The sequence below is a fragment of the Crotalus tigris genome, unplaced genomic scaffold, assembly GCF_016545835.1.
Source record: "Crotalus tigris isolate CLP2741 ecotype Arizona unplaced genomic scaffold, ASM1654583v1 scf7180000017556.1910191, whole genome shotgun sequence".
Taxonomy (NCBI): Eukaryota; Metazoa; Chordata; class Lepidosauria; order Squamata; family Viperidae; genus Crotalus; species Crotalus tigris.
The window spans coordinates 1,763,091-1,907,269 of record NW_024096472.1 but is presented as its reverse complement, the minus strand read 5'-3'; the positions used below and the strand labels follow the sequence as shown (position 1 = coordinate 1,907,269).

General features: G+C 42.0%; 1 protein-coding gene and 1 long non-coding RNA gene across 3 annotated transcripts; one reads left to right on the top strand and one right to left on the bottom strand.

Moving 5' to 3' along the window:
* Positions 1 to 29,448: 29,448 nt before the first annotated feature.
* LOC120309725 lies at positions 29,449 to 45,822 on the bottom strand. Its single transcript, XR_005557169.1, has 3 exons — positions 45,475 to 45,822; positions 45,003 to 45,115; positions 29,449 to 29,559 (listed from the first exon to the last, which is right to left on the bottom strand). It is a non-coding gene; the product is annotated as an uncharacterized LOC120309725 (long non-coding RNA).
* Positions 45,823 to 50,307: 4,485 nt separating this feature from the next.
* Positions 50,308 to 88,524, top strand: OLFM4 (olfactomedin 4). 2 transcript variants are annotated; one of them, XM_039347273.1, is made up of 6 exons: positions 50,308 to 50,463; positions 53,282 to 53,341; positions 57,537 to 57,689; positions 66,801 to 67,013; positions 70,335 to 70,488; positions 86,533 to 88,524. In XM_039347273.1, exons 1-6 carry the CDS (start codon positions 50,377 to 50,379, stop codon positions 87,336 to 87,338), a joined length of 1,473 nt encoding a protein of 490 aa, XP_039203207.1. In that variant the 5' UTR covers positions 50,308 to 50,376; the 3' UTR covers positions 87,339 to 88,524. The 2 variants fall into 2 exon arrangements, with proteins under 2 accessions (XP_039203207.1, XP_039203216.1); XM_039347282.1 differs by lacking the exon at positions 53,282 to 53,341.
* Positions 88,525 to 144,179: the final 55,655 nt, after the last annotated feature.

Sequence of the window (144,179 nt, the reverse complement as noted above, 5' to 3'; positions counted from 1 at the left end):
GAAACTCTGGAAATAAACACACACACACACACACACACACACACACACACACACACACAAAGTCTGTCGGTGTTTTAAGTGTTTAAGTTAAGCCCAACTTCTATGTATTCACCTCCATCCCCAATTGAAATGCATATAAAAATTCATAGAATCATAGGGCTGGGAGGGGCCAACTTGCTATCCAATCTTTTTTTTCTTTCTTTAAAAGATATTTTATATATTTTTTATAATTACAAATCATATTTAACTGATTAGTAATTTGTTGTTGGTAGTTGCGAAGTCGTGTCCGACCCATCGCGACCCCATGGACCAAGTTCATCCAGGCCTTCCTGTCCTCTACCATCTTCTGGAGTCCATTGAAGCTCATGCCTACTGCTTCAGTGACTCCACCCAGCCACTTCATTCTCTGTCGTTCCCTTCTTCTATTGCCCTCAATCTTTCCCAGCATCAGGCTCTTCTCCAGGGAGTCCTTCCTTCTCATTAGGTGGCCAAAGGACTTGAGTTTCAGCTTCAGGATCTGGCCTTCTCAAGAGCAGTCAGGGTTGATCTCCTCCAGGCCTTCCTGTCCTCTACCATCTTCTGGAGTCCATTGAAGCTCACGCCTCCTGCTTCAGGGACTCCATCCAGCCACCTCATTCTCTGTCGTCCCCTTCTTCTCTTGCCCTCCATCTTTCCCAATATCAGGCTCTTCTCCAGGGAGTCCTTCCTTCTCATTAGGTGGCCAAAGGACTTGAGTTTCAACTTCAGGATCTGGCCTTCTCAAGAGCAGTCGGGGTTGATCTCCTCTAGGACCGACCGGTTGGATCACCTTGCAGTCCAGGGACTGACAGGAGTCTTCTCCAGCACCAGAGTTCATTATTAATAATAATACATCTTAAATTCCTACTCTCTACTCTGTTTTTCTAGCCCTTGGTAAAATGTATCCCATGTTTGAAAGTATTCTGTATCTTCTTTTGGAGAATAAGTCAACCCCTTCTTCTCCATGGCAGTCCCTCAAGTATTGGTAGACAGTTATCATGTCCCCCTAATTCTTCTCTTCATTATACTAGACATATCAAGTTCTCTTAACTGTTCTTCATATGAGAAGAGAATATAGAATATAGAATGTAGAATGTAGAATGTAGAATATAGAATATAGAATGGAGTGGAATGGAGTAGAATAGAATAGAATAAGGACCTTGTGGATAATCTAGTCCAGGGGTGTCAAACTCAATTTCATTGAGGGCCGCATCAGTATTGCGGTTGCCCTCGGGGGGCCGTGTGAGTGTGGGCCGGGTGGGTGCGGCCTACTTGGTGGATGGGGTGGGTGTGGCCTACTGGGTGGGCATTGCCAGTTCTACATCATTTGCATCAAGGGTGCCTGTGGGGGCCTGGACAGGAGTGGGACAGATCTGAGGGTCTCTGGCAGAAAGGGGTGGGACCAGGGCAGAGCCCATCAAGAAGTTATGGGTGCTCCATCACTGGAGGCTTTTAAGAAGAGACTGGACAGCCACTTGTCTGGAATGGTATAGGGCCTCTTGCTTGAGCAGGGAGTTGGACTAGAAGACCTCCAAGGTCCCTTCCAGCTCTACTCTGATTGAAACAGAGATCCACCTTGGAGCAAGGAATATGTCTACAACTGATCTCTCTCTCTCTCTTTCTCCCAGTAGCAAAAAAACAAAACAAAAAAAAAAAACAACCTCTCTCCAAACCAACAAACTTACCTTAATAAGCCAACATGGCTTGGAAGAATGAGTTCCCATACCCTTCCAACAATGGAGCTCTTAACTCACTAGCCTCTGAACTGAACAGTTTGCCCTGCCATCTGGCTAAGGTGAAGGTCAGACAGATAAAACCTCCCATCTCCCTGAAGAATAGTTAACCAACACAAGAGCATCAATTCAAAGCCATTGTAAAACTCTTGTTAAAAGGCAGCTGAAAAGGGAGGCTGGGCTTCGGAGAGGAAATCTGCTAGCCAGACCCACCCCAACCCTTCCAGTTCATTGCCCGTATTGTGCTAGGAAAAAGGAGCTTGCTTGGAATTCTCTTCTCTTCTCTTCTCTTCTCTTCTCTTCTCTTCTCTTCTCTTCTCTTCTCTTCTCTTCTCTTCTCTTCTCTTCTCTTCTCTTCTCTCCTCTCCTCTCCTCTTCTCTCCTCTCCTCTCCTCTCCCCTTCTTCTCTTCTCTTCTCTTCTCTTTCTCTTCTCTGCTCTTCTCTTCTCTTCTCTTTCTCTTCTCTGCTCTTCTCTTCTCTTTCTATTCTATTCTATTCTATTCTATTCTATTCTATTCTATTCTATTCTAATTCTAAAGGCTGAATTTTATTTATTTATTTATTTATTTATTTATTTATTTATGAGACTTATATACCGCTTTAAGTGCAAGCACTCTCTAAGCAGTGTACACCAGTAAGCAATGTATATATATATATATATATTACATTGCCCCCAACAAACTGGGTCCTCATTTTACCTACCCCGGAAGGATGGAAGGCTGAGTCAACCTTGAGCCGGTGAGATCTGAACCGCTGACCTGCTGAACACAGTCAGCTAACGTGGCCTGCAGATGAATCAGAATCCTTCAATCAAAAGAGCTGGAAAGGGGTCCAAGGGAAAAAAAAAAGAAGAGACTTTGCTCACCTCTTCTGGACCTTTAACCTTCCAGTTCCCCAGAAGTTGATTGAAAACATTTCATCCCATCCCTCTGGGGATCTGGTGAAACAGATCCTGAGGGAAAAGGCCTGTTCTCCCTGCCCCCCCCCCCCCCGCTGCCTCCTAAGAAAATTGTTTTGCATGCCTTCCACTCTTCAGCCACAGAAATGTGGAGTCCTCAACACTCTCTGAGCTTCGTTGTTTGCTTGCCAATGTTTCAATACACAACTTGGCAACATCATCAGCGCAAGCGAGTGCGGGATTTGCTCCCTGTTTGCCTCTCTAGAAAATCAAAAACCTAAAAATAGAAGAAAATTAAATTATGGTTTCGTTTCCTGTCACAGCACTCTTTCACATCCATAGATTCAGAACTAGCACAGAGACTATAATGCGGTGTCTGGAAAGAGTAGCATCCCACAACATATAAACGGAAGCACGGATCTAGTATGTAGCTGACATCTTTTGTTATAATAATAAAAAAAAGAGGAACAATTAGAGTAGACCCACGAAACAATCAACAACAGTTTCAAAGGAATAACATTCACAAAGGAAGGAGGGAAAAAAAAAAGCAATGTGTTACCCTTCCTGGATATCCTCATCAGCAAAACTGATGGCAAATTAGAAGTAAAGGTCGAATTATAATCTCGTCAGATGGTATATTTTAGGGATATTTTAGAATGTGCAGAAATGGATAGATTAATTTTTGTTGCACTTGCATTTTGGTCTGTGACTAAAATAAAAATTATTATTATTATAGATTAACATTAGAGATTAAAGAGAAAAAAGACTCAGTCTATTATAAAGCATGGGAAAACTTTTTATCAACGGTTAACAAAATGAGATAATGAAATTGGAATTTATTAAGATGGCTGGTTTTTTTTTCTTTTGATGAATGGATATGTTTTATAATTTTTGGTATCCTTGTTGACTACAGTTACTGATTATTATATTAGCCCAGTTGAAAACTTGTATCTGGATGATAGTTTGCTTGCTAAAGGTTGACATGTCTATGGGGGCAACCCCATTGTTGTACCCCCCCCCACCCAACCCTTTCCTTGAACCCTACCCCGAAACCCACTACCTATGTTGACCCTCCCTTTCCCCTACCTCAGTGGTTCTCAACCTTTTTAATGCCGCGACCCCCAACAGATCGTAAGTCGAGGACTACCCAACCGGTCGTAAGTCAAGGACTTTCCCTGCCTGGGAGTGCCGCTCATGCGTGGTGCCACCCCCTGCGCCGTCCGAGGTGTACCTGGCAAGCGGCAGAGATGGAGCAGGCCGACCACCGGCTGGGCCACCAGCTGGCCCAGCCCAAGGGAGGTAAGGCACCCGCCGGGCCCCACGCACGCCAGCAACCCTCCCTGTGCCTGCCGGCCTCCCACCTCCCACACCTGGCCCTCTTTTACTTACATTTTTAGTAGTTGCTCAGCAGGGAGGGGTGGAAGCTTCCAGACAGCTCGCCTTTGCTGCAGACAACTTGTAGCACTGTTTGCAGAATGGGACTTTTGGTGGGCTCAGCAGGGCAGAGACAGCCTGGACAATTCCTATTGGCTTTTGAAAGCCAATAAAATTAGACTCTATTCAAGAGAGTCTATTCTATTGGCTTTCAAAATCCAACAGAATAAAAGGGATAGCATAGCTAAGGAAAAGGGGGAAAAAATGGCAGATTCCGTTCTTTGGCGACCCCCGTGAAATGGTCATTCGACCCCAAATGGGGTCCCGACCCACTGGTTGAGAACCACTGCTCTACCTCCATAAAACCTAATAAAATATTTAAAAAAAGGAGAGCATTGGTAACTGAAAAGAAGAAGAAGTAAAAGTCTCCCAAACATCTTAAGTAAAGAGATGTTTACAAGATATAGGATGTAACAGCCATTATGTAGGCAGTAGGATGTACCCAACTAGCAGTCAGAAGACATAGTGAAGATGTCATGGTTCCAGCAGATGAAACTCTTCAAAGAACTTCGAGGCATTGTTTACCTTAAAGAATCTTTATTCGTGTAGCATAGCATCGGCACATACATAGTCCAAGCCAAAATCTGAATTCCCCTCCCCTGGGCACATAGTCTCAAAGCACAATTCCCTCCTCTAATTAACCATCATAAATCGCATTCTCCAATTCGTTTGAAATGCTGGCTTTCCCTCCAGTTCTTCAACCCGCCATTTCTTATCATCTCTTATTATAAAAAAACCTTTGTTCCCACCCTTATGCAGTATTGTTATGTCTAACTAAACTCCCACGTACATTCCTCCTCCCCCCCAGTTACATCTAATTCTAACTCTAAGAGTAAAACATAAAGTAAAGGAAAATGGCCGCATCACCATATGTTGTCAAAGCAAGAACATTTGATGTTACCAGCGTTGACAGAAGATTCCTTAATCCCATAACACATGGATGGACTCAACTGTAATAGCAACTGGGAAACTGTGAGCATCCTAGACCAATCCAAAAATGTTAAGGAATTCCTGGAAGTTTGGCGTTGAGGCAAATCAGCCATCAACAGATACAGAGGAATAAACTATATTCATACACCATTCATAGAGACACATCTATGGAGATTCTCAGTCAACCAGGTTGTCCCAAAGTTGCTTTTTCAAAAGGCAACTGGAATTTGTTTTTCCTTGAGGACACTTCATCAGAAGAGAAGAACTAGGGGATGACACAATAGCAACCTTCCAATATCTCAGGGGTCGCCCCAAAGAAGAACTGGGGGTCAAGCTATTCTCCAAAGCACCTGAAAACAGAACAAGAAACGGACAGAAACTATTCAAAGAGAGAAGCAACCTAGAAATAAGGAGAAATTTCCTGACAGAACAATCAACCAGTGAGACAGTTTGGCCTCCGGAAGTTGTGGGTACTCCATCACTGGAGGTTTTCAAGAATAGACTGGACAGCCATTTGACCAGGATGATATAGGGTTTCCTCCCCTTGAGCAGGGGGTCTCTTCCAACTTTGTCATTCTGTCCTTCTGTTATCTTTTTCACTTGCAGTTCTGCGGCAGAGGTACGCTTTGCAGTCCGTAAGAGCTAAAGCACAAGAAAGAGCTGAAAGATGCTCATTAGAAATGGTGGTAGTTAATTCTCCCACTGTAGATCAGGCCCAGTCAGAAGCAAAACATCTCCGCAAAGAAAACAAACAGGTTGACACTGAAAATAGTATTTCTCAAGGTAACTGTTTTATTTATTTATTTATGAGACTTATATACCGCTTTAAGTGCAAGCACTCTCTAAGCGGTGTACACCAGTAAGCAATGTATATATATATTTACATTGCCCCCAACAATCTGGGTCCTCATTTTACCTACCCCGGAAGGATGGAAGGCTGAGTCAACCCTGAGCCGGTGAGATTTGAACCGCTGACCTGCTGAACACAGTCAGCTAAAGTGGCCTGAAGTACTGCACACTCTAACTGCTGCGCCACCTCGGCTCTTTTATTTTATTAAACTATATATATATAAAAAAACTATATGTTCAACAGTGTTGCTACATAATGCAATGCTCAACGATTATCATAAAAAAGAAGAAGCCTTGAAAAAATTAAGTTTGAACAAAATAATTCCAAAAAGGTTTGACCATATTGCTCAAAATTCTTCATTGCCTCTTTGTTGAAAAAACAAAAACAAAACAGAGACTGACTAACAGCACATTTCAGCAACCCACTGCTACCCACTCCTATGTACCTGTAGGACGTCTTGATCTCAGGCCGAAGACTTACAATTAGACTACTCCTGAATCAGACAAAAATGAAAATATCTCTGCGGTGGGAGAGAGAGCAGGTAGATCTTCTGGCTTGTTTGAAACTGACAAAAAAAAAACAACCAAACAAGAACAATATTTATTTTGCTCATTTTGTTGTTTTTTTTTAGAGCGGAGGAATTTCAGCATGGAGTGTGGCGTGGCTGGAACATCAGGAGCGTCTCTCTCCCCCCAAATATAATTTTCATGCAAAATGGCTGGAAATTCTTCCACTCCGGTGCCAGATTCGAGATGAAGCAAGGAGGAGGAGATAGGGAAGGAGTCCAGAGTGATTGGAAGTGTCTGCAAGCCTCATTAGGGATTTTGAAGCGGGCACCAGCTGTACGTCTGCCGGAATGGAAACATCTGTCCCCAAATTTTGCAGTCAGGGAAGAAAAAACAAAACAAAACAAAAAACCCAGGGTCAGGATTGTACAGAGAGAAAGCTGCACCTTGGGTTTTTAATGTCCTGACACCTCTAATCCAGCAGTGATTTTACTAGAGCTCTCCTTAAAAAAAAAAAAAGGTGGAATCATAGGCTTGTGAGGGACCTTGGAGGTCTTCTAGTCCAGCCCCCTGCTCAAGCAATTCCATTCCAGACAAAGGGCTGTCCTGTCTCTTCTTGAAAACCTCCAGCAATGGAGCACCTCCAACTTCTGGAGGCAAGGAGTTGCACTGACTGATTGTTCTCACGGTCAGGAAAGTTCTCTGAAGTTTTAGACTGGATCTCTCTTTGAGAAGCTTCCATCTGTTAGTAGCAAAAAATAAAAAAAACCCCAAAAACCAAAAAAACCAAAAGGAGTTAGCTAGCACCTTGTCCAGCTGACCAATTTTAGTGTTAGATTATGCCTTTTTAATAAAATGAATTAATTGGAAAAGATGCTACAAATCTCCTTTTGATTTCCTCTGTCTTTAACTATAATTCACTATTTCCTTCTTCCCCTTCTCCTTCCTTCCTTCCTTCCTTTTTTCCTCTCTCCCTCTCTCCTTCCCTCCCTCTCCTTCGTTTCTTCCTTTCTTTTCCTTCCTCCCTCCCTCCCTCCCTCCCTCTCCTTCCTTCCTCCCTCCTTCCTTCCATTTCCACTCTTCCTTCCTTCCTCCCCCCCTCTCTCCCTCCTTCCCTCCCTCTCCTTCCTTCCTTCCTTCCTTCCTTCCTTCCTTCCTTCCTTCCTTCCTTCCTTCCTTCCTCTTCTTTCCTTCTTTCCTCCCTCCCTCTCCTTTCTCCCTCTCCTTCCTTCCTTCCTTCCTTCCTCCCTCTCTCCCTTCCCTCCATCCCCCCTCTTTCTTTCTTCCTTTCTCCTTCCTTCCTTTCCTTCCTCTCCTTCCCCTCCCTTCCTCCCTCCCTTTCACCCTTCCTTCCTTCTTCCTTCCTTCTTCCTTCCTTCCTTCCTTCCTTCCTTCCTTCCTCCCTCTCTCCCCTCCCTCCTTCCTTTCTGTTCTTTCCTTCCTTCCTTCCTCCCTCTCCTCCCTCCCTCCCTCCTTCTCCACCCTTCCTTTCTTCCTTCCTTTCCTCCCTCCCCTCCCTCCCTCTCCCCCTTCCTTCCTTCCTTCCTTCCTTCCTTCCTTCCTTCCTTCCTTCCTTCTTTCCTTCCCATTTTTAAAATTACTATGGATGCTTCATCACTATGAAAACTGCTGGGATGTAACAGTACAAATCTCTGTTTGCCCAAAGGAAATAAATGGGAGGAGGGGAAAAATGGAGAGAAAAAAAAAAGGATAGAAGAAGTCAGACAGGGAAAGATTGTAGCTTCTATCCGCCCCCCCCCCGTTTCTTTTACTCAAGTGAATGGAAGAAACAGAATGTATACAATGCAGGAGGCAAAAAGTCTCCCGTTTCAAATCATCAAGTCTGTATTCACACAGTGTAGTTCCCCAGTTCATTGAATTTATTGAACCCTAAGCTCACCCAGAAGGTGATGTTGAACTATTGAAGCAACGAAGCTAACCATGCTTAGTATTGTTGCAGGAATGATCTTCTTAAACATGTAACCATGATGGGTTGGCTTATACCTTCTCCACCTATTTTAATTGGAGGTCAGGAAGCCCCATCCATCCTTGTCTATGAATTTTGTGGCCCCAATGGACTTTGGGCAAAATGAAATTGGCCTTTTGCCATAGATAGATAGCTGACAGATGATAGATAGATAGATAGATAGATAGATAGATAGATAGATAGATAGATAGATAGAGATAGGTAGGTAGGTAGGTAGGTAGGTAGATAGATAGATAGATAGATAGATAGATAGATAGATAGATAGATAGATAGATAATAGTTGGTAGATGATAGATAGACTATAGATAGACAGACAGACAGATAAATACAGTAGATAGAAGAGATGATAGTTAAATAGATGATATATCTAGCTAGAGATAGCTAAGATGATAAAGATATAGATTAATAGATAGATAGATAGATAGAGACAGAGATAGATAGATAGATAGATAGATAGATAGATAGTAGTTGGTAGATGATGGATAGACCATAGATAGATAGATAGATAGATAGATAGATAGATAGTAGTTGGTAGATGATAGATAGACAATAAACAGACAGATAGATAGATAAATACAGTAGATAGAAGAGATGATAGCTAAATAGATGATATATCTAGCTAGAGATAGCTACACAGATGATAACGATATAGATCAATAGATGGATAGATGGATAGATGGATAGATAGATAGATAGATAGATAGATAGATAGATAGAGATAGGTAGGTAGGTAGGTAGGTAGGTAGGTAGATAGATAGATAGATAGATAGATAGATAGATAGATAATAGTTGGTAGATGATAGATAGACTATAGATAGACAGACAGACAGATAAATACAGTAGATAGAAGAGATGATAGTTAAATAGATGATATATCTAGCTAGAGATAGCTAAGATGATAAAGATATAGATTAATAGATGGATAGATAGATAGATAGAGAGAGAGAGATAGATAGATAGATAGATAGATAAATAGATAGATAGATAGATAGATAGATAGATAGATAGATAGATAGATAGATAGTAGTTGGTAGATGATGGATAGACCATAGATAGATAGATAGATAGATAGATAGATAGATAGATAGATAGATAGATAGTAAGTAGTTGGTAGATGATAGATAGACAATAGACAGACAGATAGATAGATAAATACAGTAGATAGAAGAGATGATAGCTAAATAGATGATATATCTAGCTAGAGATAGCTACACAGATGATAACGATATAGATCAATAGATGGATAGATGGATAGATGGATGGATAGATAGATAGATAGATAGATAGATAGATAGATAGATAGATAGATAGAAGGCAAACACAGGAATATTTTTTTTAGTTGGATGGAGAACCAATTATGGCAGAGGCATCTCAACATGGCTTTACACATTAAAGACCACCCTAGGACTGATACAGTCTGATAGGGCTCCAGAACAACTTACAACAAAAATCCATAACATGCCTAATAAACACTCAAGGTCCATGTGGTGCCTTTCCAGTAGGTGGCAGAATGTAGCTGATGTTGTCCAGGCTTGGAAGCTCAGCTGGGTTGTGTTCTGCTCTGAAGTTAAAACAGGACTGGTGAACAATTCTTGGACTGGACATTTCCAGGGCATATCAATGCTGTGGTCTAGGTTGAAAAATCTACCAAAAGGAGACCAAGCAACAGAAGAGCCCACCCCACCACTCCCATTCTGTTTTCAGTAGGGATGTATGTCATTACCAGATCAAGTCAGAAAATTAACCTTATAGTGAGGGGTCCTTGGTGCTCTCTGAGCTTGGTTGCTTTCTTGCAGACATTTCATGACCCAAACTAGGTAACATCATCAGTGCTAGAAGGAAGGAAGGAAGGAAGGAAGGAAGGAAGGAAGGAAGGAAGGAAGGAAGGAAGGAAGGAAGGAAGGAAGGAGGAGGAGGAGCAGGAGGACTGTTCGGTCCTTGATGCTTTCTGAGCTTGGTTGTTTTCTTGCAGACATTAAATGACCCAAACTAGACAACATCATCAGTGCTAGAAGGAAGGAAGGAAGGAAGGAAGGAAGGAAGGAAGGAAGGAAGGAAGGAAGGAAGGAAGGAAGGAAGGAAGGAGGAGCAGGAGCAGCAGGAGGAGCAGGAGCAGCAGGAGGAGGAGCAGGAGGAGGAGGAGCAGGAGGACTGTGGGGTCCTTGATGCTCTCTGAGCTTGGTTGTTTTCTTGCAGACATTTCATGACCCAACTAGGCAACATCATCAGTGCTAGAAGGAAGGAAGGAAGGAAGGAAGGAAGGAAGGAAGGAAGGAAGGAAGGAAGGAAGGGGAGGAAGGAAGGGGAGGAAGGAAGGGAGGAGGAGGAGGACTGTGGGGTCCTTGATGCTTTCTGATCTTGGTTATTTTCTTGCAGACGTTTCAGGACCCAACTAAGTAACATCATCAGTGACTAGCAAACATTCTCCTTTATTGATGACTTTATAAGTGAGTGGTTAGATGTCAACCATTTTTCACTTTTCCAAATAATGTAATTCTAGTCAGTTTCCATAAACACCGCTCCCCCCCCCCAAAGTCTCTGAAATATGCCTTTGGAGAGAAAACACACAGTTTTTGCTTGACTTTCACATTTGAATAGGAATAATACTTCAGTGTAAGTTTGGAGGAGAAGCTGAAAATAACTCCAAATTAATCTGGAAATGAGGCAGGGTCAGAGGTGCAAAAACCAAGGACAGAAAACAGAATATACATCTTTATTGCAGGTAGCCAATATCACTACTTAGGAGCAATTGATAAGACCACACTTGGAATATTATGTCTAGTTTTGGTTGCCATGATATACTGTATATAAAAAATGTTGACACCGTGGAAAGAGGGCAATGAAGAGCAACAAAGAGAATCAGGGGACTGGAGCCTAAAACATACAAAGGACGGTTGCTGGAATTGGGTATGTCTAGCTTAATGAAGAGAAGGACGAGGGGGGACATGATAGCAGTCTTCCAATATCTCAGGGGCTGCCCCAAAGAAGAGGGAGTCAAGCTATTCTCCAAAGCCCCTGAAGGCAGGACAAGAAGCAACGGGTGGAAACTGATCAAGGAGAGAAGCAACCTGGAATTAAGGAGAAACTTCCTAACAGCGAGGACAATTAACCAGTGGAACAACCTGCTCCAGAAGCGGTGAATGCTCCAACACTGGAAGTCTTTAAGAAGAGACTGGATAGCCAGTTGTCCGAAATGGTGTAGGGTTGTCTGCCTGAGCAGGGGGTTGGACTAGATGACCTCCGAGGTCCCTTCCAACTCTGTTCTTCTGTTAGTGATACTTGATCTTACAAATGAGTCAATACAATAATACCCATCTTGGACCTGTCGTTTGAGAGCCTCTTGGTTTTACATGTTAAGGTTGCCTTCTGGTGGGCCTGCAGGAGCTCGTTCACCTCAGAGAAGCTGTGCTATTCACGATTGCAGGAATTTTGCAGAAATAAATTCTTTCTTTCACTCCCCATTCGTCTGTCGCCGCGCCAGCAGTGGAACCGCAGTGAAATTAACCTCATTCATATCGTGTTTGCTCATCGTTAGCACTCTTGTTCAGCCCTATTAGCCCCTGAAATGAAGCATGAGCCTGATTTTTTTTATCCTCCCCCCCCCCAACTCGGCTGCTGAATGCATGGGAGAGACAAACAGATCTGCAACTGCAATCTGAAAAGTGGTTTTCAGAACAGCGAAGAAGAGACTGTGAAGGAGTTTTTTTGGGGGGGGTGGGGGGGTTTGGTGCCGCTTCCATTTTGGATGCTGCAGCAGTTGTGGCGGTGACCTCTGAGTAGGGCTGCTCAATTTAATCAGCAGCTGGAGGTAATTCAGTTGAGGTAAATGAGTATTTATTGCAGCTCTGTGGCTTGCCTGGGGTGCAGTACTGGGACTTACTGCAGCTACCTTTGGGAACATGTCAACTTGTAAGCAAGAAAAGCAAGGGAGGGAAAAACCCAGCAGAGACAGAAATGTTCAGCTGCAAATCAGTGCTCCGAGAAAGAGTTGAAAGCTATGTTTTCGTGTTAATAACAATAATAAAGTTGGAAGGGACCTTGGAGGTCATCTAGTCCAACCCCCTGCTCAAGCAGAAAACCCTACACCATTTCAGACAAATGGCTGTCCAGTCTCTTCTTAAACACTTCCAGTGTTGGAGCATTCACCACTTCTGGAGGCAGGTTGTTCCACTGGTTAATTGTTCTAACTGCCAGGAAGTTTCTCCTTAGTTCTAGGTTGCTTCCCTCCTTGATTAGTTTCCACCGTTGCTTCTTGTCCTGCCTTCAGATGCTTTGGGGAATAGCTTGACTCCCTCTTCTTTGTGGCTGCCCCTGAGATATTGAGACACTGCTATCATGTCCCCCCTCGTCCTTCTCTTCGTTAAATTAGACATACCCAATTCCTGCAACCGTTCCTTATATGTTTTAGCCTCCAGTCCCCTAATCATCTTAGTTGCTCTTCTCTGCACTCTTTCTAGAGTCCCAACATCTTTTTTTCATCGTGGTGACCAAAACTGGATGCAGTATTCCAAGTGTGGCCTTACCAAGGCGTTGTAAAGTGGTATTAACCCTTCAAACGATCATGATTCTATCCCTCTGTTAATGCAGCCTAGCACTGTGTTGGCTTTTTTGGCAGCTGCAACACACGGCTGGCTCCTATTTAAGGGATTGTCCACTAGGACTCCGAGATCCCTCTCACAGTTACTACTATGGAGCAAGGTACCCCCTATACTATACCTGTGCATTTGGTTTCTCTTGCCTAAATGTAGAACCTGTCGATGCCTTCCAGATATGTTGGGTTACAAGATGCCCATCAGTCCTTGTCTTCCCCTGGAAATTATCTGGGGTGCAATCCATTGGATCTCCACGGCACTGGAGTTGTGAGTTTATAATGGATCCTCGGTGCTCTGTGCGCTTGGTTGTTTCCTTGCAGACATTTCATCACCAAACTAGGTAACACCATCAGTGCTAAAGTTTGGGTAATGAAACGTCTGCAGGAAAACCACTCAGCTCAGACAACACCGAGGACCTTCATGTCAACCCTGAGCTACCAATATTCTCCTTTATGGATTTGTTAGCTTAGTTCAAACCAAACTAGATGAAGACATTCAACCTTTGGAAAAATCTTGAAGTCCTGAGGAACTTAAGGAGGATCAGTAAGGAACTCTGTTTAGAATGCCTTTGTTTTCATTAATTGGATTGTCTCCAGATCTCAAGCAGCCTCAAAATTGCAGGCTGTGCTAGTTGGGCATTAGATCAGATATTCCAGCATAGACAGAAGGTGTTGTTCGTCCATCGATTTCGATGAAGACCTTGACATCTTGTGGGTTATGGGCCATCAACGATGTGTCTGTAGGTGGCTAATAAGACCGATGTTAGCACGGAAAGTTCTGCCACATACTGAGCAAAGAAATGTAGACACTGTTACTTCAGCATTTGCAGCTCTGGCTTTGCGGAGTGCTCGCTTCTCTTGTGCCAAGATTGTCCTTCTGCGTTCATATGTCTGGCAACCCTGGTACACCAAGGTGCGCCGTGTCGGTCGATCATGCGCCAGAAGTTCCCAAGAGATGGTGTTAATATCCAGGGACTTAAGAGAGGCTTTCAACGTGTCTTTGTATCGCTTCTTTGGTCCCCTGTGCAATCGCTTTCCTTGAGACAGCTCACCATAAAAGAGCTGTTTAGGGATGTGATGATCTGGCATCCTTACAACATGGCCTACCCAGCGCATCTGGGCTTTCATCAACAGAGTGTAAACTGATGATAGGCCTGCTCTGGAGAGGACATCATGAAAGATGCCCTGGTCAACCACTGCACCCAGCCCATCTCCAATTGTCTCGACTTTTGTCCTGCCATTGGAATAAGATGGAATCTGGGAAGAGTGAGGCTGACTATGCGCATCTCTCCCTCACTTAAATCCAATCCACGTGCAAGGCTTGGAAAAACTGATGGGTGAGTATACCTTGGAAGAGATTTGGGAGAAAAAAAACAAACAAGTCCAAGCTAATTGGGCTTTTCAGCATTGGCTTCTTTGGTGTTTTGCCCACGGTTCTGAGTCCAGCAGTGATTAAAATGTAGCCAAAATCCTTCCAGACCACCATCTGGGTGACTACAAGCAAGGTAAGTAGCCATCTGTAGAAAATTATAATTCAAAATGGACCCACTGGATAGCTACGTTTTACCTCCTGTGTCATAAAGGATATTACAAACTTGAACACTGTCCGGGTGGAGAAAGGGAGGTAGGTGCTGTCTGTTTAATAAACGGCCACTTCCAGTTCAGAGCTGCCAACCTAGTAACCATCTAGAAATGCAAACATTAATATGAAGATCATGGTAGCATGAAGAGAACAAGGCTGGAGTAAATAGCGTGCTGAATCTTAGTGAAGAATTAGATTGTTATGGGAATCGACAGCGTTGGTTATAAAAAGGAACAACTCCTGGCTAAATGGAATTTGTCATCATATGCAGCTTTAGTCTGATTATTCAACCCAGTGAACAATGCGCTGAGCATTCACGGCTGGGGGTGTGCAGCGTTTTTGGTAAACAGCCATGATAACACTGGAAGAGAAATGAATCAAATCAATTTAGGCTAGAGAACATTCTTAATCCCGAGGATGACCCTAACATCTTATTCTTCAAGACCCGGTAGATATTTTGCACAATGCTTGTCAATCCTTGGAGGTGAAGCAGGTCAGGCAATAAATTTTACAAGAATGGCTAGAACTCAACTTTACTGATGTACTTTAGGCCATCGTAACAAAATCTGGGAAAGACTGACACATTTTTGTACTTTCCCTCTTATACTCAAGAGGGTTAAGGTAGAGGCAGTTTGAATTTGTTTCCTATGTTCCCTTCCTGTTCTGGGCTTAAATCATGAGTAGAATTAGAATAGAAATAGAAATAGAAATAGAATAGAATAGAATAGAACAGAATAGAATAGAATAGAATAGAATATAGAAAAGAGAATAGAATAGAACAGAGAACAGAACAGAATAGAATAGAGAATAGAATAGAGAATAGAATAGAATGCAGAATAGAATGCAGAATAGAATAGAATAGAGAATGGAATAGATAGAATATAGAGAATAGAATAGAGAATAGAATAGAATAGAGAATAGAATAAGAATTAAAGAATAGAATAGAATAGAATAGAAATAGAATAGAATAGAGAATAGAGAATAAAATAGAATATAGAAAAGAGAATAGAATAGAACAGAGAACAGAATAGAATAGAGAATAGAATAGAATGCAGAATAGCATACAGAATAGAATAGAATAGAATAGAATAGAATAGAGAATGGGAAGGATAGAATATAGAGAATAGAATAGAGAATAGAATAGAATAGAATAGGAATTAAGGAATAGAATAGAATAGAATAGAAATAGAATAGAATAGAGAATAGAATAGAATATAGAAAAGAGAATAGAATAGAACAGAGAACAGAATAGAATAGAGAATAGAATAGAATGCAGAATAGAATAGAATAGAATAGAGAATGGAAAGGATAGAATATAGAGAATAGAATAGAGAATAGAATAGAGAATAGAAAAGATAATAGAATAGAATAGAACAGAAAAGTATAGAATGCGGAATAGAATAGAATAGAATAGAGAATTGAATGGATAGAATGGAATGGAATGGAATGGAATAGAATAGAATGAATAGAATATAATAGAGTAGAATAGAATATTCTTGATTGGCCAAGTGTGATTGGACACCCAAGGAATTTGTCTCTGGTGCATAAGCTCTCAGTATACATGCAAACAACAAAGTGATAAATCATAAGATACAATAAGAAAAGGTAATAAAAATGAGATGGATAATAGCCACACAGCCCTTCTATATGGGTAAATATCCTTAGACACAAGGCAGTACCGTGGGAGTTAGGTGTTCAGCAGAGTGATGGCATAAGGGGGGGAAAAATCTGTCTTTGTGTCACGTTGTTTTGGTATGCAATGTCCTGTAGCGGCATCCCAAGGGGAGGAGTTGAAACTGTTTATATCCAGGATGTGAGGTGTCTATAGAGTTTTTCTCAGCCCTCTTTCTGACCCTTGCAGTATACAGGTCCCCAGTGGAAGGCAGGCTGGTTGCAATTTTTTTTTTTCAGCAGTCTTAACTATCCATTGAAGTTTATACCTGTCCTGTTTGGTTTCTGTACAAAACCAGGTAGTTATAGAACTGCAATTGGCACTTGCTAACTGAAGACTGTCTCTGTGATTCTTGACAATACCCCATCACTCCTGCATCTGTCTGTCTGCCAGCCAGGTCTTGCCTGTTTTATAATTGTGTAATTATAATTATTGGAGGTTTAGGTATCTTTAGGAATTAACAGTTGAATTCAGTTTGGAAGCATCCCTGCTTCAGAGAGGAAGGCGGTGCAGAGAGTGGTGAGGATGACCGAAAAGATCATTGGCAGTTCCCTTCCTCCCATCCAGGACGTGGCACAGAAGCGTTGCTTGAGCAGGGTCCGTAAGATCATCTGGGACACTACATCTCCTCTTCACAACCTGTTTTCCTTGTTCCCTCCTGGGAGGAGGGGGCTTCGTGGTATCCATAGCAGAACATCCAGATTCAGCCAGAGTTTCATTCCATACAGCATCAACTGTGTGGTCTCTCAAGCTTCCTCCTTCTATTATATATTCAAGATGGACAGTATTTAACATTTATTTGTTATATATATGTAGGGGTGTGGGTCTACACATATGTTGTACATAATATGTTTAGGTGTGTGTCATGTATGTGTTTCATTTTGAGAGCGGGCAACTAAATTTCATTTTTGATGTGTGCCGTTGTGCCCACAGTAAAAAAAAAATCTTATCTTATCTTATCTTATCTTATCTTATCTTATCTTATCCTATCCTATCCTATCCTCTCTTCTCTTCTCTTCTCTTCTCTTCTCTTCTCTTCTCTTCTCTTCTCTTCTCTTCTCTTCTCTTCTCTTCTCTTATCTTATCTTATCTTATCTTATATCTTACCTTACCTTACCTTACCCTATCCTATCCTATCCTATCCTATCTTATCTTATCTTATCTTATCTTACCTTACCTTACCTTACCTTACCTTACCTTATCCTATCCTATCCTATCCTATCCTATCCTATCCTATCCTATCCTATCCTATCCTATCTTATCTTATCTTATCTTATCTTATCTTATCTTATCTTATATCTTACCTTACCTTACCTTACCTTACCTTACCTTACCTTACCTTATCTTATCTTATCTTATCTTGGCAGTGCTGACTGTTGACTTTTGCCGCTGTTTTCAACCAAGCATTGTTTTCTGCATTCATCTAGAAGAAAAGAAAAGTCAGATCATACTATACAGGGTAATTGTGCTGTAAAACATCAGCCCTGTTTTCTTGGAGGCTGGTTGTCGTTTGTTGGGAATTTTGTGCACACAAAGATTCTGCAAAGTTCTTGAAAAAAAACAAACCCTCCCTTGGAGAATGTAATAGCCAGTCACAAGGCCACACTCATAAAATTGCAGGGCGTTGATCTCGATTTGAAGGAAACTTCATATTATATAATCGAAAGATGGTAGGAGATTTTTATGTCCCAGAGTAATGGTTCTTGGATATTATATTTGTGATGAAATCTGGCTCAACAATACTTGCTTTGCCTAGAGATATGCGGGGTAGCTCACCACTCGGTAATTGACACTGCTTTTCACCCCGGTGTTAGCAAATCTAATTCAGTTAAAAGGTTCAATTTAGAGTCAATTTAAAATTCTGAAGATCCTTTGTCAGAGTTGAGTTAGATACATATTTCATAACCCCCAAATACCAACTTAAACTAGAGTTGACCATTATGATCCCATCCTTCTCCAGTTCGGTATGCTCTAGATCAGGGGTAGGCCACCTTGGCTCTTTTATGACTGGTGGACTTCAACTTCCAGAATTCCTGAGCCAGCCATGCTGAGGGGAAAGGGAGAGGTTTCGAAGCTGAGCCAGGCTGGCTGAGGAATTCTGGGAGTTGAAGTCTACAAGCCACAAAGGGGCCAAAGTTCCGCCATGCTGGCTCAGGAATTCTGGGAGTTGAAGTCCATGAGTCATGAAGGGGCCATAGTTCCCCCATGCTGGCTCAGGAATTCTGGGAGTTGAAGTCCACGAGTCATAAAAGAGCCAAGGTTGCCTACTCCTGCTCTAGATTATGGCTGGGATTTCCTTTCAGGACCTTTAGACTTCATTGAATATTATTAATCTATTATCTTTTCATGACAATCAACCTTTGGAAGATCATTTTCCACAGGATACAATTTGGGGCATTAATTTTAGGTAAACATTAAAAAAGAAAAATCCCAGAGGTGCTTTTTCAAGAGGCAACTGGACTTTCTTTGTTTTTTCCTTGAAGAGATGTGGCTTCTCATCCTGAACTGAAGAAGCTTCTTGGATGATAGTTGAAAGGTCTTCAAGGAAAAACAAAGTCTAGTTGCCTCTTGAAAAAGCATCTTTGGGACAATCATGACCAGGATGACTGAGAATCTCCATAGACCAGGGGTAGGCAACCTTGGCTCTTTTATGACTGGTGGACTTCAACTCCCAGAATTCCTGAGTCAGCCATGCTGAGGGGAAAGGGAGAGTTTCCAAGCTGAGCTCAGGAATTCTGGGAGTTGAAGTCCACCAGTCATAAAAGAGCCAAGGTTGCCTACCCTTGGTATAGGATATATATGGTATAGGAGAGGGATAGGCAACCTTGGGCCTTTTATGACCCGTGAACTTCAACTCCCAGAATTCCTGAGTCAGCCATGCTGAGGGAAAAAGGAGAGGTTTCCAAGCTGAGCCATGCTGGCTCAGGAATTCTGGGAATTGAAGTCTACAAGCCATGAAGGGGCCAAAGTTTCCCCACGCTGGCTCAGGAATTCTGAGAGTTGAAGTCCACAAGCCATGAAGGGGCCAAAGTTCCCCCATGCTGGTTCAGGATTTCTGGGAGTTGAAGTCCACAAGCCATGAAGGGGCCATAGTTCCCCCATGCTGGCTCAGGAATTCTGGGAGTTGAAGTCCATGAGTCATAAAAGAGCCGAGGTTGCCTACCCCTGCCAAAGACATTGTAAAAATAAAATAAAATCTTGAGGTCATTCTTATGTCCCGTCTAGAAGACACAGAGATAGAGAAAGATCTGAACTTCTCTTTGCAGAATTGGAGTGTCTGAACATTCAGGACTGTCCTGTCCTGTCAGAATGTGTATGAATTTGTTCTCTGGCCCACAAAATATCAGGCAAAAATCTTTTTTCAACTCCTGGAGAACGACTGTAGCTCCTCAATCTTAACACCTTCAGTGAACTTAAGTTTTACTGGAACAAATTAGAGGCCCTTCCAAATCTATCCACTTTAGGACTATGCTCCCTACACTTAGTGAATATAATAGTAGGTTTCTGACAGATAAAGATACGGGAGACTATTGTATAAACCCAGAGCTGCAAGTTCCTTTGTTAACAGCAAATATAGCCAACCGTTTGCTGCTTCACAGGAACACCGAAGGAAAATAAAGGAATTTCTCCTCTGACATACATACTTTGGGGAAATATTGGTTCTAAATGAGAAACGGTTCAGTTGCTGGAATTCTTATAACAAAGGAGTCAAACGTTGGTCTGCTATATAAATGTTAAGTAGACTATTCTTCTCCATAAATCTTGCTAAAAGGGAGTCTGTGAAAAACCCCCCTAGGAAAGAAGCCAAACAGATACTAAACCAGGATCAGTATTTCTAAAATTATATAAAAGAAGCCAAGCACCTTGGGCCTCAGTTCTAGAGTCTGAACCACGTACTTTTGTACCGGTGAAATAGTCACCGAAATTCAGGTTAGAATTTACTGTTAGTGGGAAGAAAAGCTTTTTTTTTTTTTTTAAATTTCCAAACCACGGTGCACTGTTTCCAAGAACCAAGAGGTTGCAATTGCCTTTTCATTTCATGTTCTTATTTAATTGACCCTTTCCTTCCTTTAACATTAAAAGGTTCAAGGGGGTTTTCCTGGGGGATGCGAAAAAGATGACAATTTTTCCCGACTTCTCGAAGGCTGAAAATTCAGCGCAATCAGGAACAGAGTAATGTTATGACCCTTTCTGGGCCCCTTTTTTCTAATCCCTTTCTCTCTGAAGTTTTTTTTTAAAAAATATGTATATAAATATGTGTATGTGTGTGTGTGTGTGTGTGTGTGTGCGGACAATCGTGAGCTGCAAAATGGAAAGAGCTAAGCTAATGGAAACAATTTGTTTTAGAAACAGTTCAGAGATTGCTAATTTCCAAATAATAAGGAAAGGCTTGCATGACAGGGTTTTCCTTTAGAGGTTTCTCCTGCATACCAAGTGGAAGAGAACAGTGAATGGGAGGGAAAGAATGAAAGAAAGAAAGAAAGAAAGAAAGAAAGAAAGAAAGAAAGAAGAGGGAGGAAGGGAGAGAGGGAAGGAGGGGAGAGGAAGGATGGTAGGAAGGAAGGAAGGAGGGAAGGAAGAAAGGACGAAAGGGAGGAAGGAAGAAGGAAGGAAAGGAAGAAAGAAAGAAAGAAAGAAAGGAGGGAGAGAGGGAGGGAGAAAAGGAAGGAGGGAAGAAAGAAAGAAAGAAAGAAAGAAAAAGAAAAAAAGAAAGAAAAAGAAAAAGAAAGAAAGAAAGGAAAGGGAGAGAAGGAGGGAGGGAGGGGAGAGGAAGGAAGGATGGTAGGAAGGAAGGAAGAAGGGAGGGAAGAAAGAAAGGAAGGAAGGAAGGAAAGGAAGAAAGAAAGAAAAAAAGAAAGAAAAAAGAAAGAAAAAAGAAAGAAAGGAGGGAGGGAGGGAGGGAGGGAGGAAAGGAAGAAGAAAGAAAGAAAAAGAAAGAAACAAAGAAAAAAGAAAAAGAAAGAAAGAAAGAAAGAAAGAAAGGAGAGGGAGGGAGGGGAGAGGAAGGAAGGATGGTAGGAAGAAGGAAGGAAGAAAGAGGAAGGAAGAAAGGAAGGAGGGAGGGAGGGAGGCAGGGAGGGAAGAAAGAAAGAAAGAAAGGAAGGAAGGAAGGAAGGAGGAGGGAGGGAGTGGAGGGAGGAAAGGAAGGAAGGAAGGAGTGAAGAAAGGAAAGAAAGAAAGAAAGAAAGAAGGAGGGAGTGGAGGGAAAGGAAGGAGGGAAGGAAGGAGGGAGAGAAGAAAGGAAAGAAAAAAGAAAGAAAAAGAAAGAAAGAAAGAAAGAAAGAAAGAAAGAAAGAAAGAAAGAAAGAAAGAAAGAAAGAAAGAGCAAACAAAGCACAGGGTAAAAAAAATGGGGGAAGGAGAAAGATTTATTTATTTTTTAAAAAAACAGGGAGAGTGTCCCCTGCTTCAAAACTGCAGAAAGAAACTTGCTCGCTGCCAGAGCTGCACACAGGCTGGGCGGTTTGCAAAATGGTTGGCATCCTCTAAATAAAATAAACATTAAAATAAAATCCAGGCTGGCATATTTTCACAAGCTGCATTATTATTTGCAGCCAGTGATTATAGAAGGACGACATTTATGAGAGGTTGGGCAAGACTTGAGTTTTGCAAAAACCCTCTGTTGTAAAAGAAGAGGCAGCTGTGGTTTGGCAGATAAGGTTTCCAAGTCGTAAAAGCTGATTCTTGGAGTCGCCTTCACCGACTTGCCAGGGTGGTGGTAGAGGAGAAGGAAGAAGAGGAGGGAATGAGTGCACATCTGCCTGGAGCATCTGGAGGAATGGCAAGGTGGACGTGCAACGCCTGGTGTAAAGGACAACGAGAATGTCCCATGGACCAGGCTGACTCTCCTCCCTCTAGTAGTTCAGGCAATTTGGACGAAGAATAAATCTCAACTAAAGGGTAAATGTCCCTTGCTTGGAAGGAACTAGATGTTGTTGCTGTTAGTTGCGAAGTCGTGTCCGACCCCTCGTGACCCCATGGACCACGTTCCTCCAGACTTCCTGTCCTCTACCATCTTCTGGAGTCCATTGAAGCTCACGCCTACTGCTTCAGTGACTCCATCCAGCCACCTCGTTCTCTGTCGTCCACTTCTTCTATTGCCCTCCATCTTTCCCAGTATTAGGCTCTTCTCCAGTGAGTCCTTCCTTCTCATTAGGTGTCCAAAGTACTTGGGTTTCAATTTCAGGATCTGGCCTTCTAAAGAGCAGTCGGGGTTGATTTCCTCCAGGCCTTCCTGTCCTCTACCATCTTCTGGAATCCATTGAAGCTCACGCCTCCTGTTTCAGTGACTCCATCCAGCCACCTCATTCTCTGTCGTCCCCTTCTTCTCTTGCCCTCCATTTTTCCCAGCATCAGGCTCTTCTCCAGTGACTCCTTCCTTCTCATTAGGTGGCCAAAGTACTTGAGTTTTAACTTCAGGATCTGGCCTTCTCAAGAGTAGTCGGGGTTAATCTCATCCGGGACTGTGTGATCGCCTTGCAGTCTGGGGGACTCTCAGGAGTCTTCTCCAGCACCATAGTTCAAAGGCCTCCATTCCTTGTCGCTCAGCCTTTCTTATGGTCCAACTTTCACAGCCATACATTGCCACTGGGAAAACCAAGGCCTTGACTATACACACTTTTGTTGGCAGGGTGATGTCTCTGCTTTTTAGTATGCTGTCTAGATTTGCCAGGAACTAGATATGGCCACCCAAATGGACTAATACAAGGCTTGAGAACTTTAGTGCTTCCCAAGTTTGCAGTTCTGGGATCTGAAGTCCACACATCTTCACGTTCCCAAGTTTGGAAAATGCTGATTGAGTGGGTTGCCCATTGGCAGGAGAGTCTCCAAGTTGCTGCTCTCCACTGAGAAAGGGACAAGCCACCTGACAGGGCTCATTGGCAAAATGGCAGTTCAGGTCTGTCCCATAAAATGGCTTCTTTCTTTCTTTCTTTCTTTCTTTCTTTCTTTCTTTCTTTCTTTCTTTCTTTCTTTCTTTCTTTCTTTTTCTTCCTTCCTTCCTTCCTTCCTTCCTTCCTTCCTTCCTACCATCCTTCCTTCCTCTCCCCTCCCTCCCTCCCTCCTTCCTTCCCTCCCTCCCTCTTCTTTCTTTCTTTCTTTCTTTCTTTCTTTCTTTCTTTCTTTCTTTCTTTCTTCCTTCCTTCCTACCATCCTTCCTTCCTCTCCCCTCCCTCCTCCCTCCTTCCCTCCCTCCCTCCCTCCCTCTTCTCCTTCCTTCTTCCTTCCTTCCTACCATCCTTCCTTCTTCTCCCTCCCTCCTCCCCTTCCCTCTCTCCTCTTCTTCCTTCCTTCCTTCCTTCCTTCCTACCATCCTTCCTTCCTCTCCCCTCCCTCCCTCCTTCCTTCCTTCCCTCCATCCCTCTTCCTTCTTTCTTTCTTTCTTTCTTTCTTTCTTTCTTTCTTTCTTTCTTTCTTTCTTTCTTTCTTTCTTTCTTCCAGTTTTGCTAACTGCGTCTCCCCTGTTGCTTGTATGGTTGATAACTCCTATAGCTCGATTCTGCAGCTGCAGCTGCCTTTCTACTTGGTTGCAAAGGTGGCTGGTAGGAAAAACAGGATGCCTGCGGTGTTGAAAGCATGTTGGAGAAGAGAAGGACAAAGAAGAAGAGGCATCCTGCTAGTAGCTGCACCGAAGCTGCTGCTGGAATCTGTTTTTATCTGGATTATAATAATATAATATAAACCCCTCTGCTCAGAGTTGAAGTCCATGAGTCATAAAAGAGCCAAGGTGGCCTACCCCTGGTATAGGGTATATATGGTATAGGACAGGGATAGATAACCTTGGCCCCTTCATGACTGGTGGACTTCAACTCCCAGAATTCCTGAGCCAGCCACGCTGAGGGGAAAGGGAGAGGTTTCCAAGCTGAGCCATGCTGGCTCTGGAATTCTGGGAGTTGAAGTCCACCAGTCATGAAGGGGCCATAGTTCCCCCATGTTGGCTCAGGAATTCTGGGAGTTGAAGTCCACAAGTCATGAAGGGGCCATAGTTCCCCCATGCTGGCTCAGGAATTCTGGGAGTTGAAGTCCACAAGCCATGAAGGGGCCATAGTTTCCCCATGCTGGTTCAGGAATTCTGAACGAGTCGCTAAACGAACTGCTGTAAATCAAGGACTGTCTATATCAGGGGTAGGCCGCCTTGGCTCTTTTATGACTCGTGGACTTCAACTCCCAGAATTCCTGAGCCAGCATGGCTCAGCTTGGAAACCTCTCCCTTTCCCCTCAGTGTGGCTGGCCCAGGAATTCTGGAAGTTGAAATCCACGAGTCATAAAAGAGCCAAGGTGGCCTATCCCTGCTCTAGATTATGGCTGGGATTCCCTTCCAGGACCAATGGTTTTAGACCTTATTGACTATTACTAATCTGCGAACTTTTCATGACAGCCAACCTTTTAGGCAAACAGTGAAAAAAAATATCCCAGAGGTGCTTTTTCAAGAGGCAGCTGGACTTCCTTTGTTTTTTTCTTGAAGAAATTTGGCTTCTCCTCCAAGAAGCTTCTTCAGAACTTCGTCACTTATTTTGCAGGGGAATTCCCTGCAGAAGGCCGTTCTGTTTGGCCACCGAAGAACACGGTAGCTGGACACCCTGAAGCTAATACTAGCCACAGAACAAGTCAAAGAAGCAGTACAAGATTGGAAGATGTGGAGAGACCAGCCCATAGAATTGCCTCCTCTTCCTCCTCCTTCTCCCTTCTTATCCTTCTCTTTCTCTTTCTCTTTCTCTCTCCTCCTCCTTCCCCTCCTCCTCCTCGTCCTCCCTTTTCCCTTCTCCCTTCTCTCTTCTCATCCTTCTTTCTTCTCCTTCTCTTTCTCCTCCTTCTCTTTCTCCTCCTCTTCCCCCCTCCTCCTCCTTTTCCTTTTCCTCCTCCTCCTTCTCATTCTTCTCTTTTTCCTCTTCCTCTTTCTCCTTCTCCCTTCTTATCCTCCTCTTTTTCCTCTTCCTCTTTTTCCTACTTCTCCTTCTCCTCCTCCTTCTCCTTTTCCTTCTCCTCCTCCTTCTCCTCCTTCTCCCTTCTTATCCTTCTCTTTCTTCCTCTTCCTCTTCCTCCTCCTCCTCCTTCTCCTCCTCCTTCTCTTCCTTCTCCCTTCTTATCATTCTCTTTTTCCTCTTCTTCTCCTCCTCCTCCTCCTCCTCCTCCCCCTCCTTCTCTTCCTCCTCCCTTCTTATCCTTCTCTTTCTCTTTCTCCTCCTCCTCCTTCATCTTCATCTTCTTCCTCCTCCTCCTCTGTCACAACAGTTCTTCCTTTGTGACTCTTATCTTTCTAGAAATTGTGAGTTCTCCATGTCGTCCTGCCTCCAGTCCTACCATTGTCCAATCCAGTTCAGTCAATCCCATAACAGCTTTCCTTCACTCAAGACTTGTTATCTCACCAGGCTTCAGAAGATCTGAAATGACTCTCAGGAAATGCCCCTTGGCAGCGCTTGCGAAGGTGACGAGATGCTTCTGGAAGTAAGGGGGGGGGGACCTCATTTTTTTTCTTTTTTCAGTGGAGGTGGCCAAGGGATCTGTTCGTAATCTTTGATAAGGCTGCTGAAGTTTCTCCTCTCCAAAGAGATGTTGTCCAAGCCACCATTACAAAGAAAAATAGAGACTACATGGTTTTTATAGTTATTTTCCCTTCTCCCACCTCTGCTCGATTCTGCAGCAAGCATCCAGAAGATCAAGGCACAGATGGAGAAAAATAAAATAAAATAAAGCAACACAGAAACAGAAGATGAAGGCATTCTGATGGTAGCACACATAAAAAAAGAACAAAGCTGTCCCAGCAGAACGAGATGGAATATGTTCAAATGACCACAGGCCAGGCAGCTGTAGGAGTTGTTGATTGTGATTCTCTCTTGCCTACCAGAGTGGGAATTGCGGGCAGCTTCAGATGGAATAAAGAAGTACTGACAAACGAGTGCCTGGTGTTCCTGCTTTGTGCACAGCCATTGTGATGTCAGAACAGGTGTGCGTGCCTAAGCTAGCTCACAAGGCTGGGGACTTTGCTTCTGCACAGGCAGCGAGAACGGTGGTGGAACCATTCAGGATGTTGCTCCTGGAATTCCAAACTAGTCAGGTCAAAATGTGTGGGTTCTAGCTGGCTCCTTTTAATTCCTCCTTTTTTCCCTGCCCCCTCCCCAAAAAAGCAGGAGTAATTGTGTAGCCGAATGTACAGTATGCGAAGAGCGCCTCTGGATTTAGAATAATTTGCAGTATTGATAGAATCTCTGGTTGCTTGCCTTTATTATAAACCTTACAATCAGCTGGTTTCTGGTCTCCCGCTTTATATAAACGTTGTTAGGATAACAGAGTTGGAAGGGACCTTAGGGATAATAATAATAATAATAATAATAATAGTAATAATAGTAATAATAATAATAGTAATAAGCTCCTTGGGTGCAATCCCAAAACAACTGGAGCACCACTTGAACACCATTGGCATTGACAAATTCGCTATTAGTCAATTGCAAAAGGCGGCCTTACTAGGAACTGCTTCCATCCTGCGACGATATCTGTAATACCATCAAACATCCACATCGGCCTATCCCAGGTCCTGGGTAAGGACTCGATAGGTAGACAAAATGCCAAATCCAGTCTGAACATCTGGCTGACTGTGCGATGATCCATAATAATAATAATGTTGGAAGGGACCTTGGAGGTCATCTAATCCAACCCCTGCTCAGGTAGGAAACCCTATACCATTTCAGACAAATGGCTGTCCAGTCTCTTCTTAAAAACTTCCAGTGTTGGAGCATCCACCACTTCTGGAGGCAGGTTGTTCCACTGGTTAATTGTTGTAACTGTCAGTAAGTTTCTCCTTAGTTCCAGGTTGCTTCTCTCCTTGATGAGTTTCCATCTGTTGCTTCTTGTCCTACCTTCAGGAGCCTTGGAGAATAGCTTGACTCCCTCTTCTTTGGGGCAACCCCTGAGATGTAGGAACACTGCTATCATGTCACCTCTCGTCCTTCTCTTCATTAAAATAGACCTACCCAATTCCAGCAACCGTTCGTCAGGTGTTTTATCCTCTAGGCTCCTAATCATCTTTGTTGCTCTTCTCTGCACTCTTTCTAGAGTCTCAACATCTCTTTTATATCGTGGTAAGGCATGAGACTATTCTAGATGCTAGCCCAACTCTCTTCGTCTTCATGCACTACATATATGTAGAAGACAAAGGTGAACACACCTTTCATGAGGAGATAGAGAGGAAGGAGATTGTTATCTCTGCATTTCCCTCAGCGAGGCTCGGAAGGAAATAATCGCCTCACAGGGAGTCCAAAAAACAACAACAACAACAACAACGTAGTCACATTCTTTCTTTACTCTATTTCTCTCTAAGGAGCCCAGAGCAGTTTCCAAGACAGCAATCAAAACAATCTTAAATAAAGCCATCACAATAAAACCAACGGTCCCTAAAATAAATGCTTTGCCAAAATTAAACCAACTTAAGTTTTTTTTTTTTAAAGGCAATAGAACGGGCCATTGAAAAGACAGCTCCTTGTGTTGCTGATCCTCACCAATTTCAAATATTCTCAAGCGACATTTAGAAAGATGTGGGAAAAGGCTAAGCCTGACCAAAGCCAGGGGGTTCTTTGCTTCGGTCTTCTTCCTTTTACAAAGCCGATCCCTTGTCCTTTAAAAAAAAAAATCATACAATTATTTGGTTAACACAGTGTCTTTCAAGAACTCATTTCATCAAGCAGCTCAGGTATTCAGACATAAGAGGAAGTTTGGCCTCTTTCTCTCACTCACTCACTCACTCACTCACTCACTCACTCACTCACTCTCTCTCTCTCTGTCTCTCTCCCTCTCTCTCTCTCTCTCTCTGTCTCTCTCTCTCTCTCTCTCTTTTCTCAATTTCAAAGATCGCTAAAATGAGTGATTGGCATTTTGCAACAGGCTGCTCATTTTCCATCCCTGGCACTTCCTTCACAGGACGCCAACCAGTCCCACCAAGCTGACTGAGTAGATTACCTCAGCTATAAATCTAAAGGGATTGTCTGTTTTGTCTCTAGATAGCAATCTTCAAAATTCCCTACTTGCCGCCTTATAGGTGTTAGCCAAGATCTCAAATTCCACGTTCTCTCTGTAACTTGTAGTTGGGGGAAATCACTACAGGGGTTGGTGGAGAAAGCAAAAGAGAAGGAAGTTGAAAGAACATCTCAATAAACTCATTCCCTTGACCAATTCTGCACGGGTAGTCCTCAGCTTACAACAGTTCATTTGGTGACCATTCAAAATTACAACAGCACTGGAAAAAAAATATCTTATGACTGCTTTTCACACTTAAGAAGATTGCAGCATCCCCGTGGTCATGTCAGAAGAAAAATCGGGTTCAGTTCCAAGCTGGGAATAAAATGGAGGCTGATTTTGAAAGAAGGTCTGTTTATTGATGAGCAGAACCAGCAACAGCATGCAGTTCTGGGACAGCTGACAAATTGATTTGATGAATACAAGGCTTTTTAAACAGTTTTACACCATTTCATAATGTGAAGGTTTAATAATAATAATAATAATAATAATAATAATAATAATAATAATAATAATAAAGTTGGAAGGGACCTTGGAGTTCATCTAGTCCAACCCCCTGCTCAGGCAGGAAACCCTATACCATTTCAGACAAATGGCTGTCCAGTCTCTTCTTAAAAACTTCCAGTGTTGGAGCATTCACCACTTCTGGAGACAGGTTGTTCCACTGGTTAATTATTCTCACTGTCAGGAAATTTCTCCTTAGTTCTAGGTTGCTTCTCTTCTTGATCAGTTTCCATCTGTTGCTTCTTGTCCTGCCTTCAGATGCTTTGGAGAATAGCTTGACTCCCTCTTCTTTGGGGCAGCCCCTGAGATACTGGAAGGCTGCTATTATGTCCCCCCTCATCCTTTTCTTCATTAGACTGGACCTACCCAATTCCTGCAACCGTTCCTTATATGTTTTAGCCTCCAGGCCTCTAATCATCTTTGTTGTTTTGTGCGCTTTTGTTATTAGATTCATTTAGCTTGTTTCGCAAAGGCTAGCAATGGGTCTAAAATACTGACTTCCTTGGGTTTCAATCCTGTCAAACAAATCTAATTAATTTTATCCTTTTATCTTTAGTCTGTCTCTCACCTTCTTTGAGCCCTCTTTGTGAATCCACAGGCCTGATTCAATTTCCACTTTTCACAATAGCCAGGGGTTTTATGGGTGAAATATTGTTTTTGTACTTCTTCTGAGTTTTATTCTTGTGATTGGGGGGGGTATAGTAAAAAAGGATTGGGGGGGTGCCTTCTTACCATAATCACATGAACAGAATTCATCCGCTTGGCAACTGACTCATACTTATGACGGTTGCAGTGTCTCGGGGTCACCTGATTCCCCTTTGGTGACCTTCAGGCAAGTAGTGAGTCACTAAACAACGGTGGAAAGAACAGTTGTAAAATGGGGCAAAGTTCACGCAACAAATGTCTCACTTAGCAAAAGAAATGTTGGGTTTAATTGCAGTTGTAATATTTGGGTCAACACCGGAAGACAGTGTAGTTGGAAAGCCACCCACGTTCAGCTTAAGCCCCGTCCCGCACTGTAGAGTTTTAATACAAATGAGAGAAACGGAAATATCCAGAAGGTGAAATTTTGAAACATTGTGTAATTCCTGACTATCATTTCACAAGTAGGTCAGGCTGTGTTCTAGATGACACCACAGAAATTTGCTTAGGAGGATTCAAGCGTAAGATTATAATGAAGGAAGATTGGCCTTGCCCGGTCTCTTATTCCCCCCCCACCCCCCCAAAAAACATTAATTAGATGTTTTGACAAATCTGACAATAAAGCATCGTATCCATATTTCTTTCCCAGAAGTGTGTATGGGTAAACACTTGGTTGTAGCCCACACGTCCTTAGCAGCACAATGAAAGCTAATTCATAGTTTTTTAAAGCAGATTGTCATTGGAACTAATTAAAGAGTGCTTATTTTATCAAAGGCATACATCACTGCTCTATATTGATTGTCACTGTGTTGATACAATATTGCAAGATACACATGCTAGCACACCCACATATGACTTTATTAAAAAAACAACTTTAAAGGAGAGAGTCCTTCTCTTTATAGATTAAAGTACGGGCTGTTATTTGCTTATAAATTCACATTTCTTAAACCACCTAATTTCTTGACCCATTTTGGAATCTTGATGAACATGATGGACCTTCAAGTATTGGAATCAAGCATTAAAAGCAGCACCACCAAATATTTTGATGTGAAATTGGTATCTTTTGGGGGACTCCCCTAGAGAGGATTGTTTCTCATTGTATAAATCTGCCAAGCTTGTAACATTAAGATCTGAACCGGATGGCAAGGAAGAAAACCGAGAAATTGGATCAAAGCTACAACTGTTGTCAGTGAGGGTACGTAGAGATAATATGGGAATAGGATTTAACTTCCCAAAAGGTGCATTTTCATGAGGCAACTGGACTTCCTTTGTTTTTCTTTGAAGACATTTCGCTTCTCATCCACGAAGCTTCTTCAGCTTTGACTGGATGGTGGGAAATGAAAGGATTTGTACTCCTTGCAAACAGCTGGTCATTTGCATTCTTTTAGAGAGTCGTTGAGGCCATTTGGAGGTTTACCTGTGTCCTCAGGGTCACCTGAGTGGTGCAAATGGGTGTGGAGCCTTCTTGGAACCTCTGAAAGGACTGTGTTGTAGACTGGAGATAAATGATGTCGTATCCTTCCCCCTCTGTTGAGGGAAGGCTGTTCAGTTTTGACACCGATGGCCTCTTTGACCCCTCTTTCAAACCAGTGATTCTCTCTGTCCAAAATGTGGGATGTCAATGCTGCTAACATCCGATGTTCTTGCTTTGACAACAGATGGAGATGCAGCCATTTCCCTTTTTGTTTTACTCTTAAAATTAGAGTTAGAATTAGATGATACTAGGGGGGGGGGAGGAAGAGGAATGTGCATGGGAGTTTAGTGAGACACAACAATATTATAACTAGGGTGAGAACCAAGGATTTTTTGAAATAGATGATAAGAAATGGCGGATTGAAGAACTGGAGGGAAAGCCTACATTTCAAACGAATTGGAGAATGTGATTTATGACAGTTAATTAGAGGAGGGAATTGTGCTTTGATATTATGTGCCCAGGGGAGAGGAATTCAGATTTTGGCTTTGCCTATATATGTGGCGATGCTATGCTACTCGAATAAAGATTCTTTAAGGCAAACATGCCTTGAAATTCTTTGAAGAATTTCATCTGTTGGAACCATGACATGGACTTTGCTGTCTTTTTAAAAATGCAGATGGACCGTTGAATCTTATCCTGATGGGTTTGTTCTCCTGTGTAGTGCCCTGCATTTATGAAGTGCCTTGTCCAGTTGCCTCGTGAAAAAGCACCTTTGGGATAACTATAACCAGGATGACTCAGAAACTCCATAGACCAGACATGTCAAACACAAGGTCCGGGGGGCTGGATGCGGCCCGCGAAGTGGTTTCATGTGGCCAGGGAAGCCATCCTGGAAACAGTGAGGGAATGGCCCCCTCTGCCTTGGCCCTAGCCCAGCCCGGCCGGGAGTCAATGTACAATTTTTTGGTGGCCATCTATGCTGAAACGCATTCAGTCTTAGTTCCATAAGCCCCCCCCCCTCATGGCCTGAGAGGAACATTGAGGCTCTTCCAGTGGACCATGCCTTGGCACTTGCCCCGGTCCCACCCCCTTCTGCCAGAGACCCTCAGATCTATCCCACTCCTGCCCAGGCCCCCATAGGCACCCTTGATGCGAATGATGTAGAGCTGGCCACACCCACCCAGTAGGCCACACCCACCACCCATGCCCACCCAGTAGGCCACACCCACCCTAGCCACACCCACCCAGCCCCCTGAGGGCAACCACAATGCTGATGCGGCCCTCAATTAAATTGAGTTTGACACCCCTGCCATAGACATTTAGGGTTTAACTTGTTTATTTTCCTCAAGCCCCTACTTCTAATATGGCCATTGGAAGATTCTGGTTTCCTTTTTAAAAACTGTCCTAGATTATTCTTTTTTTGGAAATTAAAATAATTAAAATACAAACAAAAGAAAAAACAACAACAACAAAGCAAAATTAAACAGGATAAGGAGAAAAAATATATTGTGCGTAAAAAAGACCCCCCCCCAATATTGTGAATCTGAGTTGAATATTGATAAATATATTTCAACAATAATAGTTTCCTCCCTTAGAAAGCAGGGCTACAATTACAAACTTTTACATCTCTGTTTTTCCAATCAATTTAACCTACAATCTATCTATTGCAGGGGTAGGCCACCTTGGCTCTTTTATGACTCGTGGACTTCAACTCCCAGAATTCCTGAGCCAGCCACGCTGAAGAAAAAGGGAAAGGTTTCCAAGCTGACCCATGCTGGCTCAGGAATTCTGGGAATTGAAGTCCACGAGTCATAAAAGAGCCAAGGTTGCCTACCCCGATCTACTGTAAAAAACAAAGTTAACAGGTAAAACCCAACACCAAAGTTAAACTTCAAAGCTCTCTTATTGACAATCTGTTATTGTATTTAACTAGCCTAAAGTCCACAACTGCTTCTAATCTACCATAACCCACTGTAGTCATTATTTCTGATCCATCCAAGATCTGCCCTAGATTATTCTCGATAGGAATCCAATTTTGCCTCCAGTTTTGGCAGCCATGTTATAAAAAAAAGATGTCAAGACTCTAGAAAGAGGGCAGAGAAGAGCAACAAAGATGATCAGTTGGTGGAATTGTGGATGTCTAGTTTAATGAAGAGAAGGACTGGACTGACATGATAACAGTCTTACAATATCTGAGAGGCCACCACAAAGAATAGGGAGGTCAACCTATTTTTCAAAGCAGGACAAGAAGCAATGGATGGAAGCTAATCAAGGAGAGAAGCAACCTAGAACTAAGGAGAAATTTCCTGACCGTGAGAACAATTAATCGGTGGAACAATTTGCCTCCAGAAGTTATGGGTGCTCCATCACTGGAGATTTTCATGACAAGATTGGACAATCATTCATCTGAAATGGTACCGGGTCTTCTGCCTGAACAACGGATTGGACTGTCAGATCTGCTTACAACTCTGTTATTCAGAATGGAGCATAGTCAGTGCAGAGCAGTCTAGCTAAGAATATGTTCTGTTTTCCTATGGTCTTCCTTTGTCTCCTTAATGCTACAATTCTGGCAAAATTTGTGGGAAAGAAACTATAAATTGACAATGTACAAGGTCAGCTTGTACAAGGAAAACCTACATAAAATGTTTTATAGATGGCACTTGCCACCAGCAAGATTAGCAAAAAAAAATTTTAAAATATGTCAGATAGATGTTGGAAATGCATACACAAGTCAGGTACTTATGTTCATGTATAGTGGAGATGTGTTAAAGCAAAGAGGTATTGGACAAAGATACATACTTGGCTAGCAAAGATGTTGGAAAAACATGTAGATTTTAAACTTGAACTTTTTTTTATTAGGTATAATGCCAGAAAAGATTGATAAACAAAGTATATACTTGATTTTACATGTGATAATAGCAGCAAAAACCATATTCACACAACACTGGAAAAACGAAGAAATATCACCAGAGGAAGAAATAATTAAAAAAAATACTAGACTGTGCGGAAATGGACAGACTGACTTTGAGGTTGAAAGAAGAAGAAGAAATGGAATACATTTAAACTTGGGGACTTATTTTATCAATGGCTGGAGAAAAGAATAAAGGATTAGGAATTCAATTTGTATTGGTGAATTATAAACTCAGACAACACGTTGGTTGAATAAGTACTACTGAATTGTATGAAAAAAAATGATAAAAACTTTATTTAAAAAATGCTACCATTCTTTCCTGGGATCATCCAGCAAAAGGAAGACCGCCAAAGATGAAGAGAGGCTGATGGCTTTGAATCTGTATTTCTGTTCTCCCTCTTTTGAAAACAAAGAAAAGAAATAAATCTATTTTGGACTGTTTGTTTTTCATCTTCTTTTTTTAACTCTGAGCAGATGAGCTAGCAAAGTTGCTGCGCACTGCAGCAAAACCCTTTTGGTTCGGCAGATGCAATGGCAGATTTTGAGTGCAATCCAGTTTAGTTTCTTTTTTCTCTCCCCCCCCCACCATCTCCCAGAGTGCCTACACATTGCATTTCTTTCCAGGAGAAGTTAATTCAAGCCAGCTGCAAATCACTGGAAAGGGAACTCATTTTGGCAACATCGAGACACGGCTGCCTTTGGAGAACTATTTCGTTCCAAAACGCTACGGTAATAACAAAAAGGATACCTTGCTTGCTCAGATGTAGTAATTCCTGATTCCCTCTTAGAGCAGAAAGCCAATTAACAAATGGTTGCTGGAACATACAGGAAAGAAAAAAAAAAGGGGGGGGGGAAGGAGGAAGCCCTATAAAAGAGGAGGAGGATTCCGAATGAGATTTGCTAATGAGGGGAAAATGTCATTTAGAAGTTGCTCAGTTGAAATTTCCTAAAGGCTGTTACTTCCATGGGAATTGACAGGCAAAATAAACGCACAGGTGTTTATGGTGAAGGTCTGCTTGGAAACTTAAGCATGCTACCAGATTGCTTTGCTAAGGAGTGAGAAATCCATCAAATTGCCTTTTCTCTCCCACCTCTTGGCAGTTTTGGGAAAATGTGTTACTAGGTGTCTTTGTCGGCCAGATGAAATTCTGCTTCCGCATCTGTTTCTGCCATTTTTTTCCCCTTCTTCCTCTGCATCTTTAGAAAGTCAACCCAGAAATAGATCTTTGGGGGGGGGGAAACAAACGAACAAGCTGGATTTTAGTAAACAGAATTGCCTGTTTTAGTAGAGGAAAAGGATATTGAAGGTTTCGTATTGTTGAAAGAAAAATCTTCATCGAGGTCCAATCCAAGCCGGGAATAAACAAAATGGAGACTGCTTCAGAAAGAAGATTCTAGTTTATTGAAGAGCAGAACCACAACGGCACGTGGCTCTGGAGCAGCTGAACACACGATGATGGGAGCGGTGGGTTTTTATACTTTCTTGGGCTTTTGTGGTTTGGAATTGTTCCTGTTCCTGTGGCATGAACTTCGACCTGTGGCATGAACTTCGCCCTTTTTGTATTCTAATGGTGGTGGGTTAATCCTATTATGCCCTAAAGGTCATGTCCTGCTTCCCTGGGGTTGAGGCTGAAGGCTATTTCCTGTGTTGGATGGGTGAGGGGTTGCTGGTTCTGGGGTCTTTGTCTTTCTAATCCCATCAGTTCCAAGCTTCCTGGCTCCAGTCTTTCTGAAAGGATGATCAAATCTGCATTTCTACAGGGCTGGTTTCTGCTTAGGGTGGAGACACTTGGGGGGGGGTTCTGCCTAAGATTTTCTCCATTATTCCTTTTTAATATTCCCTGAAATATTCCTTTCTCTGGCAGGCGGTGCTGTCTTCCTACAGTATCCTGCAGAAGACAGACTTCAGAAGGAACAACACCTTTCCTCGCAGGATATCCTATCCAACCTTGGCAACTTTATGACTCGCGGACTTCAACTCCCAGAATTCCTCAGCCAGCCAACTCTGGGTGTTGAAATCCACAAGTCGTAAGGTTGCCAAACTTGGAGACCCTCTGCTGTATTCTACTGCGTTCTACTGTATTCTACCTTCCTCCCACTCTTCTGGAAATGCTCAACTGATCTCTTGATCAGCTTTGGAAGAAGCAAACATCTTCACAGCAATTAAGAAGGGAGAATTTAGCTTTTGGGAAGGCTAAAGTCAAGACCTGGTTGGGACTCCATGGGACTTCAAGATTGAAGAGCTGGTTTTCTCCTCCTAGAACAGTGGTTCTCAACCTGTGGGTCGGGACCCCATTTGGGGTCGAACGACCATTTCACGGGGGTCGCCAAACAACGCAGTCCGCCATTTTTTTCCCCCTTTTCCTTAGCTGTGCTACTCCCTTTTATTCTATTGGCTTTTGAAAGCCAATAGAATAGACTCTCTTGAATAGAGTCTAATTCTATTGGCTTTCAAAAGCCAATGGGCATTGTCCAGGCTGTCTCTGCCCTGCTGAGCCCGCCAAAAGTCCCATTCCGCAAACGGTGCTGCAGCAGTTGACTAGTCCTCGACTTACGACCAGTTGGGGCGGGATCGCGGCATTAAAAATGTTGAGAATCACTGTCCTAGAAGGCTGAATGTGTGCAAAAAACACTTCTTCCTGAGTGATTTAGTAGGTTAGATTGCTTTATTGTTTTTCTGTTTAGTTTTTAGCATATTATAGTACTGTTGATAGTTGGTAATCTGATAAGAGTCAGATATGATCGGAGTGGTGTGTTAGCCTAGTTTTTTTTTTTTTTTTAAAAAAAGATAAGTGGATAGAGAAATACAGGTAGTCATTGTCTTACAACAGTTTGTTCAAAGACCGTCTGAAGTTATAACACCACTCCAAAAGTGACTTATGGCCACATTTCACACTTATGACAGTTGCAGCAGTCCTACGGTCACATGATCAAAATTTGAATGACTGTCGCAGTGTCCCAAGGTCACATTGTGGGAAGCCCCCCCCTCCGCAGAATAAAAATATTTTACAGGATATTAAAGGAGGCAGGATAGAATATTTCCCCTAAAGGGGAAGAGGAGAAAAATATTTTTAAAGGCAGAAAGCCACCTCAGTCTTCCTGCTGTAGGAAAACAGCCTCAAACAGAAGATTGAAGGGGCGAGTCCTTAGGAATGGATATTTTGCATCCATTCAGAAAGCTGGGCCATTTGATTCATAAGCAAAGAACAGCCAGAAACCCTAAATAAGCAATACAAGAGGCAAGGAGCCCAAACTGACAAGATTCTTGTTGTTGTTAGTTGTGAAGTCGTGACCGAACCATCGCGAACCCATGGACAATGTTCCTCCAGGCCTTCCTGTCCTCTACCATCTTCTGGAGTCCATTGAAGCTCATGCCTCTCGTTTCAGTGACTCCCTCCAGCCCCCTCATTCTCTGTCGTCTCATTCTTCTCTTGCCCTCAATCTTTCCCAGCATCAGGCTCTTCTCCAGTGAGTCCTTCCTTCTCATTAGGTGGCCAAAGTATTTGAGCTTCAACTTCAGGATCTGGCCTTCTAAAGAGCAGTCGGGGTTGATCTCCTCTAGGACTGACTGGTTGGATCGCCTTGCAGGGTGCTCGCAGGAGTCTTCTCCAGCACCAGAGTTCAAAGGCCTCCATTCTTTGGTGCTCAGCCTTTCTTATGGTCCAGCTTTCACAGCCATACATTGCAACTGGGAAAACCATGGCCTTGACTATACGCACTTTTGTTGGCAGGTGATGTCTCTGCTTTTTAGTATGCTGTCTAGATTTGCCATAGCTTTCCTCCCCAGGAGCAAGTGTCTTTTAATTTCTTGGCTGTAGTCCCCATCTGAGGTGATCTTGGAGCCCAGGAAGATAAAATCTGTCGCTACCTCCATTTCTTCCCCATCTATTTGCCAGGAATTGAATGGTTTGACCATTCAGGCCCCCATTTTTTTTTTAGCTTTAGGAATTTGGGTTCAGGACAAGGAAGGAGTAACTTTCTGCAATGACCAAATGCGGAGGGAAAAAAAAAGATCAACAAATATTCACAAACACTCTTGTTTTTATTGGGCAAATAGACCTCCTGTGAGACTGGAGAAGAGAACAAGTACAAGGAAGCTGTGGTTCCACCTGTAGCATTTACTCTTTGACTCAGTAAAGTATAAATAAGATAATCCTGTAAGTGCTTTGATTAATAGATTAATTTTTGAACAGGTTATGTTGGAAAGGAACTTTGTATTTTGTTATCTTCTCCAGTTCTTTCTCGTCTATTCTGCTGTCTCCAGGCACTGCCACGTCCACTATCCAGACTTTTTTGTCTTTCTTATCAACAATTGTTAAGTCTGGGGTGTTATGTTGCTGGTGCTTGTCTGTTTTTTTAAATTATTATTATTATTAATATTATTTTATGTTCTATTTTCTACTGAGGTCAAGTAAAGACTTTGGCCAGGTGAATTGCCAATTGCCAGAATGTTTTGGTGAAGATGAGCAAAACCAAAACGAACAGCCAGGATTTTACAGAAAATCCAATATTAGGAGAAGCAGATATGCTGCAAAAGATGTCTTAGTGTTTTTAGACACGTCCTTGCTGATATCCTGGCAAAAAAGGAAAAAGCCAAAGGAGAGACCCACCAGCGGATCACTAGCGTGCTTAGCAGCAGCTTCAAACAAAGGATGAAGAAACAGAGTGCTTTTTTTTTTTTTTTGCAAAAATGTTTTTTTTTTTTTTGCAAGAGATTGCAAAAAAGTGCCTTGGACTTGCTTAAAAAGAAGCAAGGTTATTTCTGCAACTTGGGCTAGCCACACGAGATAAGAAAGGAAGAAAGAAAAAAAAAAAAAAACCCAGCCACATTTGATTTATGCAACGGCTCACGTGAAACATGAAACAATTGTATTTTAGGCTACGAGGTAGTTCTCTCTCTTTTCCAAGCCTCCCTTGAGAAGTTCTCCTGATTTTTATCATAAAATATTGATTCGTCAACCAGTTCTGAGCTTTTAATTTTCCGTTTTTGAAGGTTGTAACGGGAGAGAGAACGGAACTCAGGTCTATCAGTGGAAAATCTCAGGTTTTCTTATCAAGAAAAGCCTGACTCCTTCAGGATTTAAATTCCCCCCCCCACATCTGGTTCATACAATGCACCAGATAAACTGCTTTGGCTTAGTTAGTAAATAAAGACACCTTATTTCTTCTTAAACCGCTTCTAATTTGGAATCCCAAATTGTTTTGTATCATAATTTACAACAGATGGTGACTGGGTTCCTTCACTGTTGAAAACAGGTGCAGTCTGCTGGGGATGAGTCTGTGTTGCACATTTGCACTACTCAGGTGACCCTGTGGGCACAGGTAAACCTCCAGTTGGCCTCAATGACTCTCTAAAACAGACATGTCAAACACAAGGCCCGGGGGCCGGATGCGGCCCGCAAAGTGGTTTCATGTAGCCCGTGAAGCCATCCTGGAAACAGTGAGGGAACGGTCCCTGCTGCCTTGGCCCTGGCCCAGGCCAACCGGGAGCCAATGTGCAATTTTGTGGTGGCCATCTTTGCTGAAACGCATTCAGTCTTAGCTCCACAAGGCCGTCTAGAAACAGCGAGGAACCAGCTCCTGCTGTGTTGCACCCGCCCCCTGGGTGCATGCTGGGGAGGTGTCACCCTTTGTGAGGAATGAAGAAATGGACCATGCCTTGGCGCTTGTCCCAGTCCCACCCCCTACTGCCAGAGACCCTCAGATCTGTCCCACGCCTGTCCAGGCCGCCACAGGCACCCTTGACGCGAACAATGTAGAGCTGCCCATGCCCACCCAGTAGGCCACACCCACTCCATCCACACCCACCCAGTAGGCCACACCCACCTGGACCCCTGAGGGCAACTGCAATGCTGATGCGGCCCTCAATGAAATTGAGTTTGACACCCCTGCTTTAAAAGGATGCAAATGACCAGCGGTCTGCAAGGGGTATAAATCCTTCCATTCCCCACCATCCAGTCAGAGCTGAGAGGATCGCTGGTTTGAAAGAAGGGTCAAAGAGGCCATCAGTGTCAAAACTGAACAGCCCTCCCTCAACAGAAGGGGAGGGACATGACGACATCTATCTCCAGTCTACAACACAGTCCTTTCAGCAGTTCCAAGAAGGCTCCACACCCATTTGCACCACTCAGGTGACTTTGAGGACACAGGTAAACCTCCAATTGGCCTCAAGGACTCTCTAAAAACAGGCAAATGACCGGTGGTCTGCAAGGAGTATAAATCCTTCCCTTCCCCACCATCCAGTCAGAACATGAAGAAGCTTCTTGGATGAGAAGCGAAATGTCTTCAAAGAAAAAACAAGAAGGTCCAGTTGCCTCTTAAAAAAAAAAAAAAGCACCTTTGGGACAACTTAAGATACACTTTAAAGCAGTGGCTCTCAACCTGTGGGTCGGGACCCCATTTGGGGTCGAACGACCATTTCATGGGGGTCGCCAAACAACACCCCTTTTCCTTAGCTGTGCTACTCCCTTTTATTCTATTGGCTTTTGAAAGACAATAGAATAGACTCTCTTGAATAGAGTCTAATTCTATTGGCTTTCAAAAGCCATTAGGAATTGTCCAGGCTGTCTCTGCCCTGCTGAGCCCGCCAAAAGTCCCATTCTGCAAACGGTGCTGCACCAGTTGCGTAGTCCTCGACTTACGACCGGTTGAGTAGTCCTCGACTTAACGAGCGGTTGGGGGTTGTGGCATTAAAAAGGTTGAGAACCACTGCTTTAAAGGATGTTTCTAATTGTATCATCCTTTACATAAATTACAGCATCACTTACCCTTACAGTGAGATGTATATTGGCAAAATCACTAGAGCACTCACGAAAAGATTATTGAGCAGCTATTGGAAATCAAATGTGCAAAAATGGATATGTTTTTGGTGAATCATTTCATGCCGCATTCTCTCTTAGATCAATAGATTTACTGTTTTGGAGGTGGTCAAGCCCTCCCTAATTTATTTGAGTTAATTTGGATGGTAGAGAACATTCATTATCAACAGAATCCAGGCAGCCTAAATGAGAATTCCTATTTACATGAACTTTTGAAAGTTTGAGCACCCAACAATCTGAAATGGATCTCACTCGTGGTAATAAGTCTTGAATCACATTCTGGAATCTGAAGATGAAAGAGTATTTGTGAAAGGCGGTTAGGAACCAAAGATTGAGAAATTTTTATTGGTTTTAAGGGATAAATATGCCAGCTGTGAGACTGGCAAAGAAAACAATTAGACCTATTATATATATATATATATAAAAAGGTGGGCCTTGGGGATGTCATGTTTACTATTTCATTGCCTAAATGATAGATAAGATGTTATCACGTGCACTTTATAGATTTATTTCTGAAGACTTTATGTACAAACTGAACAGTTGGCCTGTGTGTAGTAAAAGAAAAAAGGACTGGATTTGTTTGATTAGATAAGAGCTTTATCAGCAATAAGACGGAAACAAGTTCATTGCCAGAGTGGCAACTTCATGGCAAATAGAATAGAATAGAATAGAAAATATAGAATGGAATAGAATGGAATGGAGGGGAGGGGAATGGAATGGAATAGAATAGAATAGAATAGAATAGAATAGAATAGAAAATAGAGTAGAGTAGAGTAGAGTAGAATAGAATAGAATAGAATAAAGAACATAGAATAGAACAGAATAGAATAGAATAATAGAATAGAATAGAACAGAATAATAGAATAGAATAGAACAGAAGATAGAGTAGAGTAGAATAGAATAGAATAGAATAGAATAAAGAACATAGAATAGAACAGAGTAGAATAGAATAAAAGAATAGAATAGAATAGAATAGAACTGGAAGGGACCTTGGAGGTCTTCTAGTCCAGCCCCCTGCTCAAGCTGGAGACCCTATACCATCTCAGACCAGTGACTATCCAGTCTCTTCTTTAAAACCTTCAGTGATGGAGCACCCATGATTTCTGAAGGCCAGCTGTTCCCCTGGTTAATTGTCCTCACTGTTAGGAAGTTTCTCCTTAATTCCAGGTTGCTTCTCTCCTTGATCTGTTTCCATCCATTGTTTCTTGTCTTGACTTCTGGTGCTTTGGAGAATAAATTGACCCCTCCTCTTCTTTGTGGCAGCCCCTCAAGTATTGGAATGCTTCTATCATGTCCCTTAGTCCTTCTTTTCTCTAGACCAACCAGACCCAGATCCTGCAACTGTTCTTCATAGATTTTAGTCTGCAGGCCTTTAATCATCTTAGTTGCTCTTCTCTGCACATTTTTTTCCAAAAGTCTCAACATCTTTTTTTTGTATTTTGGTGACCAAAACTGGATGCAGCATTCCAGGTGTGGCCTTACTAGGGCTTCATAAAGCGGTACTAGACAGCCTACTTGACAGAAAGAGACCTTCTTACAAATAATGAAGATCTTCCAAACTGTTTTAACCAAGGGTTTGGAAGATAGCCAGGGCGATGTCTGTAGTGACCTTGAGGTTACCACAGGTCTGTAGGAACAGATTGCTCTTCTACTGATGGTTCTTTACTGTACTCGCGTTCAGCTTGTTTATTAAAGCCATAATGTTCTCTCAGATTTGCTCCTGCAGGTTTTTCTGCTGTTCTCGGGCTAATAAATTGCATTCTTTGCAAAATAACACAAAAGGACATCGGCCCGGGAAAAATACAAATGTAATACTGTGCAATTGTTATTACAACATCATTGCTGCTGTAATACATTTTTTTCTTTCCTAATGTCCCCAGAAAAGTCTCTCCCCCCACCCTATTAATTCATTCATAGAATTCTTTTGTTCCTTCTTCTTGCTGCAGGATTTTTTTTTCCTCTTTCAATTCTGCTGATTTACAGGTTAGGTTTTTGCAGAACGTCTTCACCCCTCATGTTTGCGATGCCTTTTACAATCCTTCAATCCTCCTTCAATCCTCCTCCTCCTCCTCCTCCTTCTCCTCCTCCTCCTCATCATCATCTCTATTTTAATAAACCCTCCCGTACAAAGTCATCTCTAATGCTTATATAACACTGTATACAGCAAAACATTCATATGGAAAAGGTTTCTGAAAAGAGGTCTAAAATAAAAATAGACAGTTGAAAATATAATCGGTGAAACTATTCCAGAATAATAGAATAACGGAGTTAGAAGGGACCTTGAAAGTCTTCTAGTCCAACCCCCTGCTCAGGCAGGAAACCCTATATACCATTTCTGACAAATGGTTGTCCAATCTCTTCTTGAAAACCTCCAGCGATGGAGCATCCACAGCTTCTGGAGGCAGGTTGTTCCACTGGTTAATTGTTCTCACTGTCAGGAAGTTTCTCCTTAGTTCTAGGTTGCTTCTCTCCTCCATCATTTTCCATCTGTTGCTTCTTGTCCTGCCTTCAGGTGCTTTGGAGAATAGCTTGACTCCCACTTCTTTGGGGCAGCTCCTGAGATATTGGAAGACTGCTATCATGTCCCCCCTCATCCTTCTCTTCATTAAATTAGACATATCCAATTCCAGCAACCGTTCCTTATATGTTTTAGCCTCCAGACCACTAATCATCTTTGTTGCTCTTCTCTGCACTCTTTCTAGAGTCTCAACATCTTTTTTACATCGTGGTGACCAAAACTGGATGGAATATTCCACATGTGGCCTTACCAAGGCCTTGTAAAGCGGTATTAACACTTCACGTGATCTTGATTCTGTCCCTCTGTTAGTGCAGCCTAGAACTATGTTGGCTTTTTTGGCAGCTGCAGCACACAGCTGGCTCATATTTAAGTGATTGTCCACTAGGCTCCCAAGATCCTTCTCACAGGATCTATTGAGCCACGTACCACCTATTCTATACCTATGCATTTGGTTTTTCTTGCTTAATGTAAAACAAAATTCCACAAGGAACACTCCCCCATGAATGCTGGCAAGAAGGCATTCTGAAGTTCCAAGCATAAGCTGGAAAACCTCTCTCTGTGAAATCATGGATTGATTAGTTCACTAGCTATCTAAGTATTTCCATCAATATCTTGATTCCAAGTTGCTTGGGCCTTAACCATCATAATTTAAGCCTTGAACCTTGCCAGTTGTTTCAGCGCTGCTGTCCAGGTTGAAGCTCTGGATGAGATACAGGGGTAACCTACTAAATTTCCCATCCCTACCCTACAATTTGTGGTTTTCAGAGGACACAGTGTAAAAGTGAAAACATTCTTTAACCACCTTGGAAGAAATCTGACTGTGTTTTGTTGAGGCTGCTCTAAACAAGACAGGCCCTCAATTTTCATTTTTCCTTTCTTCCTAGCTGGTGGAAAAATCACGTGCTGACCTCTTTTTCAAGCCACTTTCTGTCACCAGCCAAATCGCACACGATTATGAGGAGCTGTCATTTCCCCTTCTAAATCGATGAAAGGAAAAGCCGAGTTGGAATATAAAGTCCTGATTTGAAACAGCCCCAATGAAGTCATAAATATGGAAACTTTCAAGTGTGCATTTCTTTCTGAAATTAGATGGTGGATGAAGCAATAAGATTAATAGCTTGCTCCAGCCCTGTCTTTCCTATGATGTTATCCACAGTAGTTTGGGTAATGAAACATCTGCAGGAAAACCACCAAGCTCAGAGAGCACCAAGGACCCCACAGTAATCTCCTCCTCCTCCTCCTCCTCCTTCCTTCCTTCCTTCCTTCCTTCCTTCCTTCCTTCCTTCCTTCCTTCCTTCCTTCCTTCCTTCCTTCCTTCTAGCACTGATGATGTTGCCTAGTTGGGTCATGAAACATCTGCAAGAAACAACCAAGCTCAGAGAGCACCAGGGACCCCACAGTCTCCTCCTCCTTCTACTCCTTCTCCTCCTCCTCTCCACAAACCCCACTCCTTTCTAGCACTGATGATGTTGCCTAGTTTGGATAATGAAACGTCTGCAAGAAACAACCAAGCTCAGAGAGCACGGAGGAGCCCTCAAAGGAAAAGATGTCGCCTAGGAAACAGATAAGAGAGAGAAGAGCCCCCAGTGGCTTAACAGTAAGAGAAAAAAGATCTTGCAAAGTTGGGATTGATCAACTGAACTTTTTAATCCCACCCAGTCTGCTGTTATCACCGCAGCCATGCCCACCCAATGGGCCACACCCAGCCAATGGTCATGTCCACCCAACGGGCCACGCCCAGCCAACTGGCCACACCCACCCAACGTGCGACACCCACCCGGCACCCAATGATACAAAAGTGGGTTTGGGGTTGCAGTTTGGGCACTCAGTCTCTAAAAGGTTCGCCATCACTGACTTAGCCAATGTCTCTTTCCATGTGGGTTAGTTTTTAGTTGCAGAGTCTTTCTTGCAACATGAGAAAACACACTTTTTCAGTGATTTTTTTGACCTTTTTACCTTTTAAAGTATTTATTGCAGTAAGCCTTACCTGGGTGGAATTCTGGGCCAAGGAGAGCTGCAGGTTCCAGTGATTTTTCACAGCCTTTTAAAGTATTTATTGCTGTAGTGATTGAACGGTGTTGTTCTGTCTCATTTCAGCTGCTGCAAAAGATGTTTGTTACAAAATACAAATAAGAACACTCTGCCTACTTGATGAACTCGATAAACGACAATTAAAAATGTGCGATTTCTCTTAGCTTTGTTGCATTCCTTATTTTAGCCCTCTCAAATATAATTTGGGTGGGAAAAAAAGCAGCCATACCTTCCGGTTGTAATAAATTCATGAATAACCTTTTTCTAAATATTCAGTTTAACTAGTAGCCGGAAACAAAAATGAATGTCTGAGCAAAAGACACTAAAAACGGTTGTGTTGGAAACTTTGGTGACTTGTTAAAAATTGGACGAAGCCTGCCAACTTTTAAAAGTACGTGATGTTGAAAGACAGCTTACAGGGAAATTACCTTGCCTGTTCTCTTTGTTAATGGACTTTCCTTGAGCAGGTTTTCTTTGAAATATGAAAATTACAGGTCAAGAGTAAGCAGGAATCTGTATAAATCTGTCCTGGACAATAAGACATTTCATTTAATGCTTCTTTTTTTCTATTAGGAACTGTTAGCTGAAAAGCTGGTAGGAAAAGATACCTCCTTTGTAGCAAGTGGCAGCTAGGAAGAATAAGATATTTGCCAGTAACAGTCCTAGGTTTTGATCCTGGTCCTTGTGGAAAGATTGCTGTTTGGCGTTTTGAAGTCTGGAAAAAAAATTAAGAGGAGGGTCTGAAAATAGGACAAATGTCAGGGGAGACAGAAGGAAGTTTCCAGTCCTTTCTGAGGCTGTAAATTGAGAAAGGTTGTATGTTCCCATAATCAAAGTTTACTTTTCTATCTCTCTTTGTTCGGGAGCGTACAATGCTTCCTTGTTTTCAGAGGAAACAATCCGCTAAGGACATGGCCTAATTAGCTTCAGAAAAAGAAGCACTTTGCATTCAGATCAGGTGGGGGGGGGGAAATAATATTGAGGGACCCTCCCTATCGTGTCTGGTGGGAGACAAGACTCAACTTTTCTCTGTCTTTGGGTCTTGACTGAAAACAACTCAAAGGCGTAAGTGTGCATGTTGTACGATATCAGACGAGATCTGCTAAATACACAAGGTGAAATAAAAATGCCAGTACGGTGCAAAAGAAACATTGACTTAACAAAGTTTAAAAGGTCTATCGAATCATCAAAAGACCGGTTTTGCTAGAAGCGAGTCCAGCCTTCGCGTAGGATAGAGTTAAGGTCTTCATATCCAGACTGCAACAAACATGACAACTCTCTATTGCTTGCACAAATGGAGCTGTGCACTCGAGCATGCTCACCCGCTGCTTGTGCAAGTTGAGTGCTCACCTGCCACTTTGTTGGCCAGGTTCCAGGTTTGGGGGTTAGGGACCCCTGCCTTAGATGTCTCCATCTCAGCTTTTGCAGGTGTAGACAGGCTGAGAGTTCCTCTTCTACTGATGAGTTGAGAAGAATACCTAAAAAGTGATTTAAGACATGGTACGTTCTTGTCTAGAATTGACAGACTCCAACCAAATCTGACCTGGAAATTCTGCAAGCAACACGGAAATACAAGTCAACCAATGGAAATAATCTAATGACGTGGCTTCTTGTATCTTGTGTGGATCCTTATATCCTTGGATTGCAAGGAGATCCAATATGTCAATCCTAAAGAAACAGTCAACCCTGACTGTTCTTTGGAAGGACAGAGACTGAAGCTGAAACTCAAATATTTTGGCCACCAAAGGAGAAGAGTCCTTGGAAAAGACCCTGATGTTGGGTGAGATGGAAGGCAAAAGGAGAAAGGGATGGCAGAGGAGGAGATGGTTAGTAGTGTCATCAAGGCAATGAATTTGGGAAACTGTGGGTGAGAGTGGACAATGGGGGCCTGGCATACTATGAGGTCATGAGCAGTTGGATACAACCAATCAGAATAGAATTGGAAGGAACCTTGCAGGTCTTCTAATCCAACCTCCTGTTCAAGCAGGTGACCTTAGACCACTTCAGACAAGTGGCTGTCCAGTCTCTTCTTGAAAACCTCCAGTGATGAAGCACCCACAACTTCTGGAGGCAAGCTGTTCCACTGGATAATTGTCCTTACTCCTTAGTAGAACTGATGATGTTACCTAGTTAGAGTCATGAAACGTCTGGAAGAAACCAAGCAAGCAAGCTCAGAGAGCACCAAGGACCCCACATTTCAACCCTGATCTACAAAAGTTCTCCTTCATTGTGCTCACTGTACATTACAACATAGTGACTGAACAACAAAACCATGTGTGTTACTGGTTTAATTCAAATGCAGATTGTTGGTTTGTCTCAAGGCATTTTCCCTAGATTATTCTTGAACGTGTACTTTCAGGAATTAAGTCTAGTATAACTGAGTTGCCGTAAAGAAACTGATAGATAGACTGTGGTTTCAACAGAAGCCACATGCATGCCCACCTAAGGTTCAAGTTCATGCAACGGTTCCATTAGCTCAAGGGCCACATCGCACACTAGCCAACATGGTGGGAAGTTCACAAAACCAAAAACCCAATATTATAGGAGACTTTTCCAAGGTCTGAAGGAATGGAATCATGTCTGCCAGCCATAGATGCAACACCACAAAAGGCAAGGTTGTGAAAGGACACGGAAAATCAGCAGAATATAGATAAGAATGCTGGGTGTGGAAATCTTGAGCTGGGTGGGGTGGTTTTTGTGGTTTTTGTTGGTGTGTGTACATGGTGGCTTCCTTCTCTCCCCCAAGAATGTCCCAAGAACATACAAGATACTTGAGGTAAATCGCCTTTGTCTAAAATTGTGTAAATTCCCTTAGGAGCTGGAAGGGGAACTTTCTTGGCAAGCTGTACATTTGCTGTCCATTCCTTACAGAATGGGGTCTGAGATACTGCGGTTCTTTCACCGGCTTTGCAACTCCATTTTGTCGCTTTATTGTGGTGCAGCTTGCGTGCTAGAGAAGAGCAACAAAAATGATTAGGGGAGCGAAGGCTAAAACATATGACAAACAGTTGCTGGACTTGGGTATGTCCAGTCTAACAAAGAGAAGGACTGGGATGATATGATAGCAGTCTTCCAATATTTGAAGGGCGGCCACAAAAAGAAGGGGGTCCATCTATTCTCCAAAGCACCTGAAGGCAGGACAAGAAGCAACGGATGGAAACTCATGAAGGAGAGAAGCAACTTGGAACTAAGGAGGAATTTCCTGACTGTTAGAACAATTAACCAGTGGAACCACCTGCCTCCAGAAGCGGTAAATGCTCCAACACTGGAACTTTTTAAGAAGAGACTGGACAGCCATTTGTCTGAAATGGTATAGGATTACCTGCCTGAGCAGGGGATTGGACTAGATGACCTCCAAGGTCCCTTTCAGCTCTTGTTATTCTGTTATTCACGTAATGGCCTTTAGCATGCTGGTCGGTGCACCCTAAACTACGATTTAGAACTATGCATTTCCCCAATGGGGATATAAATTTTGGAAGGGCGAAGGACCAACAAAGCAATCTTAATTATCCCTCTAATTACATATTCTTCCTTGACTTGGTGCAGTCCGAATTCCAACCTTTCATTTGTCTGCTGATTAATGGGGCCCAATGAGAACTTTTTTTCATTGTTCCTAAAGCTTAACTTTAATAAAGATGTCCATGTTTCACGATCACGATCATAATTAGTTAATTCACACCGGAACCTCACCTTTTGGTTTAGAATTTGATTAGCAAAAGTATTATTACTATTGTCGCAATCTGATTTTTCACACAAGAGTAAGCTGCAGCAAATGCCCTTTTACGTAGAATTTGACTGATGTATTGTACTTTTTAATTAAAAAAAGATGACCCCTGTACTACTCTTTTTTTAAAAAAAACATGCTTTTTTCTGTCTCTCGAGTCTGAGACGTGTGCACCAATTTAATCTGGTTTTGGTTGCACCGTAAATAACGCTTCCACAGGAAATATGGAGAGAAAAACCCATACTTCCTGCTATAATGATTTTTTTTGCACATTATGGACATAACTTCTGAAATAGAACAATCCATAAAAATGTGAAATATCGGCAAAGGCCGAGCTATAATTCTGGAGATGGGCAAGAATAATAATATTAAAATGCAGTATTCCGATCTGGGAAGGATCTTTTTAATTTATTTACAGAATGAATGCCCAATCTAAATAAATAATAACAGAACAGAACAAAACAGAACGACAGAGTTAGAAGGGACCACCCCCCCTGCCCGAACAGAAAGATCCTAAATGGTAAACTATATCATGTCTGTTGTCTCTGTATCTCTCTCTCTCTCATCCATGTCTTTCTTTCTTCTATCTATATACCTATGTCTATATCTATATTTGTCTATCTATTTATCTATCATCTATCATCCATCTCTCTCGTCTGTCATCCATCTATCTATCTATCTATCTATCTATCTATCTATCTATCTATCTATCTATCTATCTATCTATCTATCACTCTATCTTCCATGCCTCTCTCTTCTCTCTCTCTCTCTCCATCTCTAATCTATCTATCTATCTATCTATCTATCTATCTATCTATCTATCTATCTATCTATCTATCTATCATTCTATCTTCCATGCCTCTCTCTTCTCTCTCTCTCCATCTCTAATCTATCTATCTATCTATCTATCTATCTGTCTGTCTGTCTGTCTGTCTGTCTGCCTGCCTGCCTGCCTGCCTATCTATCTATCTATCTATCTATCTATCTATCTATCTATCTATCTATCTATCTATCTATCTATCTATCTATCTATCTATCTATCTATCTTCTCTTTCTGTTCTATTAACTATCTTCTATCTTCTATCTTTTATCATCTCTCTCTCTCTCCATCTCTGATCCATCTCTCTCTCTTTCTCTCATCTATCTTCTCTTTCTGTTCTATCAACTATCTTCTATCTTTTATCATCTCTCTCTCTCTCTCTCTCTCTCTCTCTCTCTCTCTCTCTCTCTCTCTCTCTCTCTCTCTCTCTCTCTCTCTCTCTCTCTCTCTCTCATTTCTACACTGCATAAAATGATGGAGCTTCTATTTCCTGCATTTAATTATCTTTTAGAAACACTTTTCTGAAATTCTGACCACCATGACTGGCTTTGATTAATAAGGAACATGGAACAAAGAACTCAAAGGTTTTTGTACAGTTTGTGGTGGGACGTGACTCCGTGACTCACTGGGCAGTGGTGTCACCCACCTGTATTGGCACCGCTCTGAGATTAGCAGTTGCGCAACTTCCTCCTTCTCACTTCCAGCTTCTGGCGGGGAAGTACCCTGCCAGCCCTATAAACAGGCTTTCTCCTTTCGGCCTTCCTCACATCTGTCAAGACCGACAAGATGAATTTCCTTGCAGCTGCTGGACTGCTGCTGCTTGTGCAGAATGCGATTGCAGATAATACAACTCCAGCTGTGCCCAAGGACGTGGTAAGAAAAGTTTGCAATTCACCTATTTTTGAGGCCTGGTGCTGGTGAATTATAGTCTTAGAAGGACACCCAGTTTAAGCTGAGGAAGATCATAGTGGGCTCTTAATTTTACAAAAGAGCTCTGATTTGTTAGTTTATCATTCTGCAACTATAGGCTGCAGAAGAGAGAATAATACAATCCAACGCTTGTTTTTTTTTTTTTTATAAACCCACCAGTGTGCCTTGTGCACAATCTTAGAGATAGTCTCCTCGCAACAGCTTTTAATCCATAAATCAATGCAGAGAAGGGGAGAGTGGGATCATTGGTGAAAAAATGTGTCTTTATTTCAGTTACACACATTGATTGTTTTTAAAGTGAATATAGAGGCATGCCTCAAAGGTCCTCTTAGCCAGTTGACGAGAATCTTCCTAGGAATGGTTATGGCAGCCGGGATCATCAAAAACAGGAGATGAAATGTACAGCAGTTCCTTGTTGTTGTTGTTGTTAATTGCGAAGTCATGTCCGACCCATTGCGACCCCATGGACAACGTTCCTCCAGGTCTTCCTGTCCTCTACCATCTTCTGGAGTCCATTTAAGTTCACACCTACTGCTTCAGGGACTCCATCCAGCCATCTCATTCTCTGTCGTCCCCTTCTTCTATTGCCCTCAATCTTTCCCAGTATCAGGCTCTTTTCCAGTGAGTCCTTCCTTCTCATCAGGTGGCCAAAGTATTTGAGTTTCAACTTCAGGATCTGGCCTTCTAAAGAGCAGTCAGGGTTGATCTCCTCCAGGACTGACCGGTTTGGTCGCCTTGCAGTCCCGGGGACTTGCAGGAGTCTTCTCCGGCACCAGAGTTCAAAGGCCTCAATTCTTTGGCGCTCAGCCTTTCTTATGGTCCAACTTTCACAGCCATACATTGCAACTGGGAAAACCATGGCCTGGACTATACGCACTTTTGTTGGCAGGGTGATGTCTCTGCTTTTTAGTATGCTATCTAGATTTGCCATAGCTTTCCTCCCCAGGACCAAGCGTCTTTTAATTTCTTGGCTGCAGTCCCCATCTGAGGTGATCTTTGAGCCCAACAGCAGTTCCTAGATGCTTGCTAAGTGTATTCAGGTGCAACCAAAGGAAGGATGAACAGGACACCATAGCAGGCCTGCGATATTGGACATTTTGGGGAGTCTTTTCTAGAAGGATTTCTATGCAATTTTGGAATGAGGAGCTGGAGAAGAGAGAAGCTTCTGTCTCTCCTTAAGAATCATCTTTGCAGAAGGGGTTAAATTTTGCCTTGCATTAGTCTCCTCTGTTTTAATACCCAGTCCATCCGTCAAGGGATCTTGGTAAATCAGCGATGATCTACATTTATTAAATGTATTAGATGCAAAGGAGACACCATCAGATACTCTAAAACTGTAAACCAAGAGGTCAGAGAAGTTCATATCCATGGCAAACTTCTGGTTTTCAGAGCCTCTTTAGATGGAGGTGAGAAGATGGACACATTCTTGTCTGCTTTCATCCTTCTAGGTTCTTGAACATCGCAAGATATTTTCCTAATAGTATTTTCATTGGCACCAGACTCAACCAAGGCAATGCATTTTTAAATTTCCCGCCAGGCATTTGAGGGACTATGGAATCTCTCAGCCATGTCACTACACCTATTTTTCCACAGCAAAGTAGGAAAGAGGTCCTCACCAGGTTGGAAAACGCTCCTAAAAGGGCTTTTTCCATCCTTGAATTGCTCTTGAAAACCTCACATCCATGTTGCTTAATTACATCTTCTTCCTTCTTACTGGAAAGTGCAATTATAGAATCTGTTCTTAGAATTCCAGCATCTGAACTTGGAAACTAAGTTAGTTTCTGGAGATTCGAATGGAAGAACACTTGAATTCCCAAGGCATTGGCCTCAAACTCTGCAAGGATGGGTCTCTGAGGGTTCCAAAGGATGGAACTCAACTCAAAGATACGTCTTTGTTCATGTTTCTTCAGGAATATGAATAAAGATATAGCTGCTTTAAAGAGCTGACCCATCCTTCACGCCGTATAAGCTGGAGAAGTGTGGGGTTCCCCACAAGAGGAAAGATTAGCATCTAATTATCTAAATTCTGGGATGAGGACAAGTTAGGACCAGAGAGCTGTCTTCGAGGGAAACAAGGTCCTTAGTTCCAATGAAAACATCACATATGAAATGGGAGAGATGGATCACCTTAGCTCTGCTCCAAAGGATAATAAAAAATGCATCGCGTTAGCGTCTCTCTTTCTCTCTCTCTCCACGCAATCCTTCAGCAAACTCTCCGAGGAAAGGTAAAACCCCGTGCTTGCAGTCTTTTCTCCATCAGATCATTGAATAGCCCAGCCCTTGTCAGCAGGAACACGTCATGTTTGCTTATCACTGTGTGAAGGTAGCATTTTTATGCACAGGATACACAGAGATAGCCAGTTTGGTGTGGAGCTTAAAGGCAGTGAGGTAGAAACTGAGAAACGATGAGTTTTAGTTTGCTGTTAGACACAATGCCAACTGGGTAAGCTTGAGCAAGTCTTTGTCTCTGTCCCAGCTCTGGGCAGAAGGAAGTCACTTCCACAACACCTAGCCAAGAAAATTGCACGGATTTGACCAGAGTTGTTGCCAGGAGTCAAAAAAGCAACGCGGAGGTACAAAAAAACCCCGTAAAAACAAACAAACAACCTTCCCAGAGATAGATAGTGCATCACTCCTGGCTGTGTTTGAAATGCAGAAATTCAATACTCAGTGTTCCACACTGTGCAGGTCGTCAATTAAAAACAGATCAATAACAACACTTGTATCTATCTATCCATCTATCTATCTATCTGTCTTCTAGTATGCAACTACCGTGCTGTATCGGCCTCCCACAGTTCCAGAGCCAAATGGTCCTGCAGAGGTAAAAAGTTTTAAAATTCTCTTTCTTTTAAAAATTATGGTTTTTGCAATGAAACTGAAATGAATGAATGAAATGAAACAAGTCAGGGTAGGGCTTCTATCTATCTATCTATCTATCTATCTATCTATCTATCTATCTATCTATCTATCTTTCTATCTATCTATCTATCTATCATCTATCTATCTATCTATCTATCTATCTATCTATCTATCTATTTATCTACCTACTTACCTACCTACCTACCTACCTACCTACCTACCTACCTACCTACCTAATTATCTATCTATCTATCTATCTATCTATCTATCTATCTATCTATCTATCTATCTATCTATCTATCTATCTATCTATCTATCTATCTACCTACTTACCTACCTACCTACCTACCTACCTAATTATCTATCTATCTATCTATCTATCTATCTATCTATCTATCTATCTATCTATCTATCTATCTATCATTTATCTATCCCTATCCATGTCCCTATCTGTCTGTCTGTCTGTCTGTCTGTCTGTCTATATCTATCTATCTATCTATCTATCTATCTATCTATCTATCTATCTATCTATCTATCTATCTATCTATCTATCTATCTCTAGCTATCCCTGTATCTATCTATCTATCTATCTATCTATCTATCTATCTATCTATCTATCTATCTATCTATCTATCTATCTATCTATCTATCTATCTATCTATGGTAAAGGGTTTCCTGCTTGAGCAGATGGTTGGACTAGAAGTCCTCCAAGGTCCCTTTCAAGGTGAGGTGCCTTTATAAATCACTAATACCGAAGACAACTAAGTAAGAAACCTTTTGCAGAAACTCTTACAGTGCTTGTCCCAAAGAAGTTTTGTTTTGTTTTTCCTTAAAAAAAAAAATAAGAGGGAACTGAAGAAGCTTCTTGGATGACCAGTACGATGTTTTCAAAGAACCCCCCCCCCAAAAAAAAATCCAGTTGCCCCTTGAAAAAGCACCTTTGGGACAACCATGACCTGGATGATGGAGAATCTACATAGACCCTTGCGCTGGTTAGTTCCAAAATCCATCGGCGATGAACTAAGGCAAACCCTGTTTGCAATCTCATGCACCCCAAATACATATATATTTATTTAGGAAGGACTATCTATCTATCTATCTATCTATCTATCTATCTATCTATCTATCTATCTATCTATCTATTTTGATTTCTTTATGCAGATTCTCCATCCTCCAGGTCAAACTTGTCCCAAAGTTGCTTTTCTTCAAAGGCAACTGTTTTTTTTCCCCTTTGAAAACGTTTCACTTCTCAACCCAGAAGCTTCTTCACTTCTGTATTATTTTTTTTAAGGAGGAAAAAAAGAACTCAAGTAGGTAGGTATTTGTTGTTGTTGTTAGTTGCGAAGTCGAGTCTGACCCATTGTGACCCCATGGTTAGCGTTCCTCCAGGTCTTCCTGTCCTCTACCATCTTCTGGAGTCCATTGAAGCTCATGCCTACTGCTTCAGTGACTCTGTCCAGCCACCTTATTCTCTGTCATCCCCTTCTTCTCTTGCCCTCCATCTTTCCCAGCGTCGGGCTCTTCTCCAAGGAGTCCTTCCTTCTCATTAGGTGGCCAAAGTACTTGAGTTTCAACTTCAGGATCTGGCCTTCTAAAGAGCAGTCGGGGTTGATTTCCTTCAAGCCTTCCTGTCCTCTACCATCTTCTGGAGTCCATTGAAGCTCACGCCTACTGCTTCAGTGACTCCATCCAGCCACCTCATTCTCTGTCATCCCCTTTTTCTATTGCCCTCCATCTTTCCCAGCATCAGGCTCTTCTCCAGGGAGTCCTTCCTTCTCATTAGGCAGCCAAAGTACTTGAGTTTCAAGTTCAGGATCTGGCCTTCTCAAGAGCAGTCGGGGTTGATCTCCTCTAGGACTAGTCAGGGTAGATAGGTATAGGACTGAGTAAACATTTAGGTGACCAGTAAAAATGTATATCATGGAAGGAGTTTGAGCTCAAAATATTTTGAGTTCAAAGGGTTTTACACATTTCTAGTAGCAACTCTTCTCCAAAACAGTTACGTGATTACTTTTCAGGTGTTGATGTACCGTTAGAGCCAGGTATAAAATTAACTAGATGTAGAAAATTAACCAGATGTAGAACAGAAGTATTTCCTTTTTGTTTTGAATTTCCAGTGTCTGGAAACATTGAGGTTTTACTTTTCGAATCAGTAAAACGTACATTTCCTTTTAATGGCATTTTAACCAAATTCTTCAGAAACCGGTTTGGGAAGGAGAGACAACCCTCAAAGAACTTTCTGGAGCCTGAAAGTCATGTTCAGCCTCAGGAAACAGAGACGTAAACTAGATTTTTTTTTTCCTCCCAACATAAAACAGCTCAACAGTAAACAGGGTTAATTATATAATTACGAATCACAGAATACTTGGGAATTATCTGACCTAATATCTAGGTTTTTTTTTTCTTGGAGTGGTGCAGTGGCCTAGAGGTGAAGACACTCGCCTGCTGCTGAGAAGGTTGAGAGTTCAATCATTGACAGGGGCAGATGTTTCTCTATCAGGGCGCAAAGAGAAAATATTGCTGCGAACTCTGCATAGGCATCAGGAAGGGCATCCAGACAGTAAACGCTCAGCTCCATTCAGTCATCCTGTCTCCACCTCGATAAAAGGGATTACAGGGTCATTAAAAAAAAAGAAAAAGAAAGTCTAGTTTCTTTTCTTCACCATGAACTTGTTCACCCTTATAAACCCAATGAAAAACAAAAGTCTGTGGAGATTCTTAGTCAGCTAGGTCACAATTATCCCAAAGATGCTTTTTCGTGACGCAATTGGACTTTTCTTGTTTTTTCTTTGAAGATACTTCACTTTTCATCCAAGAAGCTTCTTCAGCTCTGACTGGATGGTGGGGAATGGAAGGATTTATACTCCTCACAGACTGCTGGTCATTTGCATTTCTTTAGAGAGTCATTGAGGCCACTTGGAGGTTTATCTGTGTCCTCAGGGTCACCTGGATAATACAAAGCCTTCTTGGAGCTGTTTGCATTACTCAGGTGACCCTGACAACACAGGTGGTCTCAACGACTCTCTAAAAGAAGGCAAATGACCAGCTGTCTGAACAGAATATAAATATAAATGACATCCTCTGTCTCCAGTCTACAACACAGTCCTTCCAGCAGTTCCAAGAAGGCTCCACACCCATTTGCACCACTCAGATGTCCCTGAGGACACAGATAAACCTCCAGGTGGCCTCAACGACTCTCTAAAAGCAGGCAAATGACCAACTGTCTGCAAGGAGTATAACTCCTTCCATTCCCCACCATCCAATCAGAGCTGAAGAAGCTTCTTGGATGAGAGGTGAAATGTCTCCAAAGAAAAACAAGATAGTCCAGTTGCCTTGAGGACCACCTGCTTCCTACAGCCTGGAATTGGCTAATGAGGAATTACAAATGAGGTTCCAAACAAGGACGCCTGTGGCCATCAGAGATATCATGAAGCTATTTCAATGCAAACTTTCAAGGGCTGTTTTTCTGGGCTTCCTGAAAAACTGCTGAGCCGAGCAGAAGCAATAGTAGAGAAATCAAATCTATAGGAAGAACGATCAGGATCTTAGGCCCCCAGGTGGCAGCTGAGTTCAGCTAGATGTTCTCTCTGTCTCTTTCTCTCAGTCAATTATAATGGATTAAAGTACCCCCCCCACCCTCTTCTCTGCCTGCTTAGTATTGACTGGCTAAGTGAGAGCACCATGCAATAAATCAACTTAGATATATGATATCAAGTTGTTTTCAATTAAAACTCAAGATTCTCCAGTCCGGAAGAACAGCTTTTTTTTTTTTTTAAAGAAAATGTTAAAAAACAAAACAAAACAAAAATGAAAAGCAACCTAGTAAACTAACTACTGTAGATTCCATTATCATCTTTCGGTTTGGCCAATAGATCATTTTAAAAGCATTCTTCATTGGAAAAAGGCTGTTTTGCTTCGTATTTTTGCTTGAGTCATTCCGCAAAGCATTAATCCTTTGAACAGCTTCAGATCAGGGGCAGTTTGCGATGTAACAGGGACTCTAATTATTCTTCCCAAGTTTTTTTTTTTATGAATAGCTTTTATTTATGTCTCAGTAAGTTTCTAAGTATTCGTGGCCAGTTTTTTCAGGGTGAGCATCAACAAAGTGAAATGCCTCTGATTGCTGACGCTTCCCTCTTTTAAATCTTTTTTTCCAGCCATTTACCAATGTGACCGGCGTCGTGGATGACCGTGGAATGTGCCAATGTTCAGTTTACCTGCCTGATACAACATTTCCTGTACAGAAGGTAGAAAGCCTTGAAATTCTGGCTCAGCAGCTCTCAGCAAAATTTGAGAGTGAACTTTCAAAAGTAAGTGGCTTTAGCCTTTATTGTTATGAGACCGAAACAAAAGATAGCAGATTGGGTAGCAAGCCCTTGACATTTAGGTAGACCTTCTCAGGTGCATCAAGGTTTTGCTTCATAGATAGCTTCCTTAATGTTGGAGGGATTCTTATGAAGGGAAGCTGAGAAAGAATGTGATCCCTTAATTTCTTATGCTGTCAGGGTGACATGGGGGCCTATTCTGCATGGGAAAGACCTGAGCCTGTAGCGATCTTTGTCTGTGAGTCATGACAACGTCAAGGAAAGCCAAGCTTGGAAGCTATCCAGAGTTACCTTGTGTGAGAGATGGGTGGCATAAAAGTTTAATAGATAGATAGATAGATAGATAGACAGACAGACAGACAGACAGACAGACAGACAGACATGTATAGATGAATAGATAGACAGATAGATAGACTGACAAGCAGATAGAGATAGATGCACAGTTGGATAGATGGATGAATAGATGAATGGATGGATGGATGGATAGGATGTATGTATGGATAAGATGGATAGATGAATAGATAGATATAGATAGATAGATGTGTATATAGATATATGGATGGATAGATAGATAGATAGACCAGAGAGAGATGGATAGATGATAGATATAGATAGATAAAGGTGGATGTGTAGATAGATATATGGATGGATGGATTGATATAGATAGATAGATGGGAGAGATGGATAGATGATAGATAGAGAAGGATGGATAGATGATGATAGATAGATAGATAGATAGATAGATAGATAGATAGATAGATAGATAGATAGATAGATAGATAGTTGGATGGATGGATGGATGGATGGATGGATGGATGGATGGATGGATGGACGGGGATTGCTTCTCTTTTTGGTCAGTTTCAACCTTTGTTTCTTGTCCTTCCTTCTGGTGCTTTGGTGAACAACCTGACTCCCTCTGCCTTGTGGCAGCCCCTCAGATATGGGAACACTGCTATATATCTCCCCTATTTCTTCTTTTCTTTAGACTAGCCAAACCCAAGTCCCGTAGCCGTTCCTCGTATGTTTTAGTCTCCAGACCTTTGATTATCTTAGTTGCTCTTCTCTGAACTTTTTCCAAACTCTCAACATCTTTTTTGTGATTATGGTGACCAAAACTGGCTGCAGTATTCCAGGTGTGGCCTTACTAGGGCTTTGTAAAGCGGTACTAATACTTCGCGTGATCTTGATTCTATGCCTCTGTTTATACAACCCAGGATTGTATCGGCTTTTGTGACTGCTGCTGCACACGGCTGGCTCATAGGCAAGTGATCGTTCACTAGGACTCCAAGGTCCCTCTCGCAGTTACTGTTTTTAAGGCAGATCTCACCCAACCTGTATCACCCAATTTGAATTAAAACTAAGTTCCTTAGTTAGACGTGGCGCTGTTGTTTGCTCTGTGAATCTGGCCGTTGTTTGCAAAATTCGAGGGAGAAACCCACCCATAAATAATTCTCAAGTTCTTCAATCTTTGGAAAGGCTGGGGGGAGGAGGGTGGGTAGGGCCCCTTCCCAGTGAAGAACCGGCCTTTAAAATTGGCCACTTGATGAAAAATATGCAAAGTTTCAATTAGATGTCCTGAAGAAGTGGGTTTGACTGCTCCAGCAACTTGGCATGGTAGCAATAAATGAGGTGTCCTTGAATTAATCAGAAGGAAAGACAGAGCACTCAATTATGAATTCTGGCCATAAATATTCATAATTTCCTGGCAGTATAATCAGAGAGACGTTTACCCATTTTGAAAGAAACACACACACACACACACACACACACACGTGCAAGAAGGATGGGGTGAAGGAGTTGGAGACGGTCTACTGGAAGTTAAAAATAATTTTTTGTTTCAATCTGTACATCGGAATTGATGGCAAGGGTGTGACACATGGCGACACACTGAGTTTTGTGTGTGTGTGCCTTTGCCATGTACTCCCTCAAAATTAGGTGTTAGTCATGCCTTCTTCGCCAAAGAATTGAGGCCTTTGAACTCTGGTGCTGGAGAAGACTCCTGTGAATCCCCTGGACCACAAGGCGATCAAACCGGTCAGTCCTAGAGGAGATCAACCCCAACTGCTCTTTAGAAGGCCAGATCCTGAAGTTGAAACTCAAGGACTTTGGCCACTTAATGAGAAGGAAGGAGTCCCTGGAGAAAAGCCTGATGCTGGGAAAGATGGAGGGCAAGAGAAGAAGGGGACGACAGAGAAGGAGGTGGCTGGAGGGAGTCCCTGAAGCAGTAGGCATGCGCTTCAGTGGACTCCAGAAGATGGTAGAGGACAGGAAGGCCTGGAGGAACGTTGTCCATGGGGTTGTGATGGGTCGGACACGACTTCGCAACTAACAACAACATGCTTTCTTGCGTGTGTTATGCAGTAGGAAATGGTCTTGGTTGCATAGAACAGCATTTAGATACAAGCCCATTGAATTCAGAGGTGAGTTGCATTACTTCTAAAGGGAGTGAATTGAGCTGACATGGGGAACAGCTTAGCAAGGTGATTTATGAGCAAAACTATAGCCATGCTGCTTCCTTTTAGTCAATGACTGGCCTGGCCATTCATTTTCCCAATAGTTCCTTGAAGAATAAAGATAACATTCAGTTTTGCAATATATCTCAGATAAATCTGGCCCTATAAATCAAGAGCGGAGTGCATTTGGGCCTGGAATCGGACTCAGAAATACTTTTCTCCAACAATAACTTTATAGCAGGAATAGGAATGGGGTGATCAAGGACCATGTCTCCTCTCCTTCTGTTGTCCCCAGAGATGGTCATTTGTAGAGGCAGAAGAAAGGTGTTTCCCAAAGTCCAACCAAATTTGATCTTCAACGATCTTCCAATTCCATCAAAGAAATGCAGAGAAGAGCAACAAAGATGATCAAGGGACTGGAGGCTAAAACATATAAAGAACGTTTGCTGGAATTGGGTTTCTCTAGTTTAACAAAGAGAAGGATGAGGGGGGACATGATAGCAGTGATCTGATATTTGAGGGGTTGCCACAAAAGCACCCGAAGGCAGGACAAGAAGCAATGGATGGAAACTAATCAAAGAGAGACGCAACCTGGAACTACGGAGAAATTTCCTGACAGTGAAAACAATTAATCAGTGGAACAACCTGCCTCCAGATGTTGTGAATGCTCCAACACTGGAAGTTTTTAAAGTTTTGTCTGAAATCACATAGGGTTTCCTGCCTGAGAAGGGGGTTGGACTAGAAGACCTCCCAAGTCCCTTCTCTTCTCTTCTCTTCTCTTCTCTTCTCTTCTCTTCTCTTCTCTTCTCTTCTCTTCTCTTCTCTTCTCTTCTCTTCTCTTCTCTTCTCTTCTCCTCTCCTCTCCTCTCCTCTCGTCTCCTCTCCTCTCCTCTCCTCTCCTCTCCTTCCGTTCCGTTCCGTTCCGTTCCATTCCATTCCATTCCATTCCATTCTTCTGTTCCGTTCCATTCCGTTCCGTTCCATTCTATTCTATTCTATTCTATTCTATTCTATTCTATTCTATTCTATTCTGTTCTATTCTATATTTTCTGTTCCATGCCATGCCATGCCATGCCATGCCATGCCATGCCATGCCATGCCATTGCCATTCCATTCCATTCCATTCCATTCCATTCCATTCTATTCTATTCTATTCTATTCTATTCTATTCTATTCTATTCTATTCTATTCTGTTCTATTCTATTCTTCCGTTCCCTTCCCTTCCCTTCCCTTCCCTTCCCTTCCATTCCATTCCATTCTGTTCTATATCTTCTGTTCTGTTCCTGTGTTGTAGACTGGAGGTGGGTGATGTCATCCAGTCTACAACAGAATCCTTTCAGCAATTCCAAAAAGGCTCCACACCCATTTGCACCACTCAGGTGACTCCAAGGATACAGATAAACCTCCAGGTGGCCTCAATGACTCTCTTAAAGAATGCAAATGACCAGCTGTCTGCAAGGAGTATAAATCCTTCAGCTCTCCACCATCCAGTCAGAGCTGAAGAAGCTTCTTGGATGAGAAGCGAAACATCTTCAAAGAAAAACAGTTGCCTCCTGAAACAGCACCTTTGGGTCAACTGTGATCTGGAGGACTGAGAACTTCCATAGACTTTTATCCAACATGATTTTCTAAGGTTGCTTCACTCCGGTGGTGTCAAAGATACTGATTTTGCTTTGATATTTTGTTTTTAATACGGAGAAAAAAAAAGTAAGATAATTTTCAGGGTTGCTCATTGTATCTCAGGGTTAAGACCGTTTGGAAGAGGTGTTTAATGGACATTTCACTCTGAATGAGCACCCTGTCGGAGCCATTCTTTGCAGAGTCAAGAGACTGATGTCTTTTATAAACGCATCACTCTTTTTGAAAATGGCCGGGACTCAACGGAATGCGAGGACACAGCTTTTATCCATTTTCAGCCATTCCCAGGTTGCGGCGTGTTCTTACAACTTGTCCTATCTTGCTTTTGTAATCTCTCACCAGAGTCCCTTTGTTGAGGACTCTTTGCTTAATGCCATTTGTTATCTTGACACTGCCATCCATTAACAAACCTCAGTTTCTGGGGTTTGATTCTGTGGTCGAAATCGCTCAGAAGGGAAGTGAACTGAAAAGTAGAAAAAACAAAGTTTTGGGGGTTAGCCTAAAGTACCCCGATGAGATACAGTAGAATCAAGATCACGTGAAGTGTTAATACCACTTTACATGGCCTTGGTAAGGCCGCACTTGGAATACTGGAATACAGTTTTGGTCACCACGATGTAAAAAAGATGTTGAGACTCTAGAAAGAGTGCAGAGAAGAGTAACAAAGATGATCAGGGGATTGAAGGCTAAAACATACAAGGAACGGTTGGGTTTGTCTAGTTTAATGAAGAGAAGGATGAGGGGGGACATGATAGCTGTGTTCCAGTGTCTCAGGGGCTGCCCCAAAGAAGAGGGAGTCAAGCTGTTCTCCAAAGCACCTGAAGGCAGGACAAGAAGCAATGGATGGAAACTAATCAAGGAGAGAAGCAAACTGGAACTAAGGAGAATTTTTCTGACAGTTAGAACAATTAACCAGTGGAACAACCTGCCTCCAGAAGTTGTGAATTCTCCAATACTGGAAGTTTTTAAGAAGAGACTGGACAGCCATTTGTCTGAAATGGTACAGGGTTTCCTGCCTGAGCAAGGGGTTGGACTAGATGACCTCCAAGGTCCCTTCCAACTTTATTATTATTATTATTATTGTTGTTGTTGTTGTTGTTGTTGTTGTTGTTGTTATATCCAGTTTGAAGAATCAGGACCACACATTGACCTCTTGTTAAGATGATCTATTTGATCAAGTCTATATCCAAGAACCTAGTCAACTAATGGTCAGCACTAAAATGGCACTAAATAAGGGTCAAGAGAATTCAAGAGCATCTAGACTTAGGTTCTTTGTGACAACGTAATGACTTGAGGCTGATTTCTCTCTTGACTCCGACTCCAGGCTCTACCTATTCTTCTCCTATATGAGAGTTACTTATTGTACAAAACCTGGCTTGGGCATGCATCTCCATGTGTATGGGAAAACTGGACTACTGCAACACGCTCTACATGGGGCTACCCTTGGAAAATATTCGGAGACTACAGTTGGTCCAGAATGCAGCCGTGCGAGTGATAGTGGGTGCTCCTCGGTATACCCACGTTACACCTATCCTCCGTGAGCTGTACTGGTTGCCTATTGGTCTCCGGGTCCAATTCAAGGTGTTGGTTATTACCTTTAAAGCCCTATATGGCTCAGGGCTAGGCTATTTGTGAGACCGCCTACTACCTCATAGTTCCCTTCGTCCGGTCAGATCCCACAGGCTGGGCCTCCTTCAGGCCCCGTTGGCCAAGCAGTGCCATTTGGCGGGGCCGCGGGGGAGGGCTTTCTCTGTGATGGCGCCCACGTCTTGGAACCAGCTCCCCCCCCCGGAGATTAGGACCGCTCCCACCCTGTTGGTTTTCCGCAAGCTGCTTAAGACCTGGCTTTTCCAGCAGCCTGGGGTTTATAAAATCTGACCCCTGGATGAATGTTACTGTATTGTTTGTTTTGTTAAGTTATGTTGTGTTTTTATTGTTAGCCGCCCGGAGTCCTGCAGGAGTGGGGCGGTCTATAAATTTTAATAAATAAATAAAATAAATAAAACTGAATGGTGCAATGCTGGTAAATATACAGGGTTTAGATTTCCCATTTGTTCAGATTTTTTTTTTCTGTTTTTAGAGATAGGGGACCTTGCTGCTCTCTGAGCATGCTTGTTTTCTTGCAGACGTTTCATTATCCAAACTAGATAACATCATCAGTGCTGGTAAGGAGTGAGGTTTGTTTTCTGCTGTCTTGCCCTGTCAGTGTTGGTGAGGATGATCTTAAGAGATTCTTTAAGTGGGTTGTGTACTGTTGGCTCTTTGGCAGTTTCTTGATTGTGGTATTGTTTGCGTCTTGATGGTTGGTGTGATGTTAATCTTGGAGTTAATCTATGCTGATCTGAGTGCCGATTGCTGGTGGAGAGATGCTTAGGTCGGGGGTCTTCAAACTTGGCCCTTTTATGACTTGCGGACTTCAACTCCCAGAATTCTTGAGCCAGCACAGCTGGCTGAAGAATTCTGGGAGTTGAAGTCCACAAGTCATAAAAGGGCCAAGTTTGAAGACCCCTGGGTTAGGTCTTTTTGTTCTCTTTTTTTTAAAAAATAGGTAAAGCCTACTTTACGATTTTCACAGCACTTTTTACGTGGGTTTCTTCCCCCACAGCACTTTTTACGTGGGTTTCTTCCCCCTCTATATCAAGAACCTCCCAGCCCAGATCTGTTGCTGTCACCGGGCATTTGTCACTGGGAAGTTATCTACTTCTTCATTAATTCATGCAAAGTGGTTGGCTTGCTTTTGGCTCTGGGTGATCGGTCAGTGAATAAATGAGGATTTATTTGAGGAGACTAAATCTCAGTTTGGTTCTTACCGGTTTCCTGGTTGCAATGGTGGTTTGGGGTGAATTCATTGGTGTCCACAGAATAGCAAGAGATATAATACAGGTAGTCCTTGATTGACGACCACAACAGAGCACCAAATTGTTCTTACTACGTGAGGCGTGTCTTAAGTGAAATTTGCCTCATTTTACAACTTAGTTGTTAAGCTAGTGACATGGTTCTTAAATGAAGCTGGCTTCCCCATTGACTTTGCTTGTCAGAAGGTCTCAACAGGTGACCACATGAGCCTGGGACAATGTGACCATCATAAATAGGAATCATTTCCAGAGCACTGTAGAGTGACCTGAAGTTTAAAGGGGGGGCAAAATTGACAGCTTTGGAAAGACTCTCAGATTTTGGAATCTTACAACATGTGCTTATAACTCCGGCCCGTAAAATTGGCAAATGGGAAAGCTGTGGATCTTGGCCAGCCTTAGGATTTGGTTGAGTGGGACAGTTGTCTAAGCCGAGGCAGAAGATGCTGAGAGGTGTCAGTATTTGTATTTGTATTTAATTTTATTTATATGCCGCCCAATCCCAAAGGACTCAGGGCGGCGTACAGAGTTAAAACAATCATAAAACAATAAAATAATACAGTCATACCGCGAGTCCGATCATATCCTGCCCCCCCCCGGGGACATCAACCGCAGGCCTGCCGGAACAGGAGCGTTTTAATGGCTTTCTTAAAGGCTGGCAGGGTGGGAGTAGTTCGAACCTCGGGGGGAAGTTGATTCCACCAGGTCGGAGCCACCACAGAAAAGGCCCTTCCCCGAGGGCCCGCCGGCCGACATTGTCTGGCCGACGGGACCTGAAGGAGGCCCAATCTATGGGACCTCACCGGTCTCTGGGAACTGTGCGGCAGAATGCGGTCCTGTAAGTAACCTGGCCCTATGCCATGAAGGGCTTTAAAGGTGATAACCAACACCTTGTATTGCGTCCGGAGACCCACAGGAAGCCAGTGCAGCTCACGGAGGATAGGTGACACGTGGGCGTACCTTGTACCGCGCCCACAATCGCTCTCGCGGCTGCGTTCTGAACCAACTGCAGCCTCCGAACGCCCTTCAAGGGTAGCTCCATGTAGAGCATGTTACAGTAATCCAGTCTTGAGGTGACAAGGGCATGAGTGACTGTGAGTAAAGCCTCCCGGTCCAAATAAGGCCGCAACTGGTGCACTAGGCGAACCTGTGCAAAGGTCCCCCTGGCCACAGCCGATAGATGTTGTTCCAAATTTAGCTGTGAGTCCAGGAGGACACCCAAGTTGCGTGCCTGCACTGAGGGAGGTAAATTTGCCCCCCCCCCAGAACTAATGATGGACCATCCAGTTGGCCTTTGGGAGGCAAGACCCAGAGCCACTTGGTCTTGTCAGGGTTGAGTCTAAGCCTGTTCAGGATTGAGTCTAAGCCTAAGAAAGCTGCCGGACTTTCAGTTGGGGTAGACGAAGCTGGCCCTCTGTGGAACTGAAAAATGATTTGGCTGTCATTCCCGCCAGTCTCAGAGCATGGACTACAGGTATCTATCATTCAGTTCCTCATCTCAGCCAGGAAAAGCTCTTGAACCAGCTGTGCTTTGGGTGCCCTTTGATCAATTGCACGACGGCGTGCCTGCTGCTTCCCATCCTTCAGGCTGCATGTCAAAGCTGTTGACCTGAAAGTCGTGGAGATGTAAAGCTGTAGATTTCATGGCCAATTGCCCTGAGTGTAATCCATCATGACATCATTAGGCAGAGGTAGTTCTTCCCAAAAGCTCTAGCCCTCTCTTGCACTGAGTTGGAAATAATTCTGAGAGGATTTCATCAGATTAACTAAAAGAAGATGAAGGAATAAAACACAGGAGGGTTTGGGTAAAAATTCTATGACATTCTGCTGCATTTTTCATTTTTTTTTTTGTAGGAGTAATAGTATTCAGTCATCAAAAAGGGGAAGAACGTTTCTGATCGATGATAACACTTTTTCCTATTCTACAGATTATTTAGTTTATCGGGTTTTTTTTTTATATCTGTAATCTTTGCTATGAGTTTTAGTCTATAAATAAAGACAGTGTTAGATAGGCTTCTGGGCTCACTTTGCTGTAATCGTATTTTGATCTCCGTGAGATTTCCAAATAGACGCTGGAACGAGACTTTTATCTTTTGAAAAATAATCTTTTAGACTTCGGCTCAAATGGATTGTGTTTCTTTACATATTTATAGGTGAGCCAGTACACCACATTAATTGAGCTCTACGAAGAAAGGATGCTAAATTTAACTGTCAAGATAGAGCATATGGAGAAGTCCAGCATATCTTACACAGCGTTGGAATTCGAATTGATCAAGCTGGAAATCAGGGAGATGGAGAGACTGATTGTGCAGTTGAAGACGTCACTTACTGGAAGCAACGTGATTGTGGAGCAGTTGTATGTCGAGGTAAAAAATCTTTCCTTGGACGTTTCTTCTAGTTTGATCAAATCTTCCGTGTCTTTCAAGGTGTAGGACAGGGGTGGGGAACCTTGGTTCTTTTATGACCTGTGGACTTCAACTCCCAGAATTCCTGAGCCAGCATGGCTCAGCTTGGAAACAACCCCAGAATTCCTGAGCCAGCATGGCTCAGCTTGGAAATCTTTCCCTTTCCCCTCAGCATGGCTGGCTCAGAATTCTGGGAGTTGAAGTCCACCAGTCCTAAAAGAGCCAAGGTTGCTTACCCCTGGTGTAGGAAGATAGCACTTGCCTCCCCCAAAGGAGGAGAATTGAATTATTCACTTCTCTTCACTACACGGAAAAAACACTCCAGGCAGTCCCTCCAACAATTAAGTTTTAGGAATGAGATATTTTTGTATCTGTTGAGGAAACTGGAGCATTCCATTCATTTCATTTTTGGATTCAGTCAGCCAAGACCTGTCCTTCTTCTTCCACTTTGTCTTCCCTTAGAAGAGAAAAGATGCTGGATAGGACTGCCCCTTGGTCTACAACACCCCAAACTTAAAACAAACAAACAAACAAATAAATAAACAGGGAAATAAAGGGTGCCAAAGCTGGTAGGCATTGATGGAGAGATAACAAGCATTAAAAAAGTCCAGAATAGCTGGAGTCAGGAAGAATAAATAATAATAACAACAACAACAACAACAACAATAAAGTTGGAAGGGACCTTGCAGCAGGGACCAAAATTTATTTATTTATTATTTATTTATGAGACTTATATACCGCTTTAAGTGCAAGCACTCTCTAAGCGGTGTACACCAGTAAGCAATGTATATATATATATTTACATTGCCCCCAACAATCTGGGTCCTCATTTTACCTACCCCGGAAGGATGGAAGGCTGAGTCAACCTTGAGCCGGTGAGATTTGAACCGCTGACCTGCTGAACACAGTCAGCTAAAGTGGCCTGCAGTACTGCACTCTAACTGCTGCGCCACCTCGGCTCTAAAAATCCCACTTAGGAGTATAAGAAAGAACATCTGGAGGAGTTTTGACCTGGTAAATGAAGCTCCTGCTGACATAATGGACAGCTTTCTTGGATACTATACAGAAGCAGTTTTGTTATAGCTTTTCGCTACTGATATTGTGCAAGAAATTGGAAGTTGCCCACCGAGAGGTAAATATCCCTCAGATTCTCTCACACTCACTGCAATGTTTTGAGGTTTTGTGGAGTCTGTGTGTTAAGAATAGCAGCTTGGTTCACTGCATATACATAGGATTTGAAAAGCTGTACTCGCTGTAGCAACAACAGCGCTGCGAAAAAAGAGAAGAAAATATGCAAATCAGAAGTGTATATTATCGTATACATTAACGTATACAAGATAATTACACTAACAAGATCAAATGAATTTAGAGTGGAATGCTTACAGAAGAGTATGCAGGTGGCTCTTGACTTACGATCACAATTGAGACCCAAAATTCTGTTCTTAAGCAAGACAGTTGTTAAGCGGGTTTTGCCCCATTTTACGACCTTTTGGTCCACGAGAATCACTGCGGTTGATAAATTAATAGCATTGTTGTGAAGTGAATCTGGCTTCCCCATGGACTTTGCTTATCAGAAGGCCACAAAAGGGGATCACATGACCCCCCCCAGGACACGGAAACCGTCATAAGTACATGCCAGTTGCCAAGCCTTTGAATTTAGATCACGCGACCATGGAGAGGCTGCAACGGTCCTAAATGGGAAAAACCACCGTAAGTCACTTTTTTTTTCAAGCGCTGTTGTAACTACAAGGAGTCACTAAACAAACTGTTGTATAGGCAACTCTGTGTGAAAATATGTGTGAAAGAAAGTTAAAGTTTTCCTTGAGTCAGGCTGAGCTTGGTTGAAACGACAGGAATTCATTTGTGCTGTTCTCTTGGCACAACAACGCACAAAGGGTTTGTCAATGTTTTCTTCTGGAAATTCACTGGACTTCCCAATCTAGCCTGTAGACCTGGGATTTCTAGGGGATTCCCATAAAGCCCTCCCGATTTCTGATCCCGCTTCGCTTTGTCAAGATCAGCCAAGGTGACTTAGCTGGTGATACCTACAACCGGATTAAACCAGATAAGAGAACTATACTATAGTCCAGTGACGGCAAACCTTTTAAAGACCGAGTGCACCAAAACTGGGCCTGTCCTGGCCCCACCTGCCCCTGCTCCACTCCACCCCTGTCCCGCCCACCCCATCCCACCTGCCTGAAGGGTCACTCACCACCTCCATGGCCCACCACAGATTGCCCAGGTGGCCCAGCAGCGCCGTGGTGGCCACACCCTCTGCCCGCACTTCGCAGCATCAACTACGTGCAACAGGACATGAGGGTGGAGACTTGTCCGGCTTCCACGTCCTTGGCTGCGCTGTTCCACGTGGGCCGTGCTCAGGGGCGACTCTCCTCTGGGGGGGGGCTGCTGGTGAGGAGGGAGCCACTGGGGGAGGCGGGGCTGGGGTGACATGCGTGTGCCCACAGTGAGGGCTCTGAGTGCCGCCTCTGGCATGCGTGCCATAGGTTCGCCACCACTGCGTATAGTCCAACACATTAATCCAGCGGTTCTCAACCTGTGGGTCGGGACCCCATTTGGGGTCGAATGACCATTTCACGGGGGTCGCCAAACAACGCAGTCCGTCATTTTTTCCCATTTCCCTTAGCTGTGCTACTCCCTTTTATTCTATTGGCTTTTGAAAGCCAATAGAATAGACTCTCTTGAATAGAGTCTAATTCCATTGGCTTTCCAAAGCCAATAGGAATTGTCCAGGCTATCTCTGCCCTGCTGAGCCCGCCAAAAGTCCCAGTCTGCAAACAGTGCTGCAAGTTGTCAGCAGCGAAGGCGAGTTGTCTGGAAGTTTCCACCCCTCCCTGCTGAGCAACTACTAAAAATCTAAATAAAAGAGGGCCAGGGGTGGGAGGTGGGAGGCCGGTGGGCACAGGGAGGGTTGCTGGCACGTGTGGGGCCCGCCGTGTGCCTTACCTCCCTTGGGCTGGGCCAGCTGGTGGCCCAGCCAATGGTCGGCCTGCGCCGTCTCTGCTGCTTGCCATCTACGCCTCGGCTGGTGCAGGGGGCGGCACCACGCATGAGCGGCGCTCCCGGGCAGGGAAAGTCCTCGACTTAGGACCAGTTGGGTAGTCCTTGATTTACGACCAGTTGGGGGTCGCGGCATTAAAAAGGTTGAGAACCACTGCATTAATCAAACAATAGATGCAGCGATTTGCAAAAAAACCCCCAAAGGAACCGTCCTCAGCAGCTGCAACCTTGAAAATAATCCAAGGTCGTTTTCATTTTACCCAGATTCGGAATTTGAGCATCATGGTGAATGGACTGGAACAGTTGGATAAGAATAACATCCTTGCAGTTCGCCGAGAAGTTGCAGCTCTGCAGGCTAAATTGCGAGAGTGTGAAAAGGAGCGAAACCAGACTGTCAAACATACCTACTTCCCACCTGGTAAAGTATTTTTTGTTTTTTTTAATTTTTAAACGGAAATGTTAGGAGCAGGGAAGGGATCCAGGAACGGAAGTTGGCCCGGTTTCCTTGCTCAGAGTGCCTAGTAAATATCAACAAAGGATAGTTTCATAAATCCATAGAAAGTGATTTAAGGATCTGTATTATGATGTTCAAACTGGTCAGTCCTAGAGGAGATCAACCCTGACTGCTCTTGAGAAGGCCAGATCCTGAAGTTGAAACTCAAGTACTTTGGCCACCTAATGAGAAGGAAGGACTCCCTGGAGAAGAGCCTGATGCTGGGAAAGATGGAGGGCAAGAGAAGAAGGGGACGACAGAGAAGGAGGTGGCTGGATGGAGTCACAGAAGCAGTAGGTGTGAACTTAAATGGACTCCAGAAGATGGTAGAGGACAGGAAGGCCTGGAGGAACATTGTCCATGGGGTTGCAATGGGTTGGACACGACTTCGCATCTAACAACAACAAATTATGATGTTGCTCTAAACCCATTGATTCAAGCCATGATCTTCTCCAGGTTGTCCTGCAGTGATTGAGAAAAAGAAACATTAGAGATGAGAATAGAATAACAGATTTGGAAGGCATCTTGAAGGTCTTCTAGTCCAACAACCTGCTCAAGCAGGAACCCTACATCATTTCAGACAGATAGTTGTCCAATCTCTTCTTAAAAACCTCCACTGTTGGAGCATCCACAACTTCTGTAGGCAAGATGGTCTATTGATTACTTGTTCTCACTGTCAGGAAGTTTCTCCTTAGTTCCAGGTTGCTTCTCTCCTTCATTAGTTTCCATCTGTTGCTTCTTGTCCTGCCTTCTGGCACTTTGGAGAAGAGCTTGACTCCCTCTTCTTTGAGGCAGCCCCTGAGATATTGGAACATTAGCTATCATGTCACACCTAGACCTCCTTTTCATTAAACTAGAAATACCCAATCAATAGGTTTGATGAAACAGAACTTCTGCCAGTCTGTCTACTTCTTGGTATGTTGAAATTCAGAATTTGGTACCAACATGGTCCTTGGTTATAATGAGTAGGCAATTGACAACGTGTCTGTAAATACTAATACTAATAGTAATACTAATACTAATACTAATACTGATAATAATAAAGTTGGAAGGGACCTTGGAGGTCATCTAGTCCAACCCCCTGCTCAGGCAGGAAATCCTATACCATTTCAGACAAATGGCTGTCCAGTCTCTTCTTAAAAACTTCCAGGGTTGGAGCATTCACCACTTCTGGAGGCAGGTTGTTCCACCGGTTAATTGTTCTCACTGTCAGGAAATTCCTCCTTAGTTCTAGGTTGCTTCTCTCGTTGGTTAGTTTCTCTCCGTTGCTTCTTGTCCTGCCTTCAGGTGCTTTGGAGAATAGCTTGACCCCCTCTTCTTTGGAGCAGCCCCTGACATATTGAAAGACTGCTATCATCTCCCCTCTCGTCCTTCTCTTCATTAAACTAGACATGCCCAATTCCAGCAACCGTTCTTTATATGTTTTAGCCTCCAGTCCCCTGATCATCTTTGTTGCTCTTCTCTGCACTCTTTCTAGAGTCTCAACATCTTTTTGACATCGTGGTGACCAAAACTGGTCACTGATCCAAGTATGGCCTTACCAAGGCCTTGTTGCCAGATTAAAGTTGCCTATGGGTGGCTATATAAATTGAATTAACAAATTAACAAGTAATAAAAAATAAACCCCAACTACATCCAAAGCGCAGATTAGAACCAAGAAAAAGAATGAAATTGACAGGCACATTACGTCAGAAAATCATCTGGCATAAAAGCCATTTAAAAAAGGCTGAATAAACAAATCCAGTCAGCGCTGAATTGAGGTGTTCCATTTTTCCAATATGGCTCCCGGCCTGAAAAAGCTTGAAGTTATATATGGGCCTCCTGACACTAATTGCTATTGACAGGCTATTTCCTTTATGAATTTGTTTCATCTGCTTTTAAAGCTATTAAAGTCAGCTATTATTCCTTCTTTTGGAAGCGAATACTGTAATGTATTTGGTGTATGTGCGACGAAGTAGTTCTTTTTGTCTTTCCCAAATCGACAACCATTTAGCAACTCTGGATGACCCTGGATGTTGCTATTGTGACAAAGGCATCATAAAAAGAAGCCTTCATCTCTTATTTTTTTTTCCCCCTCGACATGATGCACAATTTTATACATCTCTATCAAGTCGTCTCTTAGATGCACTCTTTTTTTCTCAGCTTAAAAGTGCCACTGGTGGTAACCCTGGGGAATTGTTCCAAATTGTTGATCATTTTGATGGGCCTTTTATGCATCTCTTACACATCCTCTCCCAACACTACAATGGTTTCGCGGAGACGCAGGCGATAAGAATAGTGCAGAATTCTGAGTGTGTAACACTCGGTAATCACGAACTGAAGAGCCCTTAGCTGGCGGCTTTACACAAATGTAGATTCAATATGTGTGAGGTTAGCTCTATGAGAGACAACTGATTAATTGATTGATTGATTGATTATATCCCATCAAGTGCATGCTGACTGTCAGGGGCAACAGGGATAGATTTTATCCAGATCTTATTTCTAGCCTGGTCTTGCAGATCTTCCAAAAGGTTGAGAAGGATTTGCAGAATCGACTCCCGTTATCGCAACTAGGCGATCGTGCTCTTCCCCTTCCTGCTTATAATTCTGAGATTAAAATAAGGTTTTGGCTCACTTGCAACTAAGCTTGCAAACTTAACCTGGATACTTCTTATTTCTGCCATGGGTAACTTGCCACAGTCAACTCACCACAGCCAACTCGGCATGGCCGTGTTGCCGTGGGGCAACTCACTGCAGGAAAATTCAACAATTCTATTTCCTTATTTAAAATAAATAAATAAAAATATTTTAAGTTTTGCCCTTCAGATTTCATTCTTGTCTCTCCTTTGGCATCCTTTGAGATTCTCAGTCATTCAGGTCATAGTTAACCCAAAGGTGTGTTTTTTTTTCTTGTTTTTCTTTGAAGACGTTTCTCTTCTCGTCCAAGAAGCTTCTTCAAGCTCTGACTGGATGGTGGGGAATGGAAGGATTTATACTCCTTGCAGACAGCTACTCATTTGCATCCTTTTAGAGCAGACACATCAAACTCGTGACATTATGTGACGTCACGAAACGTATCGGGACCCCGTTGCCGGCAATGGGGTGGGCGTGGCTTCTGGATGACATGTCCGGTCTGTGGGCTGGCAGTTTGACACCCCTGTTTTAGAGAGTTGTTAGGGCGACTTGGGGGTTTATCTCTAGCCTCAGTATCACCTGAGTGGTGCAGTCAAACGCTGAGGACACAAAAAACCCTCCAGTGGCCTCAACAACTCTCAACAAAAATGACCAGCCGTTTGCAAGGAGTATAAATCTTTCCATTCCTCACCATCCAGTCAGAGCTGAAGAAGCTTCTGGGATGAGAATGGAAATGTCTTCAAAGAATAATAAGAAAGTCCCATGAGGACACAGATAAACCTCCAAGTGGCCTCACCGACTCTCTCAAAGAAGGCAAATGAGCAGCTCTCTACAAGGAGTATAAATCCTTCCATTCCCCACCATCCAGTCAGAGCTGAAGAAGCTTCTTGGACGAGAAGAGAAATGTCTTCAAAGAAAAACAAGTAAGTCCAGTTGCCTCGTGAAAAAAGCACCTTTGGGATAGCTATGACCTGGATGACTGAGAATCTCCATAGATATATTGGTAATAGTAGATCTCTCCATTGTGAAAATGCCTTCCATTTACCCATAATTGACTCCAGCATTCGTTGGAGATGGACGTTTATCCAAAACCTTTTGGATGCAGAACAACAGATCATACCAATCCATCTCTGAATCTCTCAAAGAGCCATATGTTTATATCACACTAAAGAAATGGATCCTGGAAGATAGTGTAGGCCAGTGATGGCGAACCTTTTAGAGACCGAGTGCCCAAACTGCAACCCAAAACCCACTGATTAATCGTCAGGTGCCGGGTAGGTGTGGCCCATTGGGTGGACGTGGCCCATTGGGTGGGCATGGCCCATTGGCTGGGCATGGCTGCGGTGGTAACGGCAGACTGGGTGGGACTAAAAAGTTCAATCAATCAATTCCAACTTTGCAAGATCTTTTTTTTCCCGCGAGAAGTTGAAATTGATTGATTGAATCTTTTTTTTTTTTTTTTGCTCACGGCGGCGGAGGCCTAACCAAAAAGGTTTTATAAAACCCAGCTGAAGGCCTAGGACTGGGGCAATTGTGCGCGTGCCCACAGAGAGGGCTCTGAGTGCCGCCTCTGGCACCTGTGCCATAGGTTCGCCACCACTGGTGTAGGCTGTAGAAAGAATTTTAGTAAGGAATCTCACATAATCCCAAGAGCCAGCTCTAGATGACGTATTAGAGTCTGTATTAGAAGACCTAAATCATATATTTCTTCCATCAGCCTTCTGCACAACCCCCTTCTTTATTATTTATTTGTTTGATTAGATTTATATGCCTTCCCATCTCAGATGCTTGACTCTGGGTGGCTAACAATATTAAGAATAATAAAAACATAAACACATACACATAGCAGGCAGGATTTTTTTTTTTTATAAAACCATCAATCACTCTGCGCAAATAAGATGGAAGCTTCATCAGATACCTGAGTCCCAGGCTTAAGCACAGAGCCATGCCTTCAAGGCCTTATGGAAGGCCAAGAGGGATGGGACCAAACTAATTTCCAGAAGTAGGATAGTCTAGAGATCAGCAGAAAAAGCTCTCCTTTTGGGTCGTACTAACCAATGTTCCTTAAAGGCCTTGAGTAGATCCCTTCTGGTGGATTGGAGGGCATGGGTAGAACCAACCAGGGACAGAGAGACTCATACGTAGTCAGACCCAAGTCACTTCGTAAGGGACAACACATCAACGGACCTTGTCACACTCTAATGCTCTCAACAGACCCATTCCCAAATTCCAATCACTCACGACAACTATTACTTCATTCTGGCTCCTAATAATTACTGAATAACAGAATGAGAGAATTAGAAGAGTCTTTGGAGGTCATCTAGTCCAGTCCTCTGCTCAAGCAGGAAACTTGAGAAATGGTTGTTTAATCTCTTCTCAAAAGTCTCCAGTGTTGGAGCACCCACAACTTCTGGAGGCAAGTTGTTCCACTGATTACTTGTTCTATAAGGAAGTTTCTCCTTAGTTCTAGGTTGCTTCTCTCCTTGATTAGTTTCCATCCATTGCTTCTTGTCCTGCCTTCGGGTGCTTTGGAGAACAGCTTGACTCCCTCTTCTTTGGGGCAGCCCCTGAGATATTGGAACACTACTATCATGTCACCCCAAGTCCTTCTCTTTGTTAAACTAGACATACCTAATTCCTGCAACCATTCCTTGTATGTTTTAGCCTCCAGTCCCCTAATCCTCTTTGTTGCTCTTCTCTGCACTCTTTCTAGAGTGTCAACATCTTCTTTACATCATGGTGACCAAAACTGCATGCAGTATTCCAAGTGTGGCCTTATCAAGCATATGATATGAACCAGCTCCTAGATTTATTCCCCTATATCTATAAAAGAGAGGTCTTTCGGAGAATTGCTTTATAAAATAATATTTCTCTGGAAACCAAAAGCCATATGTCACATTTTTCTCCTCAAGGACTTCAGATCTTTTACTAGCAGAAAAAAAAAGGAAAAAAAAAAGGTCAAAAGTGAGTAGAAAAAGAAGACACACAGACACACAAAATACAGAAGACCAGAAGTGTCCCCTCTAAAGCTTAGAAAAGGGCACTTCATTCTTTCAAAGAATGGCTAAGAAGTTTAAAAAAAAAAATTGAAAGCCATCATTTGAGTTATTGTGGGGGTGACAGCATGTCAGAGGAGCCTTTTTATAACTTCTGAAACACCCCCTTCTGTCTTAAAATACTTCAAATTTAACGTTACAAAGCTGTTACGCAGGAAGAAAAGTGGTAGTTTATTGCCGCGATTGTCCAGAATGTCAATACAGGTTTTGTGCGAAGTCGCAACACTCAAATTGAGATTCAGAACTATTTTTCTAGAAGACTCATAGAAGCAGACGAATGCTTCAGGGCACGAAACACTATAAATACGAATAGCTGAATGCTAAACATCTCAATACTTAAGACTAAGTAATTAGATTATAAACTATGTTATGAATAAAATACCCCATACCAAGTACTAAACAAGTAATACTCACTAATAACATATATAAACTTACAGTCATCTGAGAAAACCTGAAAACAAAACAACAACAACATAGAAAACATAAAAAGGTATTGGATATGTCTAAGTCTAATGAAAAGAAGGACTTAGGGGTGACATGATAGCAGTCTTCCAATCTTTAAGGTTGAATAGGGGTCAAGCTATTCTCCAAAACACCTGAAGGTAGGAGAAGAAGCAACGGATGGAAACTAATCAAGGAGAGAACCAGCCAAGAATTAAAAAGAAACTTCTTGACAGTGAGAACAATTAACCAGTGGAACAACCTGCCTCCAGAAGTGGTGAATGCTCCAACACTGGAAGTTTTTGAGAAAAGACTGGATAGCCATTTGTCTGGAGTCTATATAGGCTTCAGCAGGGGGGGGGGCTTCCAACTATATTCTCTCTATATATATATGAAACCACAAATATTTTGGACCTAAGCATCTCTCCACCAGCTATCAGCATAGATTAACTCCATATTCTATATATATATATATATGAAACCACAAATATTGTGGACCTAAGCATCTCTCCACCAGCTATCAGCATAGATTAACTCCAAGATTAACATCAGACCAACAATCAAGAAGAATATTTTTCTGGTAAAAGAAGGACATTTGAAAGTGGGACTCTTTTGGTTACTTTCATCTCAGCAGCAAAAAGCCACTCAGCTTGTCCTCATAACATGTGGAGCTTCTACTACAGTAGTAAAACAGCTTGTGATAGTAAGTCAAGAGTCCCTGTAGAAAGGACATAGAACAGGGGTAGGCACGTTTGGCCCCTTCATGACTTATGGACTTCAACTCCCAGAATTCCTCAGTCAGCATGGGGGAACTATGGCCCCCTTGATGACTTTTGGACTTCAACTCCCAGAATTCCTGAGCCAGCATGGGGGAACTATGGCCCCCTCATGACTTGTGAATTTCAACTCCCAGCATTCCTCAGTCAGCATGGGGGAACTATGGCCCCTTCATGACTCATGGACTTCAACTCCCAGAATTCCTGAGCCAGCATGGGGAACTATGGCCCCCTCATGACTGGTGGACTTCAACTCCCAGAATTCCTGAGCCAGCATGGGGGAACTATGGCCCCCTCATGACTCGCGGACTTCAACTCCCAGAATTCCTGAGCCAGCATGGCTCAGCTTGGAAACCTCTCCCTTTCCCCTCAGCATGGCTGGCTCAGGAATTCTGGGAGTTGAAGTCCACCAGTCATGAGGGGGCCATATTTCCCCCATGCTGACTGAGGAATTCTGGGAGTTGAAGTCCACGAGTCATAAAAGAGCCAAGGTTGCCTACCCCGACATAGAAGTAACATGTAGACTGCACTCCCAGGTTTCTCCATGCCAGAAGAGCAGGTCCGTGCTGCAAATGGGGGCTTTGTTATACCTCCAATATTTACCTTTGCTTCCTCTAATATTATAAAGAACAAGTTATAAATGGGGGGGGGGTTTGACAAAAAGCTCTACGTTCCATTGGGCAGGTAATACGGAATAGGTGATTTGCTAGGCTTTGCAAAGTTTACGTTCTGCCAATAGAGTTGATCTAGTTTTCCCCTATTTTTGCACGGAGAGCTGTGATGAACACCTGCAGTTGGATCGTGACTCTTTATAACACCATGCCAGGAGCATGGAACCTGAAACGACGTAGATCGTTTTGCGTTTGACTTTCTAGAGAGAGGGAAAATCAGGATCGCGACAGTCATAGAGATGCCGGAAAAGTAAAACTTGAAACCAGGAAGAGAGGCAGCACAGATTCCAGAGGGAGCGTCCCAATTTCTAAACAAAGTTCCACATTAAAAATGCAGGAAGCTACTTAGAATAGCTCTGTTAGGAATGTGGACGGGGTAATATCTTAGGGCTTTAAGAGCTGCGGAACATCTGGGAATTGCATCGGCTTTAAAAAATTTGATGGCCGCAGGGATGTTCTCGTCTCCTCTGCTTTAAAAGAGGCCCTGTTTTTGACCCTGTCAGAAATAAATGCAATTTGTTGTGTGGCCGATTCCAGTCTATGGAGTTACATTGCCAAGAAATGAAAAAGAAATGATTGTCCCTAATAGCGCAGTCGTTCATTTACCAGTGATGTTTGTGAGGGTCTAGGCCCCTTTGAAAAATGCATGATTTTGGTTTTATCGTATTAGAGTGAGCCTTTTCCCCACCCTATGCTAATCCACAAGGACCCATAGATGACTTTGATGGCCAACCTGAAATAGGAAATCTACAGGACCACTGCCTGCTGTCTTAGGTTTAGAGCAGCGAGTCTTCAACATTGGCCCTTTTATGACTTGTGGACTTCAACTCCCAGAATTCCTGAGCCAGGCTCAGGAATTCTGGGAGTTGAAACCCACAAGTCATAAAAGGGCCAACGTGGAAGACCCCCTGGTTCAGAGGGTTTGAATTTTGCTTTGAGTAAGCTGGCGATCCTTGGGTTGCCTAGATATGGAACAGATATACAGTAGGTAAATTCTGTTTCATTCTTCTCTGAATTGAGATAGCTGCAGATTCTGAGGGAAAAAAAATAAAGAAGGAGAAGGTTTTGTCAGACTTATTAATAACGCATGAAAATGCTTCCCTGCACAGGGAGGAATTTTGCATAGATAGATTCTCTCTTTGTGAAAGGTTTGTTTATTTGTGTGCAGCAAGAGCCTCATGGAGGCAGAGAAGAATTTTTCAGTAATGGTGATGAGATGAGCTTGTGCTGATTTTAGCAAATAGATTTTATGCGTCTCACCCACCCACCGATTTCTTCTAGGCGGGAAATCAGTGCAAAAATATACACACTTCCTCTTCCCCCTCCCCCTGTTTACAACTGACTGGATAATAAATTAAAGGAGACACCTAACCATATTGTCCATTTCTATCCTGGAACAAGACAGTTCCAGCCAAATGTTCGGAGTGCATTTTTTTTTCTACTCTGTTGTTAAGAAAATTCTTTTCGCTAAATTTCTGCCTTTGAGAACAAGAGGAAGGCAAATTGCACCTGGTTGTTTTGCATCCTAAGTAAGTAGCTCTAAATCCTCTCCTGGCTCTTTTGCATTCCTCATTTGAACAGGTGAACAGATAGTTAAATACATTCTCAAATAGCCATAAACCTTTTCCCCTGCCAGCTGATTTTGGCTGCTGTTCACTTTAGGTTCATGGATTGTTTATTATTTCCGAACCAAGCTGAGTCTTTATGCTTTGTCCCAGTTCCAATGCAATTCTTTTTTTCTTCTTTCTTTTCTTAACATTTGGTGGTGGGTGCAAACTGTGCCAGGTCACCCCAGTGCCACCTAAGCTGATAAATCTAATGAGACTAGGTGAAGCTAATGACTATGGCAGAGCTTTAGAAAGTGTTGAAAGAAAATTCTTCATCAGTCCAAGCTGAGAATAAATAAAATGGAGACTGCTTTAGAGAGAAGGTTGCAGTTTATTGAAGAGGAGAGCCAGACAGAAAGATAGTTCTGGAAGAAAAGAGAGCGAGCACATGTAGGGAGTGGGTTTTTATACCTTCTTGAGCTTTTGTTTGGAGTTATTCCTGTGGCATGAACTTTGACCTGAATCTGAGTGTACCTTTCTGGTATTCTGATGGTGGTGGATTAATCCTATTATGTCCCAAAGGTCATATCCTGCTTCCCTGGAGCTGTGGCTGATCACTGTTGGATTTTTTCGTGTAAGGGATTGTTGATTCTAGGGATCGTTCTTTCTAATCCAAGCTTCCTGGCTTCAATCTTTCTGACAAGATTATCACATCTGCATTTCTGCAGACCTGGTTTCTGTTTGGGGCAGAGAGACTGGTGTGTGTGTGTGTGTGTGTGTGTGTGTGTGTGTGTGTGTGTGTGTTGGTTTCTGTCTTTAAAATCCTTTGGGGAAATATATTCTGCCTTTTTAATATTCCCCAAAATATTTCTTTCTCTGGATTCTTCCCACAAAAGCCAGTTTGAGAAAAATAGCAACGTTTCTCCTGTGGTTCTTCTCGGTAGAAGGGATTAGGTATATTTGAAGTGATGCTCAAGCAAAACAGGTTCTCCCTTGTTCCTGCTCTGTGCTCCTTCAGAGAGGGAAACAGTCTTTGGCAGATGCCAAATCACATTTGTTTTCTGCAGTGTATTTTGGCAATTCCGTGACACTTCCATCTGTTTAACTAAGCCAGGCGCAGATCCACAAAGCAAAACAACCTTTTGCCATGATAACAGATGATGGCCACTGTTCCAACATCAAAGCTTGCCTGTTTTCTTTCTTAAAGGTCATTGGTTTCTATGCCTCCTACAGAACTGTGCCTCTGAGGATCCTTTTGTGAAGTAGAATTTCTATTAAATCAATATTCTACAGGTCGTTGTTCAGTCACTAAGTCATGTCTGACTCTTCATGACCCCATGGACCATAGTACATTAGGCTCTTCTGTCCTCCACTGTCTTCTGGAATTTGCCCAAATTCATCTTCACTGCATCAATGACACTATCTAACCATCTCATCCTCTGACATCCCCTTCTCCTTTGGCCTTCCATCTTTCTCTCTTTCTCATTGGTCTTCTCCAATGAGTCCTTTCTTATCATTTGAGCTTCAGCTTCAGAATATTCTACATACTATTATATATATTGTAGCTCCAGTAGGTATTTTAGATTGAATACAGTATGCTGCCATGGTGTTTTCCAACATATATGAAACCCATACCCATCTTTTTCTATATACCAATATATCTGCTCTGGGTTAACCATATGTGAAAACAAGGAAAGCGAAGTCTACATATTTAGGGAACATCCTTGATGTATGCCATTATTGGTTATTGACCCTTGTGAGTGAAACTTTCTCAATATTTTTGTGGCAGCATTTAAGTTGTCCTGCATTTGGATTGTGTACATCAATACAGTGGTTACAATAAACAGAAATCTGAATAGTGAACAGAAGTTAGAAACGCTAGGCATTTATTTCAGAAGTATTTGGCTATTATTTGAGATTGTGCTTTACTTTATTTTATTTTTTTCATTTCTCAGTCCAATGTTGCAGTTCATTAGACTTACATTAAACGAAATTAATCATTGTATGAACTTTAAAAGCCTGAACAGCAGACTGTTTTTCCGCTTACGGTAAAGACCTTTACCTAAAGTATTATTATTTCTGTTAATGAAAAGAAAGTCTAAATTAGATATTAAAACTTAGTCCGGGCTTGCTATTAAATCAAATAAATTTATGACTTTAATTATTCATGGATTACTCCATAAATTAAAAAAAAAGTCACCCAGAAGTGTTTAGCTGTGAGATCACTTTAAAGGCAAGAAAGAATTCTTGTTACTTTGGTCTAATAAAAAAAATCTCACGGCTAAATAGATGATTTTTTTTTTAATTTATGAAACAAGGCATGAATTATTAAATTGAAGCCAGACCAATGCTTGGCTTAGTGACATGAAAAATGACGCCAGACTAAATCTATGCGACTGGCTATGACACTTCCTTTTAAATTTTAACAGCAGAGTACAGGTGTTCCCTTTTAAGTATATTTTTTTTCAGATTTATGCAAGTCATTAATAAGCATTTAATTTGAAAAGAACGCTCCTGATTTAGGAATATTAATTCAGTCAATGTGTTGACAGTTAAGGACAAACTATAAATTACGGCGGCCATATTACCTTATACGTATCTCTCTCCGCTGTCTAAAAGGCTGCTATTGATTTAAAAGCTGGTAAGCTGCAAGGCATTTAGCCATAAACCTGGCTCATAAAATGACTATAATCTGTATTGGCTTTTTTTTATTGTGCTGATGGAGGTATATTCAGAAAGATAGATATGCCAAAAGCTAATGTTGATTACATGGTGATGCAGAAGTGTGAAGAATATGAATTTGGAAGACCCCCCGTTCAACTTCCTCACCTATGAATTTACTAGGCGATTACTAATTCCTTTAGGTTACTATTAGTTTTGCAGGTAGACTTCGACTTACAATCACAACTGGGCCTGATATTTCTGTTGCTAAGCAGCACAGTTGTTAAGCGAGCTTTGCCCCATTTTATGACCGTTCTTGCCCCAGTTGTTAAGTGAACCACTGCAGTTTTTAAGTTAGTTACACAGCTGTCTTCCCCAATGACTTTGCTTGTCAGAAAGTCTCAGAGGCTGATCGCTTGACCCCGGGACACTGCAACTATCTTTTCTTTGAAGATGTTTCGCTTCTCATCCGAGAAGCTTCTTCAGTTCAGAAGTGAAGAAGCTTCTTGGATGAGGAAAAAAAAAAGAAACTTTGGGAAAATTTGCCGACAGGAAAATGTCTGTGGAGATTCTCAGTCATCCAGATCATGGTCCAAGGTGCTTTTTTCAAGAGGCAACTGGACTTTCTTGTTTTGCTTTGAAGACGTTTCACTTCTCATCCAAGACGCTTCTTCAGCTCTGACTGGATGGTGGGGAGAATGGAAGGATTTATACTCCTTCCAGACAGCTGGTCATTTGCCTTCTTTTAGAGAGTTGTTGAAGCCACCTGGAGGTTTATCTGTATCCTCAGGATCACCTGAGTAGTGCAAATGGAAACCTTTCAGCGGTTCCAAGAAGGCTCCTCACCCATTTGCAGCACTCAGGTGACCCCGAGGACATAGACAAACCTCCAGGTGGCCTCAACGACTCTCTGAAAGAAGGCAAATGACCAGCCGTCTCCAAGGAGTATAAACCCTGTCATTCCCCACCAACTAAATCAGAACTAAAGAAGCTTCTTGGATGAGAAGGGAAACATCTTCAAAGAATAATAAGAAAGTCCCATGAGGGCACAGGTAAACCCAAGTGGCCTCAATGACTCTCTGAAAGAATGCAAATGACCAGCTGTCTGCAAGGAGTATAAATCCTTCCATTCCCCCACCATCCAGTCAGAGCTGAAGAAGCTTCTTGGATGAGAAGTGAAACGTCTTCAAAGAGAAACAAGAAAGTCCAGTTGCCTCCAGAAAAAGCACCTTTGAGATGGCCAACAGACATTGCAAAGATTGCCAACAATCCTTATGCAGATTTCTCCCCCCCCCCCGAAATTAGTATTTATATTTGGGTTTCAACCTAACATCACCATCATGTTAGCCATTGTTTATCCACTGCAGGATGCAGGCCTCTTCTGCATGTTTCCAACCCATACGCTCCTGAGCTTTCTTTTGCCAGTTGGGCCCGCCATACTTGCTGGTGTCATTGCTCCCTTTTGTTTTAGGTCTCTTTCATGGACACTTGTGATCAAATGGGATCTGTTCTATGCCTGCCTTGCTCCACCTGCCATCCGTTCTTCTTACTATGTGACCAACCCATTTCCATTTCTGTTCTTTTACTATTGTGTATTTTCCTTTGTTCTCTAATCCACGTGCAGGTCTTTCTATCTTGTCTTGTGATGCTGAGTGTGTTCTCCTTCCATGGCTCTTTGCATCACTTGTAGCTTTTGTATTGATTGTGGGGTTATTCAACCTATACACCGAGATACTGTAAATATCTGTTACAAAAACGGCAGGGAACAGATACTTACTGAAAATGGAGGAAAGCCTAGAGCTAATTCCTTTATAATTCATGGATGCTTTTTTACATATCCACCCTCTCTTGATTTCCCTCACCTGCTACACAGAATACTGTAGTGCACGCCAACTCCAGAGAGTGGAGAATGAACTGATTCACAGTTCAATTGCTTATTATAAAAGCACTCAAGAGAGAGTATGCCTGTGACCCCCATCTTTTCCTAAAGTGAATTCTGATCAATATTAAAAAAAAAAAATATCTGAGGTCTATTTCCTAACTGCAATAGGCCCTCAAACTGGGAGGCCTCTGAGATATAAATCGACAGTTTGGGTCATCATGCTCCCTGTAAGCATCAAAACCAGTAATGTACTCATCCATTTGATGTCATGCCAATGTAAAGTCAGACAATGCTGTGCTTCTTCCTGCAGTTCCAGCAGAAAAAACCAATGGCAGAGCTTCTCTTTTTGATCGGCATTATCATGCCAGATCAGAGGCATTGCCCCAAAATTGAGACAAGGATGGAGAGAACATTGCGATAGCTTCATCCCTAGTTTCATTTCAACAGTTGGATCTATGTCCAATGTCTTCGCTTCATCTTTGTTGCCAAGATGTTGCCAAGAGGGTTCAAAGCCCAGTTTAAGTATTTAATATCCTTAGTGATATCTTCTGATTGTTGACATAGATTGCTAGCCATTCAGCCCCTCCCCTTGGTATTGGGGAAGGATTGGAAGAAAGAAGAATTGTGCCTAGGAGTCAAATTTGAGAACAACTGCTTGATCAGAGACCAGCATTTTGATCTGAAGACTCTTGAGTTACAAATATAGTTCTTTCTAAGGCCAAAGAAGCAAATAGGAGACCTGGTAACAATTGTGAATGCATTATTGGAGTTAAATTTGGATCAGCAATGGAGGGAAGGCTAGTTATTTTGGTCAAAATACTTGGAAGCAAACCACTTTAGGAAGGTCTGGCCTGTGAAGCTCCAGCTGAAAGTTCATCTTAGGTTTGAGTTTGTTTTGCCTACGATTGGGAAGTAAGTTTGATTTACAAGTCCTTTGCTCTGGTAGAAAATATTGGATTATTGAAATATGCTTTATTGGCCAAGTGTGATTAGATACACAAGGAATTTGTCTCCAGTGCAGAAGCTATCAGTGTACATATAAATAGCAAAGAGATACATCGTAGATCATAATTCATGAGATACAATCATACGATACCGATAGGAGAAAGCAGTAGGAAGGATGAGAAGGCAAGAAAGATGAAAAGGATAATAGCAACACAGCTCTACTACATGCCCTACTATGTCCTACTACTGCCCTACTATGGGCACGACTTTTTTGAAAAAAAAATGTCTTGACATTTCCCTTGAGTTGAGCTGGACTTTTAGTCACATCTGTCAGGTTTTCTTGCCAAAAAGACAGATACAATTTGCCCTTGTCTTTTTCTGGGATTTTTTTTTAAAAAAATTGTAACTTTGCATTTAGGTAATCTGATTCAGCCACCGAGGAACAGCTATGGCCACTAGAAAAGCAGGGTACAAATTCTCAAAATAACAAACTCTTCAAAAGTTACAACCCTACTCTTCAAGACAAAATTGCGTGATATTTGACCTGCATTAGGAAACGCCTCCTTAAGGAAATTATTCGCCAATTTCTTGGATACTAAATGATAGACTCTCGATTCCACGAGAGTGCTTTTCCTTTTGAGCTGGATACTTCTCATCAGTTATTCATTTCTGAAGATCATCTTGAAATAGCTTTTCTCTAGATCTATTGCAATCTAACTAATCAATAGATAAGACGCATCATAGGTAGATAGTTTGCGACCTGGGGCTGTATGTGGTCTTCACATCCTTTTAAAGGCCTGGGAAGCTGCTTCTGCTAAAAAAAAATCTCTCATTAGGCAGGGAAACACAGACATAAGTTCTACGATAGTCAATAGCATTTAAAAAAAAATTCTCAGAATCTCACAAACGAAGAGTAGGAGAAAACCACCACAACTACTATCTAATTTATATCTCGATCCTCACGTAGGAGAACCTATACCATCTCAGACTAGTGACTGTCCAGTCTCTTCTTAAAAACCTCCAGTGATGGAGCACCCACAATTTTTGAAGGCAAAGCTGTTCCACTGGTTGATTGTCCTCACTGTCAGGAAGTTTCTCCTTAATTCCAGATTGCTTCTGTCTTTGATCAGTTTCCAGCCGTTGTTTCTCGTCCTGCCCTCAGGTGCTTTGGTGAATAATGTGACCCCCTCTGCCTTGTGATAGCCCCTCAGATACCTTAACATTGCTATCATGTCTCCTCTATTTCTTTTATTCTTTAGACTTGCCAAACCCAAGTCCCGCAACCGTTCTTCATATGTTTTAGGCTCCAGGCCTTTGAATGTGTTTGTAATCTCCCACATGTAAACATCCTGTTTTTTCTTTCTTTCCTGATTATAGGGAACTGTGGTCATGGCCCAATTTTGAACATCAGTCAACCGTACGTGATCCAGCTCAACTGGAGAGGGTTTTCTTACAAATATGGAGCCTGGGGCAGATATTCCTCTCCTCTTAGCCCTGGAAAAGAGCTTTATTGGGTTGCACCTCTAAATGCCGAAGGAAGATACCTGGAATATTACCGACTCCACAATTCCTACGATGATTTGCTGCTCTTCAAATACTCCAGGCAAAACCAAATTCAGTATGGCGAAGGCAGTGGAACGGCCGTGCACAATAATTTTATGTATTATAATGTATATGGCTCGCGAGATATGGGTAAGCTAGATTTAGCAACCAATAAGTTGGTGTTGAGGAAGGCTCTTCCAGGCGCCGTTTCTAACAATCGGTTCTCCTATGCGGGGGTAGCTTGGCAAGACATGGATTTTGCCGTGGATGAGAGTAGTTTATGGGTTATTTACTCCACAGAAGCCAGCCGAGGTAACATAGTCATTAGCCGGATTAACGAAACGTCTCTTGATGTGTTGAACACATGGCAAACAAAGCAATACAGGCCAGCGGTCTCTAATGCTTTTATTATATGTGGGGTGCTCTATGCTACTAGGCCTCTGAACACCAGGAAAGAAGAGATATTTTATTCCTTTGATACCAACACTGGGAAAGAAGGGACACTAAGCATCATTGTGGATAAAGTGCTGGAAACCATCCAGAGCATAAACTATAGCCCAATTGACCGGAGGCTGTATATCTACAATGATGGTTACCTCGTTCGCTATGACTTACTTTTTGCGCCCCTTCAACCAGAATAGTTTTCCCAGGGAGATTCAAAGCTCCAGTCCCCGAATCCACAAAAATACATTGAAAAAAATTCGAGGACATAGGGGAGCAAAGGCCCAATCCATTTGCAAATCATCATCAAGCAAAGAGAACGTGTTTTGGATCTGATCACTTTGTTAAAAATATTCTTTTGGAAAAAAAAATCCAAAAAGAGGGTTTGGGTAGAGTAGAGACGATGCAATAAATGTATCGGAGGGGAGGGGGGGTGAAAAAAAATGGGTTTCTTTTCCCCCGATTCTGTGTTTTTAATAGGGGTTATACACTTCTATTTTCTGGAACAAAAAGAATCCAAATTTATCTGTTCTGAGGCCAAATTTGGCGCAGGTCTCGTGAGAACTGTTTTTTATGAAAAGAGGCTTCGGGTTACTTTGATATCCAACCCAACAGATCTGACCAGTTTCAGATTCAGCGGCTGCCTAATTTTGTTAGCCTTCATTCCTTGATTATGTTTTTTAATACCATAAAGTGTTATGCAAACTCATAACAGTTAGATTACTTTATGGTTCAATTGGTGATGTGAACCTAGAAGAACGGTTAAACCAGCTTCATGTTGGGTTAATTCTTTAGCCCCAATACAGTACATTTTGGGTAGATAGCATGATCCATTTTAATAGACTTTGGGTCCCATAAAAAAAATGACCAGTTGTATTAAAAAAAAAAAAGCAGCAGTACAGGTAGTCCTTGACTTACAATCACAATTAATCCTAAAATGTTTGTTATTAAGTGAGACAATTGTTAAGTTAACCACTGCAGTTAATATGCTAGTAAGATGGTTGTTCAGTGAATCTGGTTTCCCCATTGGCTTGGCTTGTCAGAAGATCACAAAAGGGGTCGCGTGACCCTGGGATATGGCAACCATCATAAGTATGAGTCAGTTGCCAAGCATTCGACTTTTGAGCACATGATCAAATGCTGCAAAGGTCGTAAGTTTGAAACACCATCAAAAAAATTAAGATGGCAGTACGAAGGGGTAGGCCTTCGAGCTTGTTGCCATGACAACCATTTGAAACCTGAGGCCTACAGGTCCCCTAGTGGTTGTACTAGCATCTTATCTGTCTAGATCAGGGGAAGGCAACCTTGGTTCTTTTATAACTCGTGGACTTCAACTCCCAGAATTCCTGAGCCAGCCATGCTGAGGAGAAAGGGAGCAGTTTCCAAGCTGAGCCATGTTGGCTCAGGAATTCTGGGAGTTGAAGTCCACGAGTCATAAAAGAGCCAAGGTTGCCTACCCCTGCCCTAAGCCTAAGCTGCTTTATGACTCGTGGACTTCAACTCCCAGAATTCCTGAGCCAGCTTGGCTCAGCTTGGAAACCTCTCCCTTTCCCCTCAGTGTGTCTGGCTCAGGAATTCTGGGAGTTGAAGTCCATGAGTCATAAAAGTGCCAATGTTGCCTACCCCTGGTCTAGATCAACCGTGGGGTTTTTTTTTTGCAATTGGTGTGTATATTTGTCAATACGTGAAAAGTAATATCCTGACAGATTATTCTTTCTTTTTTGGGGGGACTGAATAAAAATAAAAACAATGCCTTAATCTCAGCCACAGGATTTTTCCATTTTTTTTCTCTCTCTCTTTCTTTCTCTCTCTACTCCGCCATCCAAATAAATGGATATTTTTGTTGTAGGCTTTAACACGTCTTCTCTTCAGGCGAAAAAAAGCTGCTTTCTCCATTTCTCCGACATTCAGAGTGCAATCATTGCTTGCTGAGAAAATAGTGTTTCTATCAGGATGTGGCTGTGCCGTCTGCCTCGGTCACAGCCTGAATGTATGTCAGAGGTTCCGACTGGGTGGAATTTACAACTCTTCTTTGTGATGGAGTAAAAAAAAAAAAAAGGCCTCCTGGGTTTTTTTCTTGAAACATTCCTGTGGAATTAGGGAGACCGGCACCACACACTTATTCGTTTCAGTGGGGTTTGCTTAAGAAACCGCTCAGGGGGCTTGTGTCCTGTTGTTTGCAAAATGTCATCCCTGGCATAGGCTTTTTTTTTTTTTTTTGCAAAGCTGTTTCTCCCCCTATTACTTCTCCATTTTGATGTGAACATAAAAGTAATGGCTCCTGGAATGTTTAGTAAGGGATTCGTTTCATGTTTCTTCTGGCCGATCCAGTTATCAAAGCGTCTTAATGGAATAACAGAGTTGGAAGGGACCTTGGAGGTCTTCTAGGCCAGGGGTTGGCAACCTTAAACACTCAAAGAGCCACTTGGACCCATTTCCCAGAGAAAAGAAAACACTGGGAGCTGCAAAACGTGCGTGTGCACGCACATGTGCATACGAGGGGTGGGGAGCTTGATTGAAGAGTTTAATTAAAAAGAAATAGAGGCTGTTGTGCATGAATTCTCTCTCTCTTCTCTCTCTCTCTATCCCCTCTCCCCTCTCTCCCTCTCTCTCTCTTCCCCTTTCTCTCCAATCTTCTGCTCACCTGGCAAGCTGGCTTCACGCTGTTCTCCGACAAGCTGACACAGATTCTTATTGGGCTGGCTCTCTCCTGCCCTTGGTCTGCCAGTCCTCTTCCTCCACTCAGTGTGTGTGTGTGTGTGTGTGTGTGTGTGTGAGAGAGAGAGAGAGAGAGAGAGAGAGAGAGAGAGAGAGAGTGCTGTTGCTTGCTGCTTGCTGCTTCCTGCTGAGATGCAGCACAGGGAGGAGCCCCACCCAATAAGCTTATCAGCTTGTCCAAGAACAGCATGAGGCCACTCTCTTTTTTACACAAACACACACAGAGAGAGAGAGAGAGAGAGAGAGAGAGTGAGAGAGAGAGAGAGAGAGAGAGAGAGAGAGAGAGAGAGAAGGGAAGTGCAAGTGCCTCTCTCTGTCTCTGTCTCTCTCTCTGCAAATGGCGGAGGAGGCTGGGAACCGCAGGAGGGCTCAAAGAGCCACATGTGGCTCCGGAGCCACGGGTTGCTGACCTGTGTTCTAGACCAACCCCTGCTTGAGCAGGAGACCCTAGATAGACCATTTCAGACAAATGCTTGTCCAATCTCTTCTGAAAAACCTCCAGTGATGGAGCATCCACAAAGTCTGAAGGCAAGCCACTCCACTGGTTAATTGTTCTCACAATTAATGGTTCTTACAATTTCGCCTTAGTTCTAGGTTGGACCTCTCTTTAATGAATAACAGAATTGGAAGGGACCTTGGAGGTCATCTAGTCCAACCCCCTGATCAGGCTGGAAACCCTAGACCATTTCAGACAAATGATGGCCCAATCTCTTCTTTAAAACTTCCAGTGTTGGAGCATTCACAACTTCTGGAATTCACAACCTCTGAAATTCTGTTCCATTAGTTTCCTGTTCACTGTTAGGAAATTCCTCCTTAGTTCCAGGTTGCTTCTTTCCTTGGTTAGTTTCCATCTGTTGTTTCTTGTCTTGCCTTCTGGGGCTTTGGAAAACAAGTTGACCCCCTATTTTTTTTTTTATTTTGACATATTTATTTTTTGATTTCAACCCCTAGTCTTGCTCAGAAGAATCTCACAAACGTTGTAAAAATCCACTCCAACGTCCAATATTGAAATATGACTGCATCGCCCCATCCATTTCAACGTGTTAAGACATTTGTAATGCCGTGTTAGCTTTCATCCTGCCTCTGGGACGAAGGGGCTAATCCTTTTAAATTGCCAGCTGGAGAATGCTGATGTTGCAGAATATTTTGTCCTAAGAAATGAGTTTCCCACTTATTTGCATTTTTTTTTCTCTTTGACAGTTAGCAAGGTGACATAATCGGATTTACAAAGAGGGTTATTGCCATCCTTCTCATGTTCTTCACTTAGAGCATGTTCCAAAGTGATTTACTTGTACCAGGAATCTTAGACCATTACCAGCACTGAAATGTTTTGTTTTGTGCCGATTTTGTTTTTTTAACCATTTAGTCGTGTGACTTGGTGACTTGAGAGGCAAGCGTTCTACATGCTACCCTGTCAATCAGATCTTCTTTCAGTTGTCTCTGGAGATTCTCACTCATCCATGTCATAGTTGTCCCAAAGGTGCTTTTTGGCAAGTCAACTAGACTTTCTTGGTTCCTCCTTGGAGACGTTTCGCGTCTCATCCAAGAAGCTGCTTCAGTTCTGACTGAAGGGTGGAGGACGGAAAGGATTTATATTCCTTGCAAGTCCTCTGGTCGTTAGTACTCTTCCTGAGAGTCGTTGAGGCCACTTGGAGGATCATCTGCGCCCTAGGGGCCACCTGAATGGTGCAAATGGGTGTGGAGCCTTCTTGGAGCTGCTGAAAGGTCTATGTTGTAGACAGGAGATGGGTGGTGTCGTATCCCAAACCCCCTCCATTGAAAGAGAGCTGTTCAGTTTTAATACAGATAGCCTCCTTGACCCCTCTTCCAACACAGAAGTCCTCTCTGTCCAGAACATGGACTTTGCTTCTTTCAGCTTTTGGATGTTCATGTTCATCAGTTGTGGTGTTATCAAGCCAGCTTGTTCTTGGCTTGCCTCTTCTTCTTGTTCTACTAACCATTCTGAGCCCCACTGTCTTCTCCAATGAATCTGCTCACATGGCAGGGTAAATCAGATGTAGTCTTGTGAGTTGGGTTTCGAGGGGTGTGTCTGGTTTTACACAATTCAGCACCTCTCTGTTGCTTGCTCTGATTGCCCTATGCCAGGGGTAGGCAACCTCAGCTCTTTTATGACTCATGGACTTCAAACTCCCAGAATTCCTGAGCATAGCTGACTCAGGAATTCTGGGAGTTGAAGTCCATGAGTCGTAAAAGAGCCGAAGTTGCCTAGCCCTGCCCTATGCATTGCAGCAATTTTATAAGATTTCTACTATAGCCAGAATAAGCTTTCTTTTATTCAAAACAAGCACATTCTCATCCTTCATTTTGTGTGTGTGTTTGTGTGCGTGCAAGGATTTCTAATGGTTTTCTGGTTAGTTTGTAATCTGATAAATAGTTATTATCATTCCTGAACGCTTCTTATTTTGAGAGGCTAAAATTATCTTTCTTCTGCGCTTTGCAGGGGTCGTTTCCAGCATGTTAGAGTCTGCCCTATAAATTCCGCATAATGGCTAATAAAATAATTATAATAATAAACCCCCAAACAAAAGGAGTTCCATAATCAAACATAGATGTGTCAGTTTGGGAAAGTAAGTATATTTACATAAAATGTAATGCTTTGCATAATTCATGTTGAACGTAATACTAATAGTATTTGTAATAATTTGGAATTACGTTTGAGCATCTATATTATAGAAAGTAGATAACTTACTACTCATAAGGTTTTCCTTCCTTCCTTCCTCCCTCCCTCCCTCCCTCTCTCCCTGCTTTTTCCTTCCTTCCTTCCTCCCTCACTCCCTCCTCTCCCTCCCTTCCTTTCCCATCATATTCCTTCCTCCCTCCCTCCCTCCCTCCCCTCCCTCCCTTCCTTTCCCATCATATTCCTTCCTTCCTTCCTCCCTCCCTCCCTCCCTCCTTCCTTCCTTCCCTCTCTCCCTCCCTCCCTTCCTTTCCCATCAAATTCCTTTCTTTCTTTTTTCCTTCCTTCCTTCCTTCCTTCCTTCCTTCCTTCCTTCCTTCCTTCCTTCCTTCCTTCCTTCCTTCCCCATCAAATCCCTTCCTTCCTCTCTCCCTCCCTGCTTTTTCCTTCTTTCCTCCTTCCCTCCCCTTCCTCCCTCCCTTTCCCATCATATTCCTTCCTTCCTTCCTTCCTTCCCTCCCTCCCTCCCTCCCTTCCTTTCCCATCAAATTCCTTCCTTCCTTCCTTTCCCATCAAATCCCTTCCTCCCTCCCTCCCTGCTTTTTCCTTCTTTCCTCCCTCCCTCCCCTCCCTCCCTCCCTTTCCCATCATATTCCTTCCTTCCTTCCTTCCTCCTTCCCTCCCTCCCTCCCTCCCTCCCTTCCTTCCTTCCTTCCTTCCTTCCTTCCTTCCTTCCTTCCTTCCTTCCTTCCTTCCTTCCTTCCTTCCTTCCTTCCTCCTTCCCTCCCTTCCTTTCCCATCAAATTCCTTCCTTCCTTCCCTCCTTCCTTCCTTTCCCATGAAATTCCTTACCCCCCCCCCTTCCCTTTCAGTATACCAAACAACACAGAGAAAAGTGGAATTCTTTAGCAGGCAGAGCAGATTCTGACAGCTGGTTTGGGAAATAACCGTCATTCAGCTTGGCCAATTTTCATTTCAAGCAGTGACATTCACACACACTGGACTGAGCTGCTCAAGTGATTCCTCAAGGAAAGAAAAAAATAGAAAGGAAACCAGATGGTTATGGAGCCTTATGTCAGCAAATATGCAGTGCAGTCTCTTAGCTAAATGGGTAAATACACTTCACTTCAATTCTGCAAGTGCATTGTGGGAGAATCTTTTGACTGGACAATTTGAGCCAGAAGAATTGACCAAGATAGCTACCATTCTATAGCTTTTTCCTTGACATCACATTCCAACTGGATGCAAATGGTTTTCATTCCATATATTCCTCCAACTTATACATTTTGAAGCAGTCTCACTTCTATTCCGATAAAAGTACGGCCTCGTTCCAACATATTTCCATCCTTTCCTTGGCAACTATCATATAAATGCTGTTGCTTGTTGTCTTCTGTGATTTTTGTTTTGTTTTGTCCTTGTATTTTCAAGTGGCCTTTTTCAACAAATATACCAATCCAATCTGAGCTTCAACATATATGGAGTGTGTGGATAATCCAAAATGTGACACAGAAGAAGATTTTTAATTAAATTTGAGCACATGCGGAGTTCCACACAAAGGTGGTGCAGAAATATTGGAATTCAAAATAGTTTGACTTTATAATGCTCCGTTTTCAAGTTCTAATCATCCCTTCCAATATCCAATAAGGAAATATCTCGTTGCCATTTTAACCTTAATGAAAATATTCCAAGCTTGAAAGTCAGAAAAATTATTCCACCAAACTATTTCCCATCTTTTCTTCCCTTCCCTTCACTAGACATGACCTCTGTGCAAATATTCCTACATTGAATAAGGGGAAATGAAGACCTCTGTCACTAGCCAATCACAGAGCTGGAGAGAGGCCATCCATTTGCATAAATTTGCATCTTCCCGTTGCCATCTGATTGCTAAAAATTTGGATTCTAGCTAGTGTTTTATAACTCAGCAAGGGAAAACTTTCCGCATTCCTTCAGTTTCCTATTTGAATCGTATTTCCTATTTATTCTATTTGCTGTGTTGATTTTTTTTCCCCCGTTGGCTAACAAACCAAAGATATTTATTAAACATTTTAGAAAAGACAAATAGTCGGGATTCAACACGATAAAGAGAATAAGAAACTAAAATAATAATAATAACAAAAGAAATAAAAGAATTGAAACAAAGAATAATTGAGCATCTAGAACAGCACAAAAACAACAAAATAAGGCTGCCTGCATTGAAGCTTGTTCCAAAGAAACAGCTAGCACAAGCATTAAAAGATGCAAATACTGCAATAGCAAGTATAAGCACCAATTCACTGCAAGAAACAAACCAACTAATGTACAGCACAGCTGCAGTTATAACAGAATACCTGGGATGCAAAATCAACAAAAAAGAAAAACAAACAAAAAGTGCACCACAAAAATGGAAGGTTAGACTAGAAAATAAGATCAGCAAGTTAAGATCACATGCAAGCAAGCTAGAACAGATGAAAGAAAAGAAGCTGAAGAACAAGAAGACCAAAGAATACCTAATCAAGAAATACCACTTAGAAACAAGGAAGATCAAGGAAGCACTAGAAATAATAAAGCAACAAATAACAGCTATAGCCAGGAAAATCAGTAGATATGAAGCTCGAATTGCAAACTATAGGCAGAACCTCCAATTTCAATCCAATCAGAAACGTTTCTACCAATCCATCAATGGAGAAACTGCAAGGAATCAGTCAGTACCTGACAAGGAAGAAACAGTGCAGTTCTGGAAGCAGATATGGGATAACCCAAAGAAATACAACAAGGATGCGGCTTGGTTAAAAGAGGTGGATGCAAATAAAACAGAAGTTGAAATGAAAGAACTAGTAATAACAACAAAAATGGTAGAAAAAAGAGCAAAGAAAATCAAAAATTGGTCAGCACCAGGTGAAGATGAACTGCATGGGTTTTGGTTGAAACATCTAACTGTTATACACCCACTCATTGCCAAGCAGTTCAACAATATACTACAAGGAGGAGAAATTGAAAAGTGGCTAACAACTGGGAAAACCTACCTAATAATGAAAAATCCAGCAAAAGGGGCAACACCAGGTAACTACAGGCCAATTACCTGCTTACCAACAACTTTCAAATTACTAACTGGTGTGGTAGCTGATGCAGTACAACAGCATCTAGTTGAAAACAATCTCTTTCCACCTGAGCAGAAAGGAAACCGCCCCAATAGCAGAGGAACAAAAGATCAACTCCTAATAGACAAAATGATCTTGGAAAACTGCAAGAGAAGGAAGACCAACCTGAATGTGGCATGGATTGACTACAAAAAGGCATTTGATTCTCTGCCACATGATTGGATAATCAAGTGCCTAGAAATAACAGGAGTCAGTAGAAACATCAGAAAATTTGTGCAAAGATCGATGGCACAATGGAAGACACAGTTGCAGATCAATGGTGAGAGACTGGGAGAGGTTAATATCAAGAGAGGAATATTTCAAGGAGATTCATTATCACCATTACTATTTGTTATTGCACTGTTTCCTCTGTCAACAATACTGAATAACTCAGGACATGGCTATCAAACATCAAAAACATCTGCCAGACTATCCCACCTCCTTTACATGGATGATCTGAAGCTGTATGGAAAAACATCATCTGAAATAGAATCGCTGCTCAACACTGTCCGTATATATAGCCAAGATATTGTAATGGAGTTTGGCTTGGACAAATGTGCCACACTTACTATCAAACAAGGAAAAATAGTGAAAACTGAAGGAATCAAGATGCCCCACGAAAATAACATTAAGAGTCTGGATGAGGAAGAGTACTACAAATACTTGGGTATCCTTCAAGCTGACAACATCAAGCACACTGAAGTCAAGAAAAAGATTAGAGGTGAATACATCAAGAGAGTGAAGAAGATCTTAAAGTCCAAACTCAATGGAGGAAATACCATAAAGGCAATCAACACCTGGGCAATCCCAGTCATTAGGTACACAGCTGGAATAGTGGACTGGACTCAAGCAGAACTAAAAGCAATGGATAGGCAGACCAGAAAAATAATGACAATGAATCATGCCCTTCATCCACGCAGTGACATTGATAGACTTTATCTACCAAGGCAAATAGGTGGGCGTGGAATGCTACAAGTACATCAGATGGTTGAAGAAGAAAAAATGGCTTTGGAAGAATATCTGAAGAACAATGATGAAGATGCACTGAAATTAGTATATCAGGAAGGCTTACTAACTACTGGAGAGACCAAACTGGCCTACAAGAAAGACCAAATGAAGAACAGAATAGAGGCATGGGAAGACAAAGCACTACATGGCCAATACATGAAAAAAATAGCTGGGAAAGCAGATAATAATAAAACCTGGCAATGGCTAAGAGCAGGAAAATTGAAGAAAGAGACCGAGGGACTAATTCTGGCTGCACAAGACCAAGCCTTAAGGACAAATGCATACAAAGTCAAAATTGAGAAGACAGCAACAGACAGTAAGTGCCGCCTATGCAAAGAAGCTGAAGAAACAGTGGACCACTTGGTAAGCTGTTGCAAGAAGATTGCACAGACTGATTACAAGCAGCGGCATGACAAAGTAGCAACAATGGTGCATTGGAAGATCTGCAAAAAATATCATTTGCCTGTAAGCAAAAACTGGTGGGATCATAAAATAGAGAAAGTCATAGAAAATGATAAAATTAAACTGCTCTGGGACTTCAGAATTCAAACAGACAAGCACCTGCAACATAACACCCCAGACTTAACAATTGTCGATAAGAAAGACAAAAAAGTCTGGATAGTGGACGTGGCAGTGCCTGGAGACAGCAGAATAGAAGAGAAAGAACTGGAGAAGATAACAAAATACAAAGACCTACAAATAGAAATAGAAAGACTGTGGCAAAAGCAAGCAAGGGTAGTACCAATAGTCATAGGCTCCTTGGGTGCAATCCCAAAACAACTGGAGCACCACTTGAACACCATTGGCATTGACAAATTGCTATTAGTCAATTGCAAAAGGCGGCCTTATTAGGAACTGCTTCCATCCTGCGACGATACCTGTAATACCATCAAACATCCACATCTGCCTATCCCAGGTCCTGGGTAAGGACTCGATAGGTAGACAAAATGCCAAATCCAGTCTGAACATCTGGCTGACTGTGCGATGATTGATAATAATAATAATAATAATAATAATAATAATATAACTGTCGATAAGAAAGACAAAAAAGTCTGGATAGTGGACGTGGCAGTGCCTGCCTGGAGATAGCAGAATAGAAGAGAAAGAACTGGAGAAGATAACAAAATACAAAGACCTACAAATAGAAATAGAAAGACTGTGGCAAAAGCAAGCAAGGGTAGTACCAATAGTAATAGGCTCCTTGGGTGCAATCCCAAAACAACTGGAGCACCACTTGAACACCATTGGCATTGACAAATTCGCTATTAGTCAATTGCAAAAGGCGGCCTTACTAGGAACTGCTTCCATCCTGCGACGATATCTGTAATACCATCAAACATCCACATCTGCCTATCCCAGGTCCTGGGTAAGGACTCGATAGGTAGACAAAATGCCAAATCCAGTCTGAACATCTGGCTGACTGTGCGATGATCCATAATATATAATAAAGTTGGAAGGGACCTTGGAGGTCATTGAGTCCAACCCCCTGCTCAGGCAGGAAATCCTACACCATTTTGGACAGATGGCTGTCCAGTCTCTTCTTAAAAACTTCCAGTGTTGGCGCATTCACCGCTTCTGGAGGCAGGTTGTTCCACTGGTTAATTGTTCTAACTGTCAGGAAGTTTCTCCTTAGTTCTAGGTTGCTTCTCTCCTTGATTAGTTTCCAACCGTTGCTTCTTGTCCTGCCCTCAGGTGCTTTGGAGAATAGCTTGACTCCTGCGTCTTTGTGTCAGCCCCTGAGATATTGGAATACTGCTATCATGTCCCCCTTGTCCTTCTCTTCATTAAACTAGACATACCCAAGTCCAGCAACCGTTCCTCATATGTTTCAGCTTCCAGTCCCCTAATCATTTTTATTGCTCTTCTCTGTACTCTTTCTAGCGTCTCAACATCTTTTTTACATCATGGTGACCAAAACTGGATGCAGTATTCCAAGGGTGGCCTTGCCAAGGCCTTGTAAAATGGTATTATTACTTCACGTGATCTTGATTCTATCCCTCTGTTAATGCAGCCTAGCACTGAGTTGGCTTTTTTGGCAGCTGCAGCACACGGCTGGCTCCTATTTAAGTGATTGTTCACTAGGACTCCGAGATACCTTTCACAAAGGATCAAAAACATTTACGACGTCACAGTTTTCCAATATATTTTTAATTAATTCTGATCAGGATAAGAATCGAAGCCCTAAGCAAGGATAAATGGCAGAAACTATGGTCAACGCAGTAGGAATCCCCAAATAAAGTAATACATTACAAAAGATCTGCTCTGATTTGAATATAGGTAGTCTTTGACATACAACAGTTCAAAGTTACAATGGCAGTGAAACAAGTGACTTAGGACCGTTTTTCACACTTATGACCGTTGCAGCGTCCCCCCTGGTCACGGGATCAAAATTCAGACGCCTGGCAACTGACTCACCTTTATGACGGCTGCCGTGTCTCCCGCAGTCCCGTGATCTCCTTTTTGCGACCTTGTGATGAGCAATGTCAACAAGGAAGCCAGCTTCTCTTAACAATTGTGCTACTAACTTAACACCAGCAGGGATTTCCTTAAAAACTGTGGCAAGAAAGGGTCGTAAAATGGAGCAAAACTCACTTTTAACATGCCTTGGTAAGGCTACACTTGGAATACTGCATCCAGTTTTGGTCCCCACGATGTAAAAAAGATGCTGAGACTCTAGAAAGAGTACAGAGAAGAGCAACAAAGATGATCAGGGGACTGGAGGCCAAAACATAAAAGGAACGGTTGCTGGGATTGGGTATGTCTAGTTTAATGAAGAGAAAGACGAGGGGGGACAGGATAGCAGCCTTCTAATATCTCAGGGGCTGCCCCAAAGAAGAGGGAGTCAAGCTCTTCTCCAAAGCCCCTGAAGGCAGGACAAGAAGTGACAGATGGAAACTGATCAAGGAGAGAAGCAACCTGGAACGAAGGATAAACTTCCTAACAGTGAGGACAATTAACCAGTGAAACAGCTTGCCATCAGAAATCGTGGGTTTGGCTAGTCTAAAAAAAGAAGAAATATGGGTGACATGATAGCAGCCTTCCAATATCTCAGAGGCTGCCCCAAAGAAGAGGGAGTCAAGCTATTCTCCAAAGCATCAGAAGGCAGGACAAGGAGCATCGGGTGGAAACTAATCAAGGAGAGAAGCAACCTAGAACTAAGGAGAAACTTCCTGACAGTGAGAACAATTAACCAGTGGAACCACCTGCCTCCAGAAGCGGTGAAACACTGGAAGTTTTTAAGAAGAGACTGGACAGCCATTTGTCCGAAATGGTGTAGGGTTTCCTGCCTGAGCAGGGGGTTGGACTCGATGACCTCCAAAGTCCCTTCCCACTTTATTATTATTATTATTATTATTATTATTATTATTATTATTATATTGATCATCGCACAGTCAGCCAGATGTTCAGACTGGATTTGGCATTTTGTCTACCTATCGAGTCCTTACCCAGGACCTGGGATAGGCAGATGTGGATGTTTGATGGTGTTACAGGTATCGTCGCAGGATGGAAGCAGTTCCTAGTAAGGCCGCCTTTTGCTATTGACTAATAGCGAATTTGTCAATGCCAATGGTGTTCAAGTGGTGCTCCAGTTGTTTTGGGATTGCACCAAGGAGCCTATTACTATTGGTACTACCCTTGCTTGCTTTTGCCACAGTCTTTCTATTTCTATTTGTAGGTCTTTGTATTTTGTTATCTTCTCCAGTTCTTTCTCTTCTATTATTATTATTATTATTATTATCATTATTATCATTATTATCATTATTATCATTATTATTATTATTATTGATCATCCTATAGTTAGCCAGTTGTTCAGACTGGATTTGGCATTTTTGTCTACCGATTGAGTCCTTATCAAGGACCTGGGATAGGCAGATGTGGATGTTTGATGGTATTACAGATCTCGTCGCAAGATGGAAGCAGTTCCTAGTAAGGCCGCCTTTTGCAATTGACTAATGGCGAATTTGTCAATGCCAATGATGGTGTTCAAGTGGTGCTCCAGTTGTTTTGGGATTGCACCCAAGGCTGGTGCAATTATTGTTATTGTTATTGTTGTTCTTATTGTCTCACTTAATAACCAAAATGTTGGGGTCAATTGGGGTCATAAGTTGAGGACCACTTGTATCCCATGAAATTGAAATATAGACCCTGTCTGTTAAAAAATAAATAAAAAATCTGAATATTGGACAATGCAGAAATCCCTACCTTGAATCATAGCCCAGGAATTTTTTTTTTATTTTTTTCCCCAATATGAATTAAATTCTATGTCAGATTTCCAAAATCCAGAGTAACAAACTTGATTTTCTGTTCAATATGCACAACTGAGTTCCGGGACTTCTAAGCCATTTCTTACCAAATTAAAACAGCTTGATTTAATTTCTTTTCTCATCTGTGTATCACTGCAGTCATAACAATAACCCACCAGCTATGCAGGAATACGATCTGGAAATTGTGTCCGTTCAGTATAAGGGGAAATGGTGGATTACAGATCAATTTAGCAGTCTTATTCTCAAGGTTTTTTTAAAAATTTATTGTTTTGGCATTCTTCTCCTCATTATTTCTGCTGCTTCTCCAACCTCATGGCTCAACATGTGTTATTAACAAAGGGGTTTTGTCTTTTTGTATCAGCTGCGACAACCTCCCGTCCTTCCTGCACAAGGCTATAGGAGCTGTTAAAACACCAGCTGTGAGCAACATCAGAAACTCTGAATCTGGCCTTTTGCTGCATTGTTTTTTTTGTGTTTTTTTTTTTTTTTTGCTGCTACACGGGCGGAATGCAAACTATTTTGGGATGCGGGACCAACAATGCACTTCAAGAGCATTGGGTAAACATTCTGCCTGGAAATTGCCTTTTCAGTAGCGATCTTCACTTAGTGTGTTGTTTACATTTCACAAGTTGGCCCTTATATTTATAACGGGTCCGAGCAAAGACGCTGCGCTAGCGCATAGAAATAACGCATTATTTTCTTGCTTTTCACCGCTGAATTTTAATATTTGCTGAAGTCAAGGAACTTTCAGCAGTGTAGTTAGTGCAGAGATTGTATTCTCCAAAATAGCTTTGCTGCCCAGATTTACCACTGGAACAAGCAGATCTAATTTTGGAGGACATCTTTATGGAAATCTGTGGCGGGTTATAATGTGCTTGAAATATGAATACCCTTTCTTCAGTTTTAAAGCTCTAATCCTTGGTGACCCGTAGATCTGAGCAAATATCTCCAGCTATAAATCACTGTTGTGTGTATTCTAGGATTTTTTATTATTATTGCCACCGCTAATATTATGATAAGGAAGTGACTGACGTAATGCTGAAATGGTGGAAATGGATTTTGTTGTTTAGTCACTAAGTCATGTCTGACTCTTCATGACCTCCGTGGACCACAGCGTGCCAAGCCCCTCTGTCCTATGCTGTCTCCAGGAGTTTGCCCAAATTCATAGTGGTAGAGCCATGCCTTTAGGCCAGTGGTTCTCAACCTGTGGGTCAGGATTCCATTTGGGGTCGAACGACCATTTCACGGGGGTCGCCAAACAATGCAGTCCACCATTTTTTTCCCCTTTTCCTTAGCTGTGCTACTCCCTTTTATTCTATTGGCTCTTGAAAGCCTATAGAATAGACTCTCTTGAATAGAGTCTCATTCTATTGGCTTTCAAAAGCCAATAGGAATTGTCCAGGCTGTCTCTGCCCTGCTGAGCCCGCCAAAAGTCCCATTCTGCAAACGGTGCTGCATCAGTTGAGTAGTCCTCGACTTACGACCGGTTGGGGGTCGAGGCATTAAAAAGGTTGAGAACCATTGCTTTAGGCCCTCATGAAAGATTAGGAAGGTTGGGGTCAACCTCACATGGGGGGGGAGATGTTCCAGAGGGCAGAAGCCACAGCAAAGAAGGATCCTCCTGGACCCTGCCATCTGGAATAATTGGGCTGGTGGGACCACAGGTTGTCTCCTCTGCCTGCATGAGTGGTACAGGCCAATCCCAGTGGGGTCAGATGGTTCCTCAAGTAGCCTGGACCCATGCCATGAAGGGCTATAAAGGGGATCACCAGCACCTTGAATTGTACCCAGAAGCAGTGGTGTTACAGGGGCCATTCTTGGGGATCCCAAAAGTACCCGCGCTGCCACGCAATGCCTCAGCTGTAGTTTCACATTTTTCATTTCATTTCATTGCCGTCCACACTGATCTTGGAGCCCAAGAAAATAAAATCTATCATGGCTTACATTTCTTCCCCTTCTATCACCTGGAAACTCATTAAGGAGAGAAGCAACCTAGAACTAAGGAGAAATTTCCTGACAATGAGAACAAGTAATCAGTGGAACAACCTGCCTCCAGAAGCAGTGAATGCTCCAACACGGGAAGTTTTTAAGAAGAGACTGGACAGCCATTTGTCTGAAATGGTATAGGGTTTCCTGCCTGAGCAGGGGGGTGGACTAGAAGACCTTCAAGGTCCCTTCCAACTCTTCTCTTCTCTTCTCTTCTCTTCTCTTCTCTTCTCTTCTCTTCTCTTCTCTTCTCTTCTCTTCTCTTCTCTTCTCTTCTCTTCTCTTCTATTCCGTTCTGCCATGCCCTGTCCTACTCTACTCTACTCTACTCTACTCTACTCTACTCTACTCTACTCTACTCTACTCTACTCTACTCTATTCTTTGTCAGGAAGTGATGGGACTGGCTGCCATGATCTTAGTTTTTTTAAGGATATTTATATATCAATATTTGATGATATATTGAAGATCTGAGGGAAAGAGTTAAGAAGTGTTTAATACTTGAAAGTAATGTGTAATATGCTAGGATATACCCAGTGCAACAAACATTGCCTTCACTTTAATATGGATTTTTTTTTAGTTATCTTGTGGAACTACCATGATTAAAGGAATTCTGCACCAGATAGATGAAACAAACAAACATATTGATTCCTGAATAGCCTTGCGATGTCAGTCATGGTCCTTGCTTGTCTAGAATCAATCAGAGAGGAAGGAAACAACCTAACTACCAAATCTGCAGCATGCAGGGCAAATTAACTTGAAAACCCTGCTCAGAACAGTTGTGGCTGAAAAAGTACAATCAAGGGTATGTGTGTGCTGGGCTGTCCCCTTTCATTGCAATATCTGGAAGATAAGATCTCATTGGTAGCAAGCACAAGTCGGGAATGCAGAGTTGAGCCATTGTTGACCAGGTATGAAAGACTTTGGCCATCGGGTCATGTCTCAAAGGTCAATAGGGTTAATTTGAACTGTGGGATGACATGCACGGTTTTCTTTTTTTTTTAATTAAAAGTTTTATAAATTTATTACAATATAACCCCCCCTTCCCCCCCTCCCCCCACTTCCCAGAGCTGATTACAGGGTAAAACAAAAGAATAAACAAATATAATCCAACTAACATAAACCAACTATACTATCAATCAAAACCATAAGACACTTTAACTCCTTATCAATACAAATATTAACAAATTAAGTCAATAATAATAATATAATTAAAACTATTAATAATTATCTAAAATCTACTCAAAAGCAAGATAATACTTTTCAATTTCATATTTCTTCTGAATATAATCAATCCATCTTCTCCAAACCATAATATATCTTTCTTGTGAATAGTCCTTCAAATGGCGGAGATCTTTGCCATATCTGCTAAATTAGACACTTTAAGTATCCATTCTTCCAAAGTAGGCAACAAATTCCTCTTCCAATATTGTCCCACCAATAATCTTGCAGCTGTTATAAGATTCAACATCAAATTAGTTTCTTTAACATCAAAATCTACAATAAAACCCAACAAAAATAATTGCGGAGTAAATTTAATCTTTTTCTTAAAAATCTTTTGAATATTCCACCAAATCTTGATCCAAAAAGCTTTAATATCTCTACAAGTCCATGGACATGCACGGTTTTCTTAAAGCGTCCAGTTCATCACTCATAAAAGCAAATCCATGGAAAGGATTTATTTCTTTGCCTATTTTGGGGTTATTCCCCTAGGCTTTTTGGCCAGGTAGAAAGCAGAACTAATTCATCTATGGTAGTTCATCAAAAGATGTTGAGACTCTAGAATGAGTGCAGAGAAGAACAACAAAGACGATTAAAGGACTGGAGGCTGAAACATATGAAGAATAGTTGCAGGATTTGGGTATGTCTAGTTTGATGAAAAGAATCTCTGCTGGAGAAGGCAATGTGGCTTTGTTTGGAGGTGTGTGTGTGCTATTATTTAATCCAGTAGTCATAGGTTTGTATGGATTTGATCTTTGTAGGCCACCCAGAGTCATTGCTAGGAGTCAGACAGCTCAATCAATCGGTCAATCAATCCCTCAGCCAATGCCAGATTTGGAATATTTGCAATCCATCCTTCAGATAGGACGATTCTCTCTCTGCTTTTTTTGTTTTCTCAAGTATCAGCTGTATTTTGTTTCAAAAAACAACAACACACTGCCTGACAATAAGCAGTACTGGCTTGTGAAGAGTGACATTAGCTGAGAAATTTACTAGATTCTTCCTTCTGCGTGGAAGAATTCAACCCCAGCAAAACTTGTTTATCCTTTCCTATGATTCTGCTCATGCCTATGATGTGGAAATGTGTTTGTTGCGTGAGCTTGCTAAAACCGAACAAATGTGACACAATATTTGTGTGAAAGATCTATCGTTGCAGTAGCAAACCCCAGCAAGGCAAATTGCTTCAATTCCCCACAAATTCCTGTGATAAACTTGGGGTAGAGAACATAACAGTGCATCAAGGATACCCATCCTACGTACCAGCATGAACAAAAAGGAAACATTTAACACTCATTGTAAGAAGTATCCAGAGAAAGAAATATTTTGGGGAATATTAAAAAGGCAGAATATATTTCCCTGAAGGAATAATGGAGAAGATCTTTAAAAAGGCAGAAACTTCTCCACACACACACACACACACACACACCACCAGACAACTCAGCAGAAACCAGCTTTTAGAAATGCAGATGTAATAATCCATTTAGGAAGCTTGGAGCCTTCCAGCTAGAAACTGAAGACATTAGGAAGACAAAGACCCTTAAAATCTATATACCCCACCCAAATCCTAAGGACAGGAAACCTAATAGGATTAACCCACCACCATCAGAATACCACAAAGGCGCACACAGACTCAGGTCAAAGCACACAGCACAGGAAATACAAAGCCTCAAACGGCAACAGGAAACAACCTCAAGAGCCCCAGAAGGTATAAAAACCCACTCTCTGCATGTGCTCTCTCTCTCTTTTTTTCTTCCAGAGCCACCTTTCTGTCTAGCTCTCCTCTTCAATAAATTGCAACCTTCTTTCTAAAGTAGTCTCCATTTTGTTTATTCCTTGCTTGGACTGGACCCTGATGAAGACTTTTCCTTCAACAACTCAGGATTGCAAAGAATTACTATTTGGCAGATTGAAGAGAGCTGGATATTTTTACATGTTTTCCAGGCAGTGAAAATATTATCATTACATAGTTCTGGCATGCAGCCTTTTCTACAGATGATAAGACAGACAGCTCTATGAGAGGGAGAGAAGAAGGGAGAAGAAAAGAGATGTCCCATTTTGTGTCCACCAGCAGTAGCTGCAATAGAGGGTGAAGTCAGATCTCAGAAAAGAGGCGTGGCTGCAATTATCTGTCTTTGATATCTCTTTGTGACATCTTTCTGGGTTTTTCTTCCCCCCTCTTAGTTTCCTTCCTTCAGTGCAATATTTCTTTTAGGAATAGGATAGATTGCTGCTTGTGGAAGAGTGAACTACTGATGGGGTTTTGAAATTGAAAGGAAATTTCAGGGTCTAGTACAGGGGTCTTCAGACTTGGCCCTTTTATGACTTGTGGACTTCAATTCCCAGAATTCCTCAGCCAGGATTCCCAGAATTCCTGAGGAGGAGGAGGAGGAGGAGAAGAAGAAGAAGAAGAAGAAGAAGAAGAAGAAGAAGAAGAAGAAGAAGAAGAAGAAGAAGAAGAAGAAGAAGAAGAAGAAGAAGAAGAAGAAGAAGAAGAAGAAGAAGAAGAAGAAGAAGAAGAAGAAGACTAACTTTTATTTGGTCAAGTGTGATTAGACACACAAGGAATTTGTCTCCTTGTTAATGCTGGGCTATGTTAGGTTATATCAAAAGTGTGACAAACGTGTGTTGAAAAAAGAGGGCATATATTATTACTTTGAAACTGGAATAGTTAAAGACAACATGAAGTTGCATCAGCTGCAGGCTTGAGAAGTCACAAAAACAATATCACAAGCAGGTGGCCTTTTAAAAATAATAAATATAAGAAACAAGAAAGAAGGGAGAAGAACAAAGAACAAAGATCCTGCCAATCAAACACAAGTCTCCATTAGACTACCCAGATCTATCAATCAACAGAAAAGGGAAATTTGTTCTTTAAGTTGCATAGAGTGCATCACCCCAGTAACGATCCTAATGGCAATGGGATTCCTTGGAGATACATTCTGAATTCCCTTGGCGTGACTTCATTTTGTGAGTAACCTATACACCTGCCAATATTGCAAAGTGATTGTCTGCTGACTTGTGCTGTGTATCATGCAGATACATTCTGAAGTCATTGAATCAGTAATGAAGTCCATTGTCCACTGTAGTGTAGGCTAGACAGAAAATTACACTCTACCCAGTTGGTACAAAGACATAAGCTTTTAAAACAGTACGGGACTCAGCTCTGCAGAAAGCAGATTTCTATACAACTGGATGCATTTCTGCAGTGTTTCTTTATTTCACTTTAGAGTGTTTCCGTCCTCTTTCATTTTGAAGCAAAGTGAAATCATTATAACGCTTGGAACGTTAATATCCAAAACTGTAATTAATATCGAGAGAGCGTCCATCTTTCTCCCCCCCCTTTACTCATATTTAATACTTTAAGGCACTTAAATAATAGAATGTTAAGAATCTATTGTATAAATATCATTGCTTTGAAATAACATATTGTAACCAAACTGAGAAAATGGAGCAATACAGGGCTATTTTTGTCTAGATTGAATCATGTGTCAAAAGACCGAGCTAGTTCTGTATTAACATTTTATGGATGTATATTTAGTTTCTACAAATGCCAGTTATTTATTCGCTGTTCTGTATATTCTTTTCTGAATTTATTAGCACTGTTTTAGGTTTGCTTCTACTTCATCATAACCTCTGGTTGTTACAATTACCAGATAGATAGATAGATAGATAGATAGGTAGGTAGGTAGGTAGGTAGGTAGGTAGGTAGGTAGACAGACAGACAGATAGATAGGATGATAGATAGATAGATAGATAGATAGATAGATAGATAGATAGATAGATAGATAGATAGATAGATAGATAGATAGATAGATAGACAGACAGACAGGTAGGTAGATATATAGGTAGATAGATAGATAGATAGATAGATAGATAGGATGGATGATAGATAGATAGATAGATAGATAGATAGATAGATAGATAGATAGATAGATAGATAGATAGACAGACAGACAGGTAGGTAGATACATAGGTAGATAGATAGATAGATAGATAGATAGATAGATAGATAGATAGGATGGATGATAGATAGATAGATAGATAGATAGATAGATAGATAGATAGATAGATAGATAGATAAAGAAAGAGAGAGAGAGATGTAGGTATAGATGTATATAGATATATTGATATAAATGATATAGATACAGTGTTTAGTATTGTTACACTTAGCACTAATATATAATATATATGTATATATAAATCCCACTCTCTGTGTGTGTTTGTGTGTGTATGTGTTGACTGATGACACAGTGTGGTTCCCAGCTGAACACTGATTGGGAAAAAACAATGACTGCATGATCCAGCTTTCTTTCTTTTTTCTCAATATTTAGTTAAAATCAACCGGTTATTGATTTTATCCTCAGCTCAGCAGGTCGCCATCTAAAGATGCAGCATTCCAGAGTTGGCAATGAAAAGAGGAAAAACAAAGATTTTTGTTCAGGTGTGTGTGTGGGTGGGGGGGGGGGGAGAAATGCAAATGGCATGCTCAATTATAGAGTCTCAAAATTGGGAGGAGTCATTAAAATATCCTAGATACTGGTGCTGTTGGCCTCACCCAGTAAACCAGACAGGAATTGCGACCAGACAAATGACAGAATGACAGAGTTGGAAGGGACTTTGGAGGTCTTCTAGTCCAACCCCATGCTCAAGCAGAAGACCTTATACAATGACTTCCGGTGGATTTTGCGCGCGCGATGGCGGCTACTTTGTAGCCGTCTCTCCTGGGTAAGTGTAAGAACCGCTATGAACAGCAGACACCAGCTGTTCAGCGGTTCAAAATCCCCCTCCCGGGCAAAGGGGGGGGGTAGAGAGTGTCTGAATAGTGGTAGAGCCTCTTTTGCACCCCCCAAGTTTTTTCTGGGGGGGTGAAAGGAGTGCTCCCACGGAGTTCAGACTTGTCTCCGCTTCCCAGCTGTTTTTGTCCTCAGGGACAAAACGAGCCGGTGCAAACACCTCCGTGCTTAAAGAGAACTGGTGAGTTTTTTTTTATAAACGGACAGAGCTGAGTAGAGGATTTAGTTTTTGCTTTCTTTGATTTATTTGGATTTTAAGTTTTAAGACTTGCTTCTATTTTTATTCTCTCTTTTTATTTTTTTTTTCTTTGTTGAAAGGGAAAGTAAAATGGCGATCGGCAAATCTCTCGGTGTTTTTTTTTTTTTTTTTTGAAGTTAGAATGCTGACCGGCAGGCTTTTTGGTGTTTCTTTTTCTTTCCTTTCCCTTTCCCTTTTTATTTTCTTATGATTGGAATGGTTGTTTTTGGTATCTCTAAGTATTTTTTTTTTGGAACGGACTTTTTCTATTTAATTATTATTATTTTTTTTTTTCTTCTCCCTTCTTTTTATTGTAATGACTCTTTTTTGAAGGACTTTTTTCTGTTTAATTTTTTGCAATTTTTAAGAAGGAGTAAAGCTTTTTTTAATTCTTTTTCTCTTCCTTTTTTTTTTCTTTTCCCTTTTTTCTTTTTATTATAATGACCTTCTTTGGAGGGAGTTATGATTTTTGAAGGAATTTTTATAATTTTTTAAGAAGGGCTAAAGTTTTTTCTTTAAGATGGCTCCAAAGCGTCCAGGGATTTCTACAGCTTCTAAATCAACAGTTTCACCCTCTTCTGGGGGTCAGCTAATAACTATGAAGGATTTGCAAAACATGATGGGAGATGTTATAATTCAAATTAGGGCAGAAATGAAAAAGATTTTAGAGGAAAATAATAAGATCTTGAGACAAGATTTTGTTTTGGCTTTAGAAGGAGTTGCTTCTGTTCTTGAAAAGGTGAACTCCCATGTGGAAGAGGTAGCTGAAAAAGTGGACATAATGGAGGGGAAAATTGAAAGTATGGAAAAAGAAATGGAAAATGAGATTCTTATGCTTCAATATGGACAAATGGAATATGCCTTAAGAATCAGAGGCCTGGAAGAGTCTTTGCAAGAAGATTTGAAAGAAATGGTTGCAAAGGACTTTGCATTGATTTTGAATAAAGAAAAAGAGGGAATACTTAGTGAAATTGAAAAATTATTTAGGGTTAACTCTGTGGTGGCAGCACAGAAGAATCTGCCAAGAGATGTGGTAATTTACTTTGGTAAAAGATCCTTACGCAATCAAATTGTGCAAGCCTATTATAAGAAGAGATTTCAAATTGCTTCACAAGATGTCATAATTTTTAAGGAGATCCCATCTAAAATTTTAAGAAGAAGAAAGGAGTTTGCTTTTCTAGTAAATGAACTTAAAAAGAGAAAAATTCTATTTAGATGGGATATTCCGACTGGAATGGTGGTGAACTACCTGGGGACATGTCATAGACTTAATACTGTTTCTCAAGCAAAAGATTTTTATACTTCGGTCCTGGGGGTATGTGCATCGCCATCTATTAGGTCTCAACAAGTCCAGATTGAGGAGCAGAAGACACCTTGTGTAGCACATAACTCCAAAGAAAAGCAGCAACAGAAGAAGGTTAAGGAAGTTTCATATTCAGCGGTCTCTGAATCTCTGGGAGATGTTGGACCTATAAAGTCTTTGGAGCAATCTTCAAGGGTGGCTCTGGGAGAAGTTAGACCTACGAAGTCTTTGGAGCAATCTTCAAGGGTGGAATTGCTGCCTGAAATCGAAATTGGGAAATTTCAGCTTGAGGGGCACCAACAAGAGAGGAACGGGCAGAGGATAACTTGTACAACTTACAACTGTGAAGATCAACACAAGGAGGAATCCACTGAGGAAGTTTTACAGGTATCGGTCCCTGAGACTTGTGCAACATATAAATGTAAAGAAAAAGTAACATATAAATGTAAAGAGAAAGACCAACAGAAGAAGGAGGTTGAGGAAGTTTCACAGGTACTGATTCCTGAGCTGGTGGGTCAACCAGGACTTACAAACTCGTTGGAGCGATCTTCAAGGGCAGAATTCCACGCATTTTTTTCGATGCTTGCGGGCAAGAGAGACCAATATGGATTGTGCTTATAGTAGATGCAACTGGCTATTAGACAGAAGATTATGGATATTGACTGAAAATTTTAGATAAGAAGTTTGTGTTTATAGTGGGTGCAACTGGTTATTGGACAGAAAATTATGGACATTGAATGAGAACTTTAGACAAGAAGTTTACTATTGAGATTGTGGGAGAAGTAAAACTTATATCGTTTTTTGAAAATGTCTTATGTAATGTCTAAATATGTGTTTTGGGATAATAATATATTTCAGTTTTAAGTTTTAAACCTTTAATGATAATATTGTTTAAACCTGTGTTTTGAAGGGATTATAATTTGTTTATTTCAGTGAGGGGATTCTAATAAATTTGTGTTTCGAAGGGAGTATAATTTGTTTAAGTTTCAAGTAATGATTAAATTTGGTTTTTAAATATTATTATTAATATTTCTAAGAGAAAATAATTTGCTTAATTAAATGTCTAGATTTGTTTAGGAAAGAAAGTAATGCTTAAATCTGTGTTTTTGGAGAAAGTTTATATAGAAGGATGATTGTATTTAGATTTGTTTAGGATTTAAAAGTGTTTCAAGCTTTTAAATATTATTATTAATATTTTTAAGAGAAAATAATTTGTTTAACTAAATGTGTCTAGATTTGTTTAGGATTTTTAAGTTTTTTTTTTTGGATAGGTGAGAAGATTATGAAGATTGAAGGAAATATGTATTTACTTTAAGTTTTCTAAGAGTATTTAGTTTTAATGGTACAACAAAGGTTTATATGTTTATTTTTTTGTATTAGGATAAAGAAAGAGGGAGAAATTAGATTTTACATTATAGCTATAGATATTCAAAGAAAGTAATGTTTAAATTTGCGTTTTTGGAGGGAGTTTATATAGAATGATGATTGTATTTAAATTTGTTTAGGTTTTAAAAGTGTTTTAAGTTTTTTTCTCAATTAAGCCTGTACTCAGCTCTGGGAAGTCTAGGGGAGGGTTTGGGAGGTTGGGGAGGAGGGGGGTGAGGTAGGGTTGGGGGGGGTATGGGAAGGGGATTTGTTTTTGTAAAAATTTAAAAATTTTCAATAAAAAAAAAAAATAAAAATAAAAAAAAAATAAAAAATAATAATAATAATAATAAAAAAAAGACCTTATACAATTTCAGACAAATGGTTGTTCAGTCTTAAAAGCCTCCAGTGATGGGGCACCCACAACTTCTGAAGGCAAGCCGTTCCACTGGTTTAGTTGAGTTGGGTTGGATTGGGTTGAGTTGGGTTAATTGGGTTGAGTTGAGTTGGGTTGGGTTGGGTTGAGTTGAATTGGGTTAATTGGGTTGAGTTGACCCTATATGTCATTTCAGACAAGTGAAGTCTCTTCTTGAAAACCTCCAGTGATGGAGCATCCAAAACTAAGTCGTTCCACTGATTAATTGTTCTAACTGTCAGGAATTTTGTTCCTTGGTTCTAGGTTGCTTCTCTCCATGATTAGTTTCCATCTGTTGCTTATTGTCTTGCCTTCTGGTGCTTTGGAGAATAGCTTGACCCCCTCCAGCCTTCTTCTTTGTGAAACCCCTCAAATATTGGAACACTGCTATCATGTCACCCCTAGTCCTTCTTTTCATTAAGGCAGTTCCTGCAACCTTCCTATGTTTTAGTCTCCAATCCTCTAATCATCTTTGTTGTTCTTCTCAGTGCTCTTTCTAAAGTCTCAACTAGATGTTGAACTAGATCAGGGGTAGGCAACCTTGGCTCTTTTATAACTCGTGGACTTCAACTCCTAGAATTCCTGAGTCAGCCATGCTGAGGGGAAAGGGAGAGGTTTCCAAGCTGAGCCAAGCTGGCTCAGGAATTCTGGGAGTTGAAGTCCACGAGTCATAAAAGAGCCAAGGTTGCCTTCCTCTGAACTAGATGAACTAGTTCTACTTTACTGAAAAGCTACATTAGCAGAATTTTGCATATTTGAAGTATAGTCCTCCCTTCCCTCATGTTTACAGCCTGAGAAACTAGAAAGGGTCTTTTCTCAGTCTCTTGCTCCACCCTTTACCCATCTGCAGAGTATGTTGTCTCCTATCTGATTATTCCCTTGGTGCATCTCTTCATTCATTCTCCCAAGGTTTTTCCCACATTTCACCATAGGTTCCTAGCCTTTGCTTGAACATCTCCAACAAAAAAGAACTAGCCCCTTTCTTACCATCAAGGTATCTGTTTTGACCTTCCATTGGAATCTGCCTTCCCATAACCAAAGATGATTATTCTACGTTCTTGCCTCTGGAATGAGCAAGAAGAGATCTGGAGACATCTCTTCAAGGGTTCTGATGTCCCCCTTCATTCATCTTTTCTGAGATTCTTCCCTTTTGAGAATGTTGAAGGAAAAGTCTTCATCATGATTCAGTCCAAGCCACGGATAAACAACATGGTGACTGCTTTAGAAAGAAGATTGCAGTTTATTGAAGAGGAAAGCCAGACAGAAAGATGGCTCTGGAAGAAAAGAGAAAGTGAGCACATGTAGGGCATGGGTTTTTATACCCTTTGGAGCCTTTTGCTTGGAGTTGTTCCTGTGGCATGAACTTTGACCTGAGTCTGAGTGTGTCTTTCTGGTATGGTGGTGGATTAATCCTATTATGTCCCAAAAGTCAGTCCTGCTTCCCTGGGGCTGTGGCTGATGACTCTTAGATTTTTGGTGTTGATTCTAGGGACCTTTCTTCCTAATCTCAGTTTCCTGACTCCAGTCTTTCTGACAACATCATCTGCATTTCTACAGAGCTGGTTTCTGCTTGGGAGAGGGAGACTTGGGGCTATTAAGAAAACTGGGCATGCTTTTCTGCCTCTTTAAGATCCTTTGAGGAAATATATTTTTCTGCCCTTTTAATATTTCCTTCTCTGGAGGGCTGACTTCCCACAAGAACATGATGGAAAGTAGATCCAGTAGGAATGTCTACCTCCTAGTAGCAATGTAGTCCTCAGGAGAATTCTGGCACATAGTGCTTTTGAAAGTCAACAGTGGTTGACTTCCAGATGTCCTGATTTGGTGGGCAGTAGAAGATACTTTGCCAAATCCAGTGGAATTTAGTCTCTGATGCAAGTAAATCAGAATTGTTTGATGCTGTATTGAAAAAGTAAAGCCCAATTCAATTTTGAGTCCTTGTGATTACATGGGTCCATCTGGGTAATTTTCTGAGCACTAATCTGAATATAGTTTCTGTTTTCTTCGGGGAAAAAATTACCTCTCAGTTTAGCTTAAAACTGTTATATTCCAAGCGAGTCTCCCATTCTAGAAAGAGCACAGAAAAGAGCAACAAAGATGATTAGAGGTCTGGAGGCTAAAACATATAAGGAACAGTTGCTGGAATTGAGCATGTCTAGTTTAATGAAGAGAAGGACGAGGGAGGACACGACAGTCATGTTCCAATATCTCAGGGGCTGGCCCAAAGAAGAGGGAGTCAAGCTATTCTCCAAAATGCCTGAAGGCAGGACAAGAAGCAACAGATGGAAACTAATCAAGGAGAGAAGCAACTTGGAACTAAGGAGAAACTTCCTGACAGAACAATTAACCAGTGGAACAACCTGCCTCCAGAAGCGGTAAACGCTCCAACACTGGAAGTTTTTAAGAAGAGACTGGACAACCATTTGTCTGAAATGGTATAGGATTTCCTGCCTGAGCAAGGGGTTAAACTAGATGACCTCCAAGGTCCCTTCCAACATTATTATTATTATTATTTACCAAATGTTTATTTTTGACATCAGACTTCATAATTTTTAATATTAAGTGACCTCTTGTCTCTTACCAAAATTGTGGATTCATATAGCTACTAGTTAGACTGATAACTGTTGACAGATCTGGAAATGTATCCCTATGCAATGACATTTTTCTTTAAAAAAAATCTTTGTTTAATCTTTTAACAATTTTATTCAAGCGGGTGTCATTATCAATGTCTTGTGCTCATGAATTTTTCAATTGGCAATTTTTCACATGTCTTCCATGAAAACAATTTTTTTTTGTCCCAAAAAATGTCCAGGAGGTTATAATTTTCCAATAGATCATGAATTAATTACGAACAACTGAATATTTAATCCCTTTAAGAAATTCATAATCACAGTTGTAGGAAGGATCCAGTGCAAATCACCAATTAACCCCTAAACTCCAGCAGATAAAGTCCAATTGGAAACTCTATTCTGATTTATATCCAATGGAATTGAAATGCAAACGCTATACAGTGAAAACCTTACAGTGTTGCCAAGTTATTTGGGGCATTAAACAATGTTCCCATATCTTGATCTTTCATTTTTCCAGTGAGACCTTCTTTCCAATAAGAAGCTTATAATGACATTGCTGCAATAAACATACCCAGAACTAATTCAATATATATGAATATCTGCCATAGTAGTCTTCCCTGAAACAACGTTTCAGATCTTAAACATCTCCCATTGCTTTAAAAAAAATCACTTATAATATAAAATACAAAAGTACAAAAGCAAATAACAGAGAACAAAGGTAGAACAAAGAGAAGTGTAGAAAAGGGGGGGAGGGAAAAAAATACTTTTGACTCCCTCTGTTGCAGTAAATTAAGGCATTCACATCAAACTTCAACTTTTTACATTTCAGTAGTAGTATGAACTTATAGTCAAGGCCATGGTTTTCCCAGTGTCAACGTATGGCTGTGAAAGTTGGACCATAAGAAAGGCTGAGCGCCAAAGAATGGAAGCCTTTGAACTCTGGTGCTGGAGAAGACTCCTGCGAGTCCCTTGGACTGCAAGGCAATCAAATCGGTCAGTCCTAGAGGAGATCAACCCTGACTGCTCCTTAGAAGGCCAGATCCTGAAGTTGAAACTCAAGTACTTTGGCCACCTGATGAGAAGGAAGGACTCCCTGGAGAAGAGCCTGATGCTGGGAAAGATGGAGGGCAAGAGAAGAAGGGGACGACAGAGAATGAGGTGGCTGGAGGGAGTCCCTAAAGCAGTAGGCGTGAGCTTAAATGGACTCCAGAAGATGGTAGAGGACAGGAAGGCCTGGAGAAGATAAACCCTGACTGCTCTTTAGAAGGCCAGATCCTGAAGTTGAAACTCAAGTACTTTGGCCACCTAATGAGAAGAAGGAAGGACTCACTATAGAAGAGCCTAATGCTGAGAAAGATGGAGGGCAATAGAAGAAGGGGACGACAGAGAATAAGGTGGCTGGATGGAGTCCCTGAAGCAGTAGGCGTGAGCTTCAATGGACTCCAGAAGATGGTAGAGGACAGGAAGGCCTTGAGGAACATGGTCCATGGGGTCACGATAGGTCGGACACGACTTCACAACTAACAACAAAAACAACAAGTAGTATGAACTAGTCACTTGAATATCAACAGATCAGTCTAATCCATAAAACCCAAAATAAAAATAAAACATTGTGTTTTTTTCACCTCAAGCACAAAGTCCAAAAAGCGGTTTCCAGGAGGAAACAAAAGTATTTATATTCTTTTCTTTTATCAAAACAGTCAGTTTAGCCATCTCTGCTAACTCCATCAACTTTTGTAACACTTCGTCCATGATGGGAATCGAGATATCCTTCCATTATTGTGCTTAGGGTTGCTTTGCTACCATCAACATATATAAAATGAGAGTTCCCACCGCTAAAACAATAGCAGTAAATGTGTTCAATTTTTCAACCACTTCCTGGCCTTCTTTGTATTCTTTTAAGGCCTCTAAAGATCTTGATACCTACCTGAGTATATTTTATGCCTTTTGTTATCTTTTTTTCCCCTCCTCCTCCCCTTCACATAGCTGGCCTTAATCTATTTTTTTTGGGGGGGGGGGGGAAGACTTATGCTGTTTAAAGGAAATTCTTGCCTTTTTCAGATTAATTGCAAGTTAACTAACGACCGTTCTTCTAAAACAGCCAGTGCCCGGTTCCCGTTTGTGGCATTTTAGGGGAGAATTTGTAATAATCGTTTAAACAACCTGCAGAGAACTGACCTTCCTTCCTTTCTTGGCTCAAATTCCTCTGCAACTAATCTTTCTCTGTTTTTTTTTTTTTTTTGAGAAATACCCTTTTTCTGAAATTTAATGGACTTGGGTGGACTGTCTAGGTAATTTCCCACTTATGTGGAGCCTGATAACATCGGGCTTGTTGTTCTGAAGCAGTTTGTCAATGCCTCTATCCACTAACCTGGTCAGTTCACCGAACCGGGCCTGGCGTTAAATCAAGGGCTGATTCTACTCGGCTTGCCTCCTTGACTAATCGTTAATCGTCTCCATAAATTTTGCCTCTTGTTATGATCTAAGTATAGATTTGCCCGGCCAATGTGAGTAGAATTGAGGAGTCTTGCTATCCTTTTCTCTCCCTGCATCCCCTGGCCTCTGAATTATTTCCATTTTCCACGTTTTTTTCCCCCATTTCAAGATCACCTTGGGAGTGAGGCTGGGGTTGTCTTTAGTATCATATTATTTTATGCTCTGATAAATTGTGACACTGACCAATGGTGTCCCTTTTGCGGCTTCTCATTTCTTGCCTTCCTCGAGCTATTTCACATGGGTGTGTTTACAATTGCCCACAGTGGGTCCTTATTTCTGTAACAAACATCTTGACTTTTAACTTGCAAATGTCCTCTCCTCCTAGTTGTAGACGACTTACTCCTAGGCCAAATTAAAAAGACTCTTGTTTTCTTTTGGGTTCAGCTATGGCTTGCTACTTTGATCCATATAAACACCTTGGCATTTAACTTGCAGACTCAAAAGGACTCTCCTCCTAGTTGTAAACTACTTACTCTAGGCTGAATTAAAGAGACCCTTGTTTTCTTCTGGGTTCAGTTATAGCTTGCTACTTCGATCCATATAAACATGTCGACATTTAACTTGCAGATTCAGGAGTGCTCTTCTCCCAGTTGTAAACTACTTATTCCTAGGTGAAATTAAAAAGGCTCTTTGGGTTTACCTACAGCTTGCTACTTTGATCTGCATGGAATTAAAATTGCTAGTTGGGTTTCTTGATTTTGAAGTTCAATATGATTTGCTTGAATTGTCCAGATTAAAGGGAGGAACCTCACAATGCTGTGTATATCTTCTCATAAGGAAATCCATTTGTCACTAGCATTGATGATGTCACCTAGTTTGGGTCATGAAACATCTGCAAGAAAACAAGCAAACTCAGAGAGCACCAAGGATCCCACAGTCCTCCTATTCTTCTTCTTCTTCTTCTTCTTCTTCTTCTTCTTCTTCTTCTTCTTCTTCTTCTTCTTCTTCTTCTTCTTCTTCTTCTTCTTCTTCTTCTTCTTCTTCTTCTTCTTCTTCTTCTTCTTCTTCTTCTTCTTCTTCTTCTTCTTCTTCTTCTTCTTCTTCTTCTTCTTCTTCTTCTTCTTCTTCTCCTCCTCCTCCTCCTCCTCCTCCTTTTTCTTCTTCTTCGTCTACTTCATCTTCTTCTTCTCCTTCTTCTCCTTTTTCTTCTCCTCCTCCTTCGTCATCTTCATCTTCATCTTCTTCTTTGTCTTCTTTGTCTTCTTTGTCTTCTTCATCTTCTTCGTCTTCGTCTTCATCTTCGTCTTCTTCTCCTCTTCCTTCTCCTCCTCCTCCTTCTTCCTTCTCCTCTTCTTCCTCCTCCCTCTCCTTCTCCTCATAAACCCCACTCCCTTCTAGCACTGATCATATTACCTAGTTTGATGATATTAGTTTGAAGTCTGCAAGAAAACAAGCAAGTTCAGAGAGCACCAATGATCCCACAGTCCTCCTATTCTCCTCCTCCTCCTCCTCTTCCTCCTCTTCCTCCTCCTCCTCCTCTCAAACCCCACTCCCTTCTAGCACTGATCATATCACCTAGTTTGATGATATTAGTTTGAAGTCTGCAAGAAAACAAGCAAGCTCAGAGAGCATCAAGGAGCCCTCAAATCCTCTTGCACTCAACAGAGTTTATTTCCAGGTGACTGGTCTTAAAGAATGAAATGATCATGTTTTGCTCCCTTACTGCATCACTTACATCAGCTACTCCTCCCAAACCAGGCATCCATATTTCCGCCTTGAAATGAGTCCATCAAGAGAAGAAGAATTGCAACAGCTGATGGCAGGAAGAAAGCTGTGAAGCTGAGAAGTGTTCAGGATCCTGTGTCTCAACTTTAAATAACAACTCATTACCCATTAAAATACAGAGCCAAGCTTGACTCTGGTGACTACAGAGATATGTTGATGTGATTGTCCTCATTACCTTCTTGCAGTATGGTTTTATAATTTCCTGCTCTTGTCAGCCTCCTTGAGATTTCATGGGGGTTTCCCATCCAGAACTGACCCTAATTAGCTTTTTTTCTTAGTTCAACCAAGATGGCTTCAAGAGAATTTAAAGATTTCATTCCCTACTATTCTATCGCAGAAATAATTCCGATGTATTTTAAATTTACTTCCACTGGACACACTTTTATGTGAAAGGCTGTGCTTCTGCCCTAAAATGTTCTTGGTGGGTTTCTTCTCTCCTTCTCTTATATCCTCATATCCAAGTCACTTTGAGTATGGATGATTTTTATTTCACCTTAATAATAGAAGAAGACAATGACAGAGAAGGAGATGGCTGGATGGAGTCACTGAAGCAGCAGGCGTGAGCTTAAATGGACTCCAGAAGATGGTAGAGGACAGGAAGGCCTGGAGGAACGTTGTCCATGGGGTTGCGATGGATGGGACCCGATTTCACAACTAACAACAACAACAACAATACATGTACTTTTTCTCCCCACATCAGATCTACCTATCTATCAATCTATTTGCTTCTTGGAATAGTGTGCAACTGGTTTAAGGTAGGGATGGGGAGATGTAGGTTCCAAGTCCATCATTGTTGAATAGCTTTGGCCAAAGAAGACCCATTCAGCACAACTTTTCTCCTGGGTCTAGGCCAGGGGTAGGCAACCTCGGCTCTTTGATGACTTGTGGACTTCAATACCCAGAATTCTTGAACCCGCCATGCTGACTCAGGAATTCTGGGAGTTGAAGTCCACAAGTCATCAAAGAGCCAAGGTTGCCTACCCCTAGTCTAGGTCAGGGGTAGGCAACTTGGCTCTTTTATGACTCATGAACTTCAATTCCCAGAAATCCTGAGCCAGCCATGCTGAGGGGAAAGGGAGAGGTTTCCATGCTGAGCCATGCTGGCTCTGGAATTCTGGGAGTTGGAGTCCACGAGTCATGAGGGGGCCATAGTTCCCCCATGCTGGCTCAGGAATTCTGGGAGTTGAAGTCCACGAGTCATGAGGGGGCCATAGTTTCCCCCATGCTGGCTCAGGAATTCTGGGAGTTGAAGTCCATGAGTCATGAGGGGGCCATAGTTTCCCCCATGCTGGCTCAGGAATTCTGGGAGTTGAAGTCCACCAGTCATGAGGGGGCCATAGTTCCCCCGTGCTGGCTGAGGAATTCTGGGAGTCATACACAAGTCATAAAAGAGCCAAGGTTGCTGATCCCTGGTCTAGGTCAACTTGCCATGGGATAACTCGCTGTGGGACAACTTAACACAAGATACCTGTATTCTAGACCTGTTCCTCTCTTGATATTATTAATAATATAATTAATATTATTAATGGCATTGTGGTTATCTCATGGTGAGTTGGCTGTGATGGGTTGTGCTGTTCTGCTTTCTCACAAGGCTATTATTTGTGATGATAACACAAACCTGGGGTATCGTTGTAGGTCTATGAGGAAATGTGGGATATAACTCTAACAGTAAAGACATACATTAAAAATTGCAAAAAATCCTGCGTTCCAACATTTCCCTGATTTTTATTTTCTTATGAAAATAGATTCAGAGAAAACCCTGACTTAAATTGACCCTAACATCTGTTTTTAATTGTTTACGTGTAATATAACCATTATTTTTAGTCCAAATCACAGTGGGTTCATCTCTCTTTTTATCAAGATCTTTTGTTCCTTTCAGCCTTTTAAGAAAGTGTTGGGCTGTCATGGAACAGCACCGCCTGCTTGGGAACAGGATTACCAAGAAAACGGAAACCAGGGTGCCAACGGTGAACACTTCCATTGTCACGCACAAATGCTCGGAAAGTATCTGTCTCAGCACTTTCACAGAGCTACTTGCGCAGATTTAAAAAGTGATTAAGGCTGGCAAATTACCGCTAAGGTTTTACATGTCTCTGTCTTGAGGGTACTTCAACATCGGAGTGGCTTGCCTGAAGCAGTGTGACTTTGACAAAGGAATAGAATAGAATAGAACAGAACAGAATAGAATAGAATAGAATATATGGAATGGAATGGAATAGAATAGAATAGAATAGAATAGAATATATGGAATGGAATAGAATATATGGAATGCAATAGAATAGAATAGAATAGAATAGAATAGAGTAGAGTAGAGTAGAGTAGAGTAGAGTAGAGTAGAGTAGAGTAGAGTGGAGTGGAGTGGAGTGGAGTGGAATGGAATGGAGTGGAGTGGAGTGGAGTGGAGTGGAGTGGAATGGAATAGAATAGAATAGAATAGAATAGAATAGAATAGAATAGAATATATGGAATGGAATAGAACAGTGGTTCTCAACCTTTCTAATGCCATGACCCCATAATACAGTTCCCCATGTTGTGGTGACCCCCAAGTGGGTGTGGCCACCAATAAGAGGGAGTAGGACAGCTAGGGAAAAGGGAAAAAAATGGCGGACTGCGTGGTTTGGCGACCCCTGTGAAATGGTCATTCGACCCCAAATGGGGTCCCGACCCACAGGTTGAGAACCACTGGAATAGAATATATGGAATAGAATAGAATAGAATAGAATAGAATAGAATAGAATAGAATAGAATAGAGTAGAGTAGAGTAGAGTAGAGTAGAGTGGAGTGGAGTGGAGTGGAATGGAATGGAATGGAATGGAATGGAATGGAATGGAGTGGAGTGGAGTGGAATGGAATAGAATAGAATAGAATAGAATAGAATATATGGAATGGAATAGAATATATGGAATGGAATAGAATAGAATAGAATAGAATAGAATAGAATAGAATAGAATAGAATAGAATAGAGTAGAACAGAACAGAACAGAATAGAATAGAATAGAATAGAATAGAATGGAATGAAATAGAATAGAAACAGAGTTGGAAGGGACCTTGGAGGTCATCTAGTCCAACCCCCTGCTCAGGCAGAAAATGCTACACCATTTCAGACAAATGGCGGTCCAGTCTCTTCTTAGAAACTTCCAGTGTTGGAGCATTCACAGCTTCTGCCCAAACTTGCTGACAAAATATGTCTTCAGGGTCTTTTGAAGGAGCATCAAGATGGGGGTCGATCTTATGATATCTCTTCAGAGATGATCTTCCACAGGGAGGGAGTCATTGTGAAGAAGACTCTTCTTGGTCCCACTAGATTGATCTCCTTAAGAGAGGCGACCCACAACATATTATTAGACAGTGAGAACAATTAACCAGTGGAACAACTTGCCTCCAGAAGTTTTGAATGCTCCAACACTGGAAGTCTTTAAGAAGAGACTGGACAGCCATTTGTCTGCAATGGTATAGGGCAAGGGTAGGCAACCTTGGCCCCTTCATGACTGGTGGACCTCAACTCCCAGAATTCCTGAGCCACCCATGCTGAGGGGAAAGGGAGAGATTTTCAAGCTGAGCCATGCTGGCTCAGGAATTCTGGGAGCTGAAGTCCACGAGTCATGAAGGGGCCACAGTTCCCCCATGCTGGCTCAGGAATTCTGGGAGCTGAAGTCCACGAGTCATGAAGGGGCCATAGTTCCCTCATGCTGGCTCAGGAATTCTGGGAGTTGAAGTCCACGAGTCATGAAGGGGCCATAGTTCCCCCATGCTGGCTCAGGAATTCTGGGAGTTGAAGTCCACGAGTCATAAAAGAGCCAAGGTTGCCTACCCCTGCTTTAGGTTCTTCTCCTAGGTCCCTTCCAATTCTATTATTTAATAATAATAATAATAATAATAATAATAATAATAATAATAATAATAATAATAATAATAATTTCTTGCCTCCCCACTCTGGTGAGTCGAATAGATGTAACTATGAAAAGACAGTCTTTCAAATAAGCAATCAAGGAACTCTTCAGCTACACATCTCACCCAACTCTCACATTTTTTTGCAGCTTCTCCTCAAAACCTTGGCGTTGACCTTGTTGATCAGCCCCCAGGTGCCTTTGTTCACACAGAGATGCAGTAGAAGAGGGCCACCTGAGCTGGTAAGACCTATGCCGGCTGTTAAGGTCCACAGCTCGGATAATTGAAATGTTCAACTTCTGAAAATAGAGCCAGCCTTGTTATTTTTCTCCTTAGCATGACACTCTAGGTTTTATGCTTTTAATCACCATCTGCTGCTTCATAAATGCCATGTTGCTCCTGATGGTCTCTCATAGCATAGGGTTTTTAATTTGCTTTTGCACTCAATGTTCATTATTGGCAATCCAGAGCATCTCATATAAGGTTTTCATTTCTCACATAGTATCTTGGGTCTTTTTGTGGCAAAGAATGGCTGCATATTATTTTTGCTTTTTTTTAAAAAAAAAATGCATTTTCTCTCTCTCTCCTCTCTCTCTTTTCTCTCTCCTCTTTCTTTCTCTCTTTCCTCTTTCTCCTCTCTCTCTTCCCTCTCTCTCTCACTCTCTCTCTTTTCTCTCTCCTCTCTCTTTCCTCTCTCTCTCCTCACTCTTTCCTCACTCTCTCTCTCCTCTCTCTCCTCTCACTCTCTCTCTCCTCTCTCTCTTCACTCTCACTCTCTCCTCTCTCTCTTTCCTCTTTCCTCTCTCCTCACTCTTTCCTCTCACTCTCTCTCCTCTCTCTTCTCTCTCTCTTCTCTCTCTCCTCTCTCTTTCCTCTCACTCTTTCCTCTCTCCTCTCTCTCTCCTCTCTCTCTCCTCACTCTCTCCTCTCACTCTCTCTCTCCCCTCATTCTCTCCTCTCTTTCTCTCTCCTTCTCTCTCCTGTCTTTCCTATTTCCTCTCTCTCTCTCCTCACTCTTTCTTCTCACTCTCTCTCCTCTCTCCTCTCTTTCCTCTCTCTCTCACTCTCTCCTCTCACTCTCTCTCTCCCCTCATTCTCTCCTCTCTTTCTCTCTCCTTCTCTCTCCTCTCTCTCTTTCCTATTTCCTCTCTCTCTCTCCTCACTCTTTCTTCTCACTCTCTCTCCTCTCTCCTCTCTTTCCTCTCTCTCTCACTCTCTCCTCTCACTCTCTCTCTCCCCTCATTCTCTCCTCTCTTTCTCTCTTCTTCTCTCTCCTCTCTCTCTTTCCTATTTCCTCTCTCTCTCTCCTCACTCTTTCTTCTCACTCTCTCTCCTCTCTCCTCTCTTTCCTCTCTCTCTCACTCTCTCTCCTCTCACTCTCTCTCTCCCCTCATTCTCTCCTCTCTTTCTCTCTCCTTCTCTCTCCTCTCTCTTTCCTATTTCCTCTCTCTCTCTCCTCACTCTTTCTTCTCACTCTCTCTCCTCTCTCCTCTCTTTCCTCTCTCTCTCACTCTCTCCTCTCACTCTCTCTCTCCCCTCATTCTCTCCTCTCTTTCTCTCTCCTTCTCTCTCCTCTCTCTCTTTCCTATTTCCTCTCTCTCTCTCCTCACTCTTTCTTCTCACTCTCTCTCCTCTCTCTCTCTCCTCTCTCTCTCCTCTCTCTCTTTCCTCTCTCTCCTCTCTCTTCTCTGTCTCCTCTCTCTCTGTCCTCTCCCCCCTCTCTTACACATAGACCATTTCTCTCCGATACACACATATATACACAGGGTGCCTTATATACAGACACACAGAGAAACATGCACTTTATTCTTTAAGGCAATAAAAGGGTGGCTGAAAGCCTATAAAGTGTTTGCCTAGCAACCCCAGCAACAGCGTTTTCCCCTGTAGAACATAAAAGACTGAATAGTAATAGACTTGGAGAAAACCTTGGGAGAATCGCTGGGAGACCACAAAATATTGGAAAGTGAAATATAGAAAGAAATTAAGAAGCCAGTAGCCAATCTCTGAGGTTCATGAAATAGTAGGAAAACAGTTTCCCTCATAACTTCTACGTCCTCCGGTAATGGCCAAGACTGTTGCATTTAACCCTGGTGAATTTGCTCGCTTCTAGCAAATTACCCCCTGATACTGTTTGAAAATTTCCACCCAGGTCGAAGCAGCATAGCTACACAGAAGCATCCCATGGCAAACATTACAGAGCTCAAGCTGAGGATACAATGCCTCAGATATTTACTCTGGAGAAGGACTTTGTCCAACTTAAGAGGGGGAGAATGTTCCCTTTTCTGTAAATGCTTTATTTAAGATAGTGCTCCCTGGTTCCATTTCTGGAGCTGACGAGTTAATATCCCAGAGTCACTGGTTGATGTTTTCTTAATGAAAGGTAATGGCTGGGAAAGAATTGGAATTTCACTGGGATGCTTTGGAATTCAAGGACCATTGAAATGATGATGACGAGGCATGTTCCTGACCCCCAGTGGAAGATATATGTACTGTACTGGAAAGAGAAAAAAAAGGAATACATTGAATTTTGAACTAAATAAAGGCGTTTAGAGGGTGAAGGAATCTCTTTCTGAAGAACTAAGAAGTCCTGTGGAAGCATGGATATCTACGTGTACATTTGGAAAGGAAGCAACAGCTAAGTTCTTGCCTTCTGCTGAGAAAGTCAGTTGAATTTTGGTAGAGTTTCTCCTACAGCTTGATCTTCTCCTCAGACATGTGGCGCATGAAAGAATCTCTTTTCTGAAGATCTAAGAAGTCCTATGGAAGCATGGATATCTATGTGTACATTTAGAAAGGAAACCACAGCTAAGTTCTTGTCTTCTGCTGAGAAAAATAGCTAAATCCTGGTAGAGTTTCTCCTAGAATTGATCTTCTCCTCAGGCATGCAGAGGGTGAAGGAATCTGTTTTCTGAAGATCTAAGAAGTCCTGTGGAAGCATGGATATCTACGTATACATTTGGAAAGGAAACCACAGCTAAGTTCTTGTCTTCTGCAGAGAAAGTCAGCTAAAGTTAAGTGGAGTTTCTCCTACAACTTGATCTTCTCCTCAGACATGTGGTGCATGAAAGAATCTCTTTTCTGAAGATCTAAGAAGTCCTATGGAAGCATGGATATCTATGTGTACATTTAGAAAGGAAACAACAGCTAAGTTCTTGTCTTCTGCTGAGAAAAGTAGCTAAATCCTGGTAGGGTTTCTCCTAGAATTGATCTTCTCCTCAGGCATGCAGAGAGTGAAAGAATCTGTTTTCTGAAGATCTAAGAAGTCCTGTGGAAGCATGGATATCTACGTATACATTTGGAAAGGAAACCACAGCTAAGTTCTTGTCTTCTGCAGAGAAAGTCAGCTAAAGTTAAGTGGAGTTTCTCCTACCACTTGATCTTCTCCTCAGACATATGGCACATGAAAGAATCTCTTTTCTGAAGATCTAAGAAGTCCTATGGAAGCATGGATATCTATGTGTACATTTAGAAAGGAAACAACAGCTAAGTTCTTGTCTTCTGCTGAGAAAAGTAGCTAAATCCTGGTAGGGTTTCTCCTAGAATTGATCTTCTCCTCAGGCATGCAGAGGGTGAAGGAATCTCTTTTCTGGAGATCTAAAGTGTCCTATGGGTGCATGACTATGGTATGTGAATATCTGGAAAGAAATCAACAACTAAGTTCTTCTGCTGAGAAAGGCACCTAAAGCCTAGTTGACCTTCTCCTGAAAATTATCAGTAGGGGCAGAGTTGGATTCATGATTCTGATACCAACAGTCCACATCCTCAGGACCCTGTGTCCTTTAGGTATCATTCTCTATATCTAAAGCAAGCTTGCATATTCCTGAAGAAATAAGGGCTTCTAAAAGGCTCAGCAATATGAGATGTGGACCATAATATTAAACGGGCCAACAAGATAAATCGATAGTATAGGATTTGCATCTCTGATGGATAAAGGATGAGGAAACAAGGCTGAGAACACTGATTTAAAATGGCAACTAAGAAAGACGCAATAAGCTACTTCCTCCCAAGGGGTCACTGATGCCAGAGAAAAATAATGTCTGTTATATCTGTGGGCAAACGGAGGTTGCTATAAAGCAGAATATTCCTTTTTTTTAAAAAAAAAAAAACAACAACACCATAAATGCCATCTGGGGTTTTAAAAGAGAACGAGAAGCATCTCCCTCACTCAACTAAATTAGCAACACCACACTTTCCAAGAAACTTTAAGCAGGATAGAAACAATAATGAAGGTCTTTGTAGAACATAGACATGGTTGTCCCAAAGGTGCTTTTTCAGGAGGCAACTGGATTTTTCTTGTTTTTCTTTTGAAGATGTTTCCCTTCTCATCCAAGAAGCTTCTTCAGCTCTGAGTGGATGGTGGGGAATGGAAAGATTTATACTCCTTGCAGACAGCTGGTCATTTGCCTTCTTTTAGAGAGTCGTTGAGGCCACCTGGAGGTTTATCTGTATCCTCAGGTTCACTTGAGTAGTGCAAATGGGTGCTAAGCCTTCTGGGAGCTGTTTGCACTACTCAGGTGACTCTGACAACACAGGTGGCCTCAACGACTCTCTCAAAGAAGGCAAATGACCAGCCGTCTGCAAGGAATATAAATATAAATGACATCATCCGTCTCCAATCTACAACACAGCCCTTTCAGCAGTTCCAAGAAGGCTCCACACCCATTTGCACCACTCAGGTGACCCGGATGACAAAGATAAACCTTCAGGTGGCCTCAACGGCCCTCTAAAAGAAGGCAAATGGCCAGCTGTCTGCAAGGAGTATAAATCCTTCCATTCCCCCACCATCCAGTCAGAGCTGAAGAAGCTTCTTGGATGAGAAAAGAAACATCTTAAAAGAGAAAAACCAGAAAGTCCAGTTGCTTCCTGGAAAAGCAACAATAATGATGCTTTTGAACACCGATGGTGGAGAAGCATCTTGAGAATACCATAGAAATGGAAAGCAAAGAGAGGTTTGCCATCAAGGCAACCAGAGGGACAAGGATAAAGGCTAGATATTTGTTTTCTTATTTTATTTCATTTTTGAAAAGAGGGTGGGGTAAGAGGCACTAAGTTATTGATCAGCCAAGAAATACTGGTTGACTGTGGGTTATAACAGAATACCAGAGTTGGAAGGGACCTTGGAGGTCTTCTAGTCCAGCCCCCTGCTCAAGTAGGAGACCCTAATACCACCCCAGACAAGTGGCTGTCCAGTCTCTTCTTAAAAGCCTCCAGTGATGGAGCACCCACAACTTCTGAAGGCAAGCTGTTCCACCAGTTCATTGTTCTCACTGTTAGGAAGTTTCTCCTTAATTCCAGGTTGCTTCTCTCCTTGATTAGTTTCCATCCATTGTTTCTTATCCTGCCTCCTGGTGCTCTGGAGACTAAGTTGTCGCCCCTCTTCTTTGTGGAAGCCCCTCGAGTATTGGAACACTGCTATCATGTCATCCCTAGTCCTTCTTTTCGCTAGACTAGACGTACCTAATTCTTGCAACCGTTCTTCATATGTTTTAGCCTCAGGTCCCTTAATCATCTTTGTTGCTCTTCTCTGCACTTTCCCTGGTTCTCTGGACCCAGCTATTGACCAGAGAAAAATCTTGTTGGTTGGTGTGTCTGTGAGTTGCAAAGATAAAGCCTTGTTGATGCTTACAAGCATCCTGGTATCTTAAAATAAACCAAATATCTCAGATCACTTGGGGCGTGTGTTAAACTGGATTCAGACAGGATGGAGATGGAAAGGCTGGAAGGTCTGAGAGAGAGGGGGGGAGGGGGAGGGATAGAGAGAGGGAGGGAGGGAGGGATGGAGAGAGAGAGAGAGGGAGGGAGGGAGGGAGGGAGAGGGAGGAAGGGAGAGAGGGGGGGAGGGAGGGAGACGGAGGGAGGGAGGGAGAGAGAGGGAGGGAGAAAGAGGGAGGGAGGGAAGGAAGGAGAGAGAGAGAGAGAGAGAGAGAGAGAGAGAGAGAAAGAGAGAGAGAGAGAACATTTTTTCCGCTTTTCATATGCTGCGGAGAGGCGAACTGGAGAACATAAAGCTGGTATTGGATCCGCTTTTTCAAAAACATTCATTATGAGTTAATTCATTAGGACTATTTGTTGAAGTTTCAGATATGGGGGAAAAAAAAGTAACTCATTTGCAAGTAATTAATAGAGAATTACTTTGGCAGTACAATTTTACATGCTGATGAAACATTTATATTTGAATTACTTTTAATCCACTTAAAAGATAAACTTAGATGTTTCATCGGCAGACAAATTGGCTGTTTTGTTACTTACCAATTAACCAATACTTCCACATCTGCATTTCAGGGAAAATAAGGGTTTTTTTTCCCCTCCTCTGCCTTTCAAAATCAAAGACCTTCAGGATTATGTTCTTAAATTCTTTGTAGTTTTTATGATATGTAGAATAAATTCACATATTTAGGAATCTGGCAATATGAACCCTTAATTACCTTAAAACTGGCTCCAGTAATTCATAGTATGTATGCAAAACATCACAACAATGATTTAATGTTTGGCCCACTTAATACAGGGAAAAAAAATGAAAGGGGAAAAAATAATAACAGAAACATGTTTGGCATGCAGAATTAAATTTAAATTTTCACTGCTATTTGTCTTCCTGCTTCAGACCTAGATACTGTTCCTTGGTGATGCATTTTACTAAAATCCACCGGGAATCCATAATGATCATGCATGCAGGTAGACTGTATATATACTTTGCGGCTGGAATAAAAAGTACCAAGGCAGGAAGTGAACAGATTTGATTGTCAGTTTGCAATGTCTAGCTCAGATTTTATCTTTCTCCTGAACCTGGTGGATGAATGTAAAGATATTTGCTTCCCAGGGAGAATCACCAGCTATCATCAACTGTTATTAGCAACAGTGGGATGCAGGCAGCACACAAAACCATGCACCCTCCCGTCCGTGGGAAAACCCTCTCTCCACAGAACTGGTCCCTGGTGCCCAAAAGGTTGGGGACCTCTGGACTAGATTATTGTGCATAGACACGAGCCAATAAATCAGCTTGACTGGAAGTTACTGTGTGATCCTAATTCTTTGCCCCTGACAAATTAAAGCAGTGGTTCTTAACCTGGGTGATATCGCCCCCCCCATGGGGCGATTTCATTTTTCAGGGGGGCCATGGAACTAAAAGGGGCGACGTGGGGGTGAAGGATCAAAAAGGGGGCGATATGGGGGCGATGGAGCGAGAAGTTTTGGGGACACTTTTGATACTTTTTCATACGGTGAATGGCTGTATATCTGTCGTACAAAAACATCAGATCGCTCGCTCTTAGTGGATGGAATTGTGTTTTCAAATGTTCCTCCAGCTAGCTTCAGTACAGAACGCCGTACATATGTGAATACGCATCGCTTATCTTCATGCGTGTTGCGCAGCAGCCTCTACTTTTTTTATATTTCTTTTGGCGTCTTAAATTTCACTTGTAATTCAATCATTAAATGTTACTGTTTTTCTTTTCGGGCATGTCACTTTCTTACAATTGAATTTTGTTTTCAGGGGTCATTACATTGACGTGTCTTGAATAAATAAGATAATAATGAAATATACATGTATCACGAAGTTTGGGAATAAAGCGATGGGTGGCATCAAAATTTTTTCGCACAGTTGAGATATGGGAAAAAGACTAGAAATAAATTCTTTGCATCGATATGTCCTGATGACAATTTTAAAGAAAACAAAACAAGTAGAATTATTTCCTATGTTGTGATTGAGAGGTTATGTTGGGGGAGGGGGGCGATTCATTCAAAAAGGTTAAGAACCACTGAATTAAAGGAACCCCAAGACTAGGTCAACTCCTAGTTAGCTCCAATAGCTTAGAGAATACAATGCTTTTTGACTTTGGTCCTGCTCAAAATGTAATCACCTAGATGTTGTGCTTTGCAAATAAATCTTGTTGCAATGGTTATGAAACTGCTTTGCCCACGATCGATTGGATCAAATGCCTCACCTCAGGAATGCTCATACAAATACCGAAGACACTTCCAGCTCCTCTAATTGTTGACCCTCTTCAACAATCAGGGTCAAAATAGAGTATGTGTGTATGCTTTAAACCTTGTTGGAAGAAAAGGTCTTCATCGTGGTTCATGCAAGCTGGGGATAAACATGGCAACTGCTTTGGGAAGAAAGTCGTAGTTTATTGAAGAGGGGAGCCAGACAGAAAGATGGCTCTGGCAGAAAAAAAGGAACTAGCACATGTAGGGAGTGGATTTTTATACCCCCTGGAGCCTTTTGTTTGGAGTTATTTCCTGTTCCTGTTTTGAGGCTATTTCTTGTGTCATATATTCTGACCTGAATTTGGGTGTGCCCTTTGGCCTTTGTGAGTTAATCCTACCATGTCCTGTCTCAGGTGGGGTATGCAGATTTTAGGTCTTTGTCTTCCTAATCTCCTAGCTACAACTTTCCTGATGTTTTACATCTGCATTTGTACAGAGCTGGCTTCTGCTTGGGGGAGGGAAACCGGGGGCTATCAAGAAAAACTGGGCATGCTTTTCTGCCTCTTTAAGGTCCTTTGAGGAAATATAGTTTTCTGCCCCTTTAATATTTCCTTCTCTGGGGGGCTGACTTCCCACAACCTGAAGTCTTCTCCTGGAGCAAAGACTATGGGTTGTGTATCTGTCTATAAATCCACTCGGACTACATTGCAGAGAACTGGCTGACGGAGAAATGATTTTAGAGCTTTTCTGGATTGTAAGTGGTTGCAGCATTCACTGATTCAAATGATTGGGAATGATCTTGGAAGGCGTCTATCCCAATTTCCTGACCACTGCAGTATATTCATGTACTTTGAATCCGGTATACAGTGGTGGGCGGTTAGCCTTTTTAAAAAAAATTAACGCATTCAATTATTGTTCTCCTGCTGTCCCAGTTTGTTTGGCTGGCATCTATTCACAGAGACAAGAAAACACACGGTTCTTTCAATGCTTTGTCAGAACTATTCTTCAGCCCCAGAAAAGGAGAATAGCAGCAGGTTACAAAAAAAAAATCCAGAAGAATCCAGTCTAGCCAGCTTCCCAACGTCTTCTACATAATTGCCTCCGGTAGACGGTCTCTTGGTTAATTTTAGGAGAACAATGAAAACCTATTTCTCCTTGGTTTGAAAGGATGAAGTGTCTCCTTACAAAGAATGATCAGAAGCGCTTGCATTTACAGCAGGGAAGACTGTGAAGTGTGTGTCTCTCTCTGTGTGTGTTTAATTTGTTACATTTACGCTTCACCTTTCTGACAGTAGCTTCAAGGTTGTATGAAGCATAGAACTCTCTCCTCTGATTTTTTCCTCGCTCCTCACAATAGCAAAATATTAAGTAGGTGGGGTGAGAGAGAGGGGGAGAGAGGGAGAGAGAGGAGGGAGAGGGAGAGAGAGAAAGAGAGAGAGAGAGAGAGAGAGAGAGAGAGAGAGAGAGAGAGAGGAAGAGGGGATGGAGAGGAAGAAGAGTGGAGAGAGAGAGGATACTTAAATTTACATATCACCCTCATGTACGTTTCTCTGACTGGAGCTGAATTAAATCTCTCGGTTTTAATCCAACATCTGAAGAGGTGATAGAATGCTAATGCAAAATTGAAGGAGTACGCCATGCCTGGTGTCCTTTTCAAATGGAAATGACTTTCAAAAACAAAGAAGGTTCATTGGAGGATCGGCAATCTTCCACCACTGAACTCAGGCTTTGGGGAAAGGCATATGTCTGGACAACCTCTGAACCTGCATATAGGCACATCCTTATTTCTGTTGTCTCCTGTTGAAGTGTGCTGCAGCCAACAAAAAAGCCATAACAGTCCTAGGATGCTTTAACAGAGGGATAGAATCCAGATCATGTGACGTGGTAATACCGCTTTATCATGCCTTGGCAAAACCACACTTGGAATACTGCATCCAGTTTTGGCTGCACCGTGGGCCGCCACCATGCTACAAGGTGCAAAAACGGCCACTGCCGTACCATGGGGCGCAGAAACAAGGCACTGTGTCATGCAAGAATGGGGCAGGGCTAGCAAGTATCATGCGGGCACTAGCCCTGCCCCATTTGTGACACACGTGTGTAAAATTTCCCCCTTCCTTTTCCCCAGTCCGCCAACCAACAAATGTTGGTGACCTTGTAGATGACCTACAAGGTTCCTTCCAGCTCTATTCTATTCTATTCTATTCTATTCTATTCTATTCTATTCTATTCTATTCTATTCTATTCTATTCTATTCTATTCCATTCCATTCCATTCCATTAGATATTCTATTCTATTCTATTCTATTCTATTCTATTCTATTCTATTCTATTCTATTCTATTCTATTCTATTCTATTCTATTCTATTCTATTCTATTCTATTCTATTCTATTCTATTCTATTCTATTCTATTCTATTCTATTCTATTCTATTCTATTCTATTCCATTCCATTCTATTCTATTCCATTCCATTCCATTCCATTACATATAGTCTATTCTATTCTATTCTATTCTATTCTATTCTATTCTATTCTATTCTATTCTATTCTGTTCTATTCTGTATTTCTATTCTATTCTATATACTCTACTCTATACTCTACTCTACTCTACTCTACTTCCCTTCCCTTCCCTTCCATTCGATTCTATTCTATTCATCAGTGGAACAACCTACCTCCAGAGGTTATGGGTACTCCATCACTGAAGGTTTCAAAGAAGAGATTGGACAGCCATTTGTCATGGTATAAGGATTGACCATCTCCTCCTCCCCTTGATGAACTTATGGTTGGATCCTCTGTTAAAGTAACCCAACTTCCTACCATTCTTACACCTTTGGGCATAAGATCTCCAGTTTATCTATGTACCGCGTGAAAAAAGACGGTTTCCTTCTGCCAGTCCTGAATCTCCCTGCATTTAATTTCAGTTGGCGACCTTGATTTCTAACTTAAAAAAAGGAGAAAAAAATCCTATTTTTTTCCTCCGTTTGCTCGGCCATGCCTGTTTTCCTATGCGGCTATCACATCTCCCCTTAATCTTCTTTATTCCAAGTTAAGACCCCCCACCCCCAATGGCCTTAAGTCTTTTCTCATCATTTCAGTTGCCCTTTTCTCTCTCTCTCTCAGCTTTTCCTGCTCTGCTGTATCTTTTTTTTAAGGCACAGTGACCAGAATTGTACACATCAAATCACATTTGATGTGACATATTAGCTACCAGCCATTTGCCAGAGTAGGATGGTTTAAAAAAAAACAACAACAACTAGGACAAGGCTGGAGCTGAACGAAAGCCAAACTGGCCTGCAGTCTAAGTTCTGGAATGCAGTGTGCTATCTTACTTGTGCAGCGGGTGCAAATTTTGTGTGTGTGTTTCGTTCCCGCAGACTAGATGCCTAGCACTGAAAATGTGATGTCAGGCCTGATAACGTAAAACAATATTCTTCCCAGAAAAAAAGCATTCAAAGAACTGTCAGGATGAATTAGAGCAGTGGTTCTCCACCTGTGGGTCGAGACCCCATTTGGGGTCGAACGACCATTTCACGGGGCTCACCAAACAACGCAGTCCGCCATTTTTTCCCCCTTTTCCTCAGCTGTGCTACTCCCTTTTATTCTATCGGCTTTTGAAAGCCAATAGAATAGACTCTCTTGAATAGAGTCTAATTCTATTGGCTTTCAAAAGCCAATAGGAGTTGTCCAGGCTGTCTCTGCCCTGCTGAGCCCGCCAAAAGCCCCATTCTGCAAACGGTGCTGCACTAGTTGAGTAGTCCTCGACTTACGACCGGTTGAGTAGTCCTTGACTTACAACGGGTTGGGGGTTGCGGCATTAAAAAGGTTGAGAACCACTGAATTAGAGCTTCTTCTCGTGGGAAGGAAAACTGATTAAACCCATGTTGGGTTTTTTTGGGGTGTGTGTGGGTGTATGGGTGGGTGGGTGTGTATGTGTAATTCTCTTGGAGATATTGAGGATTCTGCTGCATTTCTTCCTGGTAGCCTTTCAAAGATATTCATTTATCATATCAATTTTAATCACACACGCACACATCCTGTCAACGCTGCAAATACTGTATATTCTTGCTTTGACAATATGCAGAACTGTCTGGTATTTTTAGAGTTAATGCAGAGCAGAAGAGGGTGGAGGGAAAAACCTGGGAAAGAGAGAGGAAGGAAACCTTTGACCTTCACACTAATTGGATAATGTGATATATGACAGCTAATTTAGGGAGGGAACATGCTGATAATTTAATTGCTCAGGGGAAGAGAATTTAGATCTTGGCATACCTTCGTTATGCCTGTGCTGACATTTTGTAACAATAAATGACTTTTAGGAAAATCAATGCCTGGAAGTTCTTCGAAGTCTTTCATTAGCCGGAACCATAACACACCCCTTTTATTATGACCCAGGCAGATCTCTAAAGGCCACACCTGAAATGCTGCAAACAATTTTGGTCACCATGCTACAAAAAAGATGTTGAGACTTTGGAAAAAGTGCAGAGAAGAGCAACTAAGACGATCCAAGGCCTGGAGACTAAAACGTACGAAGAAGGGCTGCGGGACTTGGGTCTGGCTAGTCTAAAGAAAAGAAGAAACAGGGGAGACATGACAGCAGCATTCCAGTGTCTGAGGGGCTGCTACAAAAGAAGAGGGGGTCAAATTATTCTCCAAAGCACCAGAAGGCAAGACAAGAAGCAATGGTTGGAAACTCATCAAAGAGAGAAGCAACCTGGAATTAAGGAGAAACTTCCTGACAGTGAGGACAATTAACCAGTTCACCATCAGAAGTTGTGTGTGCTTTATCACTGGAGGTTTTTAAGAAGAGACTGGACAGTCACTTGTCTGAGATGGTTTAGGTTCTCCTGCTTGAGCAGGGGGCTGGACTAGAAGACCTCCAAGGTCCCTTCCAGCTCTTTCAGATGGAAATAAAGAGTCCTTTATTCTCTCAAAATTCCAGCAAATGGCCCTCCAACAACCACTAAGGCTTCACCTGCATGTTGCCCTGAAGGTAGCCACCCTCAGTCACCAATCAAGGTGAGCTGCTGAACCATCAGCCCAAGTTCTGATCTTCCATCTGAAGGTAGTGATCCTACAGAATATGAGCTGAGATCCATGAAGAAGCTGACTTTCTTGAGGCACCTTTGTCTGTCCTGCACTTGTGTCCCCTTCTTTCCAGATCCTGGTATGAAAATCCCGACCTGACCCATTGGCAGAAATGTCTGTCAGCCAGGATGGAAGTTGAAAAGTGGAACATCTGAGCAGGCATGAGGGTCTTCACCTGTACCTAGTGGGTGAAATCCAGCCACAGATACCTTACCTTAAATCTGCACATCTTGGAGGGTTCATGAACGATGAAGGTGTGTGTCAACTCCAGGAACATGGGGAAACCAGGAAGACAGCCTGCCTTATTGTCTGGTTTCTGTTCTCAGAGGGACCTTGGAGGTCTTCTAATCCAACCCCTTGCTCAAGCAGGAGACCCATTACCATTTCAGACAAACAGTTGTCCAATTTCTTTTTGAAAGCCTCCAATGATGGAGCACCTACAACTTCTAAAGGCAAGCCCTTCCACTTATGAATTGTCAGGAAATTTCTCCTTAGTTCTATGTGGCTTCTCTCCTTGATTAGTTTCCGTCGGTTGCTTCTTGTCATGCCTTCTGGTACTTGGGAGAACAGCTTGACTCCCTCTTCTTTGTGGAAGCCCCTTAGATATTGGAACACTGCTATCATGTCACCCCTAGTCCTTCTTTCCATTAAACCACAGTAGACATAAGGAAACTCAAGTACTTTGGTCACCTAATCAGAAGGAAGGACTCACTGGAGAAGAGCCTAATGCTGGGAAAGATGGAGGGCAATAGAAGAATGGAACGACAGAGAATGAGGTGGCTGGATGGAGTCCCTGAAGCAGGAGGCGTGTGCTTAAATGGACTCCAGAAGATGGTAGAGGACAGGAAGGCCTGGAGGAACGTTGTCCATGGGGTTGCAATGGGTCAGACATGACTTCGCAATGAACAACAACAAGACATAAGTAATTCCAGCAACCGTTCTTCATATTTTTTAGCTCCGGTCCCCTAATCATCTTCGTTGCTCTTTTCTGCACTCTTTCAAGAGTCTCGACATCTTTTTTATAGTGTGACAACCAAGACTGGATACAGTATTCCAAGTCTGGCCTTACCAAGCCATCTCCTCTTTCTCATCTGTCCCTGTTTTAGTTACACACACGTTGTGTACTTTCCGGGCTCAGCGTACACTCTGAAAGAATATCAAAACAGGCCATCCCACATCCTGGGCCCAACCGTGGAGCTAATCTTGAAATGCAGGGGCTGTTTGTTCATGCGGAAGCCAGGCACCCCCCTGGGTGAAATTACTGTCAGGGTTAAAAACCTGCTATCAGCTGTCTCTGGGAGGTGAGCTGTGTCTTCCCAGAAACGGGTCTCATTGCAAGGGGAACATCGAGCTGCTTGTAAACGGAAGGAAATGTCATATGTAAATCAAAGGGGCCGGATCAGCGTGTGGCTCTGCGCATCCCAATATGCTTCTCTTTTGGAAATTGGCCATTCTTTCTGGGCCGCCTGCGTTTGCCTTCACACCACCTGACATCGCGCAGCCAACACGCTCCTGGGTGGAGGGAATTGCCTATCACCAAAGCAGATGTTTACTTCCATTTGCATTTCTCTCCACTAACTAGCCAGCAGGCATTGTCTGTTAAAATATTGTAATCTATGCAGAGATGATCGCGTGGCATGGGCAGAGTACGTGCGCAAGACAGGGTCCTGTGGAGTTTATGCTAATCATCTTCTGCTTTATGGACGGAGACTCGTTTGGCTCGTGAGTTTTTGCTGCACATCCTTGTCTTCGCTCCTCCCGCCCCGTCTTCTAAGAGGGCCTTCTCTTTTATGGTACACATTAGGTGTTTTTTGTTTGTTTGTGCCAGCTGTGGGGCACCACAACTGCCACATCTCCTTGTCAGCCAGGGTGAAACATGTTCTACTTTTGCAGTGGCACTTCTGATGAACATCTAACATCCAGTATAATCTTCTTGATGTTACTGGGCAAACGTCTTTGCAGAAACCAATACGTGAGAATATTTTGAATTCAGAGTGGGAAGGAAAGGGTCGTTGGTGGTGTCTAAGCTTGGTGGTTTTCTTGCAGGCGTTTCATAACCCAACTAGGTAACATTGTCAGTGCTAGAAGGGATTGGGGTTTGCAGAGAGGAGGAGGAGGAGGAGGAGGAGGAGGAGGAGGAGGAGGAGGAGGAGGAGGAGGAGGAGGAGGAGGGGAACCATGGGGTCCTTGGTGCTCTCTGAGCTTGGTGGTTTTCTTGCAGACATTTCATTAGGTTTGATTAGAACTGTATGCATAACTGCTGAAAAATGTATCAGAAGCTACTTCTTTATATATACCTGACACCATTTTTTTTTCTTTTCTGTATCTTTTCCTTTGTATTTTCCTTCCTTCCTTCCTTCCTTCCTTCCTTCCTTCCTTCCTTCCTTCCTTCCTTCCTTCCTTCCTTCCTTCCTTCCTTCCTTCCTCATTCACTCCTTTCTTTCTTTCTTTCTTTCTTTCTTTCTTTCTTTCTTTCTTTCTTTCTTTCTTTCTTTCTTTCCTTCCTTCCTTCCTTCCTTCCTTCCTTCCTTCCTTCCTTCCTTCCTTCCTTCCTTCTTTCTTTCTTTCTTTCTTTCTTTCTTTCTTTCTTTCTTTCTTTCTCTCACTTTGTTAGATATTTTTCCTTGAATGTATTTTCTTTAACTTCTATGGAAAATGTCTTAATAAAAATTATTTTTTTAAAAAAAAAAGAAGTGTTCATTCTTTCAGTTACAAGATATTTATACCACCTACTAACGCTATCCTTTATCACATCCATGTTCCTGCTAGAATATTCCCATTCCACCAGGGGAGAGAAAGAAGAGCACGTATCCAACGAGCTTTAATACTCGATAGCGCAAAACAGGTGGACTGACTGTGTAGATCCAGCTGACAAGGCCCCGCCACTTCAATACGCGGTGCCTTTTTTCAAGCTTCACTGATTCTTAATTAACATTCAATTTCAGTCCTCTTAAATCAAGACTAAGTTATACAGGAAACAATTAATTAAAAGGGATCTAAATCTGAACTGAGCTGGGGCAGGCTTGATAGCTGCTAGGATTAGCAAAGAAGTTGGAAGTATTAGCAGAGCATTTAAAAGATGCTTGTTCAAACCTGGCCGTTGTCTGAAGTCATTAGTAACTATTATCTTCTGGTCTACACAGTAGCTAGGGGCATGTTTAGGGAGATGCATGTATGCTTCCCTATAACACAATCTGAAGTGTCTTTGTGTTCTGTTGACCTGCTAATATAACAATGGGGTTGAGGTGGTCAGATTCTTACAATAGAGCAGTGGTTCTCAACCTTTTTAATGCCGCAACCCCCAACCGGTCATAAGTCGAGGAAAGGACTTTGGAGATCCTCCAGTCCAACTACCAGCTCAAGCAAGAGAATGAAGGCAAATATACGTGTCCCAGGATAATGTTTTAGGATATGGTCTGGGTCGGTCACCAGGACCAAATATTTAGTCTTCTGAGCTTTTGGACTCATGCTGGAGCCCAAGCTTCTCTCTCCCCAGATATTGGCTTGGATCCTCAAGAAGGAGATTCCAGTTTCCCATAGCTTTCTTCCTTGATTTTTTGGTAGCCCTGAGAATCCTTGGGGAAGCCTATGGAAGTGCTAACCGTCCCCAGCTCTGTTTAATTTCCACACATTCACCCGTTGTTGGGATTTCTTGGTTTGTTTATGATGACAATGATCCAGTTAATGCAGTCAGTTATAATAATAATAATAATAATAATAATAATAATAATAATAATAATAATAATAAAGTTGGAAGGGACCTTGGAGGTCATCTGGTCCAACCCCCTGCTCAGGCAGGAAACCCTATACCATTTCAGACAAATGACTGTCCAGTCTTTTCTTAAAAACTTCCAGTGTTGGAGCATTCACAGCTTCTGGAGGCAGGTTGTTCCACTGGTTAATTGTTCTCGCTGTCAGGAAGTTTCTCCTTAGTTCCAGGTTGCTTCTCTCCTTGATGAGTTTCCATCCGTTGCTTCTTGTCCTGTCTTCAGGCACCTTGGAAAATAGCTTGACTCCCTCTTCTTTGGGGCAGCCCTTGAGATATTGGAACACTGCTATCATGTCCCCCCTCATCCTTCATTAAACTAGACATACCCAATTCCAGCAGCCGTTCCTTATATATTTTAGCCTCCAGTCCCCTGATCATCTTTGTTGCTCTTCTCTGCACTCTTTCTAGAGTCTCAGCATCTTTTTTACATCGCGGTGACCAAAACTGGATGCAGGATTCCAGGTGTGGCCTTACCAAGGCATTGCAGCGATGGAAAAGTAAGCAGGTACAGAGTTTGGCAAAAAATAGAGATGGGGAAGATTCATGAATTCCATTCATTTTGCATTTCAAAGTGACTCAACCTTAATTTGCACCTTCTAGATTCAGGTGCACGATGGGCTTATGATTATCTTTTGAATCTTGCATGGCTCAGAGTTTTATAGTTACATTCTCATCACAAACACACGCACACACACACACACACACACAAATACACACACACAAATCCAACTGTGTATAAACAGGAGCTTAAATATGGATAGCCCGCGAAAATATATGCGTTTTCCTGGAGAAAATAAATCTAAAATGCATTAAAAGCAATTGCTAAATGCAGAGACCGTATGGAACGAATTGCCATGAAAGAAAGAAAGAAAAACCCCGCCGTTATTTGCCCATCCCTCAGCGAAAGAAAGGAAGGAAAAGAAAGTGCAACGAACAATGAAGTCAGAAGGAAAAGAGGGAATTTAGGGAGTCACTGAACAAATCAACTCAAATTTTGGTGCCAAGAGTGGTCAAAACCGATTACGACAGACTGGACTATGGAGATCTGAAAGCTGTCGATGAATACTAATTTTCTATTTGGAAAGCTGAGATAAGAAGGGAAAACAAAACTGACATTTTATTATTTTTTTAAAAAAATTATTAATTAAATTTACCTGCTGTTTATCTCATGTATGCGACGCTGGGCGATATGCAAAAATTAAAAGAAGAAAACATTAAACGTTCAAATTAATTAAAAAAAATGAATCCGTCGAAAAGACAAGTAAAACAATTAAAACAATAGTAGCAAAAGTGCATTCTGAACTTACATTTAATGGGTGCTACATTTCCCTGGCATTCTCGGGTGCAAAACAGAATCTAGTTTTAAGGACTTTTGGGAAGGCCGATGGGATTAACCAATCTTAGCTTGGGGCAATGAGGTTCTGAAGGATGGAGGCCATGATAGAAAAGAGTCTTCTTGTAGATCCTGCCAAACGAACTTCTTTGGTTGATGGGACTTCAACGTGACCCTCCTGGAAGATCTGAGGCCGTTCCTCAAATAACTTTGCTCTGGGCCCCGTAGGACTTTTATATTCATAACCAGCACCTTGAATTGGAGCTGAAAGCCTAGAACCAATGCAGCTTGTGGAGGAGAGCTGTGCACTTACAGCAGAACACACAACTGCTTGTGCTGCTCCATTTTGTAGCAGCTAAGTCTTCCAGGTCCTCTTCAAGGACAGCACTACAATAATCCATTCAGAAGGCATGACTAGCTGAGAATATGGGCCTGCTGATCCATGGACACAATTGGTACACAACACAAAGTTGGGCCAAAGCCCTCCTACAGTAGATATGACTGTCACCTCCTTGATCAAACAAGTCTCCTTAGTCCCAAAGGTGTTTTTTCAAATGGTAATTGTGGGGTTTTTTTTTTTTTTTTGAAGACATTTTGCTTCTCATCCAAACAGCTTCTTGGATGAGAAGCGAAATGTCTTCAAAGCAAAACAAGAAAGTCCAGTTGCCTCTTGAAAAAGCACCTTTGGGACAACCAGGACCTGGAGCATCTCCACAGAAAACTGTCAGAACTAAATCCTTCCATCTCCCCACCACCATCCAGTCAGAACTGAAGAAGCTTCTTGGATGAGAAGTGAAACATCTTCAAAGACAAACAAGAAAGTCCAGTTGCCTCTTTAAAAAGTATCTTTGGGACAACCAGGAACTGGAGGACTGAAAATCTCCATATACAAGTTTCCTTAATTTAAAAAAAAAAAAAAAAGGTCCTTTCCTGTGACCAGCTCTTTGAGCTTCTGGTACCAGGGGATTAGGGTTAGCAAGCTACCAAGCTGAGTAGCTGGGTGGATTTATGGAGAAATAAAGTAAAAATCTGAGGGTGTAATTATGATTGGAGCTGTGGAGGCTGGATTTAGTGAAAATCTTAACATGTAGCTTCGGAAGAAATGGGAAATATTTAAATGAGACCTTGTCAGATTTCAAGATGCTCTTAAGATTTGTATGTATGTGTGGGTGTGAGTAGGTGAGGTGTCTCTCTCTCTCTCTCTCTCTCTCTCTCTCTCTCTCTCTCTCTCTCTCTCTCTCTCTCTCTCTCTCTCTCTCAGAATAGAATAGTGAAGAATGGAATAGATATTGGAATAAAGTAGAGTAGAGTAGAGTAGAATAGAATGGATAATAGAATAGATATTGGAATAGAATAGAACAGAACAGAATAGAATAGAATAGAATAGAATAGAAGAATGGAATAGAATAGAATAGAACAGAACAGAACAGAACAGAACAGAATAGAATAGAAGAATGGAATGGAATGGAATAGAATAGAATAGAACAGGAGAGGACAGAACAGAATAGAATAGAATAGAATAGAAGAATGGAATGGAATAGAATAGAATAGAATAGAATAGAACAGAATAGAATAGAACAGAACAGAACAGAACAGAATAGAATAGAAGAATGGAATGGAATAGAACAGAACAGAACAGAACAGAATAATAGAATAGAATAGAATAGAATAGAATAGAATAGAATAGAATAGAATAGAATAACAGAATTGGAAGGGACCTTAGGTCATCTAGTCCAACCCCCTGCCCAAGCAGCAGACCCTATACCATTTCTCTCTCCCTCCCTCCCTCCCTCCCTCCCTCCCTCCCTCCCTCCCTCCCTTCCTCCCCCTTTCTATCTGTGGAAGACATAGTCAAGATTTATAAAATGAAATAAGCTGTGGAGAAAGAAAATGAAGACAACTTTGTTGTTGTTGTTAGTTGTAAAGTCATGTCCAACCCATCGCGACCCCATGGACAACATTCCTCCAGGACTTCCTGTCCTCTACCATCTTCTGGAGTCCATTGAAGCTCACACCTCCTGCTTCAGTGACTCCATCCAGCCACCTCGTTCTCTGTCGTCCACTTCTTCTATTGCCCTCCATCTTTCCCAGCATCAGGCTCTTCTCCAGTGAGTCCTTCCTTCTCATTAGGTGGCCAAAGGACTTGAGTTTCAACTTCAGGATCTGGCCTTCTCAAGAGTAGTCGGGGTTGATCTCCTCCAGGCCTTCCTGTCCTCTACCATCTTCTGGAGTCCATTGAAGCTCACGCCTGCTGCTTCAGTGACTCCATCCAGCCACCTCCTTCTCTGTCATCCCCTTCTTCTCTTGCCCTCCATCTTTCCCAGCATCAGGCTCTTCTCCAGTGAGTCCTTCCTTCTCATTAGGTGGCCAAAGTCCTTGAGTTTCATCTTCAGGATCTGGCCTTCTCAAGAGCAGTCAGGGTTGATCTCCTCTAGGACTGACCGGTTGGATCACCTTGCAGTCCAGGGGACTCGCAGGAGTCTTCTCCAGCACCAGAGTTCAAGAAGACAACTTACTCTCACTCAGAGCCAAATGGTGACAAAATTCAGAAGAGGTGAAAATAAACACTTAGCGATGGTTACCAGCATCAGAAAGGTCCACCCATCTGAGAAGGATTTCCATTTGGCACGAACGCTTTTACAACTTTTTTTTTTTTTTTTTTTAAGAAAAATGTGGAACCCCTTCAACATCACGTTTTCACAGTTGTTGAAAAAATAGTTCATGATTCAATTTGGTGGCTGAAAGAAAGGGGATTCCCCCCTCCCACTTACAATGGTGTGGTTTTGCTCTTTAAGTCAAGACATACACACCCATGAAGATTGATCTTTGTTCCCTAGTCTAGAAGGCTCCATGGAGGGACATAGCTAGAATAAGCTGATGAGTCTTTCCCTAATCAATTCTTCCCCCCATGGACAGTCCTTAATGAATTAGATAGATTTAATTTCCTCTGAGATTCTCAGGCAGGATAAATTTGACTCAGGCGATGGGGGAGCGAGCTCACGTCCCTTCTCCAAACTCTACAGCATCCCTGTCTTTCTTGAATATTCATCTCAGGCAACTTTAATTTGATGAGAAGTCAGAAGCTCAGCCCTGAATCTTGAAAAATCACAAAACTCTAAAGAGTGTTATTTTTTATTATTATTATTATTTAGAAGAACAATAGGTCTCTCGCTCTGTTTTTCTTCTGTT

What these genes read in the sequence shown, in the direction of transcription:
- OLFM4 (XM_039347273.1), top strand. Translation starts at nt 50,377, where the DNA reads ATGAATTTCCTTGCAGCTGCTGGACTGCTGCTGCTTGTGCAGAATGCG. An exon ending in AGCCAAATGGTCCTGCAGAG is followed by an intron (nt 53,342 to 57,536) that starts GTAAAAAGTTTT and finishes CTTTTTTTCCAG; the next exon opens with CCATTTACCAATGTGACCGG. An exon ending in TGGAGCAGTTGTATGTCGAG is followed by an intron (nt 67,014 to 70,334) that starts GTAAAAAATCTT and finishes CATTTTACCCAG; the next exon opens with ATTCGGAATTTGAGCATCAT.